At 38.6% G+C, this 107343-nt stretch overlaps 2 protein-coding genes across 5 annotated transcripts; both read right to left on the bottom strand.

Moving 5' to 3' along the window:
* Window positions 1-17439: 17439 nt before the first annotated feature.
* Window positions 17440-66351, bottom strand: FABP12 (fatty acid binding protein 12). Of its 3 annotated transcripts, none has more exons than XM_076005196.1 (5): window positions 66269-66351; window positions 47222-47322; window positions 21156-21328; window positions 19546-19647; window positions 17440-17595 (listed from the first exon to the last, which is right to left on the bottom strand). In XM_076005196.1, the coding sequence occupies exons 2-5, from the start codon at window positions 47250-47252 to the stop codon at window positions 17521-17523; spliced, it is 381 nt and encodes a 126-aa protein (XP_075861311.1). In that variant the 5' UTR covers window positions 47253-47322; window positions 66269-66351; the 3' UTR covers window positions 17440-17520. The 3 variants fall into 3 exon arrangements, with proteins under 3 accessions (XP_075861311.1, XP_075861310.1, XP_012595492.1); XM_076005195.1 differs by lacking the exons at window positions 47222-47322; window positions 66269-66351 and adding exons at window positions 22948-23084; window positions 25281-25405; XM_012740038.2 differs by lacking the exons at window positions 47222-47322; window positions 66269-66351 and adding exons at window positions 22948-23084; window positions 25158-25235.
* Window positions 66352-67995: 1644 nt separating this feature from the next.
* Window positions 67996-107049, bottom strand: LOC105857577 (inositol monophosphatase 1-like). 2 transcript variants are annotated; one of them, XM_076005194.1, is made up of 10 exons: window positions 106940-107049; window positions 103580-103645; window positions 102899-103032; window positions 100649-100753; window positions 98670-98715; window positions 96318-96426; window positions 94345-94453; window positions 83730-83881; window positions 73896-73988; window positions 67996-68247 (listed from the first exon to the last, which is right to left on the bottom strand). In XM_076005194.1, exons 2-10 carry the CDS (start codon window positions 103640-103642, stop codon window positions 68216-68218), a joined length of 843 nt encoding a protein of 280 aa, XP_075861309.1. In that variant the 5' UTR covers window positions 103643-103645; window positions 106940-107049; the 3' UTR covers window positions 67996-68215. The 2 variants fall into 2 exon arrangements, with proteins under 2 accessions (XP_075861309.1, XP_012595466.1); XM_012740012.3 differs by lacking the exons at window positions 67996-68247; window positions 73896-73988 and adding an exon at window positions 82606-82879.
* Window positions 107050-107343: the final 294 nt, after the last annotated feature.

Here is a 107343-nt window from a genome sequence, read left to right as displayed (position 1 = left end):
TGCCAAACTCTGCAAATGTAATTCTTACTTTCCCACAAATCAGACCAAGGGATATTGTTCTCAGTTCTTTCTATGTGGCTTTTTCCCCTCTTGTCCTTTAACATACTTCTGAGTTCCTCTGAGCTACAGATCATGGGCTATTTTAACTCAAGTCAATGATTCACTCTCAGTTCCTATATCCATGTGTTTTACTTGGGTATATGTATTGTGTTTATTCAAAAATAACATTTACCACACAAATAGTAATCCAGAGTGCAACACAACTATTTCATAGCTGCAAAAATATCTGGAACATAAAACCTTAGGGAACAGATCTTTTTTAAAGCACATTTTTTTAATTGTTGGATACTTGCCTAAGAACATGATTTGGAAACGCAAATGAAAGAAATCTAAATATATAGAAGGCATATGATAATTTTACACAGTATATAGGCTCTACTTTTTGATGTTTTTAAGATAATTTTTCTAAGACATTCGTTTTCCGTCATGGAGTATAAGGTATATTACTAAAATATCGACTACTTTTTATTGTCCTCTTAGGTTCCCTCATTTACTGCAATTTTACAATGATACAAAAAAAATAGAAAAATAATAGAATTATGCTACTGTAATTACTCTCTTATGAATTGTCTTTATTTTACAGATGAGGAAATAGAATCCCAATATGTTATATAGCTTGTTCCAAGTCACACAGATACCAACTCAACCAGCATCAAAACAGAGTGAACTTTGTATTCTCTCTTCCATATTGCAATTTTATTTTCCCAGTGTTTTTCCCAATTTTCCTCAATAAAATTGAAATTCTATTTTCCCTAAATTATAGTCCAATGTATACTTCGTTAGTAGTATTGGACATATTTAAGCAACTCCTTAGATTTTGTTGTGCTGTTGTCTCTTGGATCCTCAGCTATTTCCTCTGCCCCAGCCTCCATGGCTGCCAAGACAGTAAAATCATAAATAATACTTCATTCCTAAAAGAAGCATAGATATTAGCATCACCATCAAAGACTGTAAGAATACAGAGATCACGGTCTTTATCCTATCCCTATGCAGTTTACCTGTCTAGCCCCTGCCAAAACTAGATAGATCATGACAGATGCTGATGGGCTACTATCAACTTAACCAGGTGATATCCCTAACCACGCTGATGTGCCAGATGTGGTACCTTTACTGGATCAGATAAGCACATTCAGAGATCTAGGTGAGCAGGCACTCTCAGGAAGGTAGCAGGATCCAGACGACAGGGCACTACTTGGGAGTAGACCAGAAGACTGGTTAACAGTATGAGGCCTAGCCACTGGGGTAAGACAGCAATTTCATCACTTGGTCTAGCATACAAAGTAGGTTTCCTGTTGAAGAAGCAATTTTCAGAGGGGAAAAAAAAGAGCCATTTCTGGTATCTCCCTTTTGCTCTCTCCACCAATAGAAATACTGCCCAGGAACTCCTGTTGATCATACGCTAGGAACAGCAGCCATAATTTTTCATTAGCAACCTGGGGTAAGATAGCAATTTCATCACTGGATCTAGCATACAAAGTAGTCACTGGATCCCAAGAATAAGAAGAAGACCCAGTTATCAGAACTGGGACACTAATGCCTTGGGGCCTGGGCTGCAAGTTCAGAGGGTGAGACTATGCTGTTCCCAAGCCAGGACCTAGACAGAGCTTGCTCCAGAAGTGGAGGCAAGGCTGAGACTCAGGAAAGGATAAAGTGGCCTCAATCATGGGGAACAGGTGCTGAGTGACCAGGGCACGAATAGGTCAAAATAACCACGCACAGGCCTAGCCTCCCTCCACCAACTTGGCTTTTAAGGTCATTTTGTTTGTCTGTGTATCACTTCACATATGTATTTTTACTTCAATATCCATCTTCTAGTTTTCTTTCTGAGGTTTCCTGTTGAAGAAGCAATTTTCAGAGGGAAAAAAAGAGCCATTTCTGGTATCTCCTTTTTGTTCTCTCCACCAATAGAAATACTGCCCAGAAACTCCTGTTGAGCATACGTTAGGAACAGCAGCCATAACTTTTAATTAGCAGCCTTTCTGAAAACCTGGCATTCATTCATTCATTCATTCATTCATTCATACATCAATCATTTATTCATTCCATAAATATTTACTAAATGCCTACTGAATGCAAAGTACCTACTCTCAAGTCAGGCTCTCAAGCCAGTCAACACTAGCTTGCTACTTGGAAATGGGTAGTGTCTACTTCCTAAGGTGTTAAAAGGATTAAGTGAGATAATTCACGTAATTCATAAAGCACAGAACTTTGCAATAGTAACTAGCCAGCATGGAATAGCTACCACTATTACTTTTGCTCTTATTAATGATAATAATATTAGAACATGGTCACAGTCCATTGTGCAGAATAGACTTTAAAATAAGTAAATGTAACATAGTGTAATAGGTGCTATGGTACAGGCATGCACGAGATTCACAGAGAATAGTAAGTCTATGTGGAAAGGTCGTAGAAGCCTTCACATGATGAATCATGCTTGAGCTTAAAGTCGAAAGTTGAAGAGTCCCTCAAATGGTCATGGAAAGCACTTTGCAGGCAGGGGCATTTATTCGTGCTCTATGAGTCAGCACAAAAGACAAATCTGGAAATGTACAAGGGCCCACATGAACAACAGTCTGAGATCTTTTGCAGAGAAGTCTGGATTTGGTACAGGGCAAATTATTGCATATGCTTGAAGATTGTTAAGTCCTGGAGAAACAGGAGTTCTCTTTTATAAAAATAAGTCTAGCAATATAAAAGTTGGGGCTGAAATCAAATTGGGGAAAGTGAGGCGGGCAAGCCAGGAGACACTACAGGCAAGGCCAGCGAGGAGTTGTTCAAGTAGATCAGGAGGGAGGTGTGTGGGCAGCTGTCTGGTACCGTGGCTTTAAACAGATGCACCAGGAAGCCCAGTCCTGTCCCCCAGTCATCTTCTCCACCCTCACTCTCTCTGGCACTGGTGTGTCTAGTTGCAAGTAGGTGCAGTGTCTGGAGGATCTTTGCAAGTGGCCTTGGACAGGAACAGCTGAACCTTGAAAATGTGTCCCATTCTTTCCCCTTTCTGCCCGCCTGTGGACAGACCCTGGACAGAGCAGCGCTCCCTAGAGTAGGCACAATGGCGCCACCAGTTTCAGAAGCACCTTGAGAGCCTGTTAAAAATGCCTGTTTCTGGAGCCCAACCAGCAAATAGAATCCTTTGGAGTTTGACACAAAATCTGCACTTTTTACAATCTCTCCAGGGGAGATTGACATCGGGAACCCCTGCAAGACACCACTAGACAAGTAATTCTTAAACTGAATTAATCATCTCACTGGTGGAGGAAGCTTTGTAAAAATAGCCTTGGAGGCCCCGTCCCCCTGGAGATTTGGAGGCCTCGGGTCAAGCAGGGAGTCCTGATACGGCAGTATCACCCTGGGCTTGGACACTCAGCCACATTTGAGAACCATTGCCCAATATTGCCTTCCTGGTAAATTGCCCTTCTGCTGCTTGAATAAATGAAATAATTAGTTCACAAACCTTTCCCAGTATAATTACAAAGGGATTGCTGAGTTGCGATTTTATTGAATTACCACAGAAAGATTTTAAAAAACAAAGAGGCTATGATGAAAGGAGAAGAAGGTCCCTCTCCCAACTTATTGCTATTAAGAGACGGCCTTGAACAGGAACAGCTACCGATGACCACAGCACTTCTTAACCTGATGCGCTACAAGGTGCGTATTATATAGAACACCACCTGACGTGGGACCAAGATCGCCTTTGATCTAATCACCTGCATCAGAACCCTTTTCCTGCTCCTCTCTCATTTGCCTCAGAAATCTAGGGGAATTCCCTTTAACCCTGTCATGCCTGCGTTTCCAGTTCAGAAAGCAAGGATCATCATTTACCCATGTGCTTACTTGACAGGGTACACAGGGTTAATTGAGCCCGACGGGATCTAATCCAATCATGGACCTGCTTGAGGGTAGGAAGTAGGAGTTAGGGCAGAGGAGGATGAAGCTGCTAAAACAGATGAGAGTTTCCAATTCCGTGGCAAACCTGGCTCTGCAATATCACTTGGAGAGCTTAAAATAGCAATAAAACAAAACAAACAAACAAAAAACAGACTCCTGGGCCTTGTCCATCATGTTAGAATCTAATAGATTCCAGTAGTAGAGATAGTTTATATGACTTAAAATGAGAATAAGGAGCTGAAGTAGAACATCTGCAGAACCAGAACATTATGTTACCACTTAAAGCAAATTTGGCTCCACTATTTATTTTTTCCTGGTTTTACAAGTTGTTCCTATTTAAGCTCTTTGCTTCATAGGAAATTCTATTGAATGCATTGGAGTGAAATTTTTACTGGTTTCTGAGTAAGGATGATGAAAAAACAGAGTTGGAAACTTTTTCAAGGGAGAATGGTAACAGCTCAACATTTTTGCTTTAATTCACCATGGTGAGACAAGTAGGCGGGCTCCCAGCAAGAGACCTTTTAAGAACTTCCAAGTTAGAAAGAGGATGAGCTTCCTCCTAGCTTGAAATGCGAGCCTTCCCACAATTTCTGTTGTTTGAACATTCATGGAAAGAGAACAGTACAAGAATATAAATGAACCATCCTTTCTACCGACTGCCAAGGAGAATAAGAGAAGAATTTACTTTGAAGCTGAGCCCTGCTAATAATAGGGCTGCTCACCCTATTGAGCTGGCAAATTCCAGAAAGGTCTTCAAAAGAAAAATCCTACTGCAACCTAGAAAAATTTAGTCCAGAAAAATTATTAGGGAAAGACAAACTCCATCCAGAGACTTCACCGAGAAAGTCACTTAAGCTGAGTGTTGAAGGGTGAATACACACAAGGGTGCCAGGTGGGGGAGGAAGGCAGAGGCATTCTAGGGAGCGGGAAGAGAGGAGGAGGAGGAGGAGGAGGTGGAGGAGGAGGAGGAGGCTGGGGGAAAAGAAAGGTATGCACATGCGTGGAAATAAGAACAAAAAATACCACATTTCAGTGTTGAAAGTGTGGGAAAGGGTGGAGATGAGTGCATAAAAATCAGTGTTCGGTGATGGGTGATCTAAGGGCTAGCTATGGAGTTGTAGGTCATGCAAAGAAGTTTCCCCTCCAGGGTAGCCATCTAATCTTTCCAGGAGGGGAGCTTGTTTCTAAATCAGGTAAGAGTTTTCACAAGGTGATCACCCTTCACAACCCCTGACAAACGCGTTGAACAAATTTCAATTCCTCTCCCTTAACTACTTGACCTTTGACTTGTTTCCCAGAAATTGGTGGATTTTTTCCAAGGCAAAGGAGCCAAGATTCTGAAGGCCCCTGGCCAGACTTCCTAAGCCAAGATTCACCACCTCCCATGACCTGCCCCAAGGCACATGGCCTGAGCCCCTCGTAAGATAGGCCACTACCTGCCCCAAAGCACGAGGCCCTTCTTTTAAAAGCTTATGATTTACCATAGGTGGAGAGATGAAATTTGAGACAGCTGCTCATGTTCTTCCGGCATAACCTCTGTCGTTTCCTTGGCAGTCGTTGTTGTCTCAATAACTGGATCTTTGTGCAACCAGCAACTGGATCTAGACTGAACACCCTAACAGTTTCCACAACAATTCCACTTCCAGAGTGGCTTAATTTAAGGAAGGACTAGAACTTGGGATTAGGAGGCCAAATTGGAAGGCTAATGCAATTGTCTAAAAAAAAAGGATGAATTAGGATGGAGATGAAGAGGGCACCAGAAGTTACAGTGATTTGACTAGGATCATATAAAGTGGCTTCTTGACTTGTAATCCTGTGGATTTTTTGTACTCTGCTATAATTGTTTGCTGTCATTTGCTCTTTTTAAGAATATATGCCTTCTTATCTCCTGCACCCACAGGGTTGTTGGGTAGATAGTGAGGGATTTGGGGTCTTCTAGGGATGAAAGTGGGTGCTGTTGTCCCATCTTGGTTCTGCCCAACCCGGATTCTCCGTACCTGGGGGAGGAGGGATTACCCTATGAATCTGCCAATCAGAACTTGGTATGCCAGCTGCAAAAGAATGCAGAGGACTCTCTAGCCCACGGACCAAGCCATGTACCATAAAGTCTGGAAAGTGACCTAGAACCCACATGCATAGTTAAGGCTCAGGTCATGTGACTCCCAGCTGTCCAATCAAAGTGGTTCCATGGTGACCTCTGAACCCTGAGAGAGGTCCCTATCCAGGCATTATAAAATAAAACGCAGACCATAGCCAAGCTCTCTCTCTTTCTTGCCCTTCCTTTTTCTTGCCCTGCTGCGACAATGGGTCGGGTCATCATCCACAGCTTATGTACCACACTCTGTAAACCTGTATCTTGCTCTTACCCTATAATCCTATCCTTTTCTCCTCAATAAACCTCATTTTCATGCTTGCCTAACTTTGGTATGTCTGGTCATTCTTCAGCCATGACTGCGCTAAGAACCCACAGTTTCAGACTAACACCTGACAGGCTGATAGCAGTTTTCCTTCCCTGAAATACCATTGCCGTAATCACATTCTGATTTGCATTACTTGGGAACTTGTTTTAGAGAGTATTTGCTCCCCTACTCTGATTCTGACTTTGGATTTAATAACTGCCTATCTCTCTGCGTAGGATACAAAAACATACATTAAGTGTGACACTCAAGCCAAACACATTTTTCCCATGCACCACCATGACATTTGCCCCGTGAGGTTAAGTACAAACTGTAGAAACTTAAAAGACTCTTTATCTTTTCTCCAAAAGAGCCTGATCCCAAACAAAATATTCCAGCAACTCTGTATTTCCTCTTCCAGGCTTCTACAGTGCCCTTTTTTATTTTTCCAATGTGTAGTAGTTACCAAAAAGATGACACATGGTGCTTCAAACCTCTTCAGTCTACAAAGGAAAAGGAAAAAGAGGGAGAGAAAGGGAAAAGAATATGTAAATTCCTTTCAACTCTCTCAATTAATTGCTCTGTCTCTTAGCCTGGGAGGAGGGGACAGTCAGGATGCTGCTTTCTGGTGGCCCCAGTCTCTGATCAATGCCAGGAACTGAAAGACGATAGAAATGAGGGAGGTGGGAAGGTATAGCTCATCTACATGGTTTTTCCTTTTTGAGAGTAAGGCTGAGGATTCTGCTTCCCTGTAACTGCTACAGTGGCTTACTTATAGTAGGTATGTAATGGTTATTAAATGAAATGTGTTGAATTCCATTCTTACTATAATTTTTTTTTTCAGTTGTGTAGGTCTGCATAGTTTTAGAGAACTTCCACGCTATCTGTGCTTTCCATAATCCTATAACACAGTCAGTGGAGGTCTTGCTATCTTCATTACATAGATGAGAATCTAAAAGGTGGGTTAAAATACTTAACTAAGAGTCAATAGCGAGCAAGTCACAAAGCCAGGATTTGTGACTCAGAGTTTCCAACTCAGTGTTCTGCTTGCTCCAGCACTCCCAGGTCTTCCGTGGGACTGTCATCACAAGTATTGTGTCTGAGGAGCCTATACTTAGATTTGTGTAGATCTTTTCAAATTCCTGGGCAATGATGGAAAGAAAGCCTCCATTTTCTGGTCATGGAAGAAATTTTGAAAACTAGAAGAATAAGTACAGAATGCCACGGATGGGTATTTGTCAATCCATCAGAGTTGAAGAAAACTTATCAGGATTATTCTTAACACAGGAATATTAAACAGATGTTCTCTGATTATCTATTATATCAAAGCACCATCTCCCAAAAGAGATTTTCACACTTGGGGACCACCTGAAGGTCTTGTAAAAAATGGAAATCCCAGGCCCCACCTCCACCTGCTGAGTCAGACTCCCTAGAGTTTTAGCCAGAAATCTATTTTAAAATCTCCAGGTGATCCACCTCTAGTAAAGCTTGAAAAGAGTCACTGGACCAAAGACTTAGTTACCTAATTTAACCTCTCCAGATATTTTGACCTCAAAATACTTTTTTATCTGCAAAATGAGATAATAAGACCTTACCTCCCTAGAGCTAAGAGGCTAGATCCTATTATCTCTTCCTGTACCTCAAGGTTCTAAAACCTGCCATTCAATTATTTGCTTTTCTCATCAATCATTACTAATGATTCATTCCTGCTTCCCTGTGTTTACACCATCCTCTTCTTCCAAATTCCCTTCTAAAACGTCTTCTCACAGAGGTTCTCCTGAATCCATCCCTTCTGTGAAACTGTCCTCAAATGCTCCTGCCGTGAGTTTATTCTCTTCTCTTCTCTAAACACTGGAAGCATCTGAGATTCCAGCACTGAGGTCCCAGCACTGATTTGGCCCAAGGCAGCAATTGCTTTGTGGTGACAATCTCTGCTACGTCTATGTTATGAGTCTCATCTTGAGAACAGGGAATGTCCTTGTCGATGACCATGATATTGACCAATGCTATGTAAACTAGCATTTCAAAACAGTTTTATGATCACTTTAATATGCATGTTCAATCACTGTGAAATCAATCCCCTGAAAAGCCTACTATGCCCAGACTCCAAGATTAGTTTCTGACAGATTTGCACTCATAGGAATTTGGCTTTCATTAGCCAAATAGTTAACTCCCCAGTGTCCATATCTTTAGACTCTTGAATTCAGAAAGAGTATAAATTATTTCCTAACTACAAAGGTATTTTAATTAAACTAGAAAAAATGCTGAGTTAAAATAACCAGTCTGTTGCTTATTAGGGAAATAAGTATGCTAGAAGATAATGTTGAGCAGGGAAAGAGAGAGATAAACCGGAAAGTCAGACGTTCTCGGTGCCCTGAGGATGGATGGGATTGGAGCAGATTGTATTTCTTACATAGAAGCGGGCAACATCCAACTTCCCCCTAAAACAATACACCTATTTAAATCAGGGCTATATGCTAAAGTATATCAGAAGCCCCTGGTCAAGAGTTCCTTTGTTCCAGGACTGCAATAAACAAAGTTGGTATGAGAGATGCTTAAATACTATCTAACCGTCAGCTTTAATGTCTCTGTTTTTTTTTGTTTGTTTGTTTTTTCTTAAATAATCACTTCTTCCCTTATTTTAAACTCAAACTTTTGAACCTTGTGGCTTTCTGGTTTGGAATTGGAATGGAGGCTAATCTCCTGAAAGGTAATTACACGGAGAAATCCCTGGAGAATTAGAGCGATGTCAAGGGGCACCCAGATGGAAGGACCAGCATTTTCTGAGTGAGTCCTGGTGTCTCTCTAGAAGTTCTCTATGCATTCAAGGAAAACAAACGTGGCAGGCAGAAAGAAATCTCCACAAGCTTCATCAGAGATAACTGCTTTTCAGTGCTGCACCATTACCTTAACTTTACCCTTTTCCATAATGGTCCATATGGCTGAATATTAATGAAATTTGAAACTGTGAATTATTATTTGATCCCATTGCAGGTTTTCTTGACTATTTTTCTGACATTGTTTGAGTGTTCTAGAGTGTGCTCTGTAGCAACAGAAAGCAGGAAAGGGTGGGGATGAGGGAACAAATAGGGAGCTAAGAAAACAAGTGACATGAAAAATATCCTACTGGCTACAGTTTAGCAAATGACCAGAAAACAATCAAAAGGTTACATCCGGCAGCATTGTTCTTCGAGGGAGTTTATTAGAACTCACCATCCTAAAAGTATAAAAACTAGAAGCTTAGTGATGGTGAATCTCTCAAACAACAGCAAACGTATTGAAAGTTAGTGGATTGATGCAGGACAGCATATGGCCTCCATGGGCCCCAGCAATTTTTGCCTTCATGTGTCCCTCTCACTATAATAATATCAATATTAGAAGTTATTTTGATATAACTTTTTTTTTTTGAGACACAGTCTCACTCTCTTGCCTGGGCTAGAGTGCCGTGGCATCAGCCTAGCTCACAGCAACCTCAAACTCCGAGGCTCCAGCAAACCTCCTGCCTCAGCCTCCTGGGTAGCTGGGACTACAGGCATGTGCCATCATGCCCAGCTAATTTTTTTCTATTTTTAGTTGTTTGGCTAATTTCTTTCTATTTATAGTAGAGGTGGGGTCTTGCTCTTGCTCAGGCTGGTCTTGAACTCCTGAGCTCAAGTAATCCTCCCGCCTCGGCCTCCCAGAGTGCTAGGATTACAGATGTGAGCCACTGCGCCCGGCCTATTTTGATATAACTTTAAATATTTAAAATACTTTTTTCTGTTTCAGGCAAAATTTAATAGATTTATATGGGCTCTTAAAATTTTTTACATTTTTCTGATATGAGAAAAAAATTAAAACATTTTTTTGCCCCTAAAAGTTCACTTTTTAATTTTAAGAGAAATTAAGACTTTCATGGGTCCCTAAAAGTATTGTGCACTGTGCTATTGTGCTTAGTAGACAAGTGGGCCCTGCATCACGGAAGTAGAGATAATGATTGGTTTGAGGCGAAATAGGTCTTTTCTGTTCTGAATACTTATTTGTCAGATTTTACCGGGTACCAAAAACCCACCCATGGGAGATACTCAGTGGTGCAGCTAAAATTAAGAGACATTTGGGATATTATCTTTTTTGTAAAACTGTTTCTCTTACAGGGCTAGTCGTCGTAAGCAATAGAAAGTCTCAGGTCCATTTGCTGACTTTCAAGTAATGGCCTAGCCTGGGAAATTCTATTGCCAGCACTGGGCTTAGACTGTTTTCCAAGGTCCTCTGACTCAACTATCTTGTGCGATGTTCTCATGATACTTGACCAGCAATTATAGTTCTCCGAGGTCCTAGAGAACTGTTAGAACTTTCAAGAATTGTCATTAGCTAATTGAATTTCATAACTAAGCTAAGAATTAATGATGATGGTGACTATAATGATGACTATGATAAACATGATGTTTTCTTACACATCTTTATTCATTCAAGAAAAAAAAATACAAGTATGTGAATTTTAGTTCATTTTCTCCCCCAGGTTAATATATTTCATTGGCTCTGCTTGTTATTTTACAGTGTTATTTCTATCTCCCAAGGAAAAAAATAATAATAAAATAAAAATATCTTCAAAAATTTCAAGATACTTTACATGGATATAACAATAATGAAAATTAGCTCAGAATTAAATTAAAATGGCAAGACAAATGTAATGTAAAAGCACTGGTAATTGTGAGGTTTCAACCTTACTTCTGCCTATTACACTATGAGAATTTGGAAACTGAGATGTCTTTTCAGGAGTAAAGAAATTGAAAAGAACTAGAGAACTCCAAATGCCTCTTTCAATGCTACAATTATATGAAAACAGCAAAAAGCTTATAATCTCTAATTAATAAAAGTGCTTACTTCTTCACAGCACGTATGCATATCTATCTGAATTGCAAATCCTTTGGAAAATTCTGGTTCCTAGCCGCCAATCCATGCTGTCAACCACTTCAGAGGTTCTGATTTTTAACAGGTGCTCCAGAATTGGAAAGCACTGATCTAAATACTAGAACATTTATAAATGTTTCCATTTTGCAAGAGTTCTGGACTATGTCCAAATTAACAAAGATTATGTTACTCGAGACAAGGGCAGGGAGTGGAGGAGGAATGTGGGGGCCAGAGAAAAAGACAAGAAAACCAACACCTCTGACAATCTTGCAAGCCTCTTCCAGTAAAGAAGATAAGTCTGAAAGATTAGAAAATTGGAGAGATGGTGAGGCAAAAAAACAAAAACAAAACTTAGATAATGAAATAAAATTGATCAGAAATCAAGGCTATATTGGGGGAAAAAAATCACATTTCTTAAGTGACCCTTTATACTGCACACAGCACCACCTTGAGGAAAACTATAAAAAAATACTGTGTTTAACAGGGCCTGATTCATTCACTGATTTATTCACTCAGAATTTTCTCAGCACTTCTAGATATACCAGACACTGTTCTGGATGCTCTGGATATAACAACAAAACAAAACTAAAGGGAACAATAAAAAAATCCCTGCCCTCTTGGAGTTTGCATTATTAAGAAAGGCAGCCTTGTTTTTAAAAATAATTTATGGTTGTATATTAATTCATTTTACAAACTTATTTTTTCCTTTTTCTTTTTTGTAGAGACAGGGTCTTGCTATGTTGCCCAGGCTGTTCTGGAACTCCTGGCCTCAAGTAATCCTTCCACCTCGGCTTCCCAAAGTGCTGGGATTATAGGTGTGAGCCACCACACCCAGCCTTATTTTGCAAACTTTAAACAAGTGTAGCAAGAATTTAAAGGAAATCTTTTGTATCACAAACAAAAAAACCATAGTAATTTTTTTAAAATGAGTTTTCACAGAAAGGATTTGCATAAATCAGTTTATTTTTTAATACTTCATGGTCTTCCAAGATTTCTAACAACAACAACAACAAAAGGCAATGTAGCGGATGCTACCTCATCATCTTTTATTCCATTTTCAAGATTGAAGAACGCTTACCAAGCACAAGTTCCAAGAATGTAGGCTTCTGAAGGCTCATAGCTGTGACCTCCTGCTGGAATGATTATATCCCCATATCAGACAGTCACTGAGCTGTGGTTTCCCCTCCTTTCAAGGTATTAAGACTTGAACAAGGAGCTCTCTTTAGCCAAAAGTATTTTTGAGTCTTCATTTCTCTTTGTGCTTCAGCCTGGGTAGATTCTATTGCTGTGTTTTCAAGTTCACTAATCTTTTCTTCTATAGTTTCCAATCTATTCTTAATTCTCTCCAGCAAATGTTCATTTCAGATACTGTATTTTTTATTCCTAGAAGTTTTATCTTCCATTTATCTCTTTATTGTGCTCAGGTTCATTAAGTTTTTGAGCATTTGGGCATATTGATATGTTTTAAAGTTTGTGTCTGCTAATTCCATCATCTCTGTCATTTCTAGGTCTGTTTCTATAGACAGAATTTATTCCTGATTCTTGTCATGTATAATAATTTTTTTTTATTGAATGCAGGGAAATTGTGAGTGTAAGATTACTAAATGCTTGAATTTTGTTGTCTTCCTTTAAGGATTGTTGTTCACTCCTTAAAGGAAGTGGTCTTTATGTTTACAGGAATGTATGTTATTTGCAGATCGGCTATGCTTTTCAATGCTTGTTTTTAAGCATTGTTAACATGGTTCTATTGTAGCCTTTACTCTAGGAATAGTTTAGCCCTCGGGCCAAGACAAGACCTTTCTGGGGTCTTTCTGGACCCGAGTTGAGTACCAAGGTTCTCCACTCTAACGGGCCACAGATAAAACAACTCTCTGCCTGTATGAGTCCAGGAATTGTTCACTTGACATCCCTCTAGTCATTTTTTCCCTGGGTTCAAAGAACCCATTCTTTCCCTGAGTTCAATCCTTAGCATGCACAGCGAAGGATTTTACCAAGAATAAAGGGGACCCTTAAGACAGATTTCTAGAGTTCTTTTTTTCTGTAGATCCCCTCCTCTTCAGAAGCCTGCCCCACATCTTCCAGCTGTCTCAAAGTCTCTACCTTTCAATGTCTCTCCTCAACTTGGTGAGGTCATTGTGCCCCCAGGCAGAAAGCTGGGACAATGGCAAAAGGTGGGAGTGCATCTCAAATGTTTTTCTTTCCTAAGGCAGCATGGTTCTGCATTTCCTGTTCTCCGATATCTGAAAATAGCTGCTTTCATACATTTTGTTCAGTATTCTAGCCATTTATGGCATGAGACTATATCCAGTCCTGACTAATTAATATATTGTGGCTAGAGCCAAGTCCCCAAATTCCATGCCTGGAATATTGTTATGATTTCCTAATTGACCTACTCACCTCTGACCTTCTGAACCCAATGGCCATCATCCTGTTAAAATGTACATCAGATCATGTCACTCTTCTCCTAACCACCCTTCAGTGGCTCCCATCTCACTCAAAGTAAAAGCCCAAATCCTTGCCATGGCCAACAAGGCCCACCACAATCTCTCTCTACCGTTATCTCTCCGCCTTTATCTCTTACTGCTCTCCCATTTGCTCAGTCTTTCCCTGCTACACTTGCTTTCTTCTCCTCCTATTTCAGAGCCTTTATTTAGTCTCACCTCTCTTCCTGAGTTATATGCCTGGCTCATTCCCTAACTGCCTTCATAACTTTACTCAAATGTGATATTTTCTGATCCTACCAGCATGACTCAAACCCTTGCAATTGTCCAAAAAAAAAATCCATTTTTCACCACACATAACAATGCAGTCTAGAAATAGTTTCCCTTTTATGTTGTGACAGCAAAGAAAGGCAAGCTTCAAGATGATTTCTTTTCTGATGCTTGTTTAATTCATGTTGTACCCATCTACCCAGCTTCTCGACCTTGCTGATTTGTTTCCAATGGTCCAATATTGTTGGAATAGTAACATCAAACCTTGCTGCTAATTCCCACATAGGTGGGAATTAGCTTCCACTACAGCTTTCAGCTCATTATTATCTACCTTGGTCTCAGGTCACCCACATGGCTCATTTTCAAGATGAAAATCACCAGAATGAAACTTCTCAAATCATCAATGTACTGTGCGTTCATCAGCCACATCCTTCCCAAACACCTGTTGATATTTAAAGCTGTCTACACTGCATTGGTTCCACCACGGAACTCATATTTGAAAATAACACGAATTTTTTACTTATCCATGGTGGCCTAAAAATTGCTCTAAAAAATTTTGAAAGATAATCACAAGCCACACTGTGCATTTGAAAGAATGAGGATGTACCTTCACAGTAAAAATAAAAGAAAAAATGTCAAAGTGAAATGTCAGAGATATCAACTACCAAAACTTAGTACAATAAGGAAATCAGACATTTCATACTTAATAACCTAATATTTATTATTCCATAGAAAGACTCTAAAAGAAACTCATAATCTCAGTTTCTGGGGAAGCTTCTGGCATCATGGCTAACAAGCATAGACTTTGGAGGCACAGAGACTTCGTTTTGAACTCTGGCCCTGGTATTGATCAGCCTAGGAACTTAAAGCTAAATATTTAACATCTCTGAATCTTAGTTTATACTTTTATAAATATCTCATGAAGAAGATGAGGTTACGCATAGAAAGTTTAAAAATAGTGTCTGACACTTAATAAGCACTCAGCAGTCTGTTATTTTTATTGTTATTTCATTTTCTGTCTCAGGTTATTGTCCACCACATTATTCAAATGGAACATTATTTTCTCAAACTTATGTACCAGATAGGAAATATTCAGTATTGACTCTATTTAAATAAATCTAAACATCCTCCATCGGTGGTTTTCTAATGGCTATTCTAGTATAGTTTGGCTGCTCACATCCACAGCCATGCACAGGGTCTCAGGAAAATTGCTTCTGCAATTTTCCAGCTAAATCTGAATCAAAGAATATATATATATTTTAAAAATCCCAATTTTTTACTGCTTAAAAAGAAAAGGTTATGCCTCACTAGGAATAACTCCATATTCCTTAATTATCTTGATTAATGATAATTGACTTGAACTGAATTGATACAAGCTACACAGAGGTTGCAGCACAGAAGCTTAAACTCTCTAGGAAAGGTCTTGTGAAAAGGAGTGGTAGGAGTCTTTTCATGATTTTCCCAGCCAGATTGCTGTCCTCACTGTTGATGTGTCTGCCGCCCTGTTGCTAGGTGTCTTTTATCCCAGGCAAGGCAATTATTCACCAAGAAAGTGGTTTTAGATCTTTCTATCCAGATAGAAACATTTGCTTATAAATTCCCAGAGATTAGTGTGCCCGTGTGATACCTTTCCAATATACCATTTCTCTACTTAGTTGATCAAGGGCACCTACTTCTTCTATCACCAGCTCTCAGGCAGTGCCTGGTGCATGGCAGATGTGTAGCAAATCCTGAATTACCATATCACTTTGGAGCAGCAATGTGTCTTGTTTGATTTGGTTTATCCAGATGGTTGCCCAACCATCCCTGAAGGATATGCACTTCCATCAACCACAGTGAATGACTTCTTGCTTTAATGATTCTCCACTGGGTAGAGGAAGTGGGAGGAAGGTAGGCATGCAGTTTATCACTACTGACAATCTTTGGTTGCTGTTGTACCTTTGTAGGTTTCTTTCTTTCTTTCTTTCTTTCTTTCTTTCTTTCTTTCTTTCTTTCTTTCTTTCTTTCTTTCTTTCTTTTTTTTTTTTTTGTACTCAGAAGTCCCTAGACTTTACTAGATTATTGACAAGTAACATCGTATTCACATCAATATCCAAAGGTCGTGTTCTTGCTCACACTTGCTTATGCAGAACATCAGTCCTTGCAAAGTCCACCCTGCTCCCAAGCTCTGCCCACCAGGTGTTCCTGAGAATCACCAGGGATGTCCCTCCTGTGTCCTCTTGGTATCTCATAACTAACCCTTCATCACAAGGCTTCTTGTACTGTCCCCTGCTGCCTATGAGAGTATCTCCACTACCACAGCAGGCAAGACACTAATGCCAATGCCAAGAGCCCTGTTTTCCAAAGCTTCTGCAGCCACTGACTCTCGAGGTGTCAGAGTAGTGCTGGGCTCCATTCCGATGGGGAGACTTCTTCTCTCCTATCTCTACAGCAAGCTATTGCCTAGGCCTGCAGCCGAGCTGCTAACATCCACAGCCATGCACAGGGTCCCAGGAAAATTGCTCCTACAGCCTCTGCCTGGAATCCTCTCTCTGTCCAGTCCAAGAAGCTCAAGGGAAAGATATCTTTGTATGCCTTCCATTATCTTCTTTGTCATTTTAGTAAACCAAAAAATAAACAAGCACTTCTCTCATTTCTATCAGAATACCAAGACCCCCCATATACCAATCAGACAAATAAGCAGTGACAGGTCACAAGTTCAAATGGTCAAACTCTATGGCCTCATCAGGACTAAGCTATGGCATCCTATAAAATCCCACATGTTTTAAGACAAAGGAAGCTTGTTTGTTCATTAGTCTGATGTAGTATTTTACTTGGTTCATAATTGTACACTATGAACCTATTTCTACCCAACAGTTCCAATCTAAATTCACTTTGTTATGGTTGTGAGATTAATCATTGGGAAAAGGGGTTTTTGCTTCCGGTTCTTCCTGAAACAACCTGGGTGATAGTGAAGTGGACAGTTAACCGACTTGGGCCTGCTTCCCCATCCACAAAATAACGTGGTCAGCACACACAGTTTCTACAAGCCCTCCCAGGCCTAATTCTGCATGATGTTTGGTGCCAATAAAACAAAATATTCTCCTTTGGTGTGGCTTTCAGCGATGATGGTAGTGGTTATGGTGTTCTCTGTAATAATAGTAAGATATTATACTAGATTTCAGTTACTGCTTTTACTTCCAAACATGGTTCTTATCCTTTCACATACGGTTGAGGCTGTAATCTGTGAGATATCTTGTATGTCCTAACTAGTTTATTAAAAAGTTAATATTGTTTTCCCAACATAGAACAGATCATGTTGAATTTAGAGGATGTACATAAAATGCATAATGAGAAGAAAATCAGCCTCAAGTGCCTGTTGGAATATATTATCCCAGCCCTGCATTGATATACCATCCTGGTTTCTCAGAGCTGCTAATGCCAAGGGACTTCATGATACCGGCGTATTTAACAGAGCAAACAAAATTGCTGACGCTTGTGCAAAAAAAAAAAGCCTCTTTCATATTAACAACCACAATATTTTACTTGGAAGTTGTATTTAAACAACCTCAGTAATTTGTACCACAGCCAGAGAAAGTTTAAGAGTTTGAGACTGTGTCCCCTGATACCCTCTCATACGTCCGTGTGCAGATGACATCGTTCACAGAACTTTCCTAGAAGACAAAAGAAGGACAAGACAAATAAGTATTGTTGGTGAAACTGGTGTTTAGAAATATGTAAACTAAGTAATAGCCATACACACATTCCTTAAAAGTCTTGAAAAGAAATCTATATAGACTATACATAAGACCTATTTGTTAGCTGATTTTGCCATATTATATATATGTGGAAAATCACATATATGTGGTACATATATGGTGAATATATGAGGTATATATAAAGTTTTTGTATATATATATATATATATATATATGAAGAAAGCAAGGCATACGGTTTGGAATTTTAAGTTTGTATTAAAATATTTTAAATGCCAACATTGAAGCATTTTTGTTATTTTACATACTCTACATTTTTCAAATAAGAATACTAACTTACATTGATGTAATACAGTGTTTTATGGTTTTCAGAGCACTGATACATAATGATGACATGCAATTCTCTCAGAAAAACTTTCATGAAGACGCTGTCTACATCTTGAAAGCAAGGAATGTGAGTTTTGGAGAGGACAGATAACTTGTCCAAAGTCACAAAAGTACTGACTGGCAGAGATGGAAATCCACATCCTTGGATTCTGAGTCTAGTGTTCCTCTTAATGAACTATAAAACCTGTCTGTTGATTGGCTACGTCATGATAAGCAGCAATATAGTCAGTCATCCCTAGTCTTCCCCTTCTGACTTTATAAGGAATAAAATGTACTTATTATTATTATTATTATTATTATTATTATTATTTTGAGACAGAGTCTTGCTTTGTTGCCTGGGCTAGAGTGCTGTGGTGTCAGCCTACCTCACAGCAACCTCAAACTCCTGGGCTCAAGCAATCCTTCTGCCCCAGCCTCCCATGTAGCTGGGACTACAGGCCTGCACCACTACGCCTGAGTAATTTTTTCTATTTTTAGTTGTCTGGCTAATTTCTTTCTATTTTTAGTAGAGATGGGGTCTCACTCTTGCTGAGGCTGGTCTCAAACTCCTGACCTCAAGCAATCCTCCTGCCTCAGCCTCCCAGTGTACTAGGATTACAGGTATGAGTCACTGTGCCCAGCCTAAAATGTACTGTTTTTATAGAAAGAAAAAAATATCCCTGTATTAAGAAATGAGGTTAGATGTTGTGTACCTTTATACAAACCTTGCGTATTCCCTTAGAACTATTTTATAGTTTGTCTAAAATTACTTTTTAATTTATTTTGGTACAGGTGGGAGTTTGGGAGGAGAAGAATCGTTTACACACATCCCTCCACGCTGCAGAAGTGGGAAAGACCTGGAAAGCCATCCTGACAGGGAGAAGGATGGATATAAAGTAGATTCTATAAAGTAGACTTTGGAATTAAGCCAATTGGATTTTAATTCTCAGCACCACTACATTTTTCTAGTTGTATATACTTAGGTAAGTCAGTGTCTGAATCTCAGTGTCCTTGCCTGTCAAATGGGCTAACAAATCTTGTCTCACAGGATTATTGAGAGGAAGGAGTAAATACTATATGAAAACTTATAGACATGGTAGCAGCATAAATATTAGCTCTTACTTGTGTTAACTTATCTATAGACCAGAAAGATACCACTCCAACTCCATACCCCTAGTTTAAAATTCCTTTTCATGCTTTGTTTGGTGTTGAGTTGGAAGAACAGTGAGAAGTTAATCCCGGCGTGGATTGGCAACAACCCTCAATCCCCGCTAATGCCTTTATTGCAAAAACACATGCTCGCTTTGGTTTACCTGTGAGTCAAAGAATTTTTTAAAATGTTCTCTAGTTTTTTACTTCTTCAATCCATGCACATTTTATAATAGTCATGATTATACATTTATCTGATCATATTTTTCCTCATTCTTATAAAGCAAGAGAAAAAGAAAAACGGCATTCGTTGCTGTCTGAGAACAAGTTACTTGAGTGATTTTATGCTGGGGGTTGTGATAGGTGAGGAAATAGGAGAACCGGCTCACTCACCACCACCATTTTCCCGTCCACCAGTTTCCTTGTTATAGTGGCTTCCTTGCCGTTCCAGTCCTGAACTTGGATCAAGGAATCGTTATCTAAGGTTACTTTACTCTGAAAAACAGACGAAACAGAATTCAGATCAGATTGTCATATTTGGACACCCAAATTTCATCGGGCGCCAAATTTTTTTAGCTGTTGTGATATTCTCAGATAGTTTTAGAATTTGTTTACAATCCCATTTATTTTAAGACTCTGTCAACAGTAAATTTGTTGGCTAATTCTGCTGGGGAAAAAAAGTTTTACAAGAGTAAAAACGTAATATTATCTTGAAGAGTAAGTGAAATCTTCTTTATATTTTTTACTATATATATGTATATATATACACATATATATAGTCAAAGTGTTATCTCTTTGCATAAAGAATCACAAGTAAACTTCAATTTTAGAAATATATGTGAAGCTAATTCAAAATTCCCCCTTCCTCTTTTTACCCCAACAATATTTTCCAGCTTTTTCCTTCTAGATTTTTTTAAATTTAGCACAGACATCTTTATTAAACATTTTAGATGAAAATTATCTTCCATTTTATATGGCATAGGAATTTAAAGTCTATTAATTTATTAATAGTAGCTGCCTATTAAAGTGATATGACAGTTTCTTTTATCAGGATATTACCATCCATATAGTTTAACAATCCTATGTTGAGTTCATTCATACAAATGATCAATATTTATTAACTATCACGACCAACCTCTGGGTTCTGTGAGACAGGAAATCCTGTCTTTGAGAAACTCATATTCTGGTGCAGGGAAACAGACAATGAACAATAAATATGAGAGTAAATTATGTATTTTAAATAAATGATGTATTTCAGTTGTAGCCCATGAGATGGAAATGAAAACTCTGTGTGTCACTTTCAGAGGAAATAAAAAGGCCAATCTGTGTCTCTTTCTTTATCCTGTTGACTGAGAAGACCACAATTTCCAGATGGTGCAGCTACAAGGTAGTTAAACGTCCTCTGGCCTGGATCCCTGAGAGATTAAGAGGGGCCGACATGATACCCTATCCACCCCCCTTTACACACACGCAAACTTCCCCAACTCCACCCCAACATTACATACGGACTGTGAGTTAGAAATAAATCCGCCACTGTGACCTTGTGAGTCATTTGTTATCATGGCCTAACTTTGCCTAATACAAGTTTAAAACTAGCAGCTAATACAAGTTTAATTCATTGTAACTCTATGCATGGAAAATTGCTACAAAATGGAAAGGGAGACATTTTGTTTCTGAGAGGTATAAATATTAATCTAGGAAAATGATTCTTAACATGTGGTCTACTAAGCATCACTTGAGACTTACTAAAAAATGTGATTTTGGGGTGTCTACTGCAGACATCAGAGTGACTGAGGATGGGATTGAGAAGTAAGAATTTTTCAAATATCCCAGGAGATTTGTATACTAACATTTAATATCCTCAGAATTAGGTTTTAGGCAAAAGTTTAACAAGTTTAACTTGTTTAACTTAAAATATGTTTGCTATAACTGCTTACTTACTTCAGATGATTTCTAACTAATATTCTTATAAAATTTATCTGACAGATTGCTGTAGGCCTCACCTTGGTTTTACGGCCACTTGGTGTGGTTTCCTCAAACTCTTCTCCCAGTTTAAAGGAGATCTCATTGTTTTTAAAGATGCTTTTGGTTTTGATCGTGATCACATCTCCATTTCTACTGATGGTCACCCTGGGTTTTGCCAGACAGCCCAGTTTCCTGCTGGCTCTTCCTATTCCTGGAAACCAAATGAAAGGACATATAAATTTGTTGTTGGCTCCAAGAACTCACATTATCTGTGTAATTCTTTGTTAACCAGGAGAAGGTTTATGAGTGGAAAAGATTTAATGGTTCATGAATTCACATCTCTAAAGCTAGTAGCTCCACCATTATATGTTAAAATAGATTATTTTTTGCAGGAAAAAAAAACCTCATTTTTTGCACACAAAATAATCAGTCTCTAGTTGTTGTTAAGCCATTAGATTGTTTCTCTAATCTAGAGGTTATTAATCTTGTTGATTTATGGATCCCTTTGAAAATCTGATTAAAACTATGAGCCATCTCCTTATTTTAAAATTATATCCATTCACAATCAACCAAAATACTTTGATATGGATTATTCATGTAATGTAGAATGTAAGTTCTTCACTTATATTCTTATATGTACACATATATGGAGTTTGTTTTCTCTATTATATTTTTATCTGTGTATTTTTTATTGTGGTAAAAAATATATAACATAAATTTCCCATGTTAAGCATTTTAAGTGTAAAATCCAGTGGCATTAAGTTTATCACAATGTTGTGCAACCATTACCACCATATATAGAATTTTTAAAAATATAAATATTATAGCCATTGCTATTCAACTTGCTTTTTTCTCTTACATGTATGTCTTAAAGATTTTCCAAGTCTGTACATACAAACATATTTATTCATAACTACATAATATTCCATGGTATGTATATGCCAAAATTTATTTTATCTGTCTCCTTATTTATGAGCAATTTGTTTCCATTTTTGTTATTATAAATAATTCTGCAGTGAACATCCTTGCACACACAGGTCTGTGTATTACATGTAGGAATATTTTAATAGAAATAGCACTATGTACACAGCAATACCTAAATTAAATTTCTGAGAGAAGATATACTGGGGGAATACTATAATCTGGTTTATGGAATTCATAATGTAAACTACAACCACAAGATGTGACAGATTAGATAATGTTCCCCAAAGATATTCATGTCTTAATCTCTGGATCCTGTGAATGTTACCTTATTTGCCAAAGGGGACTCTGCAGATATGGTTCATTTAAGGATCTGAGATGGGGAGATTATTCTGGATTATCAGAGTGCACCCTAACTATAAATCACAAATTTCCTTATAAGAGAGAAGAAGAGGATGTTAGTCTGCAGAAGAGAAGGCATTGTGAATATGGAAGCAAAGATTGGAGTGATGCGCCCATACGCTGAGGAATGCCAGCAGCCTCCGGAAGCTGGAAGCAAAGATCTATTCTGAAGATTTCTGAAGATTAGAGGTCTGATATTTGTAAAATATCATTTTTTAAAATAATTGTGTCTTTTTGTTTTAAATCATTTATTAAAATCATTTGCTGTGTAGTATATGGTACTTACATATTTTGTTTCCGTAAACCCACAGTAAAAATTACATAAGAGATTATGTCAATTCCAACCTAGCCCTGCACAGAACTGTCTCTTGGTGCTGAATCAATATTTATTTTTTCTATGTGAAAAATTAGAGGATCCAAGATTAATATTATTTTATACAGAGCAAGTTCTGGGCTATCAAAACTCCCATTTTTATTGGCTACGATACGCAAGTAAACTTAGCTCACCCAGTTCTTTCATATAGTCTTCAAAATTTTCACAAGAAACGGATTTCCATGTTCCTTGGAGCTGATCAACCATTCTGTTTGAGATAAGTTAATCTCAAAGAAATATAGCTTCATAGGGGTGTGTATATTGGTGTTCCCTGAAATAGTATCAGAACGTGTTTTTTAATACAATTCTGGATAGAGAGTGCAATGAGAAAAGTCAGGAGAAAAAAAAAAGAAAGAAAATCTAATGCTTGCAATTTTCCCTGAATACCATCTAAAGCAAAAAAGTTCTCTTAAATGTAAATAAGTCAGGATGAAAACGGAAACATGGTAGAGTGTTTAGCAGGATTAGATATAACGTTTCCAGCACTAAGTTAGGATCAAAACTAGATGTTACTTCCCTTGCCTGGGCCCTGGCACACACAACGTCATATACAAGGCGTGTGCCTGGACCTCACTGCTGATGCCGTTGGACTCCAATGCCCCAGGTCTCTTTCTCTGACCAAGGGTGATTCAGAAAAAGCCAATTTGTTGGCTGTTTGGAGATCTAATATTCTCATTCTTGATGATTTTAACTAAGAACCAGAGAGACTGCAGAGATGGTATTTGGCATTTGAAGTAAAAAGTTTAGTAAGGGCTGAAACAACCAACTTAAGCCACGTGCATACTTAAGCCACGTGAGCAAGAAAATGGAACAGAGAAAAAAGAAAGAGACCATGTTTCACCCACACACAGCCCTATTCCTAATGGTTCTTCAGGTGCTAGCTTGACTTTCTATAAGCTTAGAGAGTGGTCATTGGCACAAGAACACCAAATATCTTCTTAGTAGATCCTCCTTAATTAAAGCTAGTTTCTGTTTCTTTCAACTTAAAGGACAAACACACCCTTATACCAACTGCCATCAGCCCCTGAGGACATCGTTGTTAATTCTAGGCCAGGTGTCTTCAAACTACGGCCCACGGGCCACATGTGGGTGTTTTTGCCCGTTTGTTTTTTTTACTTCAAAATAAGATGTGTGCAGTGTGCATAGGAATTTGTTCATAGTTTTTTTAAAACTATAGTCCGGCCCTCCAACTGTCTGAGGGACAGTGAACTGGCCCCCTGTTTAAAAAGTTTGAGGATCCCTGTCAGTGCTTGATGTCCCTATGTTGACAATAGCATTATTAAGAAAAACTTAAGTTATCAAATTCTTTTAAAACAGGAATGGGGATATGGTACTTTATAATAATTCTCATTAAAATGTTAAATTTCCAAATTCTAATATCTGTAAAGGCATTTATCCAGGCCAATAGTCTTACTGATAATTATTCAAATAACATTTACAGAGTAACTAGTGTTATTAGTGTTTTACACTTAATATGTGGCTAAGAAACTTTGCATACACTATAGATTTAGTATTCCAGCTATGATAAAGATAGCTTTATTCGTAAAGATACCATAGTTCATTGGTTGGTTTTCCTTTCCTGAGTCAGGAAATGTAACATTATGATTTTTTTTACATTGAAGTATACATTTTGAAAGGTTATGCCCACTCAGTTGAGTAGGCATGAGGCTGAATCCAGGAAGTGATCCATCACTGAGGGTACTGCAGGCAATAAAATTAGGCACTGAAGCTACTAAAACTCCCAGCATTTTTTCAAGAAAATGTTGAATGTGTTGTTACATATGTTGGATGCACATTGATCCTCTAACACAAGGAAAATCACTGATTGAAAATAACCTCCTAGAAGAAGGTGTCATGTTGAGAGAGGCCATGATCTCTCTTGAAGGCAGGTTAGATTTGCAGAGGTGTCGGTAGCTGAAGCATGAGATAGAGCCCACATGTGGCTTCTATCTCCGCCACTGTGGCCCTTCCATTCATGTGTCCATCGTGTCAGCTCAAAGACTAGCTAATGTCAACTGGCTTAGATAGTTTGTCTACTTGGTAATTCATGGTGTCCACTCCCATATGTCCACCCACATTCCTTTACATCAAACATCCTTGCCTGCAATTTTTTAGTCTTTTCCTTCCAGACCCCTGACCCTGACTATTGGCCTCTGCTCATGAGTAATGTGTTTATTCCCGTCTCAAGCCACACTTCCTCCATATGAAATGGGTAACAGGTGCACCACTGTGAGCTTTGTGCACCGAGATGATGTTCCCTTACCAGTTCCTCAAGCCCCCTCCCACCTCGAGAGTAATGAAATGAATGTTGATTTTCAGCTGGCCCCACACACACTGAACTGACCAATCCATTAAATGCTCAGGCTCTTTCTCTTCCTTTGTTGTCCTAGGCATGATCTGAGGGAGAGTTGTTGGCATGGTGACGGTGGGTGACATCGGAATCTGGGCCACCTGCTCATGCAGTTACCTTATGACTTCCAGTCTTATTTAGGCTTGATCCCAGATGCTCAATTTCAGTCTTATGATAGACTGCTGCTGGGCCTGACTGAGGTTCTGACTTGTAGATCTGACAGAAGCCAGCTCATAATGGACAGTTCTGGATACATTGTTACTTAGTGTCCTATAGTCAAGAATTCTGTCTCCATGGGGCCCCAGTAACACACCAAGCATTCTTTTTCTAAAGGCATGTATGACTCTGTTGCAGATGGTGTGGCCTTGCTCCAGAACCTCAGAAGTCTGTGTTGTGATGCTTATATATATGCATGCATGTGTGTGTATGTGTGTATACACACACACACACACACACACACACACACACACACACACAAAATGCATCTTTTGCCATCAATAACACCTCCAACATCATAGAGTTTGCCAAGCATATGGCCCAAGCACCAGGGTAGCTTATACTGTTGCCCTGACTTCCTGCAGATCTCTTTCCTGCTCTAGGCTCCACTCAAAGCAGGGAGCTTTTCACATCATCCAGTATGTGGGCTGGAGCGCATTCCTAAATGTGCAATATATTTGCCACCATAAGCAAAGGGTCCTACAAGAATTTTGGTAGAAGAGGCAAAATATGGTAATTTTTCATTTGAAAAAGATATCCTTACATGCCCTAGACCAAGCTGGACCCCCACTTTACAATAGTGGAAGGTCCCTCACTCATCACCAACTTTAACTCCTGTACTCTGTACTGCATGTATCTTACTGAGGCCTCCAGTGTGCTGGCCATTTCTTGCTCATCCTGCCTGATCAACATGATATTGTGCAGGATGTCCGCACAGCCCAGATGTTATCAGATTATATTATGACAGACAACGGGAGTTAACATAGACCTGGGACAAAACTGTAAATATATACTTTTGTCTGTTCCATGTATTGCAAATGGTTTCTGATCTAGACAAGGCATAGTATGCACTCTGCAGATACTGGCATGCAAGGCAATCTCAGGGCTTAATCATTTGCTATTCATTCAGCAAACGTTTGAATGTCTATTAAATGAAAAACCCCCAACGCTGGGTCTTTCCCACCATTGAGTATAGAGTGGGATTGAAAGAGAGATCCAGATGTTTCTAACACTATGAAAGAGAATCTAAAACTTTGCTAAATTCCCTAATGTTTCTGTGTGGATATCTAGTGATACAGCAGACAGCGGGAGAACACGTTGATATTTTAGAGCAGGGACTGGCAAACTATGACCCATATATTATAATAAATCTATCTGCCACCTGTAGATAAAGTTTTATTAATATTAGAAAATAGCCACAGTCCTTTATATATTATCTATGGCTGCATTTATGCTATGCTGGCAAAGTTGAGTAGTTATAACAAACAGTATATTACCCGAAAAACCCAAAATATTTACTATCTGACCGTTTACAAAAAAAAAAATGGTTTGTCAACCCCTGTTTGAGAGTCTTAAGTCTGATTATTTAAAACTGGGGATCATGACTTACCAACTAATGTGTTTGTGGGCTTTCTTTGCTTGGGGTAGAAGAGGGGTGGATACCATTTTTCATTTAATAGTTTTTATATCAAGAATTAAGATATTTTTATAATTATGTTATAGATAATGCCAACAGAAAGTTTAACCTAATGAGCCAAGCTCTGGAATTTTATAAAAGTCACTTAAGCTGGTTATCAGTCAAATGTAGATGGCATAGTTTTTAAACTGCTGAGAGTGTTCCAAGGCAGCAAGACATAAGAATCAAAAACTAATTGAGCAGGAAAGAAGCAGAGTAAGAAAAGCTGCCCTATTCCTGCCTCTTACTAAGTCTAACCTCAAGTGGCTAAAGAGCCTGTTAAACCATAAAGCTATCTTCAGAAATAGCTCTCAGTAGCTATAAAATTCTCCCACTTTTTTAGTCACCTTAGTGATGCTAAGCCTTCAGGTTTTTCATGTGGTTCCAATGCACTTAAATCAAAACCATGCTATAAGAAAAAAAAAATCTACAATGACTTTTTAAAAGAAAATTTAATAAAATAAAATAAAATAAAGGAAAATGTATTGAAAACAGAGAAAGTCCACTACCAAAATTTAAGTCCTATGGAAACAAAAAATAGTGACCTAAATATCTGTATGATTCCCTTCATATGTTGGGTGGGCTTTGTAGCAAGGGTGTTAACAGAACTAGGAAAAAGGGCAGCCTTCCCTGGTCATCCCTCAGGGTTTGCTGGTTAAGAACAAGGGGCAAGGGCTTACAGCTTGGCCATTCCTGAGGCTCGGGGTGTCTGTGCCCTTGGCCCTTCTACCCAAATGAGCAGCTGGAGGTGAGCGACAGACAGGAAGCCGAAACTGAACAGCTGGGCTGAGGCACAAGGGCATCCATGGGAGCAGTGACATGGCATTGCTCCACGCCAATATTCTTCACGCACTTGCTCAACATTTTTTAATAGGGTTTGGAATTGCAGTGGGTTAAATTGTGTTCCCCCAAAAGATATGTGCAAGCCTTAACCCCCAGTACTGTACTTGTAAATATGACATTTTTTAGAAACTGGGTCTTTGCAGATATAATTAAGTTAAGGATCTTAAGATGAAATTGTATTGGATTTAGGTGCACCCTAACTCCCATGACATATGTGCTTATAAGAGAAAGGAGAGAGAGATTTGAGGCACATAAGGACAGAGGAAAAGGTCACATGAAGGCTGAGAAATTAGAGAGCCAAAAAGCCAACAAGCCGTAATCATCTCCAGCAGCCACCAGAAACTGGGAGAAAGGCATGGAATGGATTTTAGCCGGAGCCTCTTGGAGGCTGCCAACACCTTTATTTTTTATCCCTGGCCTTCGAAACTATAGAATACATTTCTGTTGTTTTAAGCCACCGAGTCTGTAACAATTGGTTGTGGCAGCCCTGAGAAAATAAGGCAGGGAGAAGCTAATTTCAAAGAATTTTAGAGCCCTCTATGTTTAAAATAAGGAGTTTATTTCCTTTATGTAAAATAGCATTTAAACTTATTTGGAATTGCCTTCATTTTACTGAATAAGTTTTTGGTTAGTTAAAAGTAATAGTTGTCATCGTCTTCACCAAGGAGGGAGGTGAAAATAATATTAGTTATGATTAAGAGAATAAAAGGCTGAATGATAGCAAATATTATAATTATATAATAAAATTATATAAATTAATTTTTTCTGAAGTTCATGTAAGAAAAACATTTTCCTCATTTCTCTAGTTGTTTTATGCCCCCTTCTCCCATTGCCTACTCCCATCAGTATCTTCTTTTTAATTGTCTGAATCATAAGAATTCTTTTGGGTAAATACTTAGGGACTTAAGATTTAGACAATAAAACCAATTAGTTGATGCTCGTAAACAGCACCATGCCATGCTTTATTCCATTTCAGAATTTCAGCAGACTGCTCTCCGAAGCCTGGTCGTGGGGTGGGTGCTGGCTTGCCAGTGCTGTCTGCTTCTGAGCAACCCTGTGATTCAGACACATCAAAATAATAGAGACACTTCCTGAAGGGATGAATCAAGACTGCAAGGTCAGGGCTAGCCGGCTTGAAGGCCTGTGATTCAGATCTTGCTGGGTTCCCAGGCCCTCCTGCCCTTTTCTTACAACAGCTGAAGCTGTTGGAACCCCACCTGCTGCCTGAGCACTGCTCCGGGCTCTCTCAACAATTACACCATAGTCAGATTATCGTAGAGTGGTATTTCCCCCCGTGGTTCTCAAGCATGACTTGCATTTATAAAAAACATCAACTCCTCTGAGCCACCCTAGATCTTCTTAATCTGAATTGCCAAGGACAAGACCTGGGAACGTGTATTTTAAAAATTTCTCCAGGGCAATTCTGACTCAAGTCTAAACCTCAGCAATTAAGGACAAATGCTCTAGACCAGCTAGTTCTCAAACTGTAGCCTTTGGACCACTCATAATCACCATCACCTGGGAACGTTTTAGAAATGTAAAGTCTTGGGCCCCACCCCAGGCCTGCTGAACTGGAAACTCTGGGAACAGAGGGGAGCTTTAGCAAGACTTCCAGGGGATTCTAATGTATACTTACATTTGAGCACAATCTACCCACTGCACTTAGACTCACTTCCAAAGAACAGAGTATGGAAAGGGGAAAATTGCAACTCTAGAAACCTGGCAGACATCACCTTAACCGAGTGATCAAGTTGAATATCAGCAGTGTAGACTCATGCTCATATCATGCTCATATGATGTAGTGAGAAAGCACCTCACCCCTGTGGTCTTCTTTCTACACACCCATAACCCCAATATAATCATTACGTAATATCAGACATATGAAGACAAAATTGTGGGACACCCTACAAACTAGTCTTTGAACTGCCAAAGTCATAAATAATGAGGAAAACCTGAAAAACTGTCACAAATGGGAGGAAAACTAAGGAAACATGATGACCAAGTACAATGTGGGATCTTGAATTGGATCCTGGAACAGAAAAGAACATTAGTGGAACAACTGGAGAAATCTGAATGAAGTGTATAGTTTAGTTACTAGTATTATAACAACATTCATTTCCTAGTTTTGACAAACGTATGCTGTAATATAAGATGTTAACATTAGGGGAAGCAGGATGAAGGGTGTATGGAAACTACTATACTTGCAACTTCTCTGTAATTCTAAAATTATTCCAAAATTTAAAAAAATTAATAAGAAATCAACAAAAATTAAAAGACAATAAGTATGTGGTTCATAGATCAGCAGCATCTGGATCACCTAAAAGCTTATTAGCAATGCGATTACCAAAACCCACCCAGATTTACTGAATCAAAATCTCCATTTTTCCAAAGATTTCTCAAGTGAATAATTTAAATTATGATAAAATTTGAGAAGCCTTGCTTTTCACCATAAACCTGTAATTGAACATCAGCTCAAACTTGTCTGGAGTCAAAATATGTACCAGTGTTCATTTGTGATCTGAGAGACCTAAATAGATGCCCATGTATCAACTAAGACAGCCTTAAGGTTAGGGAAAAAAAGTTATCTACAGATCAAGAATTTAATGATAGGTAAGTAGAATTTGCTATTGCTTGAGATACAACCAATTATAATAATAATAAATAAAAAAGACTTCAGGGCCTGGTTGGCATGGCAAATTTACAGCTAGGAGAAAAACCACACCCTTGCTAAGCTCCCTAACAATAGGAGTTGTCAGGCTGATTTATAACCCAAACCACTAGAACTCTCATCTGGACCAGTCTTACAAATATTCATTTCTGGAAAGCAATTGCAGAACTAAAGTCAGTTTCTGACAGCTTATAGAGGCTGGGCACAGACTGTATTTGTGTCCTATAACTCACCTTTTGATGTAAAGAGCCAAATTCTACCTTATTTTCATACTAAAACCCTGACTCAAAGTGAACATGGGAAATATGTTCCATATATGTTTACCCATTGTTCATGCATACAACTCCCCTCATAAATATGTATAGCTTCTCTCCCAAACCTGCTGAATATGTATGATACAGGCCTTGTGAGGTATAAACCCAACCTGTCCTTCCCCTTTCGAAGAGAGAGCACCTTTGGCACATGCTGGACACTGTCTTTTCCCACTTTGCAAACCGACATTATCAATAAAGCTCTCCTTTCTACTAGTTAGCCATCTGAGGTCTTGCTCTTGTTTAGGCTGATCTCGAACTCATGAGCTTAAATGATCCACCTGCCTCGGCCTCCCAGAGTGCTAGGGTTACAGGCATGCCTAGACAAGCATCTGGTTATTTAAAAGAGGAAATGTCTCGCAAACACAAGATATGTTCTGAGCATCGTCAGAGGTGTTATCATGCAAGGACTAAGGCCAGGGAAGTTGTGCAGAAACTTAGTGCTCAGAATTAGTTTGCAAACTGAGTATGGAGTCTCGAAAGTAGACAGATGCTCAACAATCTGTCATCCAAAAGACATTTTAGCTGGATAACTAAAAATATATAGAAAAAATTAGCCGGGCATAGTGGCCCATGCCTATAGTCCCAGCTACTTGGGAGGCTGAGGCAGAAGGATTGCTTGAGCCCAGGATTTTGAGGTTGCTGTGAGCTAGGCTGATGCCACGGCACTCTAGCCCGCAACAGAGTGAGACTCTGTTTCAAAAAAAAAAAGACTAGATTCTTGCCTTTGATCCCTAACTGTGTATCTGGGGCCCTGCTACCTGCCACAGACTTCCCTCTTGCTGACAGCCAACCTGCCTAGTATTTAGGTACTGCCTCTGAGGAGTCTCCCCTTTCACCATTCTGTGCACCTCCTTTGCTGACCAGTGCTGGGATTTCCACCTATTGTCACTATAATCTCAGAGGCTATACTTTGTTTGCCATAGTCAACATGCCTGGAAGTATCTACAGATAGGAAAGCAGGGAGAGAACATATTTCCCCATCAACAACTCAACAAAAAGACAGGGCTTCCAAGTGCCCCAATGTTTCAAAAAAAAAAAAAAAAGTTTCAACATTCTGAGATCAAAGGTAATGGCTAGGAGCCACTAGAGGCCTGGGAATAAAACTAGAAACATAAACAATTTCCTTTCTGGCCAGACTTCTTTTTACTTTTGTGTCAGTGAAGTCTCAGAACTAAGAACCTAAGAATGAACCTACTGATTCCATAAAGACAGTTTGCTGATGGAGTGCTATAAAAATCCAGCTAGAATGAGGAAAATGGAAACTTCCCCTAGAGATGTTGGCCTTGGCCTTCTTCTTTTTGGGGAAAAGGAATAGGGTGAATTACTGAAGGTTAAAAGCCAGGAGAACCTACTCCTGGAACATGTCCTAGCCTAGTCTGTCATAGGAGAGCCTGGGTCTTCTTGCTTTTTGAAGGGTAACACTGGGCACTCACCTTGGGGCATCTCGGCAAGTATCATCTCTAGGAAACACTGAATGGGACCAGGGCGCATGGGCTTTTCAGGGAATAGGAGCATCAGTACCCAAATGACATGGGAGCAACCAAGGCAACCCTACAATAACCTAAGAGTCAAAACGAACCTGGTGAGGGGCATAGAGAGAAGTTTATGGCATTCCATGCCTCCCTGAGTCATTAAAGAGCTCTGGATGGAGCTGGATATGCCCACAAGTCTGCAGGTAGGTAGGCCCTGGATAACCAACATGCAACTCTGGGTGTGCCGAGTGTGCTCAAGTCATAGTGACCTGCAGACGTGCACTAATCCATACCTACAAACACACCCATTTCTAATCTTTACAGGTCTTATTTCTTTTAATCTTTTCTTTTAATGAAGTCTAATCTTATTGCTGATGCACTAAGAAGAGAAAAAAATGTTTCTATATTTTGAGCAGGATAGACAGATGAATATATTTCACAACAGTTGTAAAACCTGGAGAGACTCGGGGGCGGGGAGGAGCAAAGGCTACCTGAGGGCACTGGCCCTTTGCCCCTTGCTGCTGGGGAGAAGGCAACCTGAGTCCTAATGGTTCATTTCAGTGTCAACTGTAGGAAGAAAGCCTACTGTTCTATCAAAAGGCTTATGGAATATTCTGATATCATCTCCAACTTAAGACATTCCAGCTTAAAATTTTGACATTTTAGAGTCTAAAAATTGCAATGAAATATCCAGTAGGGAAAAGACATTGTCATAGAAGGCAGAGCATTACCATCCCTGGCTTTGCTTCAGGCCACGCGTTGTCTGAGTAATTTATTCCTCCCATATTAATATCAACGGTGAAATCTAAAGTGAATCATGACGTTCCAAGAACAATTGCATATGGTAATTCTTCAGCAGGTTTGGACAATGTAGAGGGCTGTCATAAGAGAATACGTCATCTCACGCTATTTTAATGATGATGGCTCCACTAAGAAGGAACACAAGGTGGAAAACTAGTTTAGTGTCTGGGCTGTGGTTCAAGTCGAATTGGAGCTGATGAGCAAGTACTGTTTTGAAGTTAATTTAGGAGATTGTTGGTAACAGATGAAGAATTATGTTTTGGGGATGCTTAAAAACAAACACTAACAATTTTGAAAAGCAGTGTGCTTTCCTCATTCATCTATGAGCATACAAAAGTATATACACTCTGGTCGTAAGTATGAAAAAATTGTATCATAAAATGATTGGAACGAAGTGCACCCAATTGTTAAAGGCGATTGTCTTAGATGGTGTGGCTATGGTATGTTTTTTTTTTCTTTCTTCCTATTTTGCAATAATTTCAATTCATCTAAAATTGTCTTATAGTTAGAAGAATAAATTCTATCTTAAAAAATAATATATTTTCAACAAGGCCTTCTGAGGCTGATAGGATATGGGAGTTCACATGAGAAATTACTGTAAACTCCCAGTGATGGCAACAGGCAGAAAATAGGGCATCAAAAGCAGTTTTACAGAAAAAGAAAAAAAAAGAGATATGAGTACATTTTGAATAATCTGTAGAGTAGTCAGTTCAAAGTGTCCATAAGGAAGGTGGTTTCACAGATCCGGAGCACAGAAAATAAAGATTTAGAAAAATAAAATATTTGGTGGTCTGGAGTAGATGAGGCCAGTCTAGGTTAGAGTGTAAAATAAGAGGAGCAGATACAGAGCTATGGGGAAAACTGACATATGAGATATGAGAAGGCATCAGAAAAAAAAACAACAGTGAGGGTGGCTGAGAAAGAGGGAGTGCATTAGATTCCTAGAGCTGTTGTAACAGATTTCCACTCACTAGGAGGCTTACAACAGAAGTGTATTCCCTAGGCATTCTGGAGGCTAGAAGAAGTCTGAAAACCAGGTATCAGCAGCGATGTGCTCCCTCCAAAAGCTCTAGGGAAAAGCCTTCCTCGCCTCTTCCAGTTTCTAAGGGCTCCAGGTGTTCCTAGGCTTGTGGCTGCATCACTCCAATCTCTGTCTCCATCTTCGTATCGCCTCCTCTTCTCTCTTATTTATGAGGAAAGTTGTCACTGGAATTAAGACCCACCTGCATAACTAAGATACTCATCTGGAGACCCTCAATGTATCTACATTTGCAAAAATCAATCGTCCAAATAAAATCACATCCCCAGGTTCCTCCCATTAGGATGTGGACATATCTTTTTGCAGGTAACTGTTCGACCCATTATAGGGGAGAGTGTCACACAATTGTGAGAACTGGGGGGAACAGGGTCCCTGTGTGTTTTTGTATGAGTTGGGCAATGAGAAGTCCTTCACTTAAAAACAAACAAAAAAGGCCTGCTTAATTATGGGTAACATGCCCTTCTCCAAAGCATTTGTCACTCTCTTTTCCCAGGGTAAACCCAAATTTGAATAAGACCCAATCCCAGCCTTCATAGAGCCCAATGGAAGAGAGAAGTATGTAATCAAAAATTGCAATGCATTTTTGCAATGCATTGGTTAAGTGCTACAATAGAAAAATATCTTAAGTATGATGGAAGCCAAGTGAGAGGTAAAAGTACTATTCTGCAGGAAAAAAGAGTTTAATGAGGGGAAACTCTGATTTAACAACAGGGGGTGTGTGTAATTCTGGGAAGAGATTTCGTGACCAGTTGCATAGAGGCCAGGAAGTGAGTATTTCAGAGATTGAGAGGTTGGGTAACTCTAGAGGGAGGTATTGGGCGTAAATGAACAAGAGGTCATGGCAGACACTGGGACTATCAGCAGAACATAAGAGGCCCTGTGTTCTATTCTACCCTAGATCTGAAAATTTAAAGGAGTTCCTGGAAGCAACGGAATTTTTTTAAGTGGAGAGGAACATGACTGGATTTCTGTTTCAGAAAGATTACTTTATGAGGATGATTGATTAAAATGGAAACTAGAATCCAAGAGACTGATCAGTGTAAATTACTTTAAGGCAGCATTTTTAAAAACTAGTTTATTAAAAACTGGTCCAGGGAAATGCTTTTTAAAAAGATTTGTGATCAAATAAGTTGAAAATTGGTAAAGGCTATGAGGAGTCCTACAGTTTGGTTGTTTTTTTAAAAAATAAGAACCTGATAAATTTTATGTACATTTCTCTGAATGAATTTGATACTTCTCACAGTGTAAAAGGACAATCTTCGATTATTTCTCTTCTCCTTTTGAATGTTATTAATAGAAAGTTGTTTCTTTCTAATCACTTTAAAAAGTGATCTGCTATTTTCCAAGATTTCAAATAGTGCTTAAAAAGTTTTTTGGACTCCAAAAAAAAAAAAAAAAAAAAAGACCGTGTTATAGAGATTTTGTCAATACAGAGACTCACTCAGGAAAACTCACTCTCTCCACCCCCATCTTCCCTATCTCTATCTTCAAGTTCACAGGCCAAATATATCCAATTGCAAATCTTCTCTAGAAAGAAAGTTGTACTTGCTGAATGCAGCTCACTCTCATCCCTAGATTTGTTTCTTTAGTCTAGATGTATAATTAGGCACCAAAATCTTATAATTTAGCAGAAGACTGAAATGTCATGAGTATCCTAGGGCTCTCGATTCATAGCCCCATCAAGTAATGACTCAATCACACATTCTTCTCTGAAAACAAGTTACTGTACTTAGTGGGAGTACACACTGATAATTTCTCAGAACAACATTGGTTCTTATAAGCAGCCTAAATGCTTTTGCTTACCAGTCTCTTTGGATATTGTTGTCAAGCCAGCCATACTCAAGTCTGTTTCTTGCCAATTTATCAAAAAAGAGCTGAAGACCTGAAAGTATTGACCGATTTTTGTTTTACTTGCAAAACTAATATAGCAAGTGTCGCTCTGGAGTTTAGTTTCTGCGTTGAAATTACAGGAATATTTCCTATTGTGTTACACATTTTAAAATGATATATGATTTAAGTTTTCAGATATATATTTAATATTTTTCAGAAGGCTTAACATTATAAAACTTCTTGGCAGAAACCTTGGAGGCCCCACAGTCTGACCTGTTTGTCTTGCGTAAAATCCCCTATGACCGTACACTCCTCTCCCTGTCACCCACTTTGCTCTTGCTGCTCCAAGCTTCAAGGCCTTATCATTTGCAAGTTCATCTGCCTAGAATCTTCCCTCAGATCTTCAAAGGGCCAGCTCCTTCTCATTGCTCAGATACCAGCTGAGGTGTCGCGTGTTCACAGAAGGCCTGTCTGCCCACCTACCTCAAATTCTCTTTATCTTCAGGCACTTTCTAAAACATCCCAGGGTTTTACTTTCTTCATAGCACTCATCCCTAAGGTTGTTTTATCATTTGTTAGCTTACTCATCAGTCACCCCCTCACCCCAGCAGAACATTGACACACACTTCGTTGCCTACTTTACTCTTCTATCTCAGGGGCTGAGATTCACACCTGGCACATGGAAGGTGCTCGAAAAGTATCTGTTGAACAAATTTCTATATCTAGTCAAAATCTACAATATTAATAGTTTCAATGTGCCAACTTCCCACTATAGGAAACAATGCCTTGGGCTTGTTCTGACTGTTAACTCTTCCTTACAAAAAAATGAAAATTGCCTGTCTAAACTTTTTCTTTGTTTTTTGTCTATAGTATTCTAAAAAGTCAGATTAAGTCTAATCACTCATTTCACTTGATGTTCCCTTGAAATTTTTGAGGATAGGTTTTATTCCGTTTTAAGTGCAAACCTTACTCAGTTCAACAGTATTTATTGGGCACATATAGACCCTTGGCACTGGGCCAGGTCTAGGGAAATAAAGATAAATATGATTCAGTCCCCGCAATGGAGAAATTCACTTGATTACTATTTGTAATTAAAAAAAAAAAAGTGTGGCCGGGCGCGGTGGCTCACGCCTGTAATCCTAGCACTCTGGGAGGCCGAGGCGGGTGGATTGCTCAAGGTCAGGAGTTCAAAACCAGCCTGAGCGAGACCCCGTCTCTACCATAAAAATAGAAAGAAATTATTTGGCCAACTAATATATATAATATAAAAATCAGCCGGGCATGGTGGCGCATGCCTGTAGTCCCAGCTACTCGGGAGGCTGAGGCAGGAGGATTGCTTGAGCCCAGGAGTTTGAGGTTGCTGTGAGCTAGGCTGACGCCACGGCACTCACTCTAGCCTAGGCAAGAAAGCAAGACTCTGTCTCAAAAAAAAAAAAAAAAAAAAAAAAAAAAAGTGTGACAAGCTATTATTAAGATATTGAGCAATTCATTTAGATTTAGATTTAGAACAGTGTAAAATCAAACTCACTGAACACTGATTATTTACTTGACTGTTTCCTACAGGCACTTCCTCATTTTATTGGGTTGCACTTTATTGTCCACCACAGATACTGCATTTTTACAGATTGAAGGTTTGTGGCAACCCTAGGTCAAGCAATTCTGTGGGCACCATTTTTCCAATATCATGTGATCACTTTGTGTCTCTGTCACATTTTAGTAATTCTTGCAGTATTTCAAACTTTTTCATTATTATTATATCTGCTATGGTCTGTGATCTGTGATGGTTAATGTTACTATTGTAATTGTTTTACAGTGCCATAAACTGTCCCCATAGAAGACAGTGGACTCAACTGAGAAATGTGGTGTGTGTTCCACTGCTCCACTGAGTGGCTGATCCGTCCCTCCTGCTGTCCTCGTCGGGTCTCCCTGTTCTCTGAGACACAACAATATTGAAATTAGGCCAATTAACAACCCAACAATGGCCTCTAAGTGTGCAAATGAAAGTAAGAGTCACATATCTCTCACTTTAAATGAAAAGCTAAAAAACAATTAAGCTTAAGGAAGAACACATGCTGAAAACTGAGACAGGCCAAAAGCTAGGCCTTTTATACCAAACAGTTAGCCAAGTTGTGAATGAAAAGGAAAAGTTTTTGAAGAAAATTACAAGTGTTTCTGCAGTGAACACACAAATGATAAGAAAGCAAAACAACCTTATTACTGATATGGAGAAAGTTTTAGTGGTTTGTGTAGAAGATCAAACCAGACACAACGTTCCATTAAACCAAAGTCCAAGCCAGAGAAAGACCCCAACTCTCTTCAATTCCATGAAGGCTGAGAGAAGTGAGGAAGTGAGGAAGTTTGAAGCTAGCAGAGGTTGGTTCATGAGGTTTAGGGAAAGAAGCCATCCCCAAACCATGAAAGTGTAAATGAAGCAGCAAGTGCTGATGTAGAAGCTGCAGCAAGTTATCCAGAAGGTCTAGCTAAGATCATTGATGAGGGTGACTGCACTAAACAACAGATTTTCAAGTAGATTAAACAGCCTTATATTGGAAGAACCCATCCTCATAGCTATAGAGGAAAAGTCAATGCCTGGCTTCAAAGCTGCAAAGGACAAGCTGATTTTCTTGTTGGGAATTAATGCAGCTGGTAACATTAAGCTGCAGTGAATGCTCATTTACCATTACAAAAATCCTAGGGGCCTTAAGAATTATCTTAATTCTACTCTGCCTGTTCCCTGGAAATGGAACAACAAAGCCTAGATGAAAGCACATCTGTTTTAGCATGGTTTATTGACTATTTAAGTCCACTGTTGATATCTACTGCTCAGGAAAAAAAGATTCCTTTCAAAATATTACTGATCGTTGACAATGCACCTAGTCACATAAGAGATCTGCTGAAGATGTAAAAGAAGACTAATTTTTTTATGCCTGCTAGCACAACACGCATTCTGTAGCCCATGGATCAAGGAGTAATTTCAACTTTCAAGTCTTATTATTTAAGAGATACATTTCACAAGGCAATAGCTGCCATAGATAGAGATTCCTCTGTTGGATCTTGGTAAGATAAGTTGAAAACCTTCTGAAAAGGATTCACTATTCTAGATGCTATTAAGAATAATTGCAATTCATGGGAGGAGGTCAAAATATCACCCTTAACAGGAGTTTGGAAGAAATTGATTCCAACCCTCATAGCTGACTTTGAGGGGTTCAAGACTTCAGTGGAGGAAATAACTGCAAATGTGGTGGAAATAGCAAGATAACTAGAATTAGAAGTGAAGTATAAAGACATGACTGAATTGCTGTAATCTCATGATAAAACTTGAATGGACGAGGAGTTGCTTCTTATGGATGAGCACAGAAAGTGGTTACTTGAGATAGAATCTACTCCTGGTAAAGATGCTGTGAACACTGTTGAAATGACCAAAAAAACACAAAAAACAAAAAACTAGTTGATAAAGGAGTGGCAGCATTTGAGAGAACTGACCCCAGTTTTGAAAAAAAGTTTTACTGCAGATAAAATGCAATCAAATAGCATTGCATGCTACAGAGAAATCTTTCATGAAGGGAAGAGTCAATGGATGTGGCAAACTTCATCATTGTCTTATTTTAAGAAATTGCCACAACCACCCCAACCTTCTGCAGCCACCACCCAATCAGTCCGCAGCCATCAACATCAAGGCAATATTCTCCACCCCCAGAAAGATTACAACTCGATGAAGCCTCAGATGATCATTAGCATTTTTTAGCCATAAAATACTTTTAGTTACACCATGCACATTATTGTTTCAGACATAATGCTATTGCACACTTAATAGACTATGGTATAATATAAACATAACTTTTATATGCACTGGATAAAACAAATATTTCATGTGACTCACTTTATTGTGATATTCGCTTTATTGTGGTGGGCTGGAACCAAACCCACAATATCTCTGAGGTATGTCTGTATAGGTTTAGAAAACACAAGAAAGTGCAGAAATGGACCCTACCCCTAAGAAGCTTCTTACTCTATTTTGAAAAATGTGAAAATTACGCCCATGATCATAGACATTAAGCAATAGAATAATTAATGCTAAGCCAAAGAATGCTCATAATAATTGCTTTAGAAATACGTACATGGTGGTGAGGGAAAGTTATTTTAGCACGGGCTAAAAGAATCCCCAGTTCCTGGAATAAGTGGAAACTGATTCCTCTGTGGAAAAGAAGAGATTAATCTTTGACTAGGCTGCCTGAGAAGAGACTGCATGTCAGGTGCTAGAAACCATGTAAGGAAAAGCCTGAACACGAGTACACACTCACAGAACAAGAAAAGAGAAAGGGTGTGTGGCAACAAACACAACTGCCTGTTGTCATAGAATTTAAAGAATCGTTTGGGGCTCTAGCAATTGAGATTGATATGATGAACACAGGATTTCAAAAGGTAACTGAAAGAAGAATCGTTTGGAATGACTGAAAGAAGGATCGTTTGGCATGAGTGGAGGCTAGAAATGGGCAGTCATCAGACGGAAATCAGAGAGGAGGTAGGGGCGAGCAGAGGAAAGCGTTAGGAATGAACGACACACTGAACATGTCAGGGAGCTCTCACAGAGGCACAAAGCAGAGACGCTCTCTGGATCTTGGGAGAAAGGACAGGGAGTGATACCAGAGGGAAAGTGACCCCTGAGGAAAGAAATGGAGAAGACAATCTCACCATTCCTTATCCACGATCTCAAATCTAAACAGCTCTGAAAAGCTAACATTTAAAAAAAAATAAGTGTGGTGCAGCTCGCTTGGCGGCAAGCCTGGTCTGAATGGATGTGAGGCTGTTTGCAATCTTTACTCACCCTCTTTAGAGTGAGTAGTCTCACGTGCTGCTGAGGAAATATATACTGTGCTTGATCCCAGGGTGTTGCCTCCAAAATATACGGTATATGCCCCCTGTTACCTTTCTCAGACCTGAAAAACATCAGCTATTTCTGACTTCAAGGCCTAAAGGTTGTAGACAAGACATTTTGTACCTGTAATGAGTCCCGTTTAAAAATTGCACCTGAGGTGTTCAGAATGAAAACGTTGTGTCAGGAGTGGGTGTACACAGAGTACAAATGTGGAAAATTCTTTTCCAGTGAATTAGAATGCTTTCTATAGAGTGGGAATTTTAAATGAAATGTTAAAATAATCCAGAAAAAAAATAATCTCAGCTCACAGGAAAAGTTCTTAGTTAACTTGAATCTTTTTAAACAAATTCCACAGTAGGCTACAATTTAAGGTTTAATGTATACAGTAGCTTCGCATACAGATTTTCCTAAATCATTTTTCATCCAAGCAAATGTCTGTGAGAAAATGTCAACAGTAAACCTTACAGAGTTTGTTATTTTTGTTTTATGTTTCCATTTTTGAGCTGTTACTGAATCAAATGTGGACAGCTGCCTGTCTTCTCATGCCCTATACAAGGCACAGAACACCCAAGTTTCTTTTGAAGCTGAGCCTTTGGAGTCTAACACTTTTCCTCAGGCTATTATTACTTGCTCAAACAGGTTAAAGAGTTCCTTGCAAAAACTTACTTGTCCCCTTCATGTTTCTTTCTGAGAAACATGAAGAAGAAAGGAAGAAAAAAAATCAGATTTCCCCATGCTTCATAGCTAGGGAGAAGAAAAGCAGAAGTTGAACAGTTAACAACAATTTAGAAATCAAAGTAGTCCTTCACCAGCTCCCAGACTCCTGACGTGTGGACCAGTGTAATTCAACATCGTGAAGAGCATGTTATCAAGCCACATGTGTGTGTGTGTGCGTGTGTGTGTGAACACATGTACACCACAGACAAATGTGGAGTTCACACAGCACACCATAGACAAATGAACAGATAATTCAAAAGTTTGTTTCTCTCTTCCCAGCACTACGCGCAATGACCTTTAAGTTCTCTGGGAGTCAATGAGAATCAAACATGTTATTGCAAGTAAGGTTTGGGACCAAATGAGTTCATTTGATCACATTCCAGGTTGTTTAATTACAATGCATTCATTTTAATGAGAGAAATTGCACATAAGTTATAACTGCTCTTCTTTTTAATTTAGCAGGTACTGGCAGAAATCTTATAGCATAAATAATTGCAACATATCCTGCAATTAACATTTACCATCGTATCTCTGCCATAGAGTGGAAGAGTGGAATCCACAAAGCCAACGATTGTAATAAAATGAGACATTGCTATGTTTTAGCCCCAGTTTAAATCACTGAATACTGCATCTATCATTTCTATATCTTATTCATTTGCTTAATACACATTTCAAATGTACTTAAGTTGTTGTGCCCACAGGATTCCTTCCACTGTCAGAAATAGGATGAAAACAAATTTTTGAAGGAGAGGGAATTTGTTTTTGACGAGCATCTATTATGTGCCAAATAACTTATTTTGTCATCTCTTCTTTGAAACGACCTCTATTAATATAGATATCGCTATTCCCTTTTTATAGATATGGAGAACTGAGGTTAAGAGAAGTGCAAGAACTTTCACAGAATTTATATAGCTAAAAAATGGTGAAAGATTTGATCCATTCAATTAATTTTTTTTTTTTTTTGAGACAGAGACTCACTCTGTCACCCTGGGTATAATGGAGCAGTGTCATCATAGCTCACAGCAACCTCAAACTTTTGGGCTCAAGTGATTTTCCTGCCTCGGCCTCCCCAGTAGCTGGGACTATAGGTGGGCACTGCCACACCTGGCCAATTTTTCCTATTTTTGGTAGAGATGGGATCTAGCTCTTGCTCAGGCTGGTCTTGAACTCCTGACCTTAAATGACCCTCCTGCCTCTGCCTCCCAGAGTGCTAGGATTACAGGCATGAGTCACCACACCTGGCCCCATTCAATTAAATATTTACTGAGTACCTCCCACGCCTCTGGCACTGCCCTGGGTACCTGGGATACACCATGATACCAAAGGGACAAAGGTCCTTTCCTCTCATCTCTTTCCACAGTAACTGTGGTTCTCAGTCCTGATTGAGAACACACTAGAGTCATCCAGAGAACTTCTAAAACATACTAGTGCCCAATGCCCACCCCTAGTAATTAAATCAGAACCTCTGGAAGTAAAACCAGAGCTTAAGCATTTTTTAAAATTTACCAAGTTATTCTAAAGTGCATCCAGGACTGAGAATCTTTTCATTTATTATTAGATTATGCTATATACACGGTCACTGCCCTCCAAATACACTGTACAGAGGTTAGAGATAAGTGCACACAAATAGAACCAGAAAAAAAAATTTTAAAGGGATAAGAAATTCGAAATTGTGTAGTATATAGTCAAAGTGTTGGAATTTACAAAAGGAAAAATTTGTATTGGGGTGCGTTTATGAAAATATAATTTTTTAAATGAAGGGAATGTAGGGGGACCACTGGAAGGGAGGCTATAATTTAGACTAGAGGAATGGTCCTCAAACTTTGGTGTGTATCAGAATCGTTTATGGAACTTGATAAAAGGCAGACACCCAAGCCCCATGCTACCTCCATAGATTGAGCCTTTCTATTCTTTGCTAGCTTGGATGATTACAATACACATTACAGTTTGATAATCATGAGACTAGAAGGAGAGAATTTTGAAGACATTATTGGCAGACAAAGAAGAGATTGTTACTGAGGAACAAAGAGAAGCCAGAATGAATATGATATATATGGTGGTGAAGGCCAATAATGTTAAGGAAATCTACATAATCGAGATAGACGGTGTGATGGTTGATTTTATGGGTCAATGTGGCTGGGCCACAGTGCCCAGATATTTGGTCAAATATTATTCTGGATGTTTCTGTGAAGGTGTTTTTTGGATGAGATTAACACTTCAGTTTGTGAACTTTGAGTAAGGCAGTTTACCCTCCATTATGTGGAGCATCTCATCCAATCAGTTGAAGGTCTTAATAGAATAATGACCTCCCTCAAGCAAGACAAAATTCTGTCAGGAGACTGCCTGGGACTCACACTACAACTCTTTCCCGGGTCTCCAGCCTGCAAATTTTGGACTTAACACTTCCACAATCGGAAAAACCAGTTCACCTCTCTCAATCTTTCTGTCTCTCCTCTACACACACACACACACACACACACACACACACACACACACACACACACACACACAAACACACTCACTCACACACACACCCCAGTTGGTTCTGTTTCTCTGGAGAACCATAACTAAGAAAGACAGAGAAGTTAGAAAAATGACAGAATACACTGACGGAAGACCTTGTCGGGCAAGCTAAAGAACTTGGTCTTTATCTGACTGGAACCATAGAAGTTTCCGGATAAAATGGGTGGAGCCTTCTCAGTATAGGTTTTGCCTTTGGCACTCATGGAAAGGCAAACATCAATATAGAGTGTGGGTTAATTTCTATTGTTCTTTTCTCTTTAAACTATCACTACAGAGAGAGAGGTACCTGTTTTGAAACATGTAACTTGTTAGAACAGGATTGAAAATTTCATTGAACAGTAAGTTTTCCTCATTGTTACACCAAGGAACCACTACTCATCACAGAGATAAAGGGCAAGCAGAGGTGAAACAGGGTACTGAACAATGACGCTGTAGATTTCCATTCCTCAATGTAGGTTCCAACCTCATGTTCTGCTGCCATTTTGTGAGATGTTAAATCTGTACCCTTTTGATGGAGTAGCCACAAAAATAGGCTAGGATTTTCAAAAAATAAGTCAAGTTAGCTTCAAAGGATTTAAACAAAGAACACATTCTGCATTCCATCCTGGGATCCACCAATCTTCTAAATGATTTTTTTAAATTTTGCATACATTAAGGCTTTCTCTTTGTGCCATTAGTGTTATGAGTTTGGACAAATGCATAATGCCATGTATCCACAATTATAGCATCATACAGAATAATTTTACTGCCCTAATAAATTCCCTGTGCTTCCCTGATCCTTGTTACCCTCACTTATCTTTTTGCCATTGCTAGAGTTTTGTCTTTTTTAGAATGTCACATACTTGGAATGATACAGTGTGCAGACTTTTCAGACTGTCTTCTATCACTAAGCAATATGCATTTAAAATGTATGCATGTCTTTTTGTGGCTTTATAGCTCTTTTTTATGTAATTCAATAACATTCTATTGTATGGATATATCACTGTTTGTTTATCCATTGGCCTACTGAAGGACATCTTGGTGGTTTCCAGTTTTTGGCAATTATAAATAAAACTGCTATAAACATTCAAAAAAAATGCAGTGATGTTCTCAATTTGGAGAACTTCAATTTAAGGAGTAGGTTTTTCCTAACATAAATGAAGAGGTCACTGTATTACTTTGCAAGGGCTATCATAACAAAATACCACAGACAGGGTGGCTAAAACAACAAAAATTTATTTTGTCACAGTTCTCTAGTCTAAAAGTCCATGGCAAGGTTTGGTTCCTCCTGAGACCTCTCTCTGTGGCTGGCAGGTGGCCATCTCCTCTCTGTGTTCCCACATGGCCTTTCTTCTATATGTGTGCATCTCTGGTGTCTCTCCTTCTTATAAGGACACCAGTTATATTGGATTAGGGCCACCAATATCACCTCATTTAACCTCAATTACCTCTTTAAAAGCCCTATTTCCAAACACAGTCACATTCTATGATGTACTAGAGATAAGGACTTCAACATTTTGATTGTTGGGAGGACATAAATCACTTCATAACAGCAACTATATTCTCTATTATTCTTTTTGAGTTACTCAATACTTGGGAGTCAGAAAGTTAAGCTGAAGATTTCTGAGAGGTGAGTTCTAAGAGAAAAGTCTCTCCACTTTCAAAAAAGCAGATAAAATTAATCATTTAAGTCTTAGGAATTATGTAAAATGAAAACACAATATGCAACTAAGTTATTCAATTTTTATCTCTATAATTATTCTAATTATTTTGGATGAAATCAAATCACCAAATCATCTCTATGTCCATGGAATATTCTACTTGCCATTCTGGTATCTGACTGTCCCTTCAAATGTTCATTTCATACTTTTGTGTATTTATACATCCATTCATGTAGTGAATATTTAAGTGTCTACTCTGGGCCTCACACTGTGGGAGATCCTAGGATACAGTAGAAAACAAGAACCCTGTGATACAACTCTTACAACCTACTTGGAAGCGCAGATAAGCAAGCAATAGCGGCAACCTGTGATAAATGCAAGGAGAGATCTGACGTGGGTGCCAGGGGCACTTATCCAACCTATGGGCTTCAGAAAAGGCTTCCGTGAGAAAATGACACTGAAGCAGCAACTCGAAGAATGAATAGGAGTAGCAAGAAAAAGAAGAGAGTGGAGAAGCATACTTCAGGCAGAGAAAAACAAGCACAAATAAATACTCCAGATGCGAGAAAGAACACGGTCCTTTAGGGCAGCTGGAGGGAGTTCAGTATACTAGGAGCAGGTGGTGCCAAGATGAGGCGTGTTACAATAGGAAACCAAAAATGAAGAAAAGGTCAAGTCACAAGTGTGAGGTTTAAAAGAGATCAGGTGGCATACTAGAGCACTGGAAGCTGTTGAAGAAATTTAAACTGGTGACTGATTTGATCAGATTTGGATTTTAACATGTTCACTCAGGCTACTGTGCAGACACTGTGTTGGAGGCAGGATGAAAAGAGGCTTGTGTGGGAGTTAACCACTTCGGTCCGGTGCTCACCAGCCGTGAAACCTTGCCCACAGCCGGCACTCACAGTCCGCACGATAGTGTGTGCTGTGCATTGACCATGAATCCATTTTGCTCTTGTGTGATGAGGAAAGCTTTAAAGCACTGAAAGCTTGCTTTACTTTACAGGCAGCTTTACTTGTAATGTAAATCAGAAGAGGTAACATATACATATATGTTTTCATTACATTATTTTCAAATGTTCACAATTTTATTTTGATAAATGAAAAATTAGAAAAGTCATATCACGGCTGTCGGCTAAAGTCGCTGTGCGCGTTCATCTGTGGCTGTCGACTCTAGTCGACACTGGTCCCGAAGTGGTTAAGCATGGATAAGGCTTAGAAGTAGGGTAACAAAAGTGAGGTGAAGAAAATTGGATGAATTTATGAGAAACCTAACAAGAAACGAGGGGACCAATGCCTCATTTAAACTCCACAGAAGCAAGCTCCCTGGTGGTCTAGTGGTTAGGACTCGGTGCTCTCATAAATTCCAGAGAAGCTTTTCATAAGATGGCACCAAAGGCAAAGAAGGAAGCTTCTGCCCCTCCCAAAGCTGAAGCCAAAGCAAAGGCTTTGAAGGCCAAGAAGGCAGTGCTAAAGGCGTCCACAGACACAAAAAAAAGAAGATCCGTACATCACCCATCTTCCTCCAGCCAAAGACACTGAGGCTCCGGAGGCTGCCCAAATATCTTCGGAAGAGCCCCAGGAGAAACAAGCTTGACCACCGTGCCATTCTCAAGTTCCCCTGACCACTGAGTCTGCATGAAGAAGATACAAGACAACACACCTGTGTTCATTGCAGATGTCGAAGCCAACATGCACCAGATCAACAGGCTGTGGAGAAGCTCTATGACATGGATGTGGCCAGAGTCAACACCCTGATCAGGCCTGCTGGAGAGAAGAAGGCATATGTTCGACTGGTTCCCAATTACGCTGCTTTGGATGTTGCCTACAAAATTGGGATCATCTAAATCGAGTTCAGCTTGGCTAATTCTAAAATATATATCTTTTCACCATAAAAAATAAAAAATATAAAAAATTTTTTAAATAATTCCACATAGGAAAGTAGTTATATTTTTGTTTGGTCTATTTTGTGTACTGATATATTCCAAATGCCTTAAGGAGTGCCTGGCAAATAGTAGAAGACTGATGAACATTTCTTGAATGTACCAATTGGATATAGTATGTAGTTTACAAGAATTATAAGAATGAGTTAAGAATATTACCCAGGTTTTTGGCTTGGGAATCTGGGAAGCTAGTGGTGCTATTTACTGAAACAGGAAGCCATGAAAGGGGAGTATGAGGGGAGGAATGGGATGGACCATGGTTTAGGCATGTTTTGTTTGACATACCGTTAGAGGAAACATCTGAATGGAAACATGAAGTAGGTAGGGAGAACTCAGGAGAAAGTCCTGGGCTGGGGAAACTGAGTCGTTAATATAATTTTTAATATGATCAGCATGATATTGAGTATGATCGTGGTTGACATCCTCATGTAAGTTATATAGACTGAAAACAGAGAGGGATCTAGGATGCATCCTGGGGACACTAACATTTCAGTGACCTAGAGCAGAAGAGCTTTCTCTTTCTCGCTCCAAAAACCTATTTTCCACCCTCTTCATAATAAACACTAGACCTCGCTCTTCCAGGAGCTCTTATTTTATAAACCTTGATATAAGAAGGCAGGGAATTGACCTCTATAATTTCTAAAATCCCTTGGTGTTCTAAAATGTTGTGACTCAGTGATCATTTCTTTACTCTCTCTGTTAAATCTGTGTTACAACCTAACAAAGATTTTTTGAGGAAGGCACAGTGCTATCGAACCAATTTATACTATATTGGCATTTAATATGGCGATAACTGACATCTCATGTAGATCTTTGCAGTCACCCAATTTTATTTTAGTTATTATCAATTTTTTTCCTATGAAGTAGAATTATCAAGTTTAGAAAGGGAAGAGCCTGCATAAAGCATCTAGTATTATGCTTGTATTTTACAAAGGCAATTTGTGACTTACCTAAGACTATTTAGCAGCAAAATGGAGGTTTGAAGGTGATTTTCTAGCTCCCGGTTCAGGCTTATCCTACTATGCTACCCCACGTTGGCTACATTTATGATTTTCACTTTCTGTGCTTATTCAGGTTAAAATCCCTTAAAGGCAGTGAGACCACATTGTTTTTGTATTGTCTCTTGGTCCTTGATGTGCCTAATGTAGTGCTTGGGATGCAGAGAACGGGACAAAGAACACCATGGGCTAATTGTTCTGGAGGTCACAGGGTAACTGTTCAAAATGATTAGATAATGATGCCCTTGCAACACAGCAAAACTTTCTTTGACTTATATGATGTAGGTGTGGAAGATGCAGGTAACACAAGAGAAGCCAAGTACTTCGCTGAAGAGTCACATTCCTTTGGCCCTGGAAAACTTATTTGACCTACCCTGTGGGCCAAATCAACCCTTTTCACCTGCAACCATGCAGTGTATCAAAGTTAAGTAGTATTTTAAAAACCTGTAACACACATACCGATAATTTATGGTACAGCTATTGTGAGGGTGTCATTCTCTCTTCTCTCAGTTATGAAGGGGCACCTAAATTTATCAAGAACACCAAAGGTAATGGAGAGAGAGTGATGGCTTAGCCAAACAACACTGACTGTATTTTCTGACTAGATATTAAAATAACAATAGACTCCATATTTGAAGGCCTACTGTGTGCAAACCCTCATTCTACATACCTTGCATATGTAATCTTATTTCAATCCTCACAAAAACTGTGAGGTACAGAAACCAAGAATCAGAGATGCGGGCTGATTTTCCTAAGGGTACACAGTCCATAAGTGGCAGAGTCAGGATTTGAACTCATGTCTGTCTGATTCCAAAACCCATTCTCTTCCCAATATGATACATTGAAATCACTGAAATTCAACCTTACGCTGATCTCTCAGTAATAGGATGAAACATTATTTTTTTCCAAGGGACTACTTTCTATTTGTGTAGGGGCTGGAAAAGTAACCAACTTGTCCTGCCTCCCTCACACGATACCATCTTCAGGCCCTGACTAAGATCAACCCAATCACTGAGGCTGAGGGGAAAAACCATTCCTGAGCCACAATCCCAGATAAAGTGGTTCTGGCCCTCAGCCTAAATTTCTCTTACAGGAGTTTGAGATGAAACAAGGCCAGGGAACACACTTTCATGTTTTCTTCCTATGAATTGCTTGGGTGAGAAGTTTCTATCTCAAAATGTTAAAAAAAAATAAAGAGGAAATGTGCTGCTTCAGTCTTAATTCTGACTAGGAAGGGAAAATTGTAGGCCAAAAAGAAGTCACATGTTCCTTGAAGGGGAAAAGAAACTACATGATCTCAATTTTTAAATAAATAGATGATAAAACTACGAGTCAATAAACATATTAATTCATTCCCTATTCTGTGCCAGACCTTGTTCTAGGCTCTAGATACACAGAAGAGGACAAGACAGATAAAGTTCATACTCTCAGAATGCTGACTCTCCCATGTATGGGGAAAAACAAACAAACATAAAACTTCAACATTCAGGCCGGGCGCGGTGGCTCAAGCCTGTAATCCTAGCACTCTGGGAGGCCGAGGCAGGCGGATTGCTCGAGGTCAGGAGTTCGAAACCAGCCTGAGCAAGAGCAAGACCCCGTCTCTACTATAAATACAAAGAAATTAATTGGCCAACTAATATATATATATATATAAAATTAGCCGGGCATGGTGGCGCATGCCTGTAGTCCCAGCTACTCGGGAGGCTGAGGCAGAAGGATTGCTTGAGCCCAGGATTTTGAGGTTGCTGTGAGCTAGGCTGACGCCACGGCACTCACTCTAGCCTGTGCAACAAAATGAGACTCCCAGGGTTCAGAAAATCTAATTTTAATAATTTTTGGAAATCTTTAAAATCCAAAGTCCTAATGCCAGACAAATGGTTCATATTTTTTCTTTTTCTTTTTAAATTGACATTATAATATTTTGAAAATGGAAACCTAGTTTTAAAGTGAAAATATATTTAGTGACTGATGAAACTTCCATGGGAATAGTGAGAAGACAACTGTCACATAGGACAGTTCTCCATCTTTTGCTAGTTTTATTAAGTTGTTGATATGTTAGGGAATTTATCGCAGTTCTTTATCAGTATTCTTTATTACTTTGAATTAATATTAATTCAAGTAAAGCAACATCTTGTACCATAGATAAAATATAGCTATTCTGTTAAGCTCCAGCTTGGAATAAATTTCAAAGTGCATTCTTAATAAAAAAATTTAAAAAAAAGAACATGGAACAAAATAAAAAATATTCAGGAAAATGATTTTATTCCTAAAGACAATAGAAAATAAAATCAACTCAAGAGTGACCAAAGATGCTAAATGTTCTAGCTTTTGTTTTTTTAAAGTAAGTAAATTTGGATTTTGGAAAATTGCTAGAATAAATTCTTGAATACAGTTTGTGAGCACATAGGAAATGAAATGGTGATTTCTAGGGAATCACGCATATCTTAATAACAAATCATACTTTTTAATGAGCAGAAGCACATTTGCTGCAAACACGGTGCCTTGATATTTTTTTTCAGTCACATTTACCTTGACTTCAATGCCTTGATATTTGTAAATCATTTCCCAAAATTTTTCACAATATATATCTAAATAGGATTTTCTAAATTGCATATGTAACACTGCAGTTAGCAAGTTTCATTCCTGGTTCCACAACAACACTGCTTAATGGTTGGAGAGAAAGCTAGCAGGAATGCTTTCTATCTGTTCCTGTTCTCTTTAACATTTCTACACGTGATTTGAATGAAGATATGGAAGGCATGTCATCAATTGTGCAGATGCACAAAGTTGAGGGTAAAAGCTACTGTGTTTGAAAAGAAAGATTAGATTAAAAATATCCTGATTGACCAAAACAGTTGGAAAGGCAGACGTTCTCTGGCTACAGAGATAGAAAACTCATTACCATTGCTGCCTCTCTCTTGGGTTTGCTAGGGCCAGCATCCAAATAGGCACCCCATTGGGTGCCTATTTTCACGCCGCGTGTACTAATTCATTACCCACTGGGGTAAAATCATTGTCCAGAAAGGACTAATTTTATTGATAAATGATAGACTGTTTTTGTTTTCTTTAAATGAATAAAAGTATAAAATATTAAAGTAGGAAAAAATTCCATAGAAATAACTTACTGTAATTTAACTTTTTTTCACCAATACAAACATCTCCTATAATATTCTAGATATGTGGCTAGGCAGTATTTTTTTTTAAAGCACCTAAAACAGTGCCTGGAACTTAGTCACTCAAAAATATTTGTTGATTGAATGATTTTAGAGAAGAGAAATTCACTCCTTTCTTAGGTACCATATTTTATTTCTAGGAGCTACCAATTTCTAAAATGGCCTTCCTTACACTGAGTCAAATGTATTTTTCCATAACTCCCTACTTATCAGATATAAATACACTTTCCTGATGTGGACAAAAATAAATCTACCTGTCTTCCAAATATTTTAAGACAGCTAACATGTTCCTTTGTCATTTTTTTCCAGGTAGAAGTTAACTAACTCCTGAAGCTTCTTCATATAACATAGTTTCCTATTCCTAAATCATTTTTATCATTCTCCTCTGAATATAACTCAAATTTTCAAAGATTTTCTTAAAATATGGTGCCCTGAACTAAACAGCTTTCCAGATGAAAACAGATCTGAACACTGTGCCACATTATGGTAAGATTAGATTAGCTGTATAAGTAGTAATTACTTCAGTCTTAAATCAATTAAAATCTTTAAAACTACAGGAAGGTCCTACCTGACATCTGTATTAAACATGTTAATTCTTTTTCCAAAACTAAGATTATATTTTCCATTTTGTCTCCTATAGCGAGTCTTTTATTAGCCAAAGGATTAAAATGAAGCATTTATTATAAGAAAAAGGATTTTTTTTCGTAAAGTCATTTAAATTTGGTTTTAAAATCTCACACAGTCCTAATCAGATAAACGCTCATTGTTCTCTGTGTTCAGTCCTAAGCTTTGAAAGCAACACTCTGCTACCGATGGCCTTGGACCTCCGTGGGCAGGAAGCCTGTGGAAGGCCCGAAGTCAGCTCAGAGCACTGGGTGAGGGCAGTCTGAGAAGCCAGTTAGGTGAGAAGCCACTGGAGCCCGGTAGGAAGAGATTGCTTCAGCTTCCCTCTAGGCCAAATGGACATGAGAATTGCCTGTGCAATTATCATTGGCAAGTAGAGAAACTTGCTACTCTGCTGTGTGGTCTGCTAGGAGGAAGAGTGCTAGGATTCTTCACCAGAAGGGAAAAAGAGATTAAATAGCCTTAAAGGCACAGAAGGACACATTCCTCCCAGCCTTTCTCACACTGGCTGGCTGGAATCTGTCAGATGGGACTCTCTCAAGCATATATACCTTGAGAGGGTGCGTGGTGATTAGAATAAAGATGCTGCCATTTCATCCTTCGGTAACTTGGGTTTTGAGCTATCCGCAGCAATAGGAAGGGTAGCAGTGGGAGTGGGGAAGACCCAGCCCACATCTACAGGAGCCCACTCCTGTCCCTTCCCTGACTCACAGTGAGCCAGGCCTGCCGTCCCCCTTCTGGGCCGCTCTGAGCGGTGAGCCTGCTCCCCCAGTGGAGGTGGCACAGCCCTCCAAGATTCCGATGCCCTCAGTGGTCATGTGGCCAAGATACCTTTCACTTGTAAGTGGATAAAAATTGGGTTTGTATTTCCAGGGGAAAGGCAGAGAAGCAGGACTGTTGGTGACAGGGGGAATCTCTCTAATGTCCTGACAATTCCACTCTGGCTCCAAACTTGCCTGCTCTACTCAGCCAAACACAAACTGAGCTTAAGAAGACCCTTTCTCCTCAGAAGGCTCATTAGCAACCATATCTTGTTCCTTGAGCACTCCCCTTTGGACGCTTTCTCCAAATTCCACCCATTCCAAGCAGTGTATCGAAGTATTCCTTTAAACCCTTAACAATTCTGTCTCTCGAAGGAATTCTAGTGATGAAATTTTTTTCCATTCTGTAACATTCTCAGTGATGTTTCATTCCCCCTAGAGAGTATGTCCTGAGAAATAGTCTGCTGTCCTGAGCAAATATGGGATAGGCAAAGGGTAGGCCCTGTGTTCTATTTATTCCGGGGTCTAAGCCCCGTTTCCTTTCCCAAAACCAGGGTGATCAGGGGGCTGGTTCCAACAGAGCCAACGGTGGTGGTGGAAAGGAGCTCTTTCCTCACCTGCCTTGCCACATAGCTTCTCTCTCAGGCCACATGCCTAGCTTTTCTGCAGCTACAATAAATGTGGGATGGGGATCCTTGACCTACCCTTTCCTGAGAAACCAAAAGATAATTTTTTTCCTGGTAACATAGGCTAAACCTTTGCAGAAATTTCAATGTCTGATACTCTGTTCCTGGGAGTTCAAGAAAGGCCTGGGTGAGCATTTCAACACCCCTGCTCCCCGGACTAGAGAGACATTCAAGCCACTGGGTACTCTAAAAGGTTATAATTGGTCTGCAGGATGTCTAGCACTGGAGGAAGTAATTTAATTTCTGAACCACTGAGCCATAATTCACAAGCGGAAAAGGTTCCCACGTATAGGAATGTAATGTTCAGACATCACTATATGGGAAAATAATATCTTCTGTTTATTTGTTCTTTCCTCTCCTCCATCTTTATCTCCAGCCAAGCCACAATCTTTTTTCCTGAATTCATTTTGAGAGAAAAGTTAATGAAAAATATTTTCCCAGCAAAATCAATTCTTATCACACCCTCAACTGTATTTATATATGGTAGCAGCAGTGGTCTCCCGGTACAATGAGACAAAGACTTGCAATAAAGAATGTCAATGGAAAGAAATGAAGAAATAACTAAGTGGACATAATTGTCCCCACTGTCTTCCCCCTTGGCAGACAAGCACTCCTGTTCTCTATTTTCCTCCTATCTTACTTACGCTGAGGTGACAGAATTTTGGAGAGACCTACCCTACCTCCAAACTCAAGAGAAGCATCTTGCTAGACGAAGCCTCAAACTTACAAATTGAAAAGAAAAATCTTAAGTGCAACACCGTCTTTAAATCATAGTCAAGGCGTCCCTCGCCTTGTTTTATTTGCCTCAGAGAAGCCTAGAAACTGAATGCACCATCCCTCTGTCAGCTACACAAAACACATCTGTGAACTGAATTTGACCAGAGGGACGTGACTTTGCAAGTCCAAGCCATCCATGCAGGACGTTGCATATTTCTTCCACCCTGTCTTTCATTTCTTCCACATTCTCCAAGAACTTTACCGGAGACCCTGCACTAGGTTTGATTAAGGTCCTTATCTCATTTAATCTTCCCAACAACCTAATAAGAGAAATATGTATTATCTCCATTTTACATAAACACAGACTTCAAGAGATTGAGTTCCCCCAAGAGCATACAAGTTAGTAGGTGGCAGAGTGAGTGAAGGACACTGTAACATTAAAGTCCATGATCTTGATCCTTAGGCTGTGCCGCCTCTCTGCAATTAGTGAAGACAGCAATAGTGACCCTCCGTGTCAAACTGACACCCAGCTGCTACATCTTCAGGTGTCACTGTGGCCTGGAGGTGCCAAGATGCTGTGGGGTGCCCTTATCACTGGGCTGAGGAGGGAAGGAGACCTGGCTACCCTTCCCATCACACTAGTCTTCTCATCCACTGTATGTTTGGATCATGTGTCTTTTCTGAGAACCTCTCAGTATTCTTCCCCAGTGCTTTAGAAGCAAGACGTTTTGGTGAAAACTGGGAAGATATTTATTTCTTCCTACTCCAGTCTACTTTTAGTCATTGCAAGATCTTAGGCAAGTCATAACTGTTCTCAGTTCCAAATCTCTAAAATACAGTAATTACCTCCCACTCTACCTGAAAGAATCAAAAGATAATAGTGTATATGAAAGGATTTCACAATATGGGGAAATAATCTATATCATACACTGGTCCATCCCAGCTTGGGTGGGATGTGTTAGTTGCGATGAACCCACTGGCAAAAAATGAAGTTGTTTAATATTAAGTGCTCAGGCGTATGCAGAGCAACTGGATATCTCACGCATTTTACACTGAAATGTAAAATGTTATAGCTTCTTTGGTCCTGTCCTTAAAAACCTTGTATTCTAAGTCAAGAGACAGCACATACACATATAAGTAAATTTTGGCATTAAAAAAGAATGTCACGGTCACATAAAATTTTTTAGCAACTTAATAGTGGGCAGATTTTTGGAAGTATGTTATGACAGGTTCAAGAATTGTTGGAGGACAACAGGAAGTCAACTTTCAAATTGTGTTATCCCGGCCAGGCGAGTGGCTCATGCCTGTAATCCTAGCACTCTGGGAGGCAGAGGCGGGCGGATTGCTCAAGGTCAGGAGTTTGAAACCAGCCTAAGCAAGAGCGAGACTCCGTCTCTACTATAAATAGAAAGAAATTAATTGGCCAACTAATACATATAGAAAAAATTAGCCGGGGATGGTGGCACATGCCTGTAGTCCCAGCTACTCGGGAGGCTGAGGCAGGAGGATTGCTGGAGCCCAGGAGTTTGAGGCTGCTGTGAGCTAGGCTGATGCCACGGCACTCACTCTAGCCTGGGCAACAAAGTGAGACTCTGTATCAAAAAAAAATAAAAACAAAAACAAATTGGGTTATCCTATAACATCTAGAATAAATGGTTTTTGTAAATTAAGCATGTAAATTAAACAAAATTTTTTTTCCTCTGCTGGTATTGTAGATAAGATTCTGAAACTTATTGGTGTTTAAAATACTGATTTAACAGAAGAGGCTTTGGGTAGAAACCAAGGTGGTTGTCAAACAGGTTTTAACATTGTGGTTTGTTGTGAGGCTCTGTAGTGTGGCCAGATTAAACAATGCTGAGGTCAAACAGAAATGCACAGCATCAAAGCCTGCGGCCATAAGACCTGGCATCTAGAAGAGGAAACAGTCTGATTTTGAAGTCTTATGAGGGGACCAGATGACTTAGCAATTCTGTCTTCATTTCCTCCATGGGGTGAGTTCAGCATAAAAAGAGAGCAAAGGCTGAGGTTCTGCCCTTATTAGTCTGTATGGGAGTTAGGAGAACAGACCGAACAGACTGTGAACACAGCACGTGCTCACTCCAAGACTGACTAGGCCCTTCTAACCTGCGACAGCCTCCTCAGAGGGCCCCATTTGTTCCAAGAAGCTTTGGGAATGAAATGAAATAAATTCCTTTATCCTTGCTAGGCACAGAAACATCCCTTCCAGGTAGTAACTAGCATTTTCTTTAATATTACAAAGTGCTTTCAAATATTGTATCTTATTTTATATCAGGAAGGATTATTCCCTTTTTATAGATGAAATTTCAGAGAGACCAAGTTACACAGCTAGTAACAGACAAAGGCTAAACTTGAACTCAAACTGTCTTTTCAAAATATTATCGATGTTTTTCTCTATGCCTCAGTCTTTTCAAATTTCATTAGCAAAATGTTGGGATCATTTAGATCCATTGTGTTGCATTCAGGGAAATAACCAACAAACACAGGGTGACATGCTTAATTTACAAAAGCCATTTATTCTAGACTTTACAGGATAACCCCAATTTGAAAGTTGACTTCCTGTTTCCCTCCAGCAATTCTTGAACCTGTCATAACATACTTCCAAAAATCTGCCCACTATTAATAAGTTGCTAAAAATTTTTATGTGACCGTGACATTCTTTTTTTAATACCGAAATTTACTTATATGTGTATGTGCTGTCTCTTGACTTAGAACACAAGGTTTTTAAGAACAGGACCAAAGAGGCTATATCATTTTACATTTCAGTGTAAAATGTGTGAGATATCCAGTTGCTCTGCATACTCCTGAGCACTTAATATTGTCTGTATTTTTATTGTAATTATTCTAATAGGTATGTAGTGACTTTAATTTGCATTTCTGTAATGGCTAATGATATTGAACATCTTTACATATGCTATTTGCCTTACGTATATCCTCATTGGCAATGTTTTGGTCCAATTTCTAATTGGATTGTTTGCTTTCTTGCTGTTGTTTAGAGATCTTTATATACTTTGGATATATGTTTTCTGACAGATAATTGACTTGCAAATGATTTCTGCCGGTCCTGTGGCTTGTCTTTTCATTTTTTTTTAACAGGATTTTGTCAGAACAAAAAAAATATTTTAAATGTTTTAAGTTCAATTTATTGATTTTTTTTCTTTTATGGATCATGCTTTGGACCCCATATTTTTTAAGCACCTTTCTATCTCATTCATGCCTTCCAATGTATCTGAAAATCTTTGTCCTGAAAACTTCAAGGATTCTGTCAGGCATATTCTGGAGTGCTACATTTTAAATTTTTTTATTCTGTTGTTAAGTTCCCAGACCCTTTCCACCTTCCATGAAAATGTATCAAATTCTCTCATCCTTTCATAGCCCACCTTCTTGTCTACTCCCATTACCATCATATTATTGGTTTATCAGATGGTAGGAGAGATAAATGCTTGTGTTCATTCTCCATTTGGACAGGAACTATGCCAGGGGTTTTGCTGCTATATATTTAAGGCACTGTTTAGCAAACTTATTCTATAAAAGACCAGACAGCAAACATGTTATAATTTGCAGGCCATACTGTCCTTGTCATGACTACTCAACTCTGTCATTGTAGAGCAAAAGCAGCCATATAGTACCTAAATGAATGGACATGTCTTTGTTCCAATAAAACTTTATTTACCAAAAAATGAGCAGCAGGCCAAGTTTTGCCTGTCAGCCATAAGTTGCTGACTCCTGACTTAAGGACATAACAAATGTGCTTGACAGTACCCATTAGATCTATGTACAGTTTAAAAAGTAATAACTCAATATCCATTAATCTACACAGAGGAGGTCAGAAGCAAGAGACTAGGACTCTGAGATATTGCACCTGAAGCCTAACTTACCGATTAAATTCTTGTTATATAACATTTCAAATTTCTCTTATTATTATTATTGAACCCAGTTTTCTATTTAGCCAATAAAAAGCCTTTATTTACAAACAAAAACATACTCACTGATAGAAAGCACATGTATTGACAATTAAAATGATAATTTTTTAATCAATTAATATTTGGAGACTTACTTCCTCTGAAATAGTTGGCCATAGACAAATGCCTTTCTTTCCTCTTAATTTCTAGGCTGTACTTACGATTTGACTTGAATAATGTAACAATAGTCATAAACTCTCAAAGCACAGAACAAAAAAATCTAATTTCAATACTACATCTGCCAGATTGGCATTTAGAGGGGCCTTAAGGTTTTTTTCCTATGAAGGATTCATATAAAATCCTTATATATATTTCTCTAAATTTAATTTTTTAATAAATAACATTTTCAAACAATTAAAAATGCAAGTATGTATACAGTAAAAAGTCTTTTCCCACTCTTGTTCTCCATCAAGTACTTTTCCTTAGAGGCAATCAAAATTTCCAGGGTCTTCAGCATATTTTCACAGATGTTCTATGTTATATATAACAAACATAGCAAACACACATTTTATACTATATATACTCTTCTACACCTTGAGTTTTCTGCTTAGTAATATATCTTAGACAATATATAGAGAACATCAATCCATAACAAATTTTCTTCTTTATTATAGATGCTTTGAATTCAATTAAATAGATAAGCTGTTAGTATAACCTAAGGTATGTTGCAGTAATAAATAATCCCCAAATCACAGTGGCTTAAGACTATAAAGGTTTATTTCTGCCTCATGCTACATGTTTATCATGAGTTGCCTGGGAGTTCTATTCCATGTCTACATCACTGGAGGACTCGTTTAAATGGAGCAGCCTCTGAATCATACTAAAGCTAAATGATTCAGTCTAAAAGTGACAGATGTCATTTCTGTTTACAACATTGGACAAGGGGTCACATGGCCACATACAACCACAAGGGACCCAGCAAATGCTGAAATTATTTGAACATCTGTAAAAATAACCAGAGGCTACGTCTCACTTTTAAAATCAGTTTTCTGTTGCTGATTCTTTTGTTGTTTTCGATCCTTTGCAATTACGAATAATATTATGATCAATGTGCACATGCTTGCACATGGGAACACACCTATAGGATATATTGCTAGAAGTAGAATTTTATGCATCTTTCAAGTCAGCCTGTGGCAAGAAGCAGCCCAGGAACTTAGTTTGTCTACACTTGACATACACCGAACACAGATTATTAAAATTGTGTTTTCATTTTTGGGGTGGCAGGTGAAAGCAAAAAGATATTTTAATGGATGTATTTCCTTCAAATATCACAAGAATACTCCAAAATGCCTCAAATAAAGAATATTATGTGCTTGGCCTTTAGCTGCTTTAATATATTTAGTTATTATGCTTAATTTGTTAGAGGTATTCCAGGGACACAATTGACTACAGCTACATTCTCTGAGCTAGAATAAGAAACAGAGATGGCTATAATATTTTGCATTTTATTCTAGTCCCAAAAGGCTCATGAATTGCTTCTAAATTTTAGTCAAGTCAAAATTAGAGTCCTTGATGTTGCACTGAAGGCTGAGAATAGGAGATGGAATCCTCTAATTCTTTGTTTTTACTGGATTTCCCAGTAGTCTCATGGGAGGTTGATATGTGTCATCTTAAAATATGATTCTATGACCAAATTAGTTTGGGAACGTCAGGCTAACCAAAGCTAACTTTTTAACCACAGGACTTTTCATAGCCTCATTTAATATGGGTGCAGAAATTTTAAATTTCCAATAAAAGAACAAACCACATAGTTTCTCACATGTATTTGATCATAGCGCTAATGTTTTATGAGCTTCTATCTAGAAAGTCTAATTCTCAACAGAACATATTTAGGGTATTTGGTTTATAGTATTAGAAATATAATTTAGCAAGGGATTATTGAACATCAATTATATTCTCAACCTATATTAATCATTCTGTGGCTACAGAAAAGTAGGATAAACTACTCATTTCAAATAACCTGCAGGCTGTCGGGAAATAAACAAGACAAAAAATACAATAAGTCAGTGCAAGTTACACAGAATATAGATGAGCATTTTCCTGAGACAAAAGATATCTTTAATTTTCAATACAGACTCTGACACTTTTATTGAGTTCAAGTTTCTCTTTTGGTGTCCAATTACCATTTCATTTGTAAGGAAATAAAATATTTAACACAAGAGAAAAACCTTTTCTTTCAATCTTAAGTGTTCCACAGTGAGACTCTAAGGAAATAAATGTTATTTCCGATGAGTTATGTTTTCACTTGACTGTTTCCAGATTCCTTCTTCAGCAGTGAATTAAAAAATTGCCTGAATAAAGAGCAGGCACCTTACAGTTTAGATGACTGAAGACCCACCACCAAACTAGGGGAAAAGCAACAATCTCTAGGAACAAGATAAAAATATGTAACTGTTTTAGACTTTTTTATTTCCTAATTTTCCCAGCCATGACACAAATGTTTGGACAGACATATATGCACTGAGAAAAATCATCAGCCACATAAAAATACCTTAAAGCAAATGTCATTTTGATGCAATTAATTCCGTATTCCTCTTTGGCACCTGCTAAGCTTCTTTCAGACGAAAAAATGTATACTTGTTGGCATGTTACTACTGTAATATCCTTAAATATATTAATATTATTAATGATTCTGTTCATAAATAGGTTTGATTGAATTGTCTTGAGTCAGGATATAAACAAAATGACTTTGACAAACAAAGGTTTGGAAGGGAAATTTCTTGAGCATTTTCTTTGACGATGTCAAGTCAAAGCTTTAAACATACTTCCCTCAGCAAAGATCTGAAGATGGATTTCTATTCTTAAAAGAATATCTAGAAATGGCTATTTTATTTCCATTTATTCTCTTTTCTTTAACCTAATGAAAAAACTGAAGTAACAGATGGTTGTTAGAAGCTATTTTACAAAAGAAAACTGCGTGCTCTTCTGAGATAGGGCAAAGATATAAACATGCTGATTCAAAGTTTACATATAAAAATAGTATACAGACTTACTTCAGGCCTAATACCTGCCTGAGCGAGAAAAACCTAACTACTATTCCTATATTGTTATATTTTGACCCTGCAAGTCAATAACTGTCAGCCTCTTCAGAGTCCCTTCTGGCCCCTAAACAAATGGACCCCTGCCTGGACACGTTCCAAACATACCTCACCAACTCCCCAGTGATACTTAAGTTAGGATGAGACATGTAATAGGTTTGGAAGTTTTGGGGTTCTAATTATAAATATACTTAAAACCAGCACCACATGTACTCACCAGCAAATTGGTATTAACGGATCAACACCTAAGTGGACATATAGGAGTAACATTTATTGGGCGTCGGGAGGGTGGGAGGAGGGAGGAGGGGATGGGTGTATACAAACACAGCGAGTAAGATGTGCAACGTTTGGGGGATGGACATGCTTGAAGCTCTTACTCGAGGGGCGAGGGGGGCATGAGCAATATAAGTAACCGTAATACTTGTACCCCCATAATACACTAATATATATATATATATATTATATATATATATATACACACTTAATTTATTAAAGACATTTTTATGAACTTGAATCCGGTGCGACTTTATTTGTCCAATCTATTACTACTAATTAGAATTCAAACTAATACAATTACGTGTCTTTAGATAATCTCTAGCTTACATTTTATTAATTCGTAGTAATTTCGGAGCATTAGCCAAAATGGTAAAGTTTTATTCTATAATAGAAAACTTTTGCTCTGAATATCCTGTTAACAAAATGAGTCTATTAAATAAAACTGTTCCCTTAATTCAAAAGGCCACTGGTGTGTTCAAGTAACTACTTCATCTTTCCACACGCAGAGCAGACATTCGATATGTCAGTTAAAACGTAGACTTATCACAGAAAAGATAAGAAAGACTAGAATCTAGTGTTCCTTGTTTATTTTAAGACACACCCCACGGATAAAGCATAAAACTGTCTGTATGAGAATCCAGATGTTGGTCACAATCTAGTCCCTTGGAGGATTCCATCAACCTCAAAACATCAAAGTTCTGTCAACTTCTGTCAGCTGCACCCGGGGCACAAGTCTGGCTGATGCTCACCCTGCCCAACTGCCTCCTGGTGACAGGTCTTTCTGCCCATGTTTCTCAGGTTTTCCAGAAAGAGAAGCTGTGGCGAGGTAAGAGACTTCAGTCATTTATTCTCCTCTATGTATTTTTGACCTTGCTGATTCTTTCTTTATTTATCCCTTTGGCTGTTGAGAGCCTCCATTGAATTTTTCAGTTCAGCAAATATATTCTTACATCCAAGATTTACATTTGATTCTTTTTTTATCATTTTAATTTCTTTGTTAAATTTCTCTCATAAATTTCAGAATTGCTTTTCTGTGATATCTTAGAGATCACTGAATATCAATGTAATAGTAATAGTAATATTCAAAATATTGCTATTTTGAATTCTTGGTCAGAGAACTCATATATTGCTATCTTGTGAGGGTCAGTCACTGATTCCTTGCTTTGTTTATTTGGAGAAGTCATGGTTCCCTGTTTGTTGTTGTTTCATGAGAATGTACATCTATGTCACCAGAGAAGGACATATTCTGTGCAGCCAGCCCTGTTCTCACCTGAACTTTACTTTAGGCCCAGTACATTTATGATGGAACTTCCTCCATGATTGTCTTCAACGGGAGTGAGTCTTTAGTCACATTGAGGATCCCAAGGCCAAGCTGCAGAGTTCTTGGGTATTGATTTTTACAGTTTTAAGACAGTTCAGTAATTTTCACAGGGCCTGGCAGATGAGCAGTTGTTCCTCCTGACTGAGGTTAGTGAAATACTGCTTCATAAACAGCCATCCACAATCCAACACACGAATGATTGTTTACCGGAGGAAGATGCCCACTCTTGAGGTGCAGGCTCCCGAAATCCTGTCCCTGCAGACTTTCTGCACTAGACACCCTCAGAGGCTGAGGTTCCAGCACCAAGAGAAATCCACTCACAACATCAAGAGACCCCTGAGGCTGGGCTCTGTGCTGCTAAGTGCTTTGGAATTTGCACAATCAAAAATTTTTGGTTTGTTTTCTGATTTGAGCATCAACAGTGAAAGCTATGACTTCAGGGTCACCAACAAGTGATGGAAGCATGGGGCAAGAGACATGAGAGAAAGGTCCACAGGTCTGAGGTTGTGGACACCGATGGTCAGCAGTCACCAAACAGTGTGACAGCTGAGAGCTGTTCTTTATCACTGCTGGGAAGTGGGTCTCCTTAGGGAGAATCAGTCAGCTGGACAGTAACTGAAGGGGAAAAGATACTCAACTACACACACACACACACACACACACACACACACACACTTCAGGATTCAGAGAAAAGGGTCTTTGCAGACATGATTAAATTAAGAATCTTGAGATGAGGAGCCTATCATAAATTAGCCTAGTGGGTGCTAAATGCTGTCACAAATCTTATAAGAAAGGGAGAGGCAGAGGGAGATTCTCACACAACAGGGAAGGCCATGTGAAGACAGAGGCAGAGATTGGAGTGATGCAGCCACAAGCCAAGGAATGCAGGCAGAAGCCACCAGAAGCATGAAAAGTTTTCTGCTAGAACCCCTGCAGGGAGCACTTCCTTGCTGACATTTTGGTTTGGGCCCAGTGATAATCAATTTCAAATTTCTGGCCCAGGAAATGAAAGAATACATTTCTATTGTTTAAGTCACTAGTTTGTGACAATGTACTACAACAGCCAAAGGAAACTAATACAGGTTATTATCTAATCCATATATATTTATTGACACACACATACTCTCACACACACACACTCAGGATTCAGAAAGAAACTGGACCAATAAGCCACATCTGAGGTTGGTGTAGTGCTGACCAGGGTTGTTTGAGGGCAGTCCCTAAGTGTGGCACCAGAAAAACATGCTCCTCATTGTCTGAAATAGTGATGAACATGGAAATGAGCAATGTCATCAGCGGTGCCATATAAATTGTACCCAATTAAAATAACCTTCTTAAAATGCATAAAAACATTTTTGCTTACTGTCAGTTTATTATTTTTGTTCCCTTCACCCACCATAAAAATAATTCTGGTTGTGTTTTATTAATAGGTTTTAAATAATTAGTGCTTTGGCCTAATATGGCACCTTAGTTTGTGCATAAGTTGGACCATTTTTAATTATTTCTTCTCATTGTAGGTACTGTATTTAAGATTAACAAGAGTTCCAAGAGATGGAAGGAAATTTGAGAGTTTTGCCATGCTTAGCATATCTGCTTTTACATTCTTTCCACTGGACGTGTGGACCAAGTTTTGGAGAACTGTCCTTAACACTGACCTCTGACCTCCCGTCTAGGCTGTTACCTCTGGTTGCCTTGTCACCTCCAAGAGCAGTTGGAAGACCATATTGGAATGGTATGTAATCTCTATATTGATAAAGCAATAGCTATTTCTATGGGCTTTGGCTACTTTCAGGAGACCCTCTCCAACTAAAGAACTCATTCTTTTGCTAATTTTCTCAAATTACGTGAATGTTCTTCCCGTGACCCCCACGTACTATCAACCTCATTTTGCTAGTTAGTTCCCCAAATTTCTAAACTGTTTATCTACCCAACCTCCCTGCATGCTTTCTTTTCTTAAATTCCAAAGGAATCATTCAAAATGCGATAAAATCCCAGGTTGTCAGGCCCTCGGCCACCCATCACCTAACTGCCACCCTCCCTAACCTGTGCTGCAACCTGTCAGTCACTGGGCTCACTTCTGACCAGTTTGGATTGTCACAGAAATCTTGTTTCATTTTCAAAGATTCATTTCTGGTAATTTTTAGAAATTAAATCACAATTTTAACTTGAAACTTTCCCTCATGACACCAGCATTGGAAAGATCCAACTATACAGTCCCAGTATTTTTACTTTGGAGAGGGGGCATGATGTGCTCTACAGCCCTTTTCTTATTCTAGTCGCAGATTCCTCCAGTGTCTTGAAAAGCGTAAATATATCCTCACCTACCTGAGCGAGGCCACAGCCACCTCCTTGGTCGTCCACAGTTGCTGATCTGGAGTACGGTCCCGAGGATGGGCAGTGGCTCCGACATGCAAGGCTGACGTGGGGCTCAAGCCTTTAAAGCTTCCCTGGTTCACATCTAAGCTTGGTCACCTCCACTGCCCACCCCCAGCTGGCACATTCACGTGGCCCTGCTCTGTGGCCTGCACTTCTCTGCTTCCCTTCCTGCGGTGTTTCCAACAAACCTGCAGCTCTGAGTCTCATCTCCCCTCTGCATCATCACTCAGGAATAAAGGACACATCGGACCCATCATCCTCTCCTTCCAGAAACCACAGACAACCCTGGCCCCACTCCCTACCTGGCAGTCCCTGAGATACAAGGTCACCAGTGAGCTTTCCCCCTGCTTAAGGAGGACAAGACAGATCCACAAGCCCCTGACTGAGCAGACATCTAAGGACAAAGTGCCCATTTCCTCTTGCTCAGGCAGCGTCAAGCCTTGTGAGGATTCCCTTGGCACCTCTAGCTCTTTGGGTTGCCCAGAGCAAAGCATCTCCCTTCCTGCAAACCGCGCTTTCCAGCACAGGCTGCCATGTCCCCTCCCCACAGGCAGGCACCATGTGCCCTGGTGAGACAGCCAGCTCTGAACACTCTCTCCAGTTAGCACAGTGTAAACACAGGTGCATCTTTGGATTTGCTATTTGAACCACAGGATGCCTTTTGTTCATAGCTGTGAACCACTGAAATTGCTAACAACATGAAAAATTTCACACAACATCTTATTGTCTATACAAATATAATAATTTCAAAATGCATTTCTAACAATTGTTCTAATTATGATAAAATAATTTGCATTTAAGCAATAGTGTGTCCTACCTGAGAATTTCAGGAAGTCACATAATAGTCACCTGGGGAAGGAACCTGGGATTTTACCTGCACAATATGCAGAGGCAGCATTTACCAACAAATCCCCGGGGGTTACAAGATTTCCAGGCTCTGTTAGAGGATTACTGCTCTATTTATGCTTCCTGCCTCATCATTGCAACATATGTTCAGCATTGGTTTTATAGTGACAATTTATACTTTCCAACTCCGCCCAAGAATAGTAAATGGAAAGAAGTAAGTTTTAAGGAAAAGCAAAATATTATAATTCTCAAACTGGCTGGATGAAGCATGCCCGAAAACGTGCAAAAAATGAATATTTGAATACTTTGATTCCTCAATCAAGTGATAACATTTCCATAGTGGTTTTCAAAGCACCTATGAGTGCCCAAAGATTTAAAAATGAGCAGATTCCCACCTTGATTACAATAGATTTTGTTCTTTTTGTTGTTAATGAAATAAAAAGATTTAATTTATTTAATGTTTTTTCTTCTGTTATGAAGTTTAAAAGAGCATTGGAATCACATTTTGATAATTTCTTTTGGTTACTACTTGATTTGATCTGAGATCAAGTTTTTAACCACCGTAAATCAAAATGTGCAGAATGGGCCTTTAGCTCTAGTCATTATTCCATTAACTCATCATTTTTTTTTTTTTTTTACCAAATGATGTATTTATTATCTACGATGTGCAAAACATTGTTATCAGTCACAGAGATAGCAATATACTAAGTATTTGGAAGGACAGAATATCTCCTACTTACAAATTTTCAACTTATAAACTTTCACAAGTATTAACAAATCATTTTTTAACCCTTTAAGACTGTTTTCTTTCTTTCTTTTTAAATAAAGCTGCTTCAGCTGTGCTTGGGAAAGTCTGTCTTGTGTTGAGTGACATACTCCCTCTAGTGGATAAAGACGGAGAAGAAGATATTTGATTCCTTCATTTGAGGGTTAGATATGATTTTAATTTCTGAACACTAATTTTTGGCATGAGTTCCCCCTAAAAACTTACATTTTGGTACGTTCAGTTTGCCAAGGCCACATCAAGCAGTCTATGAATCTTTCTGTAGTTTGATTTTATTTCAACTGTTGTCTTTTTAATTTTTCTTCCATCATGGTTCTTTTCATTCTTAAAGTCATTCATTCAGCCAACAGCTATTTACCGAGTGTCTGCCACGGGCCAGGCACGGCTCTAGGCACTGAGGATATAGCAGGGAGTGAACAAACAATTCAAAATCCCCTCGTTGGGAAGCTAAAAACAGTGTCAAATAGCGTTCATTGTGTGCTTCCTACATTCCAGACCATGTATTTAGTGACTTGCAATTATTATTGAACTGAATCCTCCCAACAACCCTATTTGGAAACTGAGGAGCTAAGACTCTTGCCCCAAGATCACACAGATAGGAGGGACGAGAACCCCTCAGTGAGCTTCTCTGACCAGGCAGTTACAGACCACCCAGGAACCCTGAGCTTCGAGGCCTTGTTTTAATTTTCTTTTTTTTTTTTCTTTTATTTCATCATATTATGGAGGTACAAATATTGTTAGGGTTACAAATATTGCCCCTGCCCCCTCCCTCCCCCCAATGTGTCCAATCCCCCGGTGGTGTGCATCACATATGTTATGGAAGCATACACCCCTTTCCTCCTCCCCCCCTTCCGCCTGCCCACCACCCAATAAAAAGTTTGTTTGTTTGTTTTGACATTTTGGTTACATTGTATATCTTTGGCTCTCCCTAAGAAGGGTTAGAGTTAGGCCCTTCCCCTCCCAAGTGCTCGCCACATCCCTAAGATTGGGTCCCCCCACCCCCAATCCCTGGTGAGCATTGCCACCATTTGAAAACCATAGTTTTAATCAGTCAGTACCATCTTGATGGCAAGTAGATGTGGGGTCCATTTTCCATGTCTTGTGTCGCCTCGCTTTGGATAGCAGCACAGTTCACTATTGCACGGTCATGGAAACAACCCGAGCGCCTGTCGATTCATGAATGGATAATTAAAATGTGGTATATGCTCACAATGGAATATTACTCAATCCTAACAAATGACTGTGAGCTAGCACCGTTCATGCTATCCTGGATTAAGCCTTGTTTTAATTTTCATGATGGTGACAGGGCAGAGGTGACCTGCCCTTTCACATGCTGGGAAACTGGCTGTGGGTAGAATCTTATGTCAGTATAAAGGGGTCCATTTCTATGGTATTGTTATTTATTTGACCCTAGTTATTTCCTCAATCATTGTTTGCCCTTAGATCATTATTTGCCACTAGCCATGTGACTTAAGAGTATGATAGCTCTCATTCAAACCTATTAACTTTTCTTTATATGTTTAAAAGTCATTAGCAGTGTAGTGGTCTAAGCCACCAACTGCAGAACAGCAAATATTGAAAGAGTAATTTTGCCCTTTGAAGTGTTTCTGGCTGGAATAAATGTTCAGGCTGTAGCACTGCCCAGATAATCACTGCGTAATGGTTTAGTGCTGGAACAAGCAGAAAAAATTACTAGGTGCTAGAAAAGTTTTATGGCGGATTTCTATTAACGTACACTTCAGGCTTGTATTTTAAAGGGGAATTATCAATGTCTACTCCGATTACACGAGACATAATAAAACACAGTAAAACAAACCAATAGAAGAAAACTGAAAAGAGGTTAATTCAGGCCAACAGTTAAAAGAAAAAAGAAAGTAAAAACAAAACAAGAGCATCCTATCTCCAATCAAAAGGCCTACCCTGTCGCCCAAACTTTATTAAAATCACAGGGGTAGTTCTTCCCTCCTTGTTAAAACTTTTTGTGTATAAGCGGTTGTTTTTTTTTTTTTTTTTTTTGAGACAGAGTCTCGCTTTGTTGCCCAGGCTAGAGTGAGTGCCGTGGCGTCAGCCTAGCTCACAGCAACCTCAAACTCCTGGGCTCGAGTGATCCTTCTGCCTCAGCCTCCTGGGTAGCTGGGACTACAGGCATGCGCCACCATGCCCGGCTAATTTTTTATATATATATCAGTTGGCCAATTAATTTCTTTCTATTTATAGTAGAGACGGGGTCTCGCTCTTGCTCAGGCTGGTTTCGAACTCCTGACCTTGAGCAATCCGCCCGCCTCGGCCTCCCAAGAGCTAGGATTACAGGCGTGAGCCACAGCGCCCGGCCCATATAAGCGGTTTTGAAAGATAAATTTACCATTTAATTCTTGCGGTTCTTTCTTCATATCACCAGATTGTTTTCTCCACAGTCAAATTGTGCTTATCATTGACAACCAGTATCTTACTTTGAGATATCAGGATACCAATTCCTGTTAGGTTTAAAATGCTCTTAGTCACTATTTTTACTTTCTACAAAACAACTTTCATAATAAATATTTCTCCAAGAGGTTGGATCCACACTAAGAAGATCCTCTAAAGAGGATCTTTTATCTCGGATCTGATCCTTCTGCCTTCCTGCAATCACCCTTCTCCTACAGTGTCAGCTATCGCCTCTAAGGAGACAACTCTCAGTCTTTCTCATTCTCCTTTACAAAACTCAGTTGGCTTCTCCAACTGCCCTCTGGGCCTCTGTATGTAAATTTCCCACTCATGCCCGAAACTCGACATGTCCTCGAATCTGCTCCTGCATCACCATCTCCCTAACCATTGCCAAAATCCTGTGATGATATCTCTACCACGAGTTTTGGATCTGTTCCTGTCTCGTGAGTTCATGGTGCCCAGAGACAAGTTTGCCCTCACTTGTTCTTTCTTGAACTACCATAAAAGTCTTTTAACTGGCTCCCTTGTTTCCAAATACACTCCTGTAGGTAAGCTGCCATTCATCAATCTCTAAATCCTGTATGCAAGCTGCTATCAATCTTTCTGCGGCTCACCAATCTTTTGGACATCGTTGGCAAATTAGAGAGAAACCTCAGAGCCCAGGCTGGCATCCAGGGGCGTGCACAATGGGGTCCCTCCCAATGGGCCCTTGGACCTACCCCACACGGTCCGTAACTTGGAGTTCCCACGCTTCCCTAAGCTAAGCAATCTTTCCCTGACTCTAAAGGTTTTTCACACTGTTTTATCTAGATTGTATGCCAGTCTCACCTCCATGTTTCCTGACTTCATCCATTCTTTAAGGCCTTCAAATTCAGAGGCTAACTTTTCCATAAAGTGTTTCCACTTCCTCCCAAAGAGAATTTTCCCTCAAATCTTTATAGAATATTGTTGGTCTTACTCCATTATACTTTCCTCATTTTCTTCTTCTAGGTATTATTGTTATGGATGTGAGTGTCTTATTCCCCCCTGCGCACACACACACACACACACACACACACACACCATTGCCTCCTTGTGTTGGACATGGCACAGTAATCAGGAAAAACCAGGTGCTCTGGATCCTAATTCTAACACCTATCTGCATAGCTGTAGGCAAGTTTCTTGTCCATTGTAGACGTAGTTCCTTTATTTGTAAGAAAGGAGCAATGTTCAAATCTTAAAAATTAAATTAAATCACATATATTAACTCTCAGGTACTCACCAAATGCTAGCTCTTATTAACTATAAGTATCTGGAAGGAGAGCACTCACTCTTCCCCTGCAATGCCTCGCCCACCCCTACAGAAATGCGTGCTCAGAATGCCAGTTGAACTGAAGGACCTTGTCTTTAGGAGGATCCCTTTGCTTAACATTTATTGCAGAATTTAGTACCAGCTGGACAAGCACTGTGCTGACCTGAAGAGCACTAAAGGATATTCCACAATTAGATTAATCAGGCTCTAGGGTCTCACCTGTACCAAAATGGCCCAAGTGTTACCCAGTTACTAAAAAGCTGCTCTTGATATGGTAAGGACCAGCCATTACTTATGTTTCAGAGCCATTAGAGCCCTGTGACAAGTGAGTATCCAAAAAAGTCAAAACCCAGCAAATGCACTAATGCCCAACAACCTTAATCCTGATTCCTAGGGCAGAAAGTGGCGTCATGCTGCATCCCCTAATGGCTCCTAGAGGTCATTTAGCTGAGAGGTCCCAAATTTTTGTCTCATTGAGGCTTCTTCATGGGAATGATGGGGGCAGTGAAATGAGATAAGAAAATCTGGTTTTCCCAGCTGCACATATGGCCAATCACCAGATAGGTAAAGCAGACAGAGTCTGTGTGGTATAATTCCCAGTCCTAACCCCAGTTATAGTGATTTTCACAGGCAGGGTGGTTCTAGCACAAGTAGAAAAGTAGAGAGTAAATTTCCCAAATGGAAACTTACAAAAACAATCTAGGGGTTGCCTTCACTCCCAGTGATTCTGAGAAGTATTCCTTAAAGCTGCTATAAACTAGTGCCTTTTTAGGCATTAGCTGGCAAGTAACAAAGATAAGACTAGAAGTAAGGTGGAAAGGTTTGTGACCAAGCAAGACAGGGCACAAAAGAGGGTAGGAATTTGTCCTATCAAAACATCCACATCAGTTTTTCAGATGTGTTTGCTGGTACATGTGTCATGAGTTTAATGAAAAGCAACAAGGAAGTACAGTTACTTTTTGATAGAAAAAGTCATTCACTGATAAACAAGTACAATAGTTCTTTAATCCACATGCATAACCTCCTCCCCTTTTACCTCCAACATGAGTGCACACACACACACTCCCTGTACACACACACACACACACACATACACACACACAGGGCCTTTTCCAGCTCTGCCAAGAGGGCTTACCTTGAAGCAAGCACCAAGAATATTCCTTTTCTCTATGGAAACTGAGTGTAAAATTATTTGTATATTTGGCTATCCAACCATCTGTTTCTTGCCATGTTTCAATAACGATTTAAGATGGCTTGTGTGGATATGTAATATGACAAAAATATAAATTAGAAGTGAGATGAAAGAAGAAATAAAAAGAAACCAAACATGAAAACACATGAGACAATAAAAGAACTAAAAACCATAATGCTCCATACATCTCCTGCCAGTGAACCACAATTTATCTCTAATCATTCCAGTGGCCAGCTCTGAAGAGAAACCTAGTCGATCACATAATTCTCACCTGTAAGAGGGATTCCTAAACTTTTATGTGCATCTGAGTCACCAAAGAGTTTTTAAAACTAGAAACCCTTGAGCCCCACTTACAGAATTTCCTAGTCTGTTGATCTGGGGTGAGATCCTGCAATTTATAATTTTAGCAAATTCCCATTGTTATTTCAGATAAAAACTAAGTACTCAGGACAATAACAGCTATTTTTAATGTCAAAATCATAAAGGTCTTTCTTCAAGGGAATAACAAAGAGAACTTTGTCAGATACAGGGAACATTCTTACAGAGATGCAAAGTGAGCTTCAGAGGTCACGTGCTATTGCTTGTAATAACCTTTCAATCGGCTTTTATAGAACTATGTATGCTCGGATTTGGTGAAAGTGCAGGTGGGGCCAAAAAATAGAATAATGTTTTCCAACAAGCTGTTTTTCGTCAGTTTGGCTTGGCCCAGATTAGGAGCTAAAAGGGACTTTATTCAATCCCATTATCTTTATGCCAAGCAAAAAATTAAGAACCTCTTAGTATGTTAGCAAAGCATACAAGATTCAGGAGCATGTTAGCACTAAGGTTTATCTATAAACTGTTATGTGGTTTTAGAGGAATGTACTTTGGTTAATCTTATCTTTAAAGTTTATCTTCCCTCAGGACTTGAATTATGATGGAGGGAAGAGGCAGAGGTGCTGAATGCAAAAATGTGAGCTCATCTTCACTATAGGGTTTGCTCTTTGTGAAGACCTAAGTCTGTTTTTAATGACCCCAAATCATCTAAAGTTCTTCATATGATGAGCTCCTCAATATACATGAATTTTGCATGGTCATGTAAAGTTTCATTCACTTAAATTTTATAGCTGAAGAGACTTGAATTTTATTATGTTTTTCACATCTCCTGTCACTTCAAATCTGAAATGAATCTGTGAGGGTTTGGGGTGTTTTATAGAGCTTTATTTTGCTTTGCTTTGTTTTTTAACAAAGCCCAGGTACTAGATGGGTTTCTCCTTTGGTTTTCTAGAAAAGGGGAAAAAAATAGGAAAAAATAGGGCTGGTACTAGACACTGTTATTTGCAGCATCAAATTGGCATCAAATGTATTATTTGCAGGTTTGAGAGTTAGAAACCTGGGTGGAAAATGTTATGAGCAGTGCTATTAGATATTGAGACCTCCTTTCCTTATTCAACAAATATTTATAGAGGGCTTGGTATTTGCCAAGCACTGTGCCAGATGATGAGAACACAAGAATGAGCAAAAGTTTGCATCCGTGGTGTTAATAGTCCTGTGTTTACGGACAAAAGGCAATTACAAGATAGTGTGGTCAGTTGTCTGAATGAAAAAATGCAGAATGTTCAGGAGAGAAAATAAATCCACACTTGGGTAGCCAGGAAAGGCTTCTTGAAGGGAGTTACATGTAAGCTAAGACCAAACATGCAGATAATATGTAAGTAGAAGTCAAACGTGTGCATGTGGGTTAAGTGTAAGTTGGGATGGCGTTCAGATGGAAGAGGGGAGAGCATACGGTCCGCCCTCTGCATTGCCAGCTTCTACATCCATAGATTCAACCAAACTCAAGTCAAAAATATTTCAAAAAAATAAACAGATATACAACAATAAAGAATAATACAAATTAAAAAAATACAGGCTGAGCATCATCATACCTGTAATCCCAGCACTTTGTGAGGCCGAGGTGGGAGGATTGCTTGAGGCCAGGAGTTCGAGACCAGCCTGGGCAACATACGGAGACTCTGTCTCTACCAAAAAAAAAAATTTTTTTAATACAGTATAACAACTATTTTTTATATTCTATAATATTTACATTGTATCAGGTATTATAAGTAAACTAGAAGTGATTTAAAGTATATGTGAGAATGTGTTTAGATTATATAAAAATACTACACCGTTTTATATCAGGGACTTGCACATCCATGGATTTTGCTATCCACTGGAGACCGTGGAACCAATCTCCTACGGACACCATGGATGCTGAGGAAGAATGATACAACCAAAATAAAACAGAACAAAACAAAACAAAGAAACGCACCTTGTTGTGAAGGTTCATAAGATAGAAGAACATGCATTACTGAAGCTGAAATAAATGCAATCTGACCTCCACATGAGTATGTGAGGCTGCAGGTGAAAAAGAAAAGCCTGGGAGATGGGGAGGGGGGTGGACCAGATCTTGAAAGCCCTTGTAATCCATATTAAGGAATTTAGACTTTATCCCAAGAGAATTGAGGAGCCATTAAGCTGGTGATCACTTGTTTGCATACGGAAGGATTACTTGAACCTCTAATCCCTCATGCTTCAAGTTTCATCATGTGTAAGGGTCAGAAGAGTGATGTTAAGAGTTTTAACACCTGAAAACCTAAGGTAGTGAAAGAAACTTAGAACAGAGAATGCTGTTGCTGCTTAGAAAAGCCCAAGCATCCTACACAGGCACTAGTCCTGCCTGCCCCAAGTACGCCAGCTCGGAGATGGCTAGGCAAACTGCCACCACACTGAGGTCTAGAAGAGGAAGTCACTTTGCCAGTTTATGTGAGACTAAATCAGTGCCAATGTTATTGTACTGTTCCTCAAAATAAGTAGTATATTGTATACTTTTAATATATTGTTTTCCACATGCCCCACCTCCATATCTCCATCATCCAAGCAGACACAGTTTCTAAGGCAAAGGAAAAGTGGACATGCAGTAGTGTCTTAGCGCCCCCTGCCTTGTACCGCTGGAGATACAAGCTTCCAAAGAAAGGCAAGCCTGATATTTGCAAATGTTTGTATTAGTGGGTCAGTTATTTAACAGGGACATTGAAATATATTGGTGGGGAATGTTCTCAGGTATGATAAAAAAAAAAAAAGACAAGTATTTCATTTTATATATGTTTGTGATTAATGGATACGTTTTAAAAGCTGAAGCTGGAAGACAACTAACATCCAGGCGGAAATTTGACTCTGCTTAACGGAATGAGAGTTAACCCGCAATACAGAGTAACTCAATTTGTGAAGAAATCTCATGATTTTAATACTATATATAATGTCAAATATTGGCTAATGAAGTGATTTGAAGGAAAAATTGAATTTCAGAAATGGAAATGCTGAACACGAGATGATTCCTCTGTGTAGTTTGCCATCTAGTGCTAATTTGTGGAAATAAAGAAGGCTGGCACAGTAATTTCCCAAGCAGGCTCATCAGGTGGCAAAGGGATGACTCACAGTAACATTTCCATTTTAAGATCTCAAGTTGTGCCCTAAAACCCTGGAAGGCTTCTGGAGGCGGACCAGTGAGGGGTGAGTGAGTTGATTACTTCTAAAAAATTGGTTACTTCTGGGAAACAAAATGATTTTCAATTCTGCCTACCTGATAATCTCACCCTGGGAAACTTTTTAACAATACAGATGGCCGGGGAACAGTCTAGACCTGGTAAGTCAGATTTGCTAGGGAGACCACAGCAGTGGCCTGTTCTACGAGCTCTCCAGATGGTTCCATTGTGCAGCCAGGGGGAGCTCCGCTGGGCAGTGATTGACACTGTGGACCCAAACCGTGTCCCTGCACAGGGAGTTTCGCCACTTCCCTGTCACCTTGGGCAGGGAAATTGGGCAAACTAAATAACATATATGTACCTCAGTACAAAAAGGATAATAACCTTTCCTGTGGTTATTATGGGGATCAAATATGATCATGAATATCAAGTGCTTAGCATAAAGCATCGTACATGTAATCAACAAATGCTAAATATTAATAATATTTATGATCAAGGAAAATATTTTATGAGCTATTTAAAGCAATAAACTACCAAAGGGATAGTCTGAACATATTACATAGGACATATTAGAAATTAAAGATATTACATATGGCATATTTTTATTCCTCTTAAACAGGTAGCCTTGTGGGATTGTGCTCATACCCAGCCAGCTCAATCTGAGGCTGGCCACTCCTGAGAAGCACATTACTTCTTATCCGGTGCTGACTCAAAGTGCTTTATTACATGTTAAGTTATTCCCAATCACCTCCGATATCTGTCTTTGGGTTCAAAATTCCCAATTCCTTAGCAAATTTAATTTGTCTTGCTTGGGTCAGATGTCCTCTCCTGAATTAATCAGAGGCCAGAACCCCATCTATAGACATGGTGACAGTAGGTACTGCCCTGTTTGTTGGGAGCAGCTCCCAGGGGAAGGAGAATCACTGCAATGTAGAAGTGTCTTCAAAATCATTTTAAAAAATAAGGCTGGGCACGGTGGCTCATGCCTGTTAATCCTAGCACTCTGGGAGGCCAAGGCGGGAGGATTACTCTAGTCAGGAGTTCAAAATCAGCCTGAGCAAGAAGGCGACCCCGTCTCTACTAAAAATAGAAAGAAATTAATTGACCAACTAAAGATATATAGAAAAAATTAGCCGGGCATGGTGGCACATGCCTGTAGTCCCAGCTACTCAGGAGGCTGAGGCAGCAGGATTGCTCGAGCCCAGGAGTTTGAGGTTGCTGTGAGCTAGGCTGATGCCACAGCACTCACTGTAGCCTGGGCAACAAAGTGAGACTCTGTCTCAAATATATATATATATATATATATATATATATATATATATATATTATTACTGTAGACTGTTCTGGGCAGAAGGAAAATCATCAGAGAAGGCACAGAAGAGTCCATTGAAGAGCTAGTGTTTCAGTTTGGGTAGAGTTTCAGTGGGAATGTTCGGTGGGGCCATATCATGAATACATGGCTATGACAAATTGGATGTAGGGACTAAGGAAAGAGAAACATCAATATAACAAGTGCTAATTTGGAAAGGCAGAGAAGAAAGCAAACAGTAGAGTAGCAGAATGTTCTTAGCAAAAATTAATTAGTTGGTTGATAGAGGGCAGTCAGAAAGGGGCATCCAGGAACAAGCTGGAGATTTGGGGTGAGAATTCAGAAGGGACATAAGGGCTGGGTTAAGATTTGAGAGTCAGCAGGATGGAGATGATGGTTGAAGTTGTGGGACATGCATGAGTTTCTTCAGAGTGACGTGATAGTCAGAAGATAAACCACCAACGATGGTACTCTGTAGACCAGCATCACCACCAGAGGAAGCCAGCAAAGGAGTTTGAGAAAAAAAAAAGGAAAATTTCAATGTGTAATTTTAAAAACAGAGGAGCAAGGGGGTAGTACTATAAAGAGGTCAAGTTAAAAACAGAACAGATTTGGCTTCTGTAAATTATTAGGACATGAATGGTGACTCCATAAAGTATAGAACCGTTGCAGTGATAGAAGTTAAGCCAGCCTGGAAATCACCCACATTAGTTTGGATAGATATAGTCCATTTTTTTTCCATCACTTTCTAACATTCATTATATAATTAGACAACATTCTTAAAAAATCCATTCTGTTGTTGGTGGATTTTTGGATGGTTTCCCGCTTAGGGCTATTAGAAAATAACACCACCATGAACATACTTAGACATGCATTTTGGTGCACATATGTGTGCATTTATAGTGTGTAAGTGCCCGAGAGAGGAGTTGCTGGTTCACAGGGCAAGCATATGATTAAGTTTAGTATTAATAAATACTTCCAGAGTTTACCAAAATATTATTAGTTAAATTTTTAGTTAAATATTAGTTATACCAATATCCACTCTGCCAACAGTGTCTGAGAAGGCAAGGCACTTCACATACTTACCAACCTTTCATATTGTTTGGGGTTTGGTTTATGTTGCTGCTGGACTTATGTTTTGCTTTGTGGTATATGGAGGATTTATGTTTTGCATTCCGGTATATGTAGTGGTATAAAATTATTGTTTTAATTTGCATTTCTTAGAGGACTAATGATATTAAGCACTTTTACATTTGCTTTTTGTTTGAATAAATTGTTGTGTGGAGTGTATGTTCAAGTTATTTGCCTATTTTGTAATTGGATTATCTTTTTAATGCTATACAGGAGTTGATTATATATTCTATATAATTTGTCAGATATATGTATTGCAAATGCAGTGGGTTGCTCCTGTGATTCTGTTAGTGGTGTATGTTGATGATAGAAGCGTTAATGTAGCCCAATTTATCAGTCTTCTTTTAGGGTTAATGTTGTTTGTGTCCTCTTTACTAATTCTTTTCCTACTTAGGTCACAAAGATATGCTATCTCCTAGAAGCTTTGTTTTACACTTCATATTTAAGTTTAGGATCCATCTGGGATTGATTTTTGTACATAGTGTGATGGAATCAATATTCTTTTTTCTGCTCTAACATCAATATCCGATTGATTCCACACCTTATCAAAAAGAACATCCTTTCCTTACTGTATTGCAGTGACATCATTGTCATAAACTAGATAGCTCCATGTGTTTGGGTTGATTTCGGGACACTCAGTTCTACTGGTCTATTTGTCTAGTCTTGTGCTAATATAACTGCTTTCATTTTGCAGCTCTATAACAAGTCTTGATATCTGGTGGTCTAGTCTTCTAAGTTTGCTCTTTTGTTTTTAGCTGGTTTTAGCTATTTTTGCCTGTCTATATTTCCATATAAATTGTCAACCTTCTCACTTTACCTTCTTCCCCCAAACATGATTGAGATTTTGATTGGGATTATATTAAATCTGTAGATCAATTTGGTAAGAATTGCCATCTGAGCAATATTGATTGTTCCAAACAATCAACATGGTATATTGCTCTATTTATTATGATTTTTGTAATTTTTTTTCAGTAATGTTTTGTAGTTTTTTCTCTTTGGAGTGCTTGTACATCTTTCATTAGAATACTTTCTAAGTATCTAATGGCTTTTTAAAGTACTGCTGTAAATGTTATGTTCACTAAATGCTATCTTATGTGTTGCTAGCTTACACGAAGGCAGCTGATTTTTGTACATTGACCCTCTTTATCTCCAATGACATCACTAACGACACTAATTCTAATGGTTTGGAGATTCATGTGGATTTTCTAAGCCCACAATCACATAGACTATGGATTACTTTTATTTCTACCAATAAATCCCTCTACTTTGTTTCCTTGTTTTGTATCTAAGGCTACAGATTTTCCTATAAACATTGTTTTACCTTCATCCCACAAATTACATTTTCTAGACAATCCTTAGATAGTTGAGGATGCTCAAAAATGAAAAAGATCAAACCAAAACAAACAAGCAAAATCCAACAACTGAAAACTGAGGAACTTGAAAAGGACAAAGTAGGAGTTAGAATAACATTTAAATATATAAAAGAATAGCCTAAGAAAGAAAACATATTTAATCAATGAAATAAAAATAGGGTGCTTTAAAAATGTTAATAGATGGGTTAGAAAATAAAGTTATGGTAATCTCTTAGAAGCAAAAGCAAAGAGATGTTTAACAGAGGAAATAAGCTGATAAATGTACTAGGTTCAACACCTGAATAGAAATTCTAGAAAGAGAAGATAGAGACTAAGGAAGTGAAGGATTATCAAAGAAATAAAACACTGAAGACTTGAGGAATTTCCAGAATGAAAACAAAATAATGAACACAAAGAATGAAAAAGACACAAATCAATGTTTATCACAGGGAAATTAGAAAACTCCAGAAATAAAGAGAAAATCCTAAAGTCTTCCAGAGAAAAGAGTATTCTGAATTGACCATTGGGTCAATTTCTCATCAGCAATGCTGAAAGCTAAGAGAGTGAGCTAATGCTTTAAATATTCTGTGAGAAAACTTATTTTTAACCTAGAATTCTAGACCTAGCCAAACTATCAATGAAGCAAGAAAGAATAGATATTTTTCTGACATGGAAAATCACAAAATTTTACCTTCTAAGTACCTTTTCCCAGAAAACACTCAGAAGATGGGTTCACCAAAATGAGTCAAGAATGAAGCCAGAACACAGAAGATTCAAAGTAAGAGAAGCAAAGGTAAGCCCCGAAGGACTACTATGCAGCACACCTGGCCAGGAACTAATTCAGACAGAAGAAAAGAAAGAAGGGCAACAAAAGATCTATCTCTAGAGAGAAAAGAAACATTAGTAATAGAAAAGAATATCTGAGTATGATGAACAAATGGAAAATAAAAAAAATTTACAATCCTGTGGGACATTTGTTAATTTCAGAAAGAACAAAAAGTTGCATAGGAAAGAAACTATCATCCTAATGCACTAATTGTTAGCTAACCCAAGAATAAAATCCTAAGTTAAACAATGGTATTATTTTAACAAAAAATGTATATATTACTATACTAGAAGGAAGAAAAAAAGGTAACTCATGTGTTCTTCCTCCATAATAGCAAGTTAATGGAGAATGAGTAAAGCCAATAAGTAATGATGTAGTAGAACACAGCTATCCTTTAAAAAGATGGAGGTAAATACAAGAAACAGCTGTTAAAAGAGTTTAGGGAGAGGGACTCAGGGGTGGGTTAGAATGGAATAGGAAAATGCTGTTTTTCATTCTGAGCTCTGTAGTACTATTTGAAATTTTAAACTATATCTATGTATTAATTAGACAATTAAAAAGTACATATTTTTTCTAAAGAAGCCACAGTAAAGATAGGGACCTAAAGCAAAAGGAAATGATTTGAAATGATTATTTTTTTTCTTTCTTGAAAGGCGGTATCTTAGGCTCTAGACTAGATCTTGAAATTAAAGACAACTGAGTTACGATGATATATATCACAAGCAAACCAATGATTCAGATATTGTAAACCATTTCTAGTAATAGCTAGCAATTCATAATAAAGCCAAAGAGTGCTTTACATATAAGTGTATCATAGAATGAGCTCAATTTTGTTTAAGGGGGCAGTGAAGGATGTTCAAATATATATATTTTACGGACGTGTGTGTATATACACATAGAAAAATAATATATTTTGCCTACAACATATACATGTTACTGCCAAGAAGTCTTGTTAATTAAAGAAAGATTTTCAAATATTGTTGGGTAATTCATTTGTCAATCATCCTTCTTCAGTATCTAAAAAAAATTTCAGCCACAAAATATCCAGTTGCATTTAGAATAAAAAGATAGAAAAGCTACCTATGGAACAAAAAAATGTTTTTAAGTTTTTAGAAAAGTTGGAAAAACTAAGGCAAATAAAAATTTATATATTCAGTTACAACTTCATGCTTCAAGTATTTGAACTGAACACAAAACCCCTAAAAGTAATTTAAACCATAACCTTTAATAATGTAAACATCAATTATACTTTTTATTTAAAATTTTATTCATGATAGTCTTCTTAATTACAATAAATTTAATTTCAAAAACAACCTATCTTGGAATAAAACAGTATCAGATCCTTTAAGTGCATGTGATCAACCATACAAATACAGTAATTTTAATATTCAAATCTTAGTATCATATATATTTAATTAGATGTACACATAATAAAATAAGCCCATACTTTGAAATCTTTAAAGAAGCCCTTTTTGTTTTATCAAATACAAGGCAGATAGAAACCTATAATAAAACTTAGTAGTCAGTTCATATGCCATGGGCTAAACAATAAATTAATCCTTTAAAAATGTCTATAAACCAGTACAATTTTTTTTAGTTTGATAGGCCAAAGACTATTAAGGAATATTTAAAGGCTCAGTAGAATCCACCAACAATAAAATTAAATGAGTTTGGAGAGAAATCAAATAAGCAAATATTAACAACACAGTGTATTTCCCAGCATAACCAAATCAGTGTAAATATCTTCAAATTGCAAATACTAGATTTAATAAAATGCTACTATATCTAATTAGTTCAAATATCTGAGAAGAGTGCTTTGGTAAACAGTTTCTCCTGTCCCATAGAGGGACTTTAAAGCAAATCCAAAAATATACTGTAACAAAGTGCTGTTGGAAATGTATTCATTGCAGAAATGAACACAGTAAGCAATCCTATCTTGCAGTATGGTAATGTGAAATGGTATGATAATGTAAAATACAAAAAAAGAGAACTAGATAATTTTTACTTCAAAATCTGAAGTAAAAATACAGAAAATGATGAGCTCATTATTTTATGTATCTGTTATAACTAGGAATTGTGGCCTTCCAATTATTCATTCTTACAATGTTTGTTTTTGGATAGCCTACTATTCGACAAGAAGTATAAGAGGTGCTATATAGACACTGATGAATAAAACAAATAAGGTCCTCTGGAAAGAAATAAACCTTGGTCTAGGAAGTACTCTTTATATCCTTACAAATTTAATTAAATATGGCTTTGGAAACTAAAGAGAATATTTTTTTAAAGAAAGGTAATTCTGTAAGTGAGTGTTTATGTATATATATAATAAGTCATAATTTCAAAGGACTGTAGATACTTAGAAAGGCAAAATTGCTAATTGAGTATTTCAGTTGTTATACTTATCTCACAAACTGTACTTCCTGTTCTGTACTTTTTCCTAAAGCACATTATTACATGCAAAATTTTTTAAAACAATGAAACAAACATTAAATGCATTTTTTCAAATATAGTCTTGGTAAAATATGAACCAAGTTCCAATTTTCTAATCAAGACAAAGACAATTTAAGTAGAACATATCATCTGAAACAGATATCCATCAGTAAGTCAGCAAATCTAGGGAAAAGCAACTATGATTGAATATAAGGCTGTTGTAATTAATCTTCATCATCTCGTTCATAAGGTACGATCTGAATTTCTTTGACTATGCTTTCTGCTAATGCTCTACTATTTGCAGCAATTATTCTTCGTGACATCAAATCAAATGGTCCACCTAAAAGCAAATCAAGTTTGGAAAATAGTTATATCTGGTACAAAAATAATTCATATAAAATAAGTATAATACCATGTACCATGGTGAATCAAAACATTTAACACTGTCAATTTTCTTAATAAAAAATCTACTCTGTCTCATAACTACAATGTTTAAGCTTTGGTAGTAAATAACAGAGTTTCTAAGCATCTTTTTTGAAAAAATAACAGTTGTTGGTTTGAGGGGGGGATCTTAAGTTACACTAGTCAGAAAATACCTTTTCTCTATTTCTTCTGTTGTGCACTCTTACTACTTCCTTACTTTTTGAGAATCTATGGGCAGAAAATTTGACTCCAAGCCATTTTCATAACACTGTCCTTCCCATTTCCTTATATTTTGTTGTCTTTCTCCTAAATCACTGGTGAATTCTGTGAGCCCACGTTCAACCTTCACTTTAGAAATTTTACCATCAGTTCACAGCAAGTATTTAACTTTTCTAGGTCTGAGGCAGAAGGTGATGGTAGAAGTCACGCATCATTGACTATCAGCATGGTCACCATTCAAAGAGTTCTGGGTGCAAGCCTCAGACTCACTCTGTCTAGACCTTTCTGCAGTCTCTCAGGAATTCCTGCTACTCACATTTGAAAAGCCTTCACCATTTATCATTATCTGTCCCCCACATTACCATCAGCTCTTACTCTTGCCTCTATCTCCTAATGGTTGTTTTGAGTTTGCACAAAATTACATAGCTTCTTTTTGCCTTACAAGCTAGAGGTATAATATATATATCAAATATGTTTTCAAATCCCATATGTGCAGGAAAGTCCAACAGATATGGAGAGAAAAATGCTTCACTGTCCCATAATTTTACCTGTAACATCCATTAGCACTCCACCAGCTTCCGTAACAATAATGGCACCTCCTGCAACGTCCCAGCAGTGAATTCCCATTTCATAATACGCATCTGCTCCTCCAGTTGCCACAAGGCACATATTAGTAGCTGCTGTTCCAACACCACGGATCCTAACAAATAGCATTTAAAAAGATCAGGGTTTTTAAAATTTGCCCCCCATGCCCATTGACTTACTAGAAGCATTTCAAACATGCCTCATCCACTTAGAACCAAAATAGTGTGTAGAGAATCACACTTTGAATACATTATCCAAGAGGGAACATGGGAGTTCAACAAAAAAGCAAAAGGAAACTCCAAAGTCTGGGAAGAAGGAGAAAAACAAGCAGCCTGCATGGCTGGAATTGGCCAATGACTGGGAGTGACTCCCCCATACGGGAGAAGGTGAGTGTGTTTCTGCAGTCCACTTTCCCACTGGGAAAATCCAGGATAATCCAGGATTATCCTGGTATAATCCAGGACATGAAAAAGCATCTTGACCCTCCCAACCCTGATTCTAACATAGGAAGCATCCGGGAGACTGTGAGAAGGAACTCCTCCAGTGAGTATCCCATGTCCTTCCTCAGACCCAAGCGGCTACAGTAAGATCACATTCCTGATCCCATCTCTTAACAAATTGTGCATGGTTCTGTACTCATTGGTACTAGTCTTAGGCATTAGGGAGACTCAGGCTGCAGCTTGCAGAATGGGGGCTTAAACAAGGGAGGGGCTCCCACAACCAGAACTGAGAGGCAAGCATGGCATGGGCTCCAACCATCAGCACTGAAACCAGGTGCTCTCCCCACCCCTGAGACCTCACCAGGATGAGAGGTGCTGTGGCTGCTTGGCCCTGCGGGTTTCACAACCCACTCCACCACTGGGGAGATATAGAATGACCAAACTTACAAATTATTAGTATTCTCAAGAAAGAAGAGATATTAAAAGGCTTAGAAAACCTATTTCACAAAATAATACATGAAAATTTTCTAAGTCTAGAAAGAAATTTATTTTATTTTTATTTTTTTTATTTCATCTAGAAAGAAATTTATTAATAAACATCCAGATATAGGAGGCTCAGCAATTCCCCTGGAAAATACAATGCAAAAAGGAGTTCACCACAGCACATTGTAATCAGACTGCCTAAAGTCAAAGATAAATAGCAAATTTTAAAAACAGCAAGAGGAAGGAAACTCCATCAGACTAACAACAGATTTCTCAGCAGAAATCTTACAGACAAGAAGAGAATGGATGATATTCGAAATGCTAAAAGAGAAAAACTGTCATGCCAGAATAATATATCCAGCAAAATTATCTTTCATAAATGAAGGAGAAATAAAGTTACTCCCAGATAAGCAAATGCCAAGAGAATTTCTTATCATAAGACAGCAAACAACAATCCTTTAAAATAAGGATTATCTTTACTATTTGGATGCCAAAGAATTAACTTCAGTTTGAATGTTGATTGAGATGACTGAAACCAATATAGAGAACAAATGTATTTTTTAAAAAAAAGGTGGTATCTAATTATAAAATCTTTAAAAAGTCTCATTATCATGGTGTACTATGTAAATCACAGAACTAACCCTTACAAAGCAATAATTTAATAAGAGAAATATTAAACAATGATTTTTCAGGAAAAAAAATAAAGAAAATACTATAATTCGACTATAATAGCATGCAGTATACTCCTCTTTGTCTAACTCAGGCACTACAGCTTATATTATGTTATTCACATACACGCATAACATAAAGAAGATAGTCTCTAAGAGGCTTAAAATATCATGACATTGGCCATTCCCAGCCGGGTGTGCCTCATACATGTGCCTGAAGCAGTAACCCCTAGGTCTGCCTTGGAAGATCACTTCAGGTTTGCCCTCCCATAGCACCTCTTCCCTTGCAAATACACCAATTTAAGATAAATATGGATTCTACTTGGTTACAATTATAGTAATAATTGATTCAAGAAAAAAAATCAATAAATGCTAATATTGGTGGGTGAGAGTTTGATATTTACATAGTGTCAAGGTCTCTCTCCACAAGACACAGAATAAGTAAAATGGCATCTTTACAATTTCTACCCTCACTAAGGGATCAAAGTTGAAAAACTGAAGAATCAGAGGAATGAAAAAGGTCACCAAAGAAATCAATAAGTCAGTGCTTCTCCTTGGTAATATTTTCCTAGATATATTTCTTTAAAAATCCTGAAGGAAGAATTACATTCTATGTCAGCCAATAGCAAAATGAAAGGTTAAAGTATTAAACCATTTGCGGCTCTTTTATGGCTAACACAACTGTTTTATTGCCCATGGCTAAAGTCCTTGCCTCAAAACAGCACACTGTATGAGCAAGGGTATTGTTCTTCCCACAAGGACATCATTCTGGGAGGTTCTACAGCTACTTGACAGCAACTCTCTCTTTTACTTTACTCATTACTGTATAGACCACAGGTTTATAGCCCATAATCAGTTTGTACAAAGGTAAAACTATACTCTGAAGGTCCTGACTCCTAAAAGAGAAGTCTAATATTGGAGAAAGAAAAATGATCTAGAAGCTGGGGTTCTAGTCATATCTCCATCTAGCTGTGTGATCTCAGGCAGCCATTTCATCTCTCTGAACCTCAGTTAACTAATCTACAAATTGAGGCCAATTTATTAGATAATCTTTGATCAGTTCTGGAGTCTTATAACTCAGTGATATGTTCAGAAGAAAAAGGAACAGTTGGCAATAATATGAAATCATAAAAATCTGTTGTTATTCAACAGTTTTTTATGATAATTTTTCATGCAAACAACTACCTAAAGGTCAGAGAAATGCTATTTAATATAGCATTAACTATACTAAAGTTAAGGACCTCAAACCTCTAGCTTTTCTTGAAAATTCAAAGATAAATGTAAGGATAAGTATTTGCTTTTAATTTCTTCACTTATAAAACTGTCATTACATCTTCAGAGGCAAGTGGTTCAAAAAAAAAATAAAAAAAAATAAAAAAAAAAATAAAAAAAACTGTCATTACAGAAGGATTCTGAGGTTTGGAGCATAATAGTGGCATGCTCATTTTGAAACTCCCTCTGATCCTCCAGAAAAAAAATCAACAAGGAAGACCACTAAAACACACAGGACCCTTTCCTTCAGCATTTCTAGGAAACAAAACACTGAACTCTCAAACTCCCTGTAAGTAGAAAGAAAGGCAAACAAACAACTGAATTCAAACAGAGCACTGCAAGCCTGTGGATACAGAAAGTGGGGATGAGCAGGCAGAAAAGACTTGGTGACAAAGAGCAGAGAGGACCCAGAGGGAACACAGACAGAAACACCCTCAGAAAGAGCAAGCAAGACAATAAATACAAAAATACTGAACATAGACCAGGACTAAATATGCAGAACCTGACCAGACTGCCTCAAGGAAGCTGTGATTCTGGAGGAGAATTAGCTAAGATAAAAGAGGAGGTACTTCTGGGAGATAAAAAGTGAAGGAAGAGTAGAAAGTAAGTAAAATTAAGCCTACTGCAGAAATGAATGAGAAACAAGACATGATAATCCCACCTACCACCACCACTTAACAGATATTCATAAAAGAAACTGCATACAAGGGCAGATCTGATAAAACAGGAACCCTTATCACAGAATGAATAGAAATAGAAAAAAGTAGACTATATCCACACAAAATGATTGCAAAACTTCAGGCATTGCTAATAAAAATGTTTTTGTTTTTTTGCTATAAATTCTCCCCCGTAAAAAAAATTAAGCAGAAGAAAACTGAAACATCAATACAATCTGCATTAAATAGCCTCAAATACTTGAGAATATGAAAAAAATATAAGTCAGAAATACAGAAACTAGGAGCAGAAATTAACAAAAAATAAAACACAATTATTGAACTCAAGAAAGAAAAAGGGGAAAAAATAATGAAATTACATAAGCATGAAGCATAAATTACAGGTGACCAAAAATGAGATGCAAAAGAAAATTTAATAAAAAGGAATGAGGTAAAGAAAAGAAAGAAATGCAAAGGGAGCGAAGAGGCTGAAATGGAAGGCACAAGAAAGTGGAACATTCCTATTGGTATCTCTGAAGAAGAAAATGATAACAGAAGTGCACTAAAATTTAAAATTATATCTCAAGAAAGCTCTTCAGAAATAAAAACTACATCAATCTACACATTGAAACAGAACATTGACCTAGACTGAGAAATTCTAGATATATCCTTATAAAACTATTAGCCAAAGATTAAGGCAAAAAAAAAGAGCTCCAAGTAAAAGATGAAATAATGTAAAGGCCAAGATAATTAGCGGCATCAGATTTCCCAAAAGCAATATACAAAGAAAGGCAACAGTGAAGCAGCATTTTCCACAAATGTATACTTTCTTTCATTAAGAATATTATATACAGCAAAGCCTTTTTTCTGTGGCCTTCATGTCTCAAGGCCACAGAAAAATAGATTGGAATATTCCCAAACTCAGGGAATACTGTGAGCATGTGCCCTCCCCAAAGAATCTACCACTAGAGGATGAGCTTCCTCCCATTAAGAGGTGAGTAGAACACTGTACAAAAGGACTGTGAGCATTTTATAAAGTCAAATGAACTAAGATCAAATGGTAGGATCATGGGTTGAAGAATATGTAGAAATGACATGCTCTAACCAAGTAGAAAGAGTGCAAGTTTAAAAATGGGATAAAAAGAAAGAGAAAGGGAAAAGGAGAATAAAGTCATTGACTGCTATATTGGTAAGAGGTGGAAGCCAAAATATTCTGGAACTTTTACAGATAGCAAATGGTTAAGTAAGAAAAGAGTAATAAAGGCACTATAAAAGTTTTAATACAAAAGAAAACTGCTAGAATAAAATTTTAACATTTCATAAATACAAAAAGAATTTTTTTTAAAAAAAGAAGACATATCAAATAAACACAGTAACTATATACACATGAAAATAAGTAATCCAAAATCTAAGCTGTTGCAACTTTAAATTATTTTGAGCCCTAAAGGAATGTGTTTATGAGGTCTGAGTTACATAATAGACAGCTATAACTTAGGAAGCTATAATCTTTGTTTCTCTCATTATAGATTAGCCTTCTTCCTTAACTATATTGTTTTGTGAAATATTATAATTGGCTAAAAGATACCAGGAAAGAGCCCCTTGCCTCCTCACTCTTGATCTTAATTATAGATTAACTTCCCTCTTACTTCTCTCACAAAAAGACTTCAGGACTATCACATTGTCTAATATGAAATGTTATATACACTCTTCTAAATCAGAAAATAAGCTGAAAGGAAAACAGACTGTAAGTAATTAAATTATTGTAATTTATCAACCAGCCTTGTATAAAAAATGTTATAATGCTACTAAATTTGTTTGTTTTCTGCCTATATAAGCAAGACATTAACTTTTAACTTCAGAGCATTGACCCCCTTTCTCTAGAGTTTGTATTTCCCAGATGGCTATGTCTAGTTTTTTGCTTAAATAAACTCTTTAAAACTGGATCCTGATCCTTTCAATTACTTCAGGTTGATATATAATACACATAGTAATTGCAACATAAGATAGTACAACAGAATTGAGACCAAACAAAACAGCCATATCAATAAATCAATAGGCCTAACTTGTCTATTTTTGAAAAAGGATCTAAAACTAACCTACACAGTGAAACTCAACTCTGTGTTATATACAAGAGACACACTTAAAATGCAGTAATTCCAAGGATAAAAATAAAAGGATGGACGAAAATTTACCAGACAAATAGGAACAATAAGAAAGCAGAAATTTCAATTTGATTTCAAAGTAGACTTCAAGCAAAAGCACATAAAAAAGATAATACTTTATAATGTGAAATTATATAATAAAGGTGTAACTATTATGAAAAGGCATCAAAAACATAGCTTCCACCTATATAATATAAAAGCTATGAATTGCAAGAAGAAATACAGAGAAACACTAATAATAGAAGAATCTAACATGTCACTCTCGGTATGAGACAGGGCAAATAGACCAAAAAAAAAAACAAAAACAAAAAAAACCCTCAATAAAATTAGGTAGATTTCTTGTCTATATATTGACCATGACACCCTGAAAATAGAGAATATACTTTTTTTTTCAGTGCATATGGAACTTTTACAAAAATTGATCACAGACTAGGGCACAAAGAAAATATCAGTATGTCCCATAAAGTAGAATTATTGCAATGCAATAAAACTACAGATTAAAAATGAAATTTTTAAAACAGACCTCTGTTATAGTTTGAATATTTGTTGCTTCTGAAACTCATGCTGAAACTTAATCCCCAATATGGCAATATTTAGGGGTGGGGTCTTTATGAGGCGATTAGGTTAAGGGGTTTGCCCTTACGAATGGATTGATCCATTCATGCATTCATGGGTTATCATGGGAGCAGAGCATGGCTAAAAAGGAATATCTGAAAGTGTGGAAGCAGCTTTGCAACGGGGTAATTGGAAGACACTAAAATAATTTTGAGGAGCAGGCTAGAAAAAGGCTAAAATTCCTGGGATGGAATACAAATAGAGATTCCAGTAAGGGCTTGGAAGACAAGAAAACCAGGGAAAGTTTGTAATTCCACAGAAATTAGTTAAGTGGTTGTGACCAGAATGCTGACAGAAATATAGACAGTAATGGCCATTCTGACAAGGTCTCAGATGGAACTGAGGAACAAAGTACTGGAATATAAAGAAAAGGCCATTCATGTTATAAACTGACAAAGAAATTGGCTAAACTGTGTCTATGCCGAGGGCTTCCTGGAAGGCCAAACTTGAGAGTGATGAACAAGGGTATCTGGCAGAAGAAATTTCTAAACAAAATATAAAAGTAGCTGCATGGTTACTTTGGCCACTTACACTGAGATTTGAGAATAAAGGAATAATATAAAGACAGAATTTATAATTCACAGTGAAGCAGAGCAGAAAGATTTGGAAAACTCTCAGCCTGGCCACATACAGAGTAAAAAATGTGTCCAGGAAAGAAAACCAAGAGTTTAACCTACCAATCTTTTGCTAAACAGATTAGTACAGATAAAAGGGAGCCATGTGCTATTTCTCCAAACAATGGAAGAAAGACCCAGAAGGATTTCAGAGACCTTCAAGGCTGCCCCTCCCATCACAGGCCTGGAGGCCTACGAGGGCAAAATGGTTTTAGGGGACAGGCCCGCAGCACTCTCCATGGCTGGCTGCCCAGGACAACTCTGGACTGTGCTCCCTGCACCCCAGCTGTTCCAAAAACACTCCAGCCAAGGTCAAGTGACTCCAGGTGTGACTCCCGCCACAGCTCTAGAAGGTATAAGTAGTAAGCCTTGGTGACATCTATATGATACTAATTCTGCAGGCTTTCAGAAAGCAAGGACTATGGAGGCTTGACAACCTCTACTCAGATTTCAAAGGATGTCCTCAAAAGCCTGGGAGCCCAGACAGAGACTTGTCTCAGGGGCAGAGCTAATAGCAGAACATGGGGTTGGAGCTGACACAGAAAATCCACACCAGGGCAATGCCTAGTGGAGCCATGGGAGTGGGACCACCACCAGGATCTCAGAACTGTGTAGTTACCAGCAGCATGCAACATACCTCTGGAAAAGCTTCAGGCACAGGACTCCAACCCACACCAGCAACCATGTGGGCTACACCCAGAAAAGCCATAGGGGTAGGGCTGCTGAGGCCTTGGGCGCCCACTCCCTCCCACAGGCATCACAAAGAGTCAATAAGGAAACCAAGGGGGTAACCCAGCAACCATTTGCTAAACAGATCAGCACAGACAGAAGGGAGCCAGGTGCTATTTCTCCAGACAATAAGAGAAAGACACTGAAGGCATTTCAGTGACATTCCATGCTGCCCCTCCCATCACAGGCCCAGAGGTCCAGGAGGGCAGAATGGTTCCAGGCGACAGTCCTGGGGCACTCTCCACTGCTGGCTTCCCAAGGCCATTTTGGGACTCTGCTCCCTGCAACCCAGTCCACTTCGTGGCCACTCTGGCCCTGGTCAAATGACTCTAGGTATAGCTCATGCCACAGCTCTACAAGTGACAAGGCATAAACCTTGGCAGTATCCACATGATGCTAATTCATCGGGTTTGCAGAAAGCAACAGCTGTGGAGGTATGGCAGGCTCCACTCAGATTCAAAGAATGTCACTGAAAGCCTACGTGCCCAGGCAGAAATTTGTCCTAGGGCCAGAGCCACTGCAGAGATCCCCCATCTCAGCAATCTGGAGCAAGAATGTGGTGTTGGAGCTGATGAGAAGAGCCATGGAAGTGAGGCCTCCTCGGTGTCCCCACTAGGGCCATACCTAGTGGAGCCATGGGAGCCGTACCACCACCAGGATGCCAGAACTATGAAGTCACCAGCAGCATGTAAGGTGTGCTTGAGAAAGCTTCAGGTACCTGACTACAACCCATATGAATGCCCATGTGGACTGCACACAGAAAAGCTATAGGGGTCCAATTCCCCCCAATGTGTCAAAGAGATGGCATATGGAGTCAAAAGAGATTATTCTCCAGCTTTAAGATTTAGTGTCCTTCCTGATGGGTTTCAGACTTGCTTGGGACCTTAGTCCTTTTTTTTTTTTTTTTTGCCAATTCGTTTAGAATAGGAATTCCTGTCTTATGTGTCTACCACACTATATCTTGGAAATAGATAACTTGCTTTGATTTCATAGGACTCTGGACTTTGGTATTGAGTGAATGTATTTGTAAGAAATGAGTTTTGGGGGCCAGGGATGAATGCTATGGTTTGACTGTACATCCTCTCCAAAACTCATGCTAAAAGTTAATCCCCAATGTAGCAGTATTGATAGGGGACCTTTAAGAGGTGATTGGGTCATGAGGGTTGTGCCTTCATGAATGGATTCATCCACTCATGGATTAGTAGGTTACTGGGTTATCAAGGGAGTGAGACAGATGGGTTTATAAGAGGAAGAGAGACCTGAGCTAGCATACTCAGCCCCCTCGCACCATGTGATGCCCCACACAGCCTCAGGACTACGCAAAGTCCCCACAAGCAAGAAGGCCCTGACCAGATGCTCCCCTTTGACGTTGGACTCCTCAGCCTCTACACTGTAAGAAATATATTACTTTTCTTTATGTATTACCCAGTTTCAGGTTATGAGCAACAGAAAACAGAGTAAGATACTCTTCTGATAAAAATTTAGGAATTCTCTTGAGTAAAAGCAGAAATTCAAACAAATCACAGAACTTATGAAAAATAATTATTATGAAAACAATACATATCAGAATCTGTGGGATACACTAAAAGCAGTTTATTCATAGCCTAAATACTTATTATCAATAAATATCAAAGAATTAAAGTAAATTTTCTACTGAAAAAGGAAAAAAAAAGAAAACAAAGTGAACCAAAACAAATCACAAGGATGAAAATAACAGACCAGAGAAGAAAAAGTAGGTAAAATTAATAAATCAAAATCCTGCTTCTTGGCCGGGCGCTGTGGCTCACGCCTGTAATCCTAGCTCTTGGGAGGCCGAGGCGGGCGGATTGCTCAAGGTCAGGAGTTCAAAACCAGCCTGAGCAAGAGCGAGACCCCGTCTCTACTATAAATAGAAAGAAATTAATTGGCCAACTGATATATATATAAAAAAATTAGCCGGGCATGGTGGCGCATGCCTGTAGTCCCAGCTACTCGGGAGGCTGAGACAGAAGGATCACTGGAGCCCAGGAGTTTGAGGTTGCTGTGAGCTAGGCTGACGCCACGGCACTCACTCTAGCCTGGACAACAAAGTGAGACTCTGTCTCAAAAAAAAAAAAAAAAAAAAAAAAAAAAAATCCTGCTTCTTTGGAAAAATAAACAAAACAGACAAATCACTGGGTAACTTAAGACCAAAAAAGTGAACAAAGAAAAAAAGCATAAATATACAAAATAAGAAGGGACAAGGGAAAAATAACTACCAATAAAGAGGAGCCAGAAATTATTTATAAGAGTCTACCTTGTAGACTGCTATGCAAATAATTGGAAATCTTAAAGGAAGTTAGCAGTGTCTTAGGCTGTGGAAATGTTCCAGATTAAAGGAGGCTAAAGAGACATGACTACTAAATGTAATGCTGCCCCTAGACTGAATCTTGTACTGGAGGAAGGAAAATGCTATAAAGACATTATTAAATCAAGTGACAAACCTGAATATGGATGGTAGATTAGATCAGAAGTATATTTATAAAGTCAATTGTACCATGGTTATGGAAGAGAATATCCTTATTCTTAAAGTGCCATGATGTATTTACGTTAGTCTAAAATGGTTCAGAGTTACAAATGTATGTGTGCACAACACACATACACAGAGAGAGAGCCAGAGTGGACAGCACACACAAGGGACAAAGAATAATATGATGGTAAAGTAAACGGACTAAACTATTCACAATAGGTGAATCTGAGTAAAGGTCATCCTATTGTCCTTTCTACTACTTTATTTCTACAACTTTTTGTTATGTTTGAAATTATTTTCAAATAAAAAGTTTTCTAAATGACATTACAAAATTAGAATCATGTTACTGATTCCATGTCTGTTAATAAAAATCTCATTCCTAAAGGAAAAGTCATTCCTTTACAATCAATGTTAAATGATCTGAAACTTTAGGTGGGAAATAAAAAGAGCTTACCCATGAATAGGAACGCAAAAAAGCTTTTCCATATTAGCGAGAGTAGTTCTTACAACCTCTGGTGTTCTGGAAGAACCCAACTCAGTTATCAAGAGTGATTTGGAAATATCTAAAAATTAAAAAAAAAAAGTTTTAAATAATCACTAGATTTTAATAAGTAGAATTCTAGGAAAAAAATTAACACTTATAATTCAGAATAAAATAGGACATTTTTATCCCTTACCCTAGCTTTATCAAATTTGTTTCTAAGCTTTTAAATATCAAAATATCAATAAATATATTATCCCAAAGTGATCTTCTTTATAAGCATCAAAGAGTCCAACTTTAAAGACCATTCCCCTAAGAGCGCAGAATGTAACCAATTTGCCTGCATGCACAATGCCTTTAGTGGGAAATAAGCAACTATCTTAAATATAAAAGCAGTAGAAATTAGAAATTAAATTCAATACAGAATTTATGTATAGATTTGAAATTTTAAAAGAAGTCAAAATTACATGATTACACGGTAGGTCTTATCTAACTTCCATTTCCTATGTCAGGAGATCATCCAGAGCTTTCCACTCCCCTCTGAAAAGTCCTGACTGAAGCTCAAGACACACTGAACACTCCCCACATTTCATCTCCTCCCACCAGCTGAGATGTGTGGGCACCAGCTATGTTTGTTCCCAGCATGATTATAACTGTCGTCCTACATCCAATAGCAGTATCATTTAATTTAATATTATAAAGTGAAGAATGATTACGCAAAGGGAAACAGTCGTGTCTATGAAAGCTAACAACACCTTCCTTTGGTGCTAAAATGCATGCACGTTTTTTCCCATTAACATCTCAAAAATGAGGATGCATCATCCAATCCTTGAGGTCTTAGAATTCAATAAAAAGGAAATGAACTAAAAATCTGATATTAAGTATTCGATTGAGGGGAAAAATATAAAAGTCTAGAAAGATTCCATACTCAGGTTGTTTTGCAAGTATCTTTAAATTCTTGCTGCACTTAAAAGAATTTGAAAGTGCAAACGGTGGAAAATTTTAGATGTGGTTAATGGAAGAAAGGTTACTCAAAATGTCAATCAGCCTTGAGAAAGAAAAAAAACACTTTTTATCTGAGGAATTCAAGTCCCTTTAAATTATCAGGCCCAGAGAGGCATTTAAAATATAACAGCAGTCACGTCTCATTCCCCCTTGAGCTAAACAATTATGTCTTGAAGGCATTTGCTATGCGGGCTCTAGACTAACTGACGCCAAGTAGCCAAAAAAAATGCCATGTGTCCTATGGTTCAGCAATGTACAGCCAATCACTAACCAATGTTATTTCTGTAAACCAACAAATATTCCTGAAGAACAACTTTTGTAATCACCTCCCGTTCTGATTTATCCTTTTTTCTTGAAAAACTTGAGCCTCTTCTTTGTTTTCTGTAGCACTCTCCAAGGCAACCTAAAAGTGTGTCCAGTGTTTCAGTCCTCATTCTTGGTCTAAATAAACTATATTAATTTTGCCTGACCGACAGCTGACAGGTTGACAGCCGTCACAGAAAAAGACAACTTAAAATGCCAATCATCCAGTTCATGAAAAATGAGTATGTATCATTTTTAGTGATTCCCAACATTAAAGAACTATTTTTCCCAATTTGGTATATACCAAAGGCATCAGATCAAAGGAATTCTATGAAGAATCTGAGAGGCGCTGGCTAAACAAATAAACTATAAAGTCCACTAGGGTAGGAAGCCAGTCTTCATCATCTTCCTCTTTCCATCACCCAATACAATGTTGAGCCTGAAGTGTTTGCTCAATTGCATTTGCTTTTCCTGCCTCCACTCCACATTCAAAATACAAGTCAAAATAAAGGAATAAAGAGAAAAGAAACATAATTTATGAATCAGTTAACACTTGGAGAACTCTATAAGAGAAATTAAAAACAATCAAATAGGAGTACACAATATCAACTGCACCAAAAATTGGAGACTAAACCTACCTTCTTGCTTTGAAACCTGTAGTTTCTGACCATTACAAAAGGCTCCTTTTCCTTTCCTGCCAGTGTACATCTTATCTTCCACACAGCTGTACACAACTCCAAATTCTATCTGCAGAAGGAAAACAAGTTTCGTTTACCAATCCTGAGTATTTTTCATCATTAAATCAATACATTTCTAGCCTAATCAGACCAAGAGGTCATCAGTCCTTATATCCTTGACTCCCTTCCCTTCCCTGTCCAGACTTAAATAAGAGCACCCACCTTACCTCTCTCCCTCCTGTCTCAGATGAAGACAGATCTTTCCTATTTTCTAAGGTGAACAGTGTTAGGATTCCTGTCCTCTCATATATTCCCTGAAAAACTGCTCCATCAACTGATCCCTCTCCTCTCAGATTTTTCTTCTGGTACCTTCTCACCAAGTCTCTCCCTCCCTTACAAAACCTTCAAAAATGGCATCCTCTCCTTTTCCCTTCACTGGCAAACAGCAGTCTGCACTGTGCATCTCCTATTCTCCTCTTAATGCATTGCACTTTGGCATCTTCCCTGATCAATCATTCTGAAACTCCCACACAGAGAACATCAACAAACTCTTCCTGACCAGACGCCTCATCTGAAGAACTGGACACAGCAGGCCGTCATTAGCACTTCTTCAGTATTTAATTTCTACCTCCATGTCGCTGGCATTACTCTCTTAGTTCTCCCTTGCTCATTAATCCATCTCTGTGTCATTATGTTAGAAAGCCCCAACCTTAAAAGTTGTGCATCTCAGGTTTTTTCTCCTTTCTTCCATTGCTTCCATTTCCCACTTAGCTCTTCATATTCTTACAGGTTGGTCCTTTCCAGCCCAAAAATTCCACTACCACCTATAATTTTGGCTCCCATTAACCCATCATCACAGGAATGAGTCTACACTTCAGAATCTAGTCTTGTAGGAGCCTTAGTCAAAGAGGTCAAAACCACTCATTGCCTGGTCACCTCTCATTCCTTCCCCACAAATCTCCTCTTTCAAATTTTATCTTAAAAAAAACACATCCCAATTTTGGCATTTCCTTGGCTATTCTCACTGCCTCATCTTAGTTCTGAATCTCCCACTTCCCAACATAATCTCTACCTTGCTGAAATGAACTGTCACTTTTCCCTTTAAGACCACTATTGTTTTCCTACTAAGAAACAAAAACTAAATGTTTCTATTGTCTTGCAGTAAGGCCACTACTAACTAAACTGATCAACGTCTGCTCTGGTCATTTCCAGTGTTTCCTCTCAAAGAGCATCTCACTGTTCCCCATACACATGATGCTCTTCAACTTCTCCAAGCTCTTCTGTCTGATTAAAATGCTTCCTTTTTCTTTTGATGCAGCAAATCCCTAATTTTCTAAGCACCAGCTCACATGACCAACTTCTAAGATCCCTTCTGTTATGAAAATTTCCCCAACTCACACATGGCAGAATTGGTTACAACCTGTGTTCCAAAAGTATATTTTTTTCATGATTCCACCACACATTATTTTTACCTGTTCATACATCTAACTCTTCACTGAACTGTGAGTTCAGTGACAGGGACAGCACCTAGCCCAGGGCTCATTATATACAAAATGCTCACTTAGCTCCTTTGAGATGTTTTTACTGATTTACGCAACCCTGTGGCTAAGCTTTTATTTGTATTAATTTGTGTTTTAATTTTTAGAAATTTCTTAACTGTTTTGTGTATATATTGATCAAACATATCACAAGTTCCTTGAAGACAGGTAGTAAGATGTTAGTAAACATCCATCACTGTCTGACCAACCAAATAGCCGAACGACAAGAAAATGCAATAGCTATGAATGTTACTTTACTGGGCTTTAGACATAAGTATTCAGTAATGTTTAGGTTCCTAAATATACTCTGCATTTTCCAACCATGCTTTGGCCCCTACCACTTCCTGATCTCTGAATATCTCTCTTTACTGACACCTATTAAAGCATTCCTTTATCAAATCCCACCTCTTACTTATGAAGCATTTTAGATCACTCATCAACTCCTATCATATCTAACTCTTTCACACATATAAAGGTGACTAAATATGGAATTGTATTTCAGTTACTTGTGTATATTTTCTCCTTACAACTCCTAATTCTCAGAAAACGACTCCTGATTCTCAGAAAACAACTCCTGATTCTCAGAAAACATTATTTTTTTCACTAAAAATTTATTAAGAAAATGTTAACAGTCCTTCCTGTAGCTTATATTCAAAATAATACAGTTTATAAGTTTAATACAGAGACATTTGGAATTTATTATGAAGACACATTTTATCTTGCTCAGAAAATTAGAGCAAGGCCTTTTATCAACCATACATTTAAAACAACATACCTTTTTATTTATAGCAAAGCCAATTGAAACAGCTACAAAAGGAAATCTTAAAAGAAAGACAAAAAACAAATTTATGAGGATATAACTTATTTGTCATAAAATTAATAAAACTCATCTTTTCATAAGGTAAGTGCTTACAAAATTTTTCATATAAAGTCTCATCCCTCCTCCTGTGAAAAGGTAAGACACAGAACAGTGTTTACAGTATGCAATCCTTTGTGTAAATAGGAGGGAAAGGAGTGATATTATATGTACATAAATGCATACATACAGGATGCTTCTACAGGCATGAAACCAGAAAGTGATAACAATGGTCACCTCCAGAGATGCACCCTGGGAAACCGGGGACAGAAGTGGGAAAAGCACCTTGCACTGCATGCCATTTTATATCTTTAGAATGTCAAATGCTAGGAATATAGTAACTATGTAAATATATTTTTCCAAAAAATAAAAGTAAAATTTTTAAAAACTTTTAAATTATCATTAAAAAGAAAAGATTATTTTTGGTCACTTTCCCATAGCTTGAACCAATGATAGACACAAGTACTGCATTGTGCAGCATAAATTGTTGTTACTTTTTCTCTACTCCAACTCCAACCCTGGAGCTGGACATACGAAAAGTAAACTGGTTACGTGACAGTTTGAACACAGGTGTAATTTCTGACTCAGAAGAGCATTAAGATGAAGAAAACAGATAAAACAGGTTCCACGCAACTATTGAAAATAAAAACTTTAAACTATTTTAGTTATTATTTTAACAAAAATTGATCATACTATACACACTGTAATATACAATCTTCTTTTCTTGCATTATAACATATCTTTAGCATCTTTTCAGATTTAAAAGACATATCATTTCTATCACATAAAGATTGCAGGCCTTAACTTTATAGACTTTAACAATTCTATATGTAGTACCGATGTGTACAACTACATGGCAACTTCAAATATAACATCAATGTGTACTCCCACCAAGCCAGGCTACTCATTATAACTCTCGTGGGCAATTCTATCAGGCTTTCTTCTAGTGGTAATATACTGAGTTATAATATACTTACTCTGTGCCAGGGACTATGCTAAATCCTATTTAAGTGTACTAATCATTGAGTCCCAACAAGAAACAATTCTATGAGGCAGGTGCCATTAATATGATCATTTTATACATTTTTTTTTGAGAGAGAGAGTCTCACTCTGTTGTCCTGGCTAGAGTGCTGTGGCATCAGCCTAACTCACAGCAACTTCAAACTCCTGGGCTCAAGCAATCCTTCTGCCTCAGCCTCCCAAGTAGCTGGGGCTATAGGCATATGCCATCATGCCCAGCTAATTTTTTTCTATATATTTTTAGTTGGCCAATTAATTTCTTTCTATCTTTAGTAGAGACGGGGTCTCGCTCTTGCTCAGGCTGGTTTAGAACTCCTGACCTTGAGCGATCCGCCCATCTTGGCCTTCCAGAGTGCTAGGATTGCTGGCCGAATTTTTTAAACACAGAGGTTTAGAAAGATTAACTAACGTGCCCAAGGCCACAATAAAAAAGGACCAGAATTGAAGCCCAAGTCTGTTGATCCTATCACCCCTGCACTTTTGAATCCTGTTTGCTCTCTTGCACTCAACTCATTCCATATCCTGGGGTGACAACACTCCAGGAGGGAACTCCTTAGTTTTTTCACTGATCTCAAAGCAGCAATGTCGTTTACTTCCATTTTTACATGGCTCCAACAGTGAGAAAAAGAACGGTGAATAGGGTGCTTTGTAGCACAAGACAGAATCTCACACATTAATATTTCTTCCCCTCCTCCACAGCTGGTGAGAAGTCTGCATAGTGCATTTGGCTCTACTAATCACTCTAAATAGACTTTCTTAGAATAAAGCAGCACAAATTACACAGTTCTCTAAAGTGTATATGTTCCTCAACAGAGTGCTCTAAAAGGCCAACCAGTTAATATACCAATAATAATTATATTAAAAATTGTAAAACATACTTGTGAACAAAGTTAGTTGTTCCATCAATAGGGTCGATGATCCACGTGGGATTGTCGGTTAAGACACATTTCTCCCCAGCTGCCACAGACTCCTCACCAATGAAACTAAAAGCAAGAATGACAAAATTCTAACTTTACATTGCTTTCAACAATTTCCAAGCCATAACATTTCCCTAGCTACAGTCTACTATAAAACATAAAACTCTGTGCCCTGCTTTTCTAGTGTTGCTCTTTTTTCTTCCTATAAAGACTAATAAAAGTGAGGCAGCTTTATTTCCCCCAGAACAAATTCATGTTAAAAAGTTACGGAATTCAAAATTCTAAAATATAATACCAGAGTAAATAAAGGCACATGCATGTGCCCTCGTGCATACACACATATCTGAAAAGAGCATTTGCTGCATATGAGAAATCATTAGAAAAATGTGGTGATTTTATAAACAAGTCAGGATAATCCCTTTCTTTTTTTTTTTTTTTTTTTTTTTTTTTGAGACAGAGTCTCGCTTTGTTGCCCAGGCTAGAGTGAGTGCCGTGGCGTCAGCCTAGCTCACAGCAACCTCAAACTCCTGGGCTCGAGTGATCCTTCTGCCTCAGCCTCCCGGGTAGCTGGGACTACAGGCATGTGCCACCATGCCCGGCTAATTTTTTTTTATATATATATCAGTTGGCCAATTAATTTCTTTCTATTTATAGTAGAGACGGGGTCTCGCTCTTGCTCAGGCTGGTTTTGAACTCCTGACCTTGAGCAATCCGCCCGCCTCGGCCTCCCAAGAGCTAGGATTACAGGCGTGAGCCACAGCGCCCGGCCTAGGATAATCCATTTCTTCAAGAGGAAGAGTCTAATACCCTTTGCCTTGAGTGTGAGCTAGGCTTAGTGGTTTGTTTCTAACCAATAAAGTGGAAGTAACAGTGTAAAATGTTAGAGGGTGGTTCACAAAATGGCCCTGTGGTTTGCATCTCATTCGCTCTGCTTCTCCCTCCCTTTGTCACCCACCCCTCACTCTGGAAGAAGCCAGCTGCTATGCTGTGGGCTGCTCTGTGAAGAGGCCCACACGGCAAGGAACTGAGGGAACCCACCAGCAGACAATCCTCGAGGGGCTGAAGTGTGTCAGCAATCACACAGAAGAGTGACCCTTCAGCCCCAGTCATGCCCTGACCACACTTTGACTATAACTTCATGGGAGCCTTGGCCAGAACCATGCAGCTAAGCTACTCCCAATATTCTGTAACCCCAGGAAACTGTGAGATAACAGATGTTTATTGTTTAGAGCTCTACATTTTTCAGATAATTTGCTTTGCAGGAATATATGACTAATATAGACAATATTAAATAATCAATGAGAAAGCAAATCACCCAAACCACTGTATGTATACCTGCCTTCCTAAATTATGCTATGCAATAAATCGTATGGAAATTCCAAAAATGGTGTCTGATTCACTGGTTTTCTTCTTTCCTGTTTTCTTTTTACTTTCCTTTATTTAACACTGAACTGTCCCAATACATATTATCATGATCTTTTCTCTTTTTCTCTTAGCTAAAAGCCTTTTTATTGGGAGGAAATATATTCAGTCACAGCTTTAAATATATTTTCTTCTCAATGGCTAAAAAGACCAAGAATGACCAATGGCATGACTAGAAAGAAGTACAGAATGACAGTGCTAACATTTTGAAATGATGACAATGTTTCTGCTAAATCTCCATGCCTGTAAAAGAGCCCTGAATTTGGATTTTCTTTTAAACTCACTAAAGCTACTACCACTATACCATATAGACAAGTTTACAATAAAGAGAATAAAGTCGAACTTTGAAATGATGCCAATGGCAAACATTTGTCATGTTGGCTCCCCAGCACCTAAACATTCTTCTTACTATGAAGGAATCCAAATATTCCCTCTCCCCTGCTCCCTGGCAACTTGAGCATAGGCAAACAACCTAAGTTCAGAAACCACATGTTCCTGTCCATAATTTATAATCACAAGTTAATGAGGTCAAGATATGAGAATGATTAAAAGTATTCAAAACCATCACAGGGGTGAGGCCACCAGCGGTCCTAAGAGATGGCTCTGGTGTGATCTATATGTACACTTCGTCCATCCCATGGTTCCTGCCTGAGCTGCCCAATACACTCAACATTAACTGCTTTTCAGCTTAAGTTAAAGTCGTTTGCTATGTCTAGAACCAAAATTCTTGCCTAATATTGACTTCAACCTAGGTTTCATTTTATCATTTGAAATCGAATAGGGAAATACCTGTGAGATGGGTACTTTTCCTTTATGGAAGAGATAAGCATTTTTTCAATTTTTTGGTCAGTTGCAGTTACCAAATCAACTGGAGAACTTTTCAGCATAACATTCTTTTCGTCTTTGAGAGCTTCACGGACCACCTAGAAGGATTTTTTTTTTTTTGTAAGCAAACAGAAAAGGCATAAGTAATTGTAAATCAAACAAAAAGATAAAATATAGAAATTGTTTAAGATATCCAATCTAAGCTAGATGCTGTGGCACACGCCAGCAGTCCCAGCTACGTGGGAGGCTGTGGCAGGAAGATTGTTCTAGCCCAGGAGTTCCAGAACAGCCTGGGCAACAAAGCAAGATCCCATATCACAAAAACAAAAATAAAACAAACATTCAACTATCTTAAATGATATCTTAAAAGATATCCTGAAAAATGTTTTACAAATATGTCTATAGAATATGCCTTTAATGGCTGTGACCTCTAGGTACAAAATTATATAATGTTACATCTTATTTTAGATTCACAACAGCCATCACAAAAAGTTAAATGATTTAAAATTGAAGTATTCATTCTATTTAAAGTGTACAGTAAAATGAAAAATACATAGATTAATCAAAACACACATTTTATTTAACAAGACAATCTCACACTGTTCACACTCATCACATTATAGCTGACAAAGTTTTAGCTCATACCTCTCCAGCTTGTCTTGCTAGGGTTACTGCATAATCCATGCATTCCTGCCACTGATCTGCCATCTTCTAAAAATATTTAACACATATCAGCACCAAGTAGTTACAATTCTCTAAAAGTCTTAATTATAGAATAGTTATTTCACAATTTCACAAAGGCATCTAAGTTATCAACAGACTTTCATTTCAGGATTCACACCCCACCCCCACTCTAGAGGTCCATTTTTTTTCCCAATGGTCACTCGTAGGCACAGTAAAAAAATTTTTTTACAGAAATTACTTCTACTGTAAAAATATTTTCATAATAAAAAATATTCCATGAAATTGTCTCCCAGTCTGTCCAAAGCATATCACAAAGAAAAAAAAAAACAGCAATAACACTGGTTTGAAGAATGAAGAAGAAGTTTTAAACATAGGTCAATGTTTGGGTGGAAAATAAAGTAAAAATAAGAGAAAGAACACTGGAAATATAGAAATAAAAGAAGTTTGAAAGGAAGCAGCAAAAGGCACAACATGTACTAATCTGAATACCAGGCAGTTAGGTGCTTTACACAGATTTTTCTTTTTAAGAAGATTGTAAAGATAACAACTTAAGGCTCAGAAATGAAGAATAATTTGCTCAAGAATATACAGAGGACACAGTCAGAATTTGAACTCAATTCTGATTTTAATGTCCATTGTTCTTTCTCTTATAACATTGCGAGAAAAAAATTCCAGGTCCTCAAAAATAATAGACAAAGACAATTTATTTCCCTGAGATTCAGAGAGGGGAACAAAACCCCGTATTTTTGGCCTATGAACTCTCAAGCTTTTCACTGACTTTTGAAGACTAAAATAACTCACCACTGACTTGACCACACTCTACAATCTGTACCTGGCACAGCGAAGCTTTTGAAGCAGACTCAAAAACTGTGGTATCATTTATGAAGCAACCCTAATTTCGCCTCTTTTACAACTGAGAATAACTGATAGACAGTTGCATCTTGAGGACTACTCAGAAATCCCTATATTGGTGCTCACCTTACAGGAAAGGGCAGAGCAAGGGAGGGGAAAAAATTCACATAATGAGTTTCTGCTGGTTGTTTTTTTTTTCCTGATAAAAGCATTTACAATTTTTTTCAAAGGAGTCTACTTTCTGAATTGTACAAGTACCTCCTTAGAGCTCTTCAAGAATTATTTCCAAACTTTTTTTTCTCATTCTTACTCCCATTCTGCTCTTCTAATGTTAACAAAACTAGATGTTTTCAGCTACATCTGCTTCCTGCCATAAAGGCTCTAGCCACTCATACCTCCAGCTTCTACGAGCACTAATATAACTCCTGCCAATTCATTGGGCCCATTTCAAAAGCAACCCTCTGTTCTAGGGATCGATCTCCACTCAGAATTCATTATTTGTTTAATGGTCCAATAGATGTTTGCTAAGTATCTATTATATGCTATACACTGCACCATGGGGCGGAAAACCAGGTCCTGGTCACACTTACTCTCTCTTGGAAAGTCAGATATTAATCAAAAGCTCACTGACTACATACAAAATCATAAGTGTAATAATAAAGGCTATGGAAGAGAAGTGCAATGAGAAGCATGTAACAGGGGAGATTTCACCTGCACTTAGGCAGCAGATCGAGGTTCCTTTAGGACATGATTAAATCAAGATAGGAAGGAGAAGTGAACAGTATTACCTAGCACAACTGCAGGATGCCTGGTACATGAAGAGTAACTGAAAGGCCTAAGCATGACAGGTCAGAGATCGAGGGAAACAGGGAAGGTTGAGGCTCAGGAGGTCGTAGGGACCATCCCTTCCAGGGCCTTAGAGAGAGGATTCTGATTCGACAGCCGTAAAGAAGCACCTTATTGTGGCTACTGAACAGAATGGACTGTAGGGTGGAGGGAAGGGCAGAGGGTGGGTGTGGGTAGACAGCATATTTAGATTCAGGGTGCAAAGACCAGAGGAGACCCAATGGTTGGCTTAAAGCTGAGGTGAGGAGGTGGGAAGTCTTGTTGACAGAGAAATTAAGAGAGTCAAGAGACATCTGCTTTGGGAGAACATTGGGGAGACTTAGTAACCAACTGGCTATGGGGTATGAGGAGAGGAGGAGCTCAGAGATGTCCAGAATTCCCATTGTGGCCACTGAATGGATAATGGTGACATCTACTGAAACAGGGAGCAGCAGAGAAGACTAAAGATCAGGATTTGGTAGCAGATTGGAAGATCAAGAGTTTAAATAGCAGAGGATGAGGGGGCCTCTGTGAATTCAAAAGGAGATGTCAATCAGGCAGCTGAACACATGCATCCTGAACTCTGACTGCAGCTATAAATACATAAGTTATTTGAGTAGGCAGCAACTGCAGTCCTGAGTCTGAATTTCACGGGACAGGCATGATTGACAATTCTGGAGAAATGTGATCCCACAAAAAGCGTAAATGATCTAATACTAATAGACTGAGTGGGGAATACAGCAAGGCCTGTCTGTTCAGACTGTTCTTGGCCTCTCTGGGCAGCATTCCTTTCTCCAGGGTATGGCATAGGACCCCTTCTGAAATGGGGGGTCTTACGACATACAATCAGATAAGATAGGTCAGAGAATTTCTTTATGGTCAGCTCCACACAGAAAGGCTGGGGAAGATTCCTGCCTTGGGGAGACAAAGGGGTGGGTGAAAGAAGGGCAGGAGAAGGTCAGACAGAGAGATTCCATTTTCTGAGGCCTGCAGCAGCCAACGTTTCAGCTACAGATTGTTGACACCAGCTATGAGAGTTCTGAGCCTGGAACCATGGACGAACTCCTATACATAAATCGTAATATCGCCATTAATATTTCTCGACGGCAAGTCAAGTAGTTTTTATTCACTTCATTTTCCCAAAGACATAAACACATGAAAGTTTCCAACTGTGTCTGTTCTGGTCACAGCCTTCCCAGCAGTGGGAGCCAGGCGACCTTCCTCTCTGTCCCCTGTCCCCAGCAGCGCGACGACAGCGCATAGGACGAGATCTAGGGCGCCGCCCCATCACTCACAGTGACTACCTGACCCTGGGAATCTGCCAGGTCTTTCTGAGCTTCTTCGGAATGGGGAAAATTAAAAGGGGGCACTTATTCTGCATAAACTGCCACAGGGTTAGGATCGCGGGGGCGAAACCGCTACACAAACATCAGGACTGCTCCTGGTGGCCCTAAACAAGGGCTCCGGATCCACCGCAGGGCAGAGGTCACGCAGGGCAGAGGTCACGCAGATGCGGCGGCGTCCGCCCCAGCGCCGCCCCCACCCCGCCGCCCCGCTTGCCCGCGGTCCCCCGGCGGGCCCCGCGCCGCCCAGGCCCACAGCGCCCACTGAACGTGGAGAGAGGGCGGCACTGTACGGTCTCACCTCCAGCTGCAGCGCGTCCTCCTGCTCGCTCGATGCCGGGCGCTTTCCGGGGCTCCGCTCTGAGAGGAGAGGGGCTGCCCGGGTCAGAAAGTTCCAGCTTCTTAAGCCCCATCAATGAGGGGCGTGGCTGGTGTGGGCCCCGCCCCCTGCTGGAGCCCCGCCCCCAGCGGCCCCCTGAGAGGCTTTGGCCTTGCCTGGCCGGGTCCTGACCTGCCTTGGGGCATCAGATGTGACCTCTTCTGTCTCACTTCTGGCTCTTCTGATTTACTTTCTCCTACTTGTCTGTTCTGTTCGAATTTTTTTAAAATTCCTTTTCTCTTTATTTTGCCCATTTCTTCCTTCCATTCGTTCACGTTTTCCCATTCCCCTTTCTCCGTTTCTCTCATTTATTCCATACTGTTATT

Source organism: Microcebus murinus, chromosome 7, assembly GCF_040939455.1.
Source record: "Microcebus murinus isolate Inina chromosome 7, M.murinus_Inina_mat1.0, whole genome shotgun sequence".
Lineage (NCBI taxonomy): Eukaryota > Metazoa > Chordata > Mammalia > Primates > Cheirogaleidae > Microcebus > Microcebus murinus.
Note: the sequence above shows the minus strand (reverse complement) of the source record. Positions and strands in the feature narration are given on the sequence as shown.

Excerpts from the sequence above, each read along its gene's own strand:
- FABP12 (XM_076005195.1), bottom strand. The coding sequence starts at position 23,020 with ATGGTTGATCAGCTCCAAGGAACATGGAAATCCGTTTCTTGTGAAAAT. Across the intron at positions 19,648-21,155 it reads CAAGTGGCCGTAAAACCAAG|AGTAAAGTAACCTTAGATAA; the intron begins GTGAGGCCTACA and ends TCTGTTTTTCAG. Across the intron at positions 17,596-19,545 it reads TGGACGGGAAAATGGTGGTG|GAAAGTTCTGTGAACGATGT; the intron begins GTGAGTGAGCCG and ends TTTGTCTTCTAG.
- LOC105857577 (XM_076005194.1), bottom strand. The coding sequence starts at position 103,642 with ATGGCAGATCAGTGGCAGGAATGCATGGATTATGCAGTAACCCTAGCA. Across the intron at positions 100,754-102,898 it reads GAAAAGTACCCATCTCACAG|TTTCATTGGTGAGGAGTCTG; the intron begins GTATTTCCCTAT and ends TCTTGCTTTTAG. Across the intron at positions 96,427-98,669 it reads GCTTTGCTATAAATAAAAAG|ATAGAATTTGGAGTTGTGTA; the intron begins GTATGTTGTTTT and ends TTCCTTCTGCAG.